The sequence below is a fragment of the Panthera tigris genome, chromosome B1, assembly GCF_018350195.1.
Source record: "Panthera tigris isolate Pti1 chromosome B1, P.tigris_Pti1_mat1.1, whole genome shotgun sequence".
In the NCBI taxonomy this organism is placed as follows: domain Eukaryota; kingdom Metazoa; phylum Chordata; class Mammalia; order Carnivora; family Felidae; genus Panthera; species Panthera tigris.
The window spans coordinates 92,058,656-92,202,834 of record NC_056663.1 but is presented as its reverse complement, the minus strand read 5'-3'; positions in this window follow the sequence as shown (position 1 = coordinate 92,202,834).

Genomic DNA, 144,179 nt, shown 5'->3' with positions numbered 1-144,179 from the left:
GAAGCACTGTTGCCATTATAGACAAGAAACCAATGACATCCCTTTAAATGTTTAAAACAAATTCGAAGTTGCTTAGAACTAAATCTTTCCTTCCCAGTTAGTTGAAGCATAAATAGTTTAAGGGAGATGGAGTTAAACCTGAAACAAAGTCACATTTAAATATATATTCTAACTTTAATCATATCAAATGCAAATCCATAATCTTGAGATCCTGTAGGGAATTTTCGAGATATTTTGAATAATACAAAATTATATCCTCAGTTGAAAATAATAAATAACAGTATCCTAATTAAAAGAATCTCTCCAGTATTTCTAAAACTCTACATCAGTATCATTTTTGTCATGATCATAAGCTTGATTATGAAAATATATGAGAAATTGGGTAGGCAAAGCCTATTTTAAATCCTTGCTAAAAGTTTGCTCTCCAGATTTTCAATTATGTTTTTTCTTTTCTTTTTAAATTTTTTTTGATAAATATATACCTGAATCCTACTGTGCATGCAAACAAAATAGTGTGAAGTTTATTTCCCTTTTTTTTTTTTTATTTTATTTTTTTTTTCAACGTTTATTTTATTTTTGGGACAGAGAGAGACAGAGCATGAACGGGGGAGGGACAGAGAGAGAGGGAGACACAGAATCGGAAACAGGCTCCAGGCTCCGAGCCATCAGCCCAGAGCCCCACGCGGGGCTCGAACTCACGGACCGTGAGATCGTGACCTGGCTGAAGTCGGACGCTTAACCGACTGCGCCACCCAGGTGCCCCTATTTCCCTTTTTAAAAAATATGTTTATTTATTTTTGAGAGAGACAGCATGTGCAGGGGAGGTGCAAAGAGATAGACAAAGGTTCTGAAACTGGCTCAGTGGTGACAGCAGAGAGCCCAATGGGGCGCTTGAACTCATGAACCAAGAGATCGTGACCTGAGTTGAAGTCAGGCGCTCAAGCAGCTAAGCCACCCAGGCGCCCCTTTATTTGCTTTTTCAAATTACTCAAAATGATGAAATTGTAAGTCATATATTTCCTTTTTCAGTCCCCTGAGAAGCAAGTTTAAAATACTATAAATGCATTTTCATACATCTATAGAGATGATCCTGGCATGGAGATTTGACTGTCACACTTGTAATAGGAATGCACATTTTTCACTGGCTCAGAGGAGTGATATCTCTCTGGTCATTTGCACCAGAGCAATGAGCAAATACCCTTTTACATATAATGTGTCAGGAAATATTATCTAGTATATTTATTGGACTTCACAGATGCTGGGTTTTGTTTTTGTTTTTGTTTTTGTTTTTACAAATAGAAAGTTTGTGGTAACTCTGCATAGAGCAAATCTGTGGATGCCATTCTTCCATCAGCATGGGTTCACTTCATTTTTCTGTCACATTTCAGTAATTCTCAAAATATTTCAAACTTTTTCATTATTAGTATACTTGTTATGGTAGTCTGTGATCAGTGATTATGGGTCACTAAAAGCTCAGATGATGGTTAGCATTTGTTAGCAATAAATACTTTTTCAATTCAGGTATGTATATTGTGCTCTCCTTCTCTCTCTCTCTCTCTCTCTGTGTATACACACACACACACACACACACACACACACACACACACACACACATATAATGCTATTGCACCCTTAAAAGACTACAGTATAGTCCAAACATAAGTTTTGTATGCACTAGGAAACCAAAAAATTAATTTGCCTTGCTTAATTGTGGTACTCATTTTATTGCAGTGATCTGGAACCAAACTGCAATATCGCCAATGTGTGCCAGTACACCTATCTATCAGTGTAAGTGTTGAACTAATACAAAATAGTTTTATGTTAGTAGTGACTCAGGTATTCGTCTGTATGGATAATTACAACAGAAAAAATAGTAAGAAATGAAGACTCTTAAGAGTGACCATCCTTATAAAGTACCACAGATTAGTTATAGCAGTTGTTTAATCACAATATTTTCACTTTTTTTTTAAACCAAATTCCATGCCACCTTTTTCTAAGACAGAGTGATGGAGAATATGTGGCTTGTCATAACACACACATATATGCCCTTGAATAACATGGGTTCAAACTGTCAGGTCCACTTACACAGGGATTTTTCTTAAAAATATAGTATAGTACTATAAATGTACTTTCTCTTCCTTACTGATAATGTTCTTAATACATTTTCTTTTCTCTAGCTTATTTTAATCTAATAATATCATATATAATACATGTAACATACAAAATATATATTAATCAGCTGTTTATGTAATACGTAAGGCTCTGGTCAACAGTAAACTATTAGCAGTTAAGTTTTTGGGTAGTCAAAAGTTATATGCAAATTTCAAGTGTACAGGAGCCAGCACTCCTAACCCCCATATTTTACATACAAACCACACACACACACGCGCACGCGCACACACACACACACACACACACACGTATAGTTGAAAAGACTCTCTGGCTCAAAATTTGTATGAATTATGTGGGAAAATGTATCTCTGCAAAAAGTGATATCTGTGTGGGTAGAGAATGTTTTAGCATTTTATTCTGATAAATTCCAAAATGATTCAATACATTACTTCCAAAATGAACTTTTATGACTCTCAATTTCTTTAATTTTTTTTTTCCCAACCACACCTTGCTCAAATATTAGCTGTAATGACTCCTAGGAGTCACCGTGTAAATGATGAACTCATGCTAATGGAAAAAGAGATTTTTAACAATATGTCTCTTATGGTAACTACAGTGGCTTAGAATTGCATTTTGTTAATAAGCCTGAAGAGTAGAAAAATATCCTTCTACTCTATCTTAAGAACATCTCTAAGGCAAGTGAGAGGCATTAGAGGATAATGTAAATATTTGTGATATCATTTCTTTTATACAAAGGTAGTAAGAGATATTTCATTCCATGGTCATCATGGCTCATCTTAATGCTAAAAAGTAAAATACAGGCAGAGAATTTTGAAATAGTCCAGCATGGTAATCATAGATCTCAACATATAATAAAGTGCCTGTAAAAAGACCACAGATATGGATTCTTGTTGAGTAGGAGGAGTGTAAGACAGTGGCTGAGCATATGGACTCTGAAACTCTAATTTCTGGTTTTGAATCCTGGATATGTCATAAAATAACTGTGTGACCTGGTTTAAGTACCTCTCTATAGCTAAGTAAAATAAGGATTATATTACTACCCATCTGCTAGACTGGTTTTGAGGATTAAATAAAAAATTAGAACAATGTCTAGTGCATTAAAATCATTAGCTATTATTCCTTAGTCATAAGCATCAATATTTTTGGAAAATTTTGATTCCATGAAAATAGAAAAAAGAAAGGTAGAAGTGATTTGTTATTAAGAAGCAAAATATTTTCAGGCATGCAAATATGTTTAGAGTTTAAATATAATCATCAACCCAGAATACAGTACGATTCCATATTCTGAACATATGTGAATATCTATAACAATATTTTGCAAAAAAATTCGTAATTCTGTAGGAAAAAAATATTACAGATATATACTGCATTAGAGGTACCAATTCATCCTACCAATTTCTCTGTGTTTGAATCATATCACAATAAAATATAAAGATAAAGTCAGAATATCTTATTTTATAAAGTCATGAAGTACAGAAACTGCACAACCTACACAATGACAAAGTTAGAAATTTTAAGCATATGTTCTCATCTCACCTCATTATTATCTTTGTCTTCAGAATAAATCAATTTTCTGCATTTCTCCTCCTCATTATAATGTTTGCCATAAGAAAGAGAACTCAGAATTATAATAATACACAAATGAAGTGAACATTATGTTCCCAGGCTTCATAATTTTGATATATTTCAAGTCTGTACTTGTTTTTTCGTAATTTCATTACACCTTATCACGCTAATAAAGCTGTAAATATTGGATCAAACACAAGATGTCATTGCACAGATATATCTTTCTTATTTTCTTATATTTTTAGCTCACGTTAGGAATCAAAGTATCATAAATTAAGTTTCCACAAGGATCATATAAGTGTATAATTTTAGGATATAATGCATTATGTAGGTGAAAGGAACACATTTTATATATTAATATGTAGTATGAATGTCAAAACAAAACATATTTAAAACCTGAAGTAAAAAGAAATATTAAAATTATAATTTCAGAAGAAACTGCTATCCTAGAGTGTAAAGAAATATTAATGACTATCTTGTAAATTCATAAGGATCAGGGTAGGAACACAAGCAAATGTTTTGAATAATGTATTTTATAAAGGGTTAAAATTACAGGAGAAAAATCAAATTAAAATCTCTTAATACAGTTAAGATATTTTCAATTTACTTCATGAAGTTCGGTGATCAGAGAAATATCAGACTTGTTCAACATTTTCTCTCCAGTAGACCACTGGAATAAAACATGTTGTAGTGTACATTTGAAATAAATATTACAGATATTTGAATGCATTCTATAACACGAAATTTCAGAATAGATTCTGAATGAAATCTATTCCTTTTTATTAATGCTGAGGATTCATATAGCCTAAATTATCACTTCAGTAAATTTCAACAATCTAGGGACACCTGGGTGGCTCAGCCAGTTGAGCATCTGACTTCAGCTAAAGTCATGATCTTACCATTTGTGAGTTTGAGCCCCACATTGGGCTCACTGTTGTCAGCCTGTCAGTGCAGAGCTCGCTCTGGATCCTCTGTTTCTCTCTCTCTCTCTCTCTCTCTCTCTCTTTCTCTCTCTCTCTGCCCCTCCCCAGCTTGTGCGCTCCTAAAAACAAATAAATATTAAAATTTCAACAATCTAGTTAGTATATGCCAGAAACGAAAGTGATTAAATCAAGGTAAAAGAATAATTGACACATATACGAGAATGTTGTAAGTACTTCAAAATTTCAAAATTATACAAAGAAGGCATTTGTACCTATTGCCATGATTAGATGCAGTTCCACTGATGTTTGACTGATGAGAAAACCTGTCCAATGATCAACAATCAACTCAATTCCATATATCAAGATGAACCCTGAGGTCATTAATTGTCAAAGTAACTCTAACATACTTTATCTAATTATAAAACTTTGCATTTTTGAACAATGCAAGAATCAAATGGTAAAGCCATTATCAAAATAGATAATTCTACAATCCATAATAAATAAGGTGATATGACTAAAGTTATCTGCCATCTCATATATCGCATCTTTTTTTTAATTATTTTTTATTTAAAAAAAAAATTTTTTTTTAACGTTTATTTATTTTTGAGACAGAGAGAGACAGAACATGAATGGGGGAGGGGCAGAGAGAGGGAGACACAGAATGGGAAGCAGGCTCCAGGCTCTGAGCCATCAGCCCAGAGCCTGACGCGGGGCTCGAACTCACAGAGCGCGAGATCGTGACCTGAGCTGAAGTCCGACACTTAACCGACTGTGCCACCCAGGCGCCCCGTATATCGCATCTTAAGTAAAGCAAAAGCAATTTCAAAAAGAATTTTTAAAAGACTGAAATATATAAAATGACTCTAATAGTTTCAATTTATTTTAAGAGAAATTTAATGAGCATTTTAAACCAAAGAAGAAATATTGAACATATATTATATTCAAAAATAATTTTGTGTTGACCTGCTCATGTTGTTTTATTTGTGGACCCAACCCATTCTTTTCCATTTATTTTTTGATTCAAATACAATATGCATATTATATTTTCAATTTACCTTATTTGTATGTTAATATCTCAGGGATTACCAAAAAGACATTTGCTTTTTTCTTTTAGATTTGTGATTATTTTGTTCCTTCTCTGAATTTCCTTTTGGACTTTTTATAACACTGCTTCTTCCATACATAGCAGCTATATGGAAATAAAACTTTTGTTAATTTTTCTTCCCTCAATAGTTAACAAATACTTAGTGAGCATCCACTCTGTACTTTTTACTTGAAACCGAGACTACTTTATTTAGGGATATAATTCAGATGTTTGTAATTGAGCTTCTGAAAGCCAGTTTCTATTGATACAGCCCTAAATTCATAAAATGGCTTAATGATTTTTTCACATTTAGAATTGAAAGATAAACATCAGAATTAAAAAGATTGAGGAAGATGATGATAGTGGATAGATAGGTAGATAGATAGATAGATAGAGATAGAAACAGTTTGGTAAATAGAAATATAGTGATAGAGATATAGATATACATGTAGACAAATGCAATTATATAGTCACTTTTAATTCTAATACTTCACTACTTATTTACTTACATATAGAGCAAGGTCAATAGTTTACAGTTTGCGATTGATTTTTTGTAGTCAAAAGTTTATCCATCTTGTTTTGGTTCAATATTATGTCCTTTTAATGCATATATATTATAACGAATATATAAGAGGAGCAAAAGAAAATAATAACATGACCTTTATTAGAAATGCACGCAAATGAAAATTTTAAACAAACTCTTTTTAAAAGTATAGCATACATACAGATACATTAACAAATCATAAGACTGCAATGAATTTTTATGAAGTGTATATGCCTATATAAGCAGCAAATAGATCACTATTGCCATCCCAGAAGAATTTCATCTTCCTACTCCCATCCCCACACATATTTCCTATCCTTACCCTGACCACTCACTGGAAAACTACATTCTGACTCTCAAGACCATAGGTAAGTTTTGCTTGTTTATAGTTAATATAAAGGGATCGTACATAACATACTTTTTTGTGCCTGACTTCTGATGAGAGTGGCAATGGGCAGATTCATTCATGATGTTCATTCCCATTATTGTGGTAAATATTGTCAAATGGCTTTACAAAGTAATTATCCCACAACATATGAATCCAGTTGTTCTGCACTTTGTCTCAAACTTGGTATTTTCTTCTTCATTTTAATTATTCTGTTGGATGTGGCTTAGTGTCTAATTGTGTAGTTAACATGAATTACCCTGGTGAGTAACGATATTCAGCCCTTTTTCTATGTTTATTGGCTGTTTGCATCAGCTCCTTTTTATAATGTCTTTTCAAGACGTTTTTTTCTCATATTTTCATTTTTTTTCTTTTTTCCTTCCATTTTACCTAAAGATTTATAAAAATTCTTCATATTTTCTGCATTTTTCTTCATTAAATATACAGAATAGAAATACATCACACCTTATATTCAAAATTTATACTCTTTTTGGTGTCTTGTGTCATACAAAAAGCCCTGACTATTTTTTAATCCAAATTTGCCATTTTTGTTTTTATATTATATTTTTTGTTCTATTTACAAAATGTATGCCTACCCCAATTCATGGTAATTACCTATATTTTCTATTAACATAACATATTCTGTTTAATTTTCATATGCACGTCTAGAATTCATTGCAAATTTGTTGTTTTTTTAATGTTTATTTATTTGCTTTGGGAGAAAGACTGACAGAGAGAGAGAGGGACAGAAGGACAGCAGCGAAGGGACAGAGAGAGGGAGAAAGAGAATCCCAAGCAGGCTCCACACTGTCTGTGCAGAGCCTGATGTGGGGCTACGTATAACAAATCGTGACATCATGACCTGAACCAAAATCAAGAGTTGGACACTCAACTTATAGTGGTTGTGATATTGCTTTCATTTAACCAATTCATTTATTAAACAGACACACATTTCTCCACTGCACATCAGGGGCAAACTTGTGTTACATAGATGACTGAATTTGAATAGGTCTGCTTCTGGTTTTCCATTCTGTTCTAATGATCTACTTCTATTTTCTTGAGCTGACTTTACAGTGCCTTAATTACAGTATCTTTATAACAGCTATCGGAATATCTGAGTGTACATACCCCAGCTGTACTCTTCAAGATTCCCTTGTCACTTGGCCCTTTGTGTTTCCATAAAATTTTACCGTCACCTTATCAATTTTAACATTAGCATGTTTTTTTCTGAGTTTTGGATTTGCAATGAATCTAGAGATAATTTGAGGAGACAACATTTTTTTTTACAATATCAAGTCATCTAACATATGAACATGTATTCCTTCACTTATTTAGATCTATAAATTATCTCAAGAATAATTTTTTGTTGTTGAGTACAGAAATCTGCCACAGCTCTTGTTAGATATATTGATAATTATTTTATATATTTTAGTTTTTTTTTTTTTATTTTTTATTTTTGAGACAGAGAGAGACAGAGTGTGAACAGGGGAGGGGCAGAGAGAGAGGGAGACACAGAATCTGAAACAGGCTCCAGGCTCTGAGCTGTCAGCACAGAGCCTGACGCGGGGCTTGAACTCACAGACCGTGAGATCATGACCTGAGCCGAAGTCGGCCGCTTAACTGACTGAGCCACCCAGGCGCCCCTATATTTTAGTTTTAATACAAATCATGTTTTTAATTTTTACTTCAATTTGTTGCTAGTATATAGAAATATATTTCTATATTAATCTTGTATCAACCTTTCAAAATCATTTCTTAATATTAATTTATATTCTTTAGATATTTTGTATCTTTTTCATACAAAATCATACTCCATGAAAATAATAGTGATTTTTTATTTGAATATAAATGTACTTTACTTAATCTGCTTATCCTAATCACTGTCTAAAATGTATGTACAATGATATTTATTAAATTAAAGATATTTCTTAAATTTTTTTAAACGTTTATTTATTTTTGAGACAAAGAGAGAGAGAGCATGAACAGGATAGGGTGAGAGAGAGAGGGAAACAGAATCTGAAACAGGCTCCAGGCCCTGAGCTGTCAGGACAGGTGGTGTTAAATTTTTTGATTGTTTAATTCCTTTTTTCTACTTGTATGTGTTTATCTCTAATTTCTTTTCATTTTACTCTCTTCAGATTTAATTATTCATTATTATAGCAAGTTATTGAGATAGACAATTAGGTCATTATTTTGGAAATACAATGTAAAGTTTATCCTGAGCATGCCTTTGATTGCATCTTCCTTTTTTTTTTTTTATTTAAAAAAAAATTTAATGTTTTACTCATTTTTGAGACAGAGAGAGACAGAGCATGAGCAGGGGAGGGGCAGAGAGAGAGAGGGAGACACAGATTTCAAAGCAGGCTCCAGGCTCTGAGCTGTCACCACAGAGCCCGACAAGGACTCGAACTCACAAACCATGAGATCATGACCTGAGCCGAAGTCGGACGCTTAACCAACTGAGCACCCAGGCGCCCCACATCTTCCCATTTTTCTATGTTGTATTTTCTTTGTCATCAATCCCTGTCATGATTCCTTCTCTTGCCATAGATTATTTCAGTCAATATGACATAATTTTCAAATATTTATGGGCTCTTCTATTTATTTTGACTGATTTCTATTTTAATTCCACTGTGGTCAGACAAGATATTCTGAAGGATTTCAACATGTTTTTAAAATTTATTGAGATATGTCTTTCATCTCATGATTTAGTCTGTTTTGGAATCTGTTGTATATGCACTTGGAAAAGTGGATTCAGAATATTTTGGATATAGAGCTAGACTTATGCCCAGTAGGTCTAATTGATAAAATGTTATTCAAATTTTCTATACCCCATTGCTATTAGGAGAATACACATATAAATTTTTTTTGTAACGTTTATTTATTTTTGAGACAGAAAGAGACAGAGCATGAGTGGGGAGGGTTAGAGAGAGGGAGACACAGAATCCGAAACAGTCTCCAGGCTCCGAGCTGTCAGCACAGAGCCTGACGCGGGGCTAGAACTCACAGACCGCGAGATCATGACCTAAGCCGAAGTCGGCTGCTCAACCGACTGAGCCACCCAGGTGCCCCGGGAGAATACACATTTAGAATTGTATTACTCCTTGATGAACTGGTCTGTTAACATGAAATTTATTACCTAGTAATTCATTTTGCCTTATATTTACTTTATACAATGTAAATACACCAGCTTTCTTTGGTTAGGTGTTTTTCCATCCTTTTCAAACTCTTTTGTGTTCCTAAGGCATGTCTTTGTAAGCTTCATATTGTGGAGTGTTTTCCTTTTTATTTCCAGTTTGACAGGCTTAGTCTTTTACATGGAGTATCAAATCCATTGACATGTAATGCAATTATTGTATATTTAATTTTGTATGTGTAATCTTTTTAATACCTATTAATATTTTCTTTACCCTCTATTTTTTTATCAATTACATTTTATTCCACATTTGTTCGTTTCATTAGTTGCTAGGTGTACATTTATTTGCTATTACTTTAATAAATACTCAAAGGATTGGGGCGCCTGGGTGGCGCAGTCGGTTAAGTGTCCGACTTCAGCTCAGGTCACGATCTCGCGGTCCCTGAGTTCGAGCCCCGTGTCGGGCTTTGGGCTGATGGCTCAGAGCTGGGAGCCTGCTTCTGATTCTGTGTCTCCCTCTCTCTCTGCCCCTCCCCCGTTCATGCTCTGTCTCTCTCTGTCTCAAAAATAAATAAACGTTAAAAAAAAATTAAAAAAAAAATAAATACTCAAAGGATTAAAATACGCATTCTTGAGTCTAACACAATTATCAATTTTACATTTTCCCTATTAATACCAGAATATTAGAACATATTAACTTCACCGCATACCATTCTTACTTTTTGTGTTATAACTCTCATATCTTTTATCCTTGATTTTTATACTACTCATCTTGTAGTTAATAATCACATACATTTATCACATATTTATTTTATCCTTTGTTCCGAACACTTTTAAAATTTCCGTATCTCCATGTGGGAATCTTTTCTGGCAGTTTGACAAGGCTAGAACAAATAATTTCTGTATATCCTTCATCTATGTTCCTCACAGGAAAGCATATTACCATATTTTATTTTTCTTTCTATCTCTCTCCTTATTTCCCTGAGCAATTTTAAAGGAAGTTGTAGACCTGAAAGTCTCTCACCACTAAATATTTCAATATGTTTCTCGTTTAAAAAGGGTGAGGGGGCATATTTTTTCTTGTATAACCAAGATTTCAGCAATTGTCCTAATGTTGTTTGAAGCTAAAAAAAAAATTGGAGCATGCCTCTTTTTAAAATTTTATTTATTTATTTACTTTGAGAGAGAGAAATAGAGAGAGAGCTTGGGAGGGACAGAGAGAGACGGGGAGAGAGAGAATCCTAACCAAGCTCAACAAAGCACTGAATGTGTGGAGCCCCTCGCGGGCCTCAATCACATAAACTGTGAGATCATGACCTGAGATGAAATCAAGAGTCGGACACTCAACCTACTGAGCACCCAGGCGCCCCATAGATCATGCCTTTTTAATTCCTTTTAACCTGGAGCAGTTTTCCAGTCCATTTTTTACAATATTTATCTCCTTCTAGACTAAAGACCAATTATACTGACAGTGTCGCTTCTATCCAAGAATTGGAAATAACAGAGTATGACCAGTGGAATAAATAAAGAGCTGTACAATAAAGCACTGACATAAAATACGAGCTTTTATGAATAAAAAACTGAATGAAAAACAAGTTACAGCTACATTCGTTCCTGCAAACATGATATTTTGAGACAATGTTAAAGCATGGAAGCAAAAGGCAAAAGCATACATTCTGACTTATTCCCATGTTTGTGTTTTTTTTTAATAGAAAAATTACACTTTCTGGGTTTGTATATAGGCAGAAAACTAAGTAATGAAATGAAATGGTTATAATGAAAGCCAGAAGAAAGGTAAGCACAATGAGAATAGGAGAAGATTGTGACACAAGGAACATCTCTTTACTACCAAAATTCCATTTCTTTTCCTGAATAATGATGATATGGATGATCACTGTATAAATATTTGTTAAGTGGCATATATTTGTTGTGGGCATATTTGTTATTGTGCATTATATTTCATAATAAAAACTAAATGTTTAAAAATGTCACTCTAATTTTCAAACTTCTATGAAATACTGAAAGTGTGAAAACATATGCCGTTATTTGAGAGTAACAGGAAATTTGTCTTAAGATACAGTGCCAGAAGAGAGAAAGTAACTCCATATTTTATATACAATTAAAGTACCCTACCTTAGTATTTCTATTTCTAAAGCAAAGTAATAATAACAATTTTTATGCCCTTAATAAAAATATAAAAATAAATGATAATTAGTACTATCCGTAGTATGGTATGTTAAATATTAATAACCATGCTGATCTTTACCACATGTGCTTCTCTTTTTCTTTATTTCTCTGTATACCCTCAGTTTACCTCAAGTAAAACTAAGGACTTGAAAACTACGGAGAATGGAATGATCAAAGAATAACACATGACACAGTTCCAGTTAAAAAATTACTCTATGGAGGAAAAATGCTAATTGTCCTTGTAATAGAAGTAAAATACAACAGAAGTTCTCTGATTTTATACCCTTAGTTATGGTTTTCAACAAATCCCAATCAATCTCTAATTATTATTCGGGTCAGTGAAGTAATCCAAGCCATTGAACTTGTTAATTTTAATCCCTTATATAGCTTAACGCTTTCTATGGAAAGATACTTGTCATGTCCTGAACTAGACCAAATGTGTGTAAAATTGCTTTAGTAAGTGTATCACAAGAAAGACTATATAACTACAATTTTGAAACCATTAAATACATTTAACATAGGTAAAGATATTATTTCTAAATATCTGATAATTAATAAAGATCAAACATGTAAAGTTATTTCTGTTTTGTAGTACTCGATTGACATCAGGGAACAGATATTTTGTAATAAAATATTGTTAGATAAATTAGATACCAAAATAATTAGTTAGAAAAAATATAGCATTTACTGAATTTCCCTACATCTTATTTGCTAGATCTAACTTACACTCTGATCTACCTACGTGGAAACTTCCATTGAAATTAGGAATAGTTACAGATGAGTGTGTAATGGGAGAATTTAGCCTCTGATCTCTTCACACACTGTACTTAAAATGAAGCTCATTGACTAATTAGAGTACAAAAATTGAAAACAGCCCCTGACCCCTTTTGATTGAACTTATAGTTGTTTTCCTTCCTAAGGCTGCTTCATCGATGTGAGTTACAATCTCATACAGAACATCATTAAATCCTTCATAGTAGACAAAAACATGAGTAGGAAAAATGCCACTAAAAGATGCTGTACAGAGTGTAGTTTTATTATCCGTTGTTTTCGCAATCAGGACTTTTTAAAAAACATTATTTTCTTGGTCTTATTTTACTTTGTATGCAAAAACAATAATGCATTTTCCAGTTCAGCCTACCTCTTGATGACACTACAAACAATCATGAATCAACAGCTCTGTTGAAAGAGACACACATTACATCAGCATCGTTATATCATTATCTTTACATTCATAAGTTGACTGATGGGAGTGCAGTATTTCCATTTTATTACACAGCCTAGAGAGTCAGATTCTTAGGAACTGAACATAAGTCTCTGAATTCCTGTTGTCTCTCCATTTAGGTAGGTAAGGGGATGGGGGAGGGTCTTAACATCCTCAACTCTAAAAGGAATGTGTAGTCTGAATTATTTTGTGGCTTACTTAGACTACCTTCTACTGTATATCAAAAATCAATACAAGAAAGTTTGATGACCTCAGTGATGTTCAGAGATTAAAAATAGAAGTCATATTTCTCATTACTAAAGCAAACAAATTACTTTTATTTTAAACCCATTTTGGATCAAACGTGGGTGTATTTTATTAGCTGCCAAGAATACATATCAATCATGCCTGAAGTTCCTAATGAATATCAAAAGTCTTGGTAGAAATCTAGCCCTTCTTGAACCATTTTACCTGTTTTATTACTGGAGGTCTAAATGAAAATAACTGAAAGGATAGAAATTTGATTTAAATAGTTATTTCTTCATCTAGTCTTATTATACCTAACTAGAATAGGTAATAATTGTTATCTCAACTGACAGAATTTATTTTAATATAGATGAATACAAGATTTAATTATTTATTTATTTATTTATTTATTTATTTATTTAATTTTATTTAATTTTAGAGAGAGAGAGCATGCAAGTGGCAGAGAGAGGTAGAGGAAGAGGAACAGAATCCCAAGCTGGCTCTATGCTCAGCACAAAGCCTGATGTAGGACTCTATCCCATGACCTTGGGATCATGACCCAAGCTGAAATCAAGAGTCGGGCACTCAATTGAATGAGCCACCCGGATGCCCCAATACAAGATTTTTTTGACTTTAAGTATCTACTAAAGTAGGTAAGTACTAAGTATACTACTAAGTACTATCTAAGTACTAAGATACTAGTAAGTGTCCATTAAACTGTTCATTACATGGGGGAAAATGTCACATAAATCTTCGTTAGTTAATCTTCCAGATTAGAAACGAAATTGATAAATTTCCAATGATAATGATACAATATAAAGATATGAAAAAGATATGTGTCTCGCATCCTAAGCATTTCTAGATTATTGTTATATTCAGGTATCAAATAAGGTCACTTATTATTGTAAGTATTCAAGGATAAAAATATTTTATTTTCTTAATATTGTAACATCAATCTGGAACGTCTTGCCAAAATTAAACGCCCCTTTTCTGAACTTAAAAGTTGACTTTTAAGAGATCATTTATTTTTTCTCTATATTATAATAACATAACATGAGCAGACAAATGATGTGTATTTAATTTGTATAAAAATGGAAGGCAGAATGATAATTTAAACAAAGTAAAAAAACAAGTTAGAGCACTTGAAGTCAGTGATCCTATTCTTAAGAGTTATGTGGAATAAATGATTTAAAGGACAAACAAAAGAATCTGTTGAAAAATATATCTAAAATAACAAAAGGGGGTATCAGACTAAGTATCCATAGTACAAATAAAATATGATACACCAGTTTATTGAAATATTATGCAACCTTTTTAAGTTACAATTTAGATGCAATTTTAAACATAAACAAAGTCAATTATATTCTATGTGTATATATATTTGATATAGTTGAAAACAGAAAACTGCTTAAATTAACTCCAATTACAGAGGGTTTTGGGGAATGGTTATTGCAAACGTCCTCACGGAATCCAGAACAACTCAGTAGTCAAGTCTGAGTTATAGAAACAACCAAGAAAGCTCTAGAGCAAATGAAAGTCAGAGTGCAGAGGTTATTTTTTTTCACTCTGATACTCCATAAGTTACTCTACATATTGATTCTTTATGTCATGTTACCACATGAAATAACCTATTTGAGTTCTAATTTAAAATTCAGTGGAGAGGAGTACCTGGGTGGCTCAGTTAACTCTTGATTTCAGTTAGGTCATGATCTGAGTTCACAAGATGGAACCCCATGACAGCCCAGAGCCTGCTTGGGATTCTTGATCCCCCTGTCTCTGCCTCTCCCTGCTTGTTGTAAACAAACAAACAAACAAACATTTAAAAAAATTCAATAGGAAAAATTATTTTGCCTGTCCCTCATATCAAGGAAATGGACATTCTAACCAGTGTGGCTAAAGGGTTAGGGACAGAGTCATGAGGTTACTGCGCAGTCTTCAGGAACTTTGGGTTGAAGAGGATCTCTGAAAAAGGCACATGGCAAGGAAAACCAGGATGTATTCTAATCCAGAATTTTATAAAATACCCAGAAGAGGAAATTATAAAGACAGGTTGGAGGCTGGGTGATGAGTATGATTTTAACATAAAAATTTCTGCTAATATTATACCACTCTTTAAAATTATTTTACTATTATTCTTTACTCTTTTGATACCCTCTGGCACCTTTTTCACTGACCATATTTTAACTAATGAATGTTCTCCCTCCGTCTGAAAAACTATGCTAATTCTTTCTGTGTGTTAATAGCTCTCATTCATTCAGTAGCCTTAGGTGCTTGGTATAAATGCACACATTAAATATTAGGAGATTTTATTAATAAGATAAGGTCCTTAATACTGTAGAAGCCAAGAAATTTTCTAGTACATAATTTAAGTATTAGTCTAACTTCACTCAAAGTTTTGTTTTCCTGAAACTTCTTAATAGTTATCTCTTAGTTCTGTGGCAACTAACCCAGAGAGAGTAACTGAAAAGCTATTAATATTCCTTAGGCCCCCAAACCAATGGTAAGAGAAAGCTATCCAGAACCCAGATAAGGAGACGCATAAAAATATAAGTCTCTTCAGAGAAGCAGTGCCAGCGAGATTCTGGGAATTTACAGAGAGATGAGCTGAATTGAATGGACTCTGAATGGAGTTTTCAGTCTCTCAAGTTTCCTGCTAAGCATCCCCATTCTCCAAAAGCAACGGAAAGCTTAACAATGAGGAAGCCTATAAATGCAATCATGGATTTCTTGGGCTCTTTGAAATTAGTCAATGTAATTTGTAGTTTTCCATACTATTATTAGGTGTTCTGACAGCAAGTCTATTCTATTTAAAGAATCCTTTCATAACATGTATATTGTATTTCACATGCAAAAACAGATCATCACCTAGTTCTGTATGAAACTGTGTTTTTCCCAATTCAGTGGCACAGGCTTCATCTTAGCTTTGCTTGATGCTTGTTGCTTACTTGTAACTTTATTTTCTGAGGGTGCGAAATCTGGTTTTCCCGGTCTGTATTTACTTATCAATTATATATGTGTTAAAAGGTAAACTGAGGCATATTAAAATTTGAAGAATTTATTTGAGCAAAATTTCAATTCCATTGGGCAGTGCCAAAGTGGAAGTGGTTAGGGGCTCCACGAACAGCAGCTCAGAGAGGTTTTATAGAGAAAACATCGAAGCAAAGTAAGAATATTTTCGATCAGCTGAAGCTGTAAGCTCTAGTTGACTATTTATGGTTTTCCTGAGATTCCAGTTTGGTACCCTTGAGGCATTTACAGGCTTCAATTTTTGTTTGTGTATATATTCTGCCTCAGAGTAGAAACACCTGAGTCAATCAACATCCTTGTTTAATTAATTCATATCATATAAAGCAGTTTTAAAATTGCTAAATCTAGGGAAGTCTGGGTGGCTCAGTTAGTTAAGCATCTGACGCTTGGTTTTGCCTCAGGTCATGCTCTTAGGGTTGGTGAGATCTAGCCCCACATAAGGCTCTGCACTGACAGCATGGAGCTTGCTTAGGATTCTCTCTCTCTCCTCTCTCTTTGCCCCCTCCCTGCACTTTCCCTCTCTTTCTCTCTCTCTCTTAAAGTAAATAAACTTTAAAAAATAAAATTTCTAAACCTTACTTCTGTGAGAAACACATATAGCAATTTGAATCTAGTGTTACTTATAATTCTACGCATTTCCCTCTAACCACTCCTGTAGCTGCATCTCAGAAATATTTATATGTTGAATTTAAGTTTTATTTCGATCAATGTATTTATTAATTTCCCTTGAAACTTACTTTGACCCACAATTTTTTTTTATTTGTGTTCAATTTTCAAAAATTTGGAGCACTTCAGATATCTTTTTTTGTTATTGAGTTCTAGTTTAATTCCTTTATGATCTGAATGTATCTTTAAATAATATTGTACTGCTTCATGCCTCTCCTACAAAGAGCTAATGTTCTTCTTCTGAGACCCGTGCCACGAAGGACATTTTCTTAGAAGTTCCCAATATTTTCTGTAAGCCCCGAAAAAGGTTCATGAATCTAAAGCCTAGAAGAGACTGTGGATACTCCCTATATTTGCAACCCCCAGAAGCTTCACTTTCTTTTGCCATTGCACATTCAGCTGGCTTCACCAATTTATATTTACTTAGCTGAATTTTTCTAAATGCTTCTTGCCAACAGCCCAGATGAACCAGAGCTTTGGTCTCCCTGACTCTCCTTATGTTGCATAAAGGTGGGTTAGCCTATGATCATAATGAAATACTACTGAGTTCAAAAAAAAAAAAGTGCAGTTTTTTTCAGCTGAATTTTTTGGTTGGTTTATTTGATTCAGTTTGAGAATGAAACCTTTTTCAATTCACCACATTCTGAGTAGAAGCTGGAAGTCTGGAAGTTCATGCATATCCTTTTTAATAAATTCCTGTCCTGTTTGCCTCCAAATTCCCTTAAATATCTTTCAAGAAAGACTCCCCACAGTATGGTAATTGAAAAAAAAAAAATAGGTGCTTGTTAAATGTAGAACGTAAAATTTATTTGGATAAGAAAAAGAATATGAGAACACTAGGTTTAGAATTTATATCAGATAATGTTATCTGATAGTAAGGTTAGTAGAGAAACTGGAGAAGCTTAGAAAAAATAAGGAGACAAGTAACTAAGTGGCATGAGCTAAATTAAATGTGAATTAAAATGTGTGGTGTCGATTCAGACTACAATTAGGGATTCAGCGAATAAGGAAGGGATCAAGTTAAATGAAAGAAGTGGTAGGTGAAACAAGCTGATATCGGCATATATTAATTTGGGGTCGATTCAATCGTTACAGAATATTTCATTAAATATTAGTACTCGGGGAAAAGTCATGTTCACAACTTTGAAGCTAAACGTGAAAGGTAATGGATCACTAAATGTATAAAGTTATCTATCATTTTATAGGTTTTCGTTATTATGTTTGATTCATAGAGTAACTTTGATTAACATTATTATTGTTATTTCACAAAGAACTGAGGTACAGTTAGGTAACCTACCTGAAGTAATATAGCTCCAGCTTTTGTGCCCCACACTAGTTGACTGTCAAGGTCTCTTTTGGGCATATAGTTAATGTCCTTTAGTTGATTTGGATTAATTAAACTAACTAGTGTGATAAATCCGTATCGAGGGTGTTGCCAATACGTGTTGCAAGTCACAAGAGACTCTGGACAAACAATGACTTACTGGTGTTATTTAAGATATTGCACTCAAGTCTTCTGCTGCAAGAACTGATAAAAAGGCCTAAATAAAATATAGTTGCTGAGAAAAATAACTTCACTAAACTAAGCTGCCAAGTTTGTCCATCTATGACTATTTAGAAAGATTATACTAGTAAAGGCTCCATAATATTTTGTGCCGTATGACCATGTCTAAGGGTTTTTGTCGTATAATTGACCTGCTGTCCTCTAAAAGTCTACATTCCACATAATGACATGTACTAACATATTGACATACATATACTGCAAAAGATTACAGTAAGTTTAGTTAACATCCATCTCCTCGAATAGTTACCAATGTTTCTTCCTTGTAATAAGAGGTTTAGCCACTCTCACATATACTCTACGGGACTGTTAATACCAAATCTTAAAATAAGAATGAAAAGGGGGTAACAAACTGTTAAAACTTTATGCGTGCAATCTAATGGAGACGTATCCATGAAAAGATGATATTGGGGATTAGAAATTGTAGTCGTTATTGCAGAGATTAGTTAATGACTATAAGGATCAATTTTTGGCTTTATATGAAGATCTTAACCTAGCTATGTTACTCTGAGTCATTAAGTTCAACCAATACTTTTCCTGTCTCAGAATAATTGTGCCTCTGGAATCATGACGCTGCCACAAAGTGAAAATCAATATTTACCACTATGACTTGTGGCTTATAATAGCAAAGATTATTATAAGTTGCAGCTTATTAATAATATAGGACTTTTCATATCAAGAATATTAAGCGAATAATACGCTAAAATTCAGAACGTACCTCACAGCGAAGAAAACCAAGATCAGAGATTGTTAGATCAAGCTATATGACAGTGGCCTGAAGCAGAGAAGCCTTACTAGAGAATGTCTGTGTCTGAGGCAGGAGGAGAAAATTCAGGTGGATGAGTAGTATGAAGGAAAGAATATCATCATCAAGTTATTCTCTGTTGCATAGAACAGTTGGTTGAATTATAATGTTAGAGGCAAAGGGAGAAAGATAGAAATACTTTGGCTAAAATTTGCAAGACAACAATTGAGTGGGTATACAGATACAGGTCTTTCCATAAATATGGAATAAATGTGGCCACAAAGATATTGTTAGTGGATGAGTATAGTTTTGCAGCCTAAACTGTACTAAGCTTGGGTTATAGCAGAACAGATACAAGCAAATCATAATAGTCGTAACAATTCAATTTATACCAAATATGGAATATAGGATCTACAGTTAGGACATGAGAAGTTATCCCTATAGATGGAATTGTGTTCTCTTAAAAAAGTCATACGTTAAAACCCCAACTTCCAATGTGACTGTATTTGGAAGTTGTCCCTTTTGAGGTCATTAAAATTAGATAAAGTCATGACAATAGAGCCTTTAGGTTGGGACTAGTGGCTTTATAAGAAAAAGAAGAGAGAAAGACCTCTCCCTCTCCACCTTATAAGGACACAGGGAGAAGGTGGTGACCATTCACAAATCAGGGAGAGGGGTCTCACCAGGAGGAGAACTGGCTGACACCTTGATCTTGGATATGCTACCCTTCATGTGAGAAATAAATGTCTGCTGTGTGAGCCACCCAATTGATGGTATTTGTTTTAGCAGACTGCTTAGATTAAGACAGTTATAAATATAGTTTAAGGATTCTACTAACCTAATTATGCATATTTTAATTTTAGATTCAAAATTCAATAACCGCTGTCAATAACTGAGAAAATATTCACAGATCTAACTGGAACTAAACATGACTGGAATTAAGGCATTTTTTTCTTCTGTCTTTCCTTTTAAAAAGGAATGAGAGGATGGTGTACTGGGCGGGGGCAGGGGACACTTTGTTTTTAAACTACTCTTGCAAGGCACAGACAGTACCCTACTTTTCTCTTCCTCTGTACTTTTTCATTCTTTGTATTTTCTTATAAGTAAAAAGTAGTTATAACAGAAGGAAATTCAAGCTTCAGGGTTTTTTCTGCTTTCTACCAATTCACCTTACAAATTGAAGAAACGGTACTTTGATTCGTTTTGGAATCATGATGAAATTTTATCTAGTTCATTATCTGAACTCATTATTTATGTCCTAACATTTACTGAGAATTTTTTTTTGCCACGAAACCCTGTATCCGGGTGATAGGTGGTGGGACACAGCCAAGATAAAGAGATTGTTCTTGCTTTCTTCATTCTTGGATTCTATCACATCATATCTGTGACTAAAAGCCAGCTCTTTGTTAAGTATTACAACTTACAACTGAAAAAAAATGTGATTTTATTTATATTATTGTTTTCTCAATTTTTTTAGTGCACATAGAGAACACCAGTGTTTTGTCTGTGTAATCTTAGATCAAAGTGTTTATTTTTATCACTTAAAAGATAATTAGGATAGAAGATTTAAGCATTGAAAAAATAAAACGATCTTTCAATCACCTAGTTAATATACTGGTACAATAAAGTACGGTAGAATAAAATTCTATAAATATACTGAAAATCTAAATTTTAAAAATCTTACATCTTCTGGTATACAGCTTCTTTGGTTTTATTTTTTTATTTGATAGAGTTTCTGGACCTGCTGAACAATTATAACCATTAATGATTGTCCTCTGATAAAAAACTTCTACATTTGGGAAAGTATTTATTACCTTAGTGTTTGTGAATATGTTGTAGAAATTGTATAATAAAGATGCATTTTATTGTATCCCTAAAAAATCCTACTACCTTACTTCCATTATGCTTTATTTTTGCCTTTTTTTTTTTTTTTTCTGAATGTTTCGCTGTCTCTGTGTACCAAGCTCAAAGAGATTACATTTGACATGTCACTCTTTTATCAGAAAAACTAATTCTTTTTGGGTTTTGTTTATATTTTTACCACCTGGATGAAAAAATACTTAGGTTCAAAGAGGGCAGAGCCATCACATCTCTCTATTTCTCTGGTTCCCCCCAAATCAACACTTCTTTTTTACTGTGCCTTTGCATATGTCCTTTTAACATGTTTATGGCACTGGAGTTTAGCTGGATTCACATCAGACTGACAGAGCATTGTTTTTAAAGTGAACTTCTGGTACTAGATGAGCGGGTGGCTCTTGCATACAATATTTTCTTGCCATTAGATATCAACAGTGACTTACGGATGACTCCACTGAAACTACTTTAGTAACTGAATGTGATACCTGACAAGAGAGTCTCATGTATCAGTAAACTAGAACAGTCTACCTTGAACAGGCTGATATTTTATTTATGCTGCACTCTCTTGGCTTCTCTAGGGAGAGTCTTTCTCAGTTCATTTTTTCCAATTATTCCATTGATTTTGGCAGGACCAAGGTACTCGGGCTAAAAATAGATCATGTGTATGACTTAATTTTTTAAGACCTTTGCACCAATTGAGAGTTGAGGGCTTTTATTCATTGGACACAAAACCAGGTAATATTGCATGCTATAGTGCAGTGATATTTAACAATTGGGTATATAGGGTCACTCATGGGGCTTATTAAAGCATTCCTCACCTCCAGAGATTGTGACTCACATTGTTGTGGTAAGGTTGAGGGATATATATTTTAACATGAATTCCCAGAAGATTTTGGTGCAGGTTGCTGGATCAGTACTTTATAGAAAGCTAGCATGCTGGAGTAAGCACGATGATGTTAGATTAGTCAAACTCAGCTTTAATCTTAACTAAGAATTTCTAATATTGTAGGATTGCTATGAGTATTGAAAACCAGGCATAACCATTCGGTAAGTATTATTTTGCTTCTGTTAGCTAGTATTTTGTTTAATCCAAACACCATACTTTAATCTAAACTGCTTAAAGCAAAGCTTCTTCTATTTAAGTTAAATAGATCTAGGGACTCTAAAAGCTGAAAGGCTCCTCTGATTAACAACAAAGACGTTTTCAAGAAAAGGGCTTTTACCTAACACTGTGTATGTTCCTCAACATAACACACACTATATTTTTATTGATACTTCCAGCTTCTTAATTTGTTCCAGTTCATTGAATTTTTATTTTTAAATATCTGGTGCTACAGATTTCTTTTACACAAGATTTAAGCATTTTAATTTTCTTGTCATCTTTGAAGAAATATATCAGATGATTCTCAAAATTTAGAACACACACAGAACAGGTGCAGCTTTATCTTTTGATTGGAATATATTTGACTTGCTATGAAGGGCAAATTAAGCCATCTTTCCAACGATTGAATTTGTGAGGACACAATAGTAACATGATAGTTCTTACCAGTAAGCAGAAATGATATGGTCACTTTTTATGCTTGGAAAAATAATGGTAAGAAGAGAGAGAATGGTATATCTAAAGCCTTTGAAAACTCCTTACTGGTTTGAATATTTATAACAAATATTATGATTAATATTTTTTGTCTGGCATAGGGAATTATCAACCTAAGTACATGGCCAGCAGTCAATGCTGAAATTCCTTGCAGAGGAAATCTGTACGATTTCATCTTGGAAAAAAAAGTATTTACTCCCCCCAAAGATAAAATAACCTTGAAGATAAAAATAAGAAAAGTTTCAAAATACACTTGCACATTTTCTAATGAAATGACAAGGTTGTTTCCATTCTAGAAAGCATTTTTGACAATGTCCCATAGCTGAGGTTAATGACAATATCTTAAGGGCATGAGTCTTGAAGGCGAGTAGAGTTGGTTCAGGAAATTGAAGAAAAAAAAAGGAGGGAAAAATATATATAGAGAAGATGACAAGGTACAGGCACAAAAGAATAAAAGAATAAAAGTGAAAAAAGGTAATCAAGAATATGAACTACTCTAAAACTCAAATAAGAAGCCTATCAACCCAAAATGAGTCATAAAAATGTGTAAATGCATACAACTAAATTTTTTGCAGATTATGTCCAAATAAATATTCAAATAACAACAAAAAGATGTGTCCAAACTTCTCCATTCTGAGCAATGGTAAATCAGATGCTCTTACATGAAAACATTATTATTTACTGGTTTCCTAAGTAATCACTGTTGGGATTTGGTACAAAATATGAAGGTAGAAAGCGATCTGCATACTCCAAATAAAGAGCAACAATAGTGGGATGAAGCACTTCTCACTTGTTATTCCTCTTATTAATGAATAATTCTCTGCACTCCATCTAAAAAAGGAAATTGTTGTGTTTAGCTCTTTAGCCAGTTGACAAGTTCACATCCTTATAACGTACTTTGTGATTGACCTTAATCAAAATTACAATGGAGAATAGACTGAATTAAAAACAGAGAAAAAAACCTTATAAAGTTAGAAATCAGTAGAACACATTGTAATTTTACTTCTAGAGTTTTTCTGATATGCTGCCACTTATCATGCAATCATTGGAAGTCTCTTTATCTGCAACAAATAGAATTAGGTTCGTCTAACTGAGTTAACAATACGGTTTAAGAATTTAAAAATCATGCTCATGTATATGATTTGATGAATATTTACAAAATATCATATGAAAAAGGTGATCTAACAAAGTCTTGGCAGAAGAGTCATGAGAAAACAAGAGCAATGAAGTGGGAAAGAATTATTTCTTTCAAGTTTATTCATTTATTATTTCTAAGAGAGAGAGAGCACAAGTGGGGTAGGGATAGAGCGAGGGAGAGAGAGAGAGAGAGAGAGAGAGAGAGAGAGAGAGAGACAGAATCCAAAGCAGACTCCAGGCTCTGAGCTGTCAGCACAGAGCCCAACAAGGGGCTTGAACTCATGAACCGTGAGATCATGACCTGAGACGAAGTAGGACGCCTAACCAACTGAGCCTCCCAGGTGCCCCAGGAATTATTCTTAAAAGTAAAGCATGTTGATTTTGGTCTTGAACAAGGGATATAAATCTATGCAGAACAGATAGGAGTGGTAGAATTATGACAGTGAGTTTGAAAATAAGCAATGTTCAAGTTTTCTAAAGTGGTGGTTGTGTTTTTGGACACAGATGAAAGTTCTTAAACAGAAAGGAAAACAAGAAGAGTTTTGAGTAGAATGATTGTGTAATGGCATATTATTTGAAGTAGATCATTTGTCACTTGTGGGAGGAACTAGAAGAGACTAACGAAACACTAAGGATTTGTTGAAGAGATAACGTAAATATGCAAAATAATCTGTTTAAGATACAATAATAGTCACAACCCATCCATAATGTCACCTTCATGCCTTCAATTGCTTACCTTTCCAGCTCACTTCTTGTATCTTCACTCCAATAATCCTTCAACTCCACCAGGACCTCCACTGCTTTTGTGCTGATCAACTTTTCACTGTCATTTACCCCTTTGATATTCTTGTTCCCCAGCTTGCGATATTTATGTTCTATAATCGATCATTTTATTTTAGATACCACTTTTTCCCTTTCTTTGGAATCCCTTGCCCTCTCTCACTGTGTAGTGTCACTTGGGAGGAAAGAAAAAAACAAAAAACAAAAAACAAAAAAACCTGTTGATTCAATCCAAATCTTTCCCTACTCTGAACATGTGCCAATGCTTCAAAATATGCCTGGAGAGCCTAAATGTCCATCAACTGATGAATGGATAAAGAAATTGTGGTTTATATACACAATGGAGTACTACGTGGCAATGAGAAAGAATGAAATATGGCCCTTTCTAGCAACATGGATGGAACTGGAGAGTGTGATGCTAAGTGAAATAAGCCATACAGAGAAAGACAGATACCATATGGTTTCACTCTTATGTGGATCCTGAGAAACTAACAGAAACCCATGGGGGAGGGGAAGGAAAAAAAAAAAAGGTTAGAGTGGGAGAGAGCCAAAGCATAAGAGACTCTTAAAAACTGAGAACAAACTGAGGGTTGATGGGGGGTGGGAGAGAGGGGAGGGTAGGTGATGGGTATTGAAGAGGGCATCTTTTGGGATGAGCACTGGGTGTTGTATGGAAACCAATTTGACAATAAATTTCATATATAAAAAATGCCTGGAGAAAACCAAAGTACCTTAACAATTGGTACCACTTAAAAATAAAGATAAACATCAAGTCAATCAAACAACATTAACTTGTAATCATCTTCTACTTCACTAGTGCATTGACTCCCACTCAACATTCCCCTTTCACAGTCTCTTTATCCTAAATCCCCAATAACTCCTCCCAAGACTAGTATTTTCTAATAATCTTGTATATGAATTCTCTGAAAAAGTAAATGTAATCAAAAGGGGATCTTCTATGATCTAACAATCCAATCATATATTCTCCCTTCCCAACTCATCTTTAAAGCTATCTGCATAGTAGATTCCATACTGTCTCTCCTTATCAAAGATATCATTCTAGTAAGTTTCTACTGGTCTTTTTCCTATGTTTTCAATTTTTTTAAGCCATACTCTATAATTCCCTCCAGAATAAAAAAGTAAATTTCTCCTGTCTTAACAAAATGTCTTCCTTTTTCCACAATTTCCCCCATATCTATGCCTCATTAATTTGCTCTCCATTTCACTAACATTCCTCAAAAAGATGTATATAATGTCTCTTTCATATTCCTTTCCACCTATTAATTAATTTATTGAAATTGAGATACAAATGATATTAAAAAACTGCACCATTTGAAGTGTGCAAATACTGGGGTGCCTGGGTGGCTCAGTCAGGTAAGTGTCTGACTTTGGCTCAGGTTATGGTCTCATGGTTAGTGAGTATGAGCCCCGTGTTGGGCTCTATGTTGACAGCTCAGAGACTGGAGTCTGCTTCAGATTCTGTGTCTCCCTCTCTCTCTGACCCTGTCCCACTGTCTCTCTCTCTCTCAAAAATAATTAACAGTAAAAAAAAAAAAAAAAAATTAAAGTATATAAAGGGTGCAAATAAATGAGCTTTAACAGCTTTAACACATGGAGACAGCCATAAAACTATCAGTACAATTCAGTGTTCTTGTGTGGTGCGCTACAAAGTTTCTTCATGATACCTGTTCCTCCTCTCCCGCCCCTTCCTATCTCTACCCTTCCCAGTGCCCCATGCCTAGACAGCCACTCCTCTTATTTTTGTTACTATAGATTAGTTTGGACTTTTATGAAATTTCATTTAAGTCTAGAACCATAAAAATATAGTTATGTTATATATTATAAAATATATATATTATAAAATATAACCAAAATATATAATATTTTATCTTCTTTCATTCAACATAATTATTTTGAAATTTTCATATTATGGCACACACAGTTCACTCATTTTTCACGTAGAGTGGTATTTATTGTAAAAAAAAATCACTATGCTTATTACAGACACTATTAACATTTGTGTACAATTTTTTTGTATGAAAATGTGCTTTTTATTTTTTTAGGTAAATACATAAGTAGGGAGTGATTAGAATATATAGGAGGTGTTTGTTTGACATTTTGAATAAATGCCAAAGTAGTTTCATGGGGGAGGTAACATTTACATTCTTATTACAAATGTTTGAGTTGTTAAGTTTTCCTCTTATTCCTAATTTGTTGAGTGCTTTTCTCAACAAAGAGTGTTGAATCTTGTCATATATATATATATATATATATTTTTTTTTTTTTTCTGCATCAATTGAGACGATCATAGTATGAATCAGTAGATGCATGTGAGAAAACAATTCAATACCAGGGAAATAACCACCGAAAAGGATTGTAGGGAATGCCATGGCATCACACAGGGCCAGTAATAGCTCACATTACCACCAGCCAGACTGGAAAACTTCATAGTTTCTGGGTCAATGGGTACTGGAGCAGAAAGGATCTTGCCTGGGTATTGGGGAAAAAATAAACATAGACTTTGATACTTTTTAATATCGTCCCAAGAGAAAGAAAGAGAGCCTATTTGAAAAAAAAAGTCAAAAACTTCCCAAGTTTCAAGAAAGAAACAAACTTACAATTCAAAAAGCTCAATTGATTTTAAGTAAGAAAAGAAGAGAGAGATCCTACCAAGACCCATCCATTGTAATCAAACTATCCAAAGTTAGAGAGACTCACCAGATAGAAGAGAGCTCCTATTAGATTATCAGCAGGATTTCTTGGTGGAAATCTTGTAGGAAAGAACTGAGCAGGATGACATATTAAAAGTACTAAAAGGGAAAAACTGTCAACCAAGAATACACTGTATCCTTCAAATTCCAGCTGCCTTAGTTTTCTCTTACTCATCCTCAGCTCCGAAACTCAGGGAGTATGGTTGGGTTCAACCATGGCCTCTTTTTCCTGAGCTAAAACTGGGAAAGTCTCAAATCAGTAAGCTCTGACAATAAAACTCATCTCTTTTGTTTCTTTTCACTCAAAAAGATTAATTTTCATTGGGTGATCAACAATGTCTTTAAAATGAATGTTTCATGTATTTTGCTTGTTTTTAGGTGTTTCAGGCAAATGGATAAGTCCAGTCCCTGTAAAAGTTGCATTCTTTCTTAAACTCATTGCACTTAGGTTCTCACCCAATATTTTAATCAATGCTTCATTGAAACTGTTCTTTTCAAGTTCACCATAATCTCCATATTTCTGGATCTAATGACCATTCTCATTTCTCATTTACTTCATTTCACATCGGCATTTGACACAATTCTTTTTCCTTACTTTGTTTTGTTTTATTTTTTATTCCTAAGGATGCACATTACCATTGTTTTCTCCTATCTCACTAGATACTCTTTCTAGTATTTGTGTGTGTGTGTGTGTGAAATTCCTGGAGGGTCTTCAAATTCCTGGAAAATCCCAGATTCAGTTACACATACTTTTTTGTAGTCCAACTAAACCTGTTCCCTGGATAGCTTCATTTAATCTAACAGCTTCAGATGTCTTTTATTTGCTGATACTCCCAAACATGTACATAAAAACTATATCAATGCTCAAACTCCTAACTTCCTGCTCAACATCTCTACAAACATGTCTAATAAATATCTCAATATCGTAATTATCAAGACTGAACTCTTGATCTTAACTCCCAAACCAGGTCTCCTTCCTCCTCTCTGGATCCTCTCCCCCAAACCTTCCTCTTCAGTTGATGGCAAAACATCCTTTATCCTTCCAGGTGCTTAGATCAAAATTTTTGAACTAAGATTTCTTTTTCTTTTCTTTTTTTTCTTTTCTCTCACACCCACATCCGATTAAAAACCTTGCTATCTATGACTTTTTAAAAGATGCATAATTTGCTCATTTCTCTGTTTCTACAGCTACTGGTTTAAGCCACTGCCCATTGCTCACTTGGAGTCCTGTAATATCCTCCTAATTAACATTTTTTAAAATATACATATCTGTAACGTTTATTCATTTTTGAGAGACAGAGACAGAGCGTGACTGGGGGAGGGACAGAGAGAGAGGGAGGCACAGAATCAGAAGCAGGCTCCAGGCTCTGAGCTGTCAGCACAGAGCCCGAGGCGGGGCTTGAACTAAAGGATCCTGAGATCATGACCTGAGCCCAAATCGGATGCTTAAGGGACTGAGCCATGCAGGCATCCCTCCTCCTAATTAACATTTCCGCTCCTACTCTGGCTGTTACCCCAGGATATCTCATTTTCATGGCAGCCCAAGTGATCCTGGTAACTGTGTGCTTTCTGTGGCCTATTAGGAATAGAAACCAAAACTCTCAGAATGGTATTCATGGTTGTACAACTTTCCCGCAAACCCTGCTGGTCAGTTTATCTCCTACTTCCGTCTTGTTTGCTCAGTATTCTTTTGTGTGTGTGTGTGTGTGTGTGTGTGTGTGTGTGTGTGTGTGTGTTTATTTCTGAGAGAGATTGGAGAGAGGGAAAAAGAGAGAGAATGAGCAGGGTAAGGGCCGAGAGAGAGACAAAGAGGATGCAAGCAGGCTCCGTGCTATCAGCGCAAAGCCCCATGCAGGGCTCAAAGTCAGGAACAGTGAAATCATGACCTGGGCCAAAGTCGAACACTTGGGGCCCCTGGGTGGCTCAGTCGGTTAAGCGACCGACTTCGGCTCAGGTCATGATCTCCAGGTCCGTGAGTTCGAGCCCTGCGTCGGGCTCTGTGCGGACAGCTCGGAGCCTGGAGTCTGTTTCAGATTCTGTGTCTCCCTCTCTCTGACCCTCCCCAGTTCATGCTCTGTCTCTCCCTGTCTCAAAAATAAATAAATGTTAAAAGAAAATTTAAAAATTTCAAAGTCTAACACTTAACCAACAGAGGCACCCATCCTTGCTCAGTATTCTTCAGACACGCTGGTTTGTTTACCTTATGTCAACCATGTCAGTTATGGTTCCTCCTTAAGACATTTATATTTGCTGCTTTTCCTGCTTGTGAAACTTTCCTTAAATACATACCTTCCTAACTTCTTCACTTCCTTCAAATATGCTCAAAAAGAAAAAGAAAAACCACAGTAGGCTTTGGTATAGGCAAGGGACTGTAAAATTAGAAAATCCAAACCATTTGTAATTAGTAGCAGGAATGCCCAGACCTTTCCCTGAATGGAGACATCATCTTTATTATATTAGACAGCAAACACACTTACCACTACTCTGGAGAGAGACACCATATCTTCTAAAGCTGTTCAATATTCAAGAATCCTTGAAAAGATAGTCTGAAGCAAATCAATCAGTATCTCTATTCTCAACAAATGAATACATGCCAGATGTAAGGAAAATAATCTAACAATAATTAATATAAAGGAGTCCTCCACATTGACATAAGAAATAAATAAAAATTTAAAAGGAAGATTTGGAGGAAATAATAGCACTATTAATGAACAATACCCCTTCAAAAAGCATAGTAGCATTAGTCAAAGGAAAAGTAAATATTAACAACAAGAAGAATTTGGGCTCCTAGGTGGCTCAGTCAGTTGAGTATCTGACTTCCACTCAGTTCATGATCTTGGGGTTCGTGAGTTTCGAGCCCTACATTGGGCTCTGTGCTGACAGTTCAGATCTTGGAGCCTGCTTCGGATTCTGTGTCTCCCTCTCTCTGTGCCCCTCCCCTGCTCACACTCTGTCTCTCCCTCTCTCTCTCTCTCTCTCTCTCTCTCAAAAATAAATAAACACACACAAAAAAATCAAGAACTATTTCACACCTATCAAAATGACAAAGGTGAAATTTATCTGATAATATTGTGTGTCAGTAAGGAGTCATGAAACAAAATATTTATACACTGTTGTTGATTATAGAAGTATAAATCAATACAATCATCTTTTTTCAAAAACAAAACACTTAATAAATATAAAATGAGCTTTTTAAAATGTCTATATACATATGCCCATAAAATTTCCAAGCATAATGAGACATGTAACTGCATGTTCACGAAAACTGGAAAAAAATTCAAACCACTCTAATGTACATACGAAGAGTGGAGGATATATTAGTATATTATTTAGTGTGATTGGGCTGTCGTAACAAAATAGCATAGATTGAGTGGCTTAAAGGACAGAAATTTTATTCCTCACAGTTATGGAGAATAGAAACACAAGATCAAGGTTTTGTCTGGTTCAGTTACTGATGAGGGTTCTCTTCCTGACTTGCAGATGACTGCCTTGTCACCATGTCCTCATATGGCCTTTCCTTAATGCATTCACATGGAAGGAATAAAGTCTTGTCTTCTTTTTCTTATAAGGCCACTGGTCCTATATAAGGTCCCACCCTATGACTTCATTTAACTTTTATTATCTCCTAGAGACCAAATACAATCAAATTCCAACCACAGTCAAATTGGCTTTTAGGGCTTCCACATACGAATTGGGAGGGGAGATACGTTTCAGTCGATAGCATATACTTCACAGTAATAAAAATGAAGGAAATAGTACTATAGTACTACATGTAAAAAGGTAAAGGTAGATACAGCCCATATATATAGTTTTGAAAGAAATAAGCACATTTCAGAAAAATTCATATATTGCCATTAAGATTCAGTTAAAACCACATAAAGCTTTATGTATGTTTAAAGAGATATACATATGTACAATAAGCACTAAATTCAGGACAGTGCTTATCCGTGTTGTGGTAAGAGGGAATTGTATCCGGGAGGATAACAGGACTTCAAGTGTATTTTAAGTATTTGGTTAGTATTCAAACATTAATTGTATATTTTTGTTTATCTTTAATTATTTTATTTTATTTAAAAAAAAGGGTTTATTTATTTATTTTGAGAGAAAGAGAGAGAGGCAGAGAGAAAAGGAGAGAGAGAGATAATCCCAAGTAGGCCCTGCACTGTCAGCGCGGAGCCTGACACGGAGTTCGAACTCACAAACCGTGAAGTCATGACCTGAGCCAAAATCAAGAATCAGACGCTTAGCCAACTCAGTCACCCAGGCACCCCTATCCTGAATTATTTTAATAGAAAGCTAAGTCTGGATAGCACTAAAATAAATATGAAAACAACTATACAGTAAAAAGACATTTTCCTTCCTGTCCTCCAAAATAACCAAGTCTTGTTAAATTGTTCCCTTGCCTCAAGAACATACCCCACCCCTCGGGTGTTTTTGTTTGTTTGTTTGTTGTTTTTTCTTTGGTGTGTGTGGGACGCAGGTTTCTTATTTTTTTAATAAGTAAATAACTAAAACTTCTCCTTATTATTTGTGAATGCTCAAGAACATTGAAAACAATGAAAATAGTCATCCAAGGATGAAGTGGATAAACATAATCCACCAAGCCTAAGGTAAGGGTGGACATCAGTTGGTCCCATGGAAGTAGACTGTGGTGTCCTCAAGTGTGGAGAAACATGACCTCCAGGGTTAAAATGGTAGTGACTGGCTAACCGAGTGTTACCCTGGGCACAAGATCACTAAGCAAATGCAGAAGTTTCCAATAGGCCAGAGTCTGAACTTCAACTAATCCCATCAGTTTTGATCACAGTCATTTTAGTAGTGATCAAATGGGTAGAAAATAGTACTTGAATATTTACTCAAATTAAGTTGTCTTTCCAGTTTTCATTTTCTTTCAAAACTAATACAGCATATGTTGTTGTTGTCGTTGTAGTTGTTTTCACATCCATATTTATGGATTAAAATTTAAGCCCCTGCCGACAACTCAGAGCCTGGAGACTGCTTCCAATTCTGTGTCTCCCTCTCTCTCTCTCTGCCCCTCCCCCACTGGCACTCAGTCTTTCTCTCAAAAATAAAATGAAAACATAAAAAAAAAAAAATTGTTTAAATGTAGCCACATTGTCATTTACCCAAAATAACCATAAATATAACCTGTGATTTCCGTTTTATCTATAGCTATTTTCCATGATCACCTGCTACATACCTCTTGGAGAAGTCATTTAATACTAAGTTTGCATATTATTTTAATGACTATATGTCATCAGCTACAGATGACATATATTTAAGATATTTAAGATATTTTGATGACTACTTGTTTTTGCATTATACTTTGAAAAGTAATTTATACTTTTCATATACATCAAAAAATAAAGACGTTTTGAAACATTTGTTATGTATCTACAGACTAAAGGTACTGCCAGAATATATATAGTCAGCAATTCATTTTCTACTTTTACAAGCTTTTATTTATCATGTTAGTTTGGGCTGAATCTGCTGCCTCTCCTTCTCATCTCTCTTCTGCCTTATATTTCAAGGATATCATCAGGACTTGTAAAGTTCTAAAGACACCACTGAGTTATTGCTCTAAATAATCTCTTCTCTCTAAAAGAACTTATTCACAGATACCAAATGAGAACGTGCCCTTTATAAAATGTAACTTGATTTTACTAAAAAAGGACAAAAAGAATTCCTCATATTCTTGCTATAAAAATATGACTAAAGCAACGAGAAATGTTTTTAAACCTCCACTCATTTAGTAGTTCTCTTCTTGATAATGAGTAAAAATGCAGTCCTGTGGAATTTGTGTTTAAAGAGATGTGTTCAAGAGTGTGTGTATATATATATTGTGTGTATATATATATGCATGTGTAATTACACAAATTAGAGTTCTGAATAATAGTATCATTACTTTAAGAGACTACTAAGAAAATAAATGGTGCCTGTTTTCTACTTATAATTTCTGAATGTCCTAGGCATTTATCAAGACACATTCACTAATTTTGGAGTTAAATTGAACAATCTTTTTAAATTACCATGATCTTTAAAAATATGTAGAAGTAATTCTTCTCTATTTAATCTAACTAAAAGACCTCTTGGTAAATAGTAATATTGGTTGGTAAATAGTATATAAATCTATAAATCTATAAATCTTGGTAAAGAGTATATACATCTAACTAAAAGACCTCTTGGTAAAGACTCAAGATCTCTTGGTAAATAGTATGAAAAAAAATTATTCAAACAATACCTATGAAAATGTCTGTGATTTCTTAATACAAGTACTTTATTAATCCTTATGAATAATAACACATATAAACATCACACACGCACACACACAAACACACAAATCTGATACAAACTATAGAGGCTTTGTTTGTTTTTTCAGTGAATTCCTTTTATATGAGTTTGCTAAGTGCATTTTTACAAGTCATAGCTGAAGTATCTTTAAAGTTATATTGTTATGAATCTCAAAACTTAATCCATTAAAGATCTGTAAAGCTTACAGGATATGTGATAAGCTTTTAAAGCCTTAAATGTGTACTAACATCTAATTGTAATTAGTAGTTCTTGATGTCTGGGGATAATACTCTTCCTAAAGTTGCTACAAAAGGCAAGAATATTTCATAAAATTTTTCTAATCATTATGTCTCTAACTACTTTTTTTTTTTCTGCTTTGTCGTGAATGGACTATTTACCTCAATGCTTACCAGATACATAGTGGGGCCATATAATTTATTGCCTAAATTCCACCATTTTGCAATTGAAAGGGGCTACTCGATGCTAATTTGTCAAATTTGTATTCCTTAAAAAAAATAGAAATAGCTGTATCCTGACACAGTTAAAGGCAAATTTTAAAACTGAATATTCTCATTAATAATGAAAAATAAGATCAGAAGAATAATTATTCATCACATACATTGCATATGTTTATGGCTAAACTATAATTTTTAAGTAATTAGGAGCTATTTTGAGAGTACAACAGAATATTAATGATTACCCCAAAATAACTACTGTGAATGATAGCATTATCATGGACAATTCAGCAAGTATGTCTACCTACAAATTAATTTTTGTATCCATATCTACCTTTAATAGTTTATCACCACCACTGGTCATTTTCTGACAAATTTTTTTTAATTGACCTGTTTTACTATTTTTATAAAAGTAGCAGAATTTTTCCTACATATTGCATAGTTAGTACATTTAGAATTATCGATCTCTTCAGTCTAACAAAGGATATTTCCAATTCTATTTTTCAAATATTGAAGTTCACATATTTTCATATGTACTTTTGTTTTCTGTTCTTACTGCTTTCTTTTATAAATTATATAAGATAAACTCAGCAAGCACTTACTTCTTTTTTATGTTCATTTGAGTGCTTTCGCAAAGTCAGATGCTACATAATTATAGGTCTTCCCATTTTCATCTTATTTCAGAAAAATATCCCATTTAAATGAGAATCACATTCACAGATTTCTAACTCAATTTGATTTGCTCCCAACCACAATTCTAGAATTTAGAAGTAAAATCCAATATATAACCTCTTATATAATTTAACTTTTTAGTTACTAAATTGAGTAAAGTATAGTTCCTATCTTGCTTTTATTGAAATACACGTTACTGTTCTTTTGTTTACCTGTTTTACTTTAAACAACTTCAATTTTGCAAACTAAAGTTTTTGGAGCTTTATATATTAAATAATTCAATAAAATAGTTTTGAGGCCTGACTGTAACAGCACAACAAAATTTTGAAAACTCATTAAGAACAACAACAAAAATGTGTAATAACATTGTAAAAAACTTAGGTTGATTTACCAAGTAATCCTTCACATGCTCAAATAGTTCTAAAATCAAACTGATGCAGGATAGGAAAGAGAGAAATTGTACAGAGTAAGACTATACAGAATACTTAAAAAATATATAAATATCAGTGTTTAAATAATGTTAATTTGATACTTCAACTGAGGAGACAAAAATAATTTTGAATTTGTCAGGGATAACTTGTATCTCAATTAGTATAATATCGCTACTTTTTTAGTTGCAATAGTGTGTTATATACACAATACAGCCAATTCTAAGTGCATTTATTTATTATAAGTTTCTTAATGCAGTAGGGGCATTATGTTTATTACATAGCATGTGCCACCAAAACTGATTTACTATTTGAAACATATGATAACATCGAAATAATTTAACTGTGAAGATTTCCTCTACTAGTAGGTTCAACACATTGTGAGGCATCACTAAATACTCTGTATATTCGCAAAAATAATGGGGAATGGTAATAGACAAAATTAATTTAGGAGAACAATCCTTTGATATAAATTATAAAGTCATCTATCTTTGACCTCCAAATGATAGAATCAGAAATCAAGAGTCTATAATACATCCATCTCAAGACTTGATCCATCTCAAAATCAACATTTTTGAGCCCCCAAATTGCACTTACTTCTAAGAAAATATTATCTCAGCAACTTCCACTCTTTAATAGTTTTCAACATTTAACTCTTGTACCATTATGTCTGATATTTTCCTTGCATCTTCATATTACCACTTCTCTCAAGATTACTAACATAACAATTCCTGAAAATGATTGACACAAAAACTGACTTTGATAGAAACTTCCTTAAGGCCTTCCAATGTAGGTAGAAGAACATCTACCACCAGTTTCTGGAACTCTTAGGAGGCAACAGACTTAGATTTTCATGGTCTAAGATAAATATAAACATGTAATTGTCAAGGTCCAGAAAAGTAGCTATATTTTATACCAGTAATTTAGAAGATTTAGCTGTGCTATGTCTTGGGACACTAGAGTAGTACTGAAAGTTTAGGTGTGGGTTTGAGAATGGGACAGTAGACTATGACCATATTTCTATGAGTCCACGATATCTATAAGAAAGAAAACTGAACTAAATAATTGTAATGAAAATGCAATGATATGTAGTCCCTGGCTTAGAGAGTAAAAATACAGTGGGCCAATGTTTTGAGGTTCTTCTTTCAATAGATTTCTCACTTCAAAGAGCTGTTAAAATTAGCAAATTTTGAGCATAATTCCATGAGGAATTAGGACTGTATTAGGATCTGGCAACCACCCATCATTACTTTTTATCTTATATATTCTTTGCATTCCTTGTTTGCTCTTTCAATAATAAACCAAGTTTAAAGCAATCTTAATCAAGTTGGAGTGGTCACTTGACTAACCCTTAATCATAGGCCAGACTTTATATGCCTGACTCTTTTGACTATGACTTGGAAGTTTTGAACTCAGAAAAGATATGCATTATTGAGTTTGTTAGACTTGTCTTTAGGGGCAGAACTGTCTATTTCTGCTACTGGAGAAAGGTTAACATTATATACTTTGGAGCCATTCTTATTTTAAATCCCTGTTGTTCTATTAGCTGTATATCTTTAAGTAATCTGGCCCTGATCTTCTTTCTCACTAAGGGTTTAATTTTCTCTGCTTTAGCTAATATATTTAGCTAATATCTTTAGCAGTTTTTAAAATAAAATTTTAAATAATGTATAAATACATATAGAACATTCATAAATCAGAAGTGTACAGACTGATGCATTTTAAAAGTGTAATAACCTTATGCCTTAAGAATAGAAAATTAGTAGCCTTCCAGGAGTCATCCTGTCTTCATCTCCCAGATATGTTTACCTCAAATGTTATCAGTCACTCTTCTGACTTTTAACATGAAAATACTTGCCTGATTAAGAACACTATAGGGGCGCCTGGGTGGCTAGGTCGGTTAAGCATCCGACTTCAGCTCAGGTCATGATCTCGCGGTCTGTGAGTTCCAGCCCTGCGTCAGGCTCTGTGCTGACAGCTCAGAGCCTGGAGCCTGCTTCAGATTCTGTGTCTCCCTCTCTCTCTGACCCTCCCCCATTCATACTCTGTCTCTCTCTGTCTCAAAAATAAATAAATGTTAAAAAACAATTTAAAAAAAAAGAACACTATGTAAACATAAACTGAGGGCGGATGGGGGGTGGGAGGGAGGGGAGGGTGGGCGATGGGTATTGAAGAGGGCATCTTTTGGGATGAGCACTGTGTGTTGTATGGAAACCACTTTGACAATAAATTTCAAAAAAAGAATATATGTAAACAGATTCATGTATACTCTTTCCTGTTCATGGTGGTAATAGAGGATTCTACATAGGAATACTGTTATTATATGTAGAACAGGAGAAAATGAATGCAATATAAAGCAACTCAAACATGAGAATCCTCTATGGATTGTGACTGACTAATTAAATGTAAAAGATTTGGCCATAAAGTGGGGGGTATTTGGTACTAAATTTAGTGTCTCAGTATACAAATGAGGTAAAAGGAAGTGGAAATTCATGTAGGCTAACTTATTAATTAATATCATATAAAAGAAGCTTATCAATATTTATTTTCATGTTTTCTTTTTAAGTAACCCATTCATAATTAAGGTAGTAACATATGTTAACATTTCCAAATGTGTTACAGAACTTAGAAATTATGTAACTGTAGATTACATAGAGTTTTTCAAAAGGCTTTTACGGAGCACCTTGGTGGCTCAGTTGGTTAAGCATCAGACTTTGGCTCAGGTCATGATCTAGTGGTTTGTGAGTTTGAGCCCTGTGACAGGCTCTGTGCTAACAGCTCAGAGCCTGAAGTCTGCTTCAGATTCTGTGTCTCCCCCTTCTCTGTCCCTCCCATGCTCATGCTGTCTCTCTGTCTCTCTCAATAATAAATACACGTTAAAAAAAAAAAATTAAAGACCTCTATAAGACCTCTAGGTATTAAAAAAAATTCCAGAAAAAACTTATTTTGGAAATTATATAGCAAAAATCACAGTATTGACATTGTAAATGACTTTTAAAGGGCAGAAAACTTCATATCCCTATTAGATAAAGTCTGTAGTTTGCATTACCAAACATCAAGACAATGACCAGGTTAACCTTGGTTCTCAAGGTCTCTTTGTTTTTTTTTATTTTCCCTTCTACTTTTATACCGTACTTGTTGTTCAAAATATGAGTTACAGAGCAACACAATAGTGTACATATCCTCAATTTAATACATTTCAAAGTCATTACTAATATTTTTTTTTCTTGTTCTGAAAATGTCGAAATGACCCCCAAAGCTCTGGGGTTATAGAGATCATTTACTTATTTATGTCTCAATTTATCTGATTATAAGGTGAGAACAATGTGTCCCATCTATTTTGGTCTTTGGGATTTTAAGACTTAATGAGTGCAAAAAGTTTCTAAGGACTTTATAAGAAAGAAGGCATATAAATAGTATTAGTGACCTGGCTGCCAGATAGCAATGTGAAATGTGTGAAACATTATTTCCAAATATCAAAAAAGTCAAAACATACACTTTTATCAGCTCTTAGCACTAACCTCTAAGAAAATCAAAGACCTTCTTTTTGTGTAATAATCTCTGGAAGTTATTTAGCTCACAAATTTAAAAATAACATGCCCCAATGATGAAAACAAGGTTTGTAGCATTAAGAATGTATATACAAGTTTAATACAGACTTATAAAAATACTGACAGATAACATGGTAAATGATACTTAAAAAACCCAAAACTACTGAATCCTTTTTGAAACAAGATGAAAATGGAATAGATATGTCTGTCATCTGTAAAAACAGTGTCATTTTAAAAGTGGGGAATGTAGCTAAAAAAAGTACCCCAATGGCCTTTTGCTCTATCCCCTTTAGGAAGGAGTATAATCTTCAAAATGGAAAGGAAAAAACTAGACAGGGCACATCACAGGTGACGAAATCATGGTGCCCTGAAGGAATCCAAATCCATAGACCCAAAGAAGTTAGAGAAGCCATTAGCCATTACCCCCAAGCAAGCTTTGATACTTTTTAATCAATAATGGACAAAGGAAGACTTTTCAGAATGCTAAATGGGCAAATGCCCAAATTTTTTGAAATGAATCCTCTTCTAGATAGAATACCAAGAGGAGGTTTCTTTTAATTTCTTCAAAGAGAATTCAACTCTAAGAAGTTATTGGTCTGTTTGGAAGTAGAACATATACTAGAGTCCACCTGTCTCAACATAGTTATTTTACAGATTATAAAATCAAAGTGCAGGAGTTTTAGTGATTTTCCACAGCCTTTGCCAAATGAGATTACATTATTGTATTTGAAAATTGAGAAAACCATGTAGCCTTCCTATGCCTTGATTTCTCCATATATAAAATGGGATTTTACAAGGATTATGCTTAAAATATTCAGTTCCAACCTCAAAATTTATGTGTTCTAGTACATGGTTTTAGATTCTATTTAGATTAAAAAAAAAAAAAAAAACTAAACCTGTCAATATGACTCAAGAATTAGACATCTGTTTATTATGTCATTTGCACTTTCATATACACATTGAGAAAACCATATGGTGAATGTGGATTTTATCCTGTAGCCTACTTGCTGTTTTTATGCCTTTCTGCATGGAAACATGAATCCTTCTGTACTTCTTGTCCCTGGAGCAATGTTACGCTTGTCCTTCCATCCCACACTTACTTTGCAAAGGTTTCCCCTACTTCTAAAATATGCTTGGAATCCTATCCCAATTCTCTTTGCTTGAACTTCATCCCTTGTTTTAGTCCTCTCGTTCAATTGACAGTATTCTTTAGGCCAATCTGCTAAAGAAGTTGCAAGTAGCTGGATTAATATTCAGTTCTATAAGGAACTGACAACAATGTTTGCTGATTTCCATGCTGATTTCCTGAATATGCCTAACATCTATTACCCAATAATCATGAAGCTCCTACAGAGTAGATGTGGGGGTGAGAGAAGGGGGACAGAGGGAGATACACTAGAGTAGTGATTTTTAACCATAGAATCAACAGATGATCTTTTATAAAATAGCTTGAACAATCCACTGCCTATACCAATTAAATCAGAATCTGTGGAGGTGGGAATCTGACATCAATCTTGTAAGAGCTTCCCAGAAGATTCCAGTATGCAGTCAAGATTGAGAAATACTGGAGCAAATATCCCTTGAGATTTTCAGCTCCTTCCATGTGGAAAGGATAAGAGATAGAACCTCTCTAGGGCTTAGTAGAGGTGGTTGTTGCATAAGAGAGACACCGGCCATGTAAGAGGAAAAACAAAGTCATCTCATTATAGTCTACCAATAGTTAAGGTCATATACAGACAATATTAGCAGATTTCCAAAGCACTAAATTTTAAAGAAAGACGATTTCTTTTCAGCAAGCAAAGAGGAATAAGCTCATCTAACATCTTAATTTGTAAGTTGGCAAAAAATCTCAAAAATAAATCATAATTGAAAATAAAAATCAAACTAATGAGATACAGCACATTTCCTGAACAATATTGCTAGACTTTAAGAATTGTGACAAGGAAATGCACTTTTTGTCATTAGAATATTTCACTGTAAAATGAAAATGCTAGTGAGCTTTTTTTTAGTTGCTTCTCCTATTAAATTATCATTGTCTGTTTATAAACAAATATGTCTTCCATATTGATATTTGAAACCATTGCCTAAAACGATAATGTTAGCAAATATTATTAAATGGTTTAATATTTCTCCGTGTCATAGTCTTAGAATTGGGCATTTAATGCCTGCTAATTTGCTTCTACTCTTTCATTCAGTAACGCCTTGAACTGGTTTGCTACAAGAAATAAAACTTAAATAGGTATGGTGATAAGCATTCGTTTGTCCACAAAAAATAAAACTGTTAAATGAATTTAATTGAGCTTGGCTTCCCAGCCTCCCACGCAATTCAATATTTGGTATTAGAGTGTGTAAGTGAATGATTGCACATGCATATGTTAAGGATGTTGAAACAGCTTGTCAATTACAAAATGCCATAAACATTACGCCAGTTTTAAGCTAAAAAGGGTTCTGCATAGATTTGTTTAAGAATATGTAGATGTTTGTATATTAAATAGTCTAAAATGATATTGTGGTTTTTGTTTAATATTTAGAATTTTTCATAAGTACAATTAACCACAAAATAAGAACATTTCTTTTTCTTTGAAGACTACACCACGTGTATATGCATAAACACAGAATAATCCAAGGAATAGAATTCTAAGCAAGCATATGCTAGACTCACTGATATTTAAATTATATTTAAATGTTTATAGAAACGTTTATTCTAAATTTATTTATCATTGTGGAGAATTATATAAAAATGAAAGTCTAAAGTAATTACCATCGGCAAGTGTCCCATATTTTCATAAATTAAATATCTATGGAAAGTAATACACACAAAATAAATAATATAAACTAACACTCAACTATATGCATAATATATCAATCATAAATACTAACCTCAGGGATTATGTGTCATTCACCTTCCCCCCTCAAAAGAAGGAGGCCCATAATAGGTTATTTTGGTAGTTGTTCAAATAATTGAATGAAGGAACATGGAAAGATACAATTTGTGTATTGTGAAAAAATGGAACACCTTTATTATTTTTTGACTCACTACCTTTAGCTCTTGCTAAATGTTTACCATTCTAAGTACAAGAGCCAGAAAGATGTGCATACGTTACTATCGCTATGTTGTTGGTATGACAAAATAATTGTACTGAAGGTAAACTCTTTTTGGCCATATGCTTGTGAAACCCTTTAAGAGGAAAGTAGCTTGTGAGCCAAAATAATGTCTACTTTATTTTTATATAATGTTTTAGAATGTATTATACTGTCTTATTTTTAACCACTAAAGTGTGGTGTTCAAGCTTTTAGTAGCATTAAGTTTGATTCCAAAGATAATAATTCTTACGGAAATAAGGCCATGTTACCTGAATCTTAATACAGTTTAACATTTCCAATAAATATAATTCTTTATAAAATTCACTAGATTGTAAAGACTGAGCTGGCTCATTTTGGAACAAGAAATCATTCAGAAAATATTTAACCAGATAGATGTATACTTTAATATTTTATTTTTATATGGTGACTGAGTGAATTAGTTCAATTAACCCTGGCTGCGGTAACAAATAGATACTGAAATGTGTTATGGGTTCAAGCATGATACACTAGTTCTCAATCATCTGACAATAGAATATAGATGTCCCTGGCTGGTGGGTGTCTTTCCATCAAGCTGTGGTTTGGGGATCCAGGCTACTGAAAATTTTCTCATCTTCAACACAAGTCTTCTAAGTATGTTATTTCACATTCAGTCATTGGGGAGAGGGAAAGAGCATAGTGAAGCACCAGATTCTTCTAAGGGGTCAGACTTGAAAGTGCCCAAATCACCATCACTCACATTCTGTTGATAAAACACAATCACGTGGTTACCCCAGAGAAGACGGACATACAGGAATTCAGATGTCTTTGGTGAACGGAAGATTCCACAACAATTACAAAAGCTCTGGATCAGGAGAATGCCAAGCTCATTAAGGGGGATGTCAGGGAAAGATAGTGAGGCAGGAGCAGAATGAGGAGGAAGATGACAAAAGTTGATGTCAGAGAGTCAATGGGCAGGAACGGTCATGAGTTGCACTGTTTGTAAGACCTGAAATGCTACTGCAATGACTCTGAGGCTGAGTGACACAGCCAACTCCAGAGCTTTTGAGCAGAAGAGTACCACTCCCTGCAGATTTGATTAGCACGATTGAAGTGGTCTTCTTGGACAGGCCAAGAAGCAAACCATACCTGCAAATATTTCTTAGGAGATAAATTTATATGTGTGTTCTACATAAAAATGTTTTAAAATCCAACTTACGTTTGAGTTATCTCAGGGTCTTTTTTATTTGTCAGTTTATAAAATCTAGGGCTTATTTTTTTCAACTGTTTTCTCATTTCCTTATCATCTGGTTTTATTGTTAGTCACTGGAATGCTCTCCTGAAAGCAGATATGCGTTGATGTTCTTCAGCTGGCTCTACCTGCAGGAGCCATTTTGGCTGTAACTTTCACTTATTCTCGTTTCCGTGAATGTAATTGTTCGAATTCACACAGCTATTTATTTTCTTGAACCATAGCCAGATAATGAAACTTTAATGTATTACTACAACAATATTCACATTTTGTAGAGTCAAGGAGCATGTCTGTAACGTTCCCCAGCAGATGAGAGTTTGAGCTCAAAATATCGATTGTTACTTAAATGTTACAGCTATGGAAATCATAGCTATTATAATCAGTTTGATGTTAATCTAATTGTGGTTAAGCAACTATTAACATCTAACGATTAAACATTCAGCAATTTTTAATTTATTCACATAGGTTATATTTATGTCAAAAACCCCTTCAGGTGATAGAGATTTGTCCTGTTTCCAATACTCTATCTAGACTTGTACCTTCTAAAATGGTAGCTGCTAGGAATGTGTCGCTATTTAAATTAGAATTAGTTGAAATTAAATAAAATTAAAACTTCAGTTTTGTAGCCACATGATATAAGCCAAATTCAAGTGTTTACCTTGACAAGAGGCTACTATATTGGGCAGAAAAGATGCAGAATACATCCATTATTGTAGAGAGCGTTATTGGACAAACTACTCTACATAGTAACAATCCCTTTTAAGTGTCCCCACGGCCTTCCAAAGTGATTATTAATTATGTCACACAATCTATATTAAAAGCCCAGCTAGTTGAAACATGACAGGTAAAAATCTGCCAATAGATATTGGGTGATGACTTAGCAAACCAAAAGTCCGAGTTTATTTTGCTTCATTTCTTTTTAAAGATCTTACTGTGCAACAACTTAACTGCTCACCATTCCTGAGTAATTTTCCGTTCTTTTTAGAAGACCTCCAATAAATATCACTTATTTAGTCAAATGCAACAAGAGGAGTACATCATCTTCACTGAAAAATTTGACTATCAAATTGAAATAGATATATACATGAGTCCCATTTGATCATAATTTCATCTCATTAAATTCACAACAGCTGTGCCCACAAAGTTCTTTTAGTGTGAGTTGTTGGCAGGACTATGAAGAGTTTTACTTAGAAACATATGTTATGAAATATTTGTCAAAATATATTTCTCTGTGCATAGAAATATCTTTGGAAACACCTGTATATGTTGAGCTTCAAAACTTTGTTGCTCCCTTTACAGACTTTCCCTTATTCCATGATAGTTTTTGTTGAAGCTTATAGAGTTGCAAGAAATTATAAATCATATACATCTTAAAACAGATAATTTGATGTTATTCAGTGATCTCATCTTTATTGCTTTCCATTGTCACCTATTTTAATTCCCCATCTAATCTTAAGCAGCTGGAAAATTTTAAATTATCTCTTTTGCTATATATTTTTGAAATATATAAAGCATTAGCTAGAGCTCAGTATAAAATATTGCTGTCTGAAAACAAGAGGGCAAGATTTGTGAGAAAATAAGCTCTTAAACCATTTCATTTTTAGTTATACAATGTGGAAGACTAGAGTAAATGAGTAATAAAAGGCAAAACAATTGAGTCTCCTAGGGTGCTAAATTAAGAATTTATAGTCTGAATGATGTCTCTGTAACCTCATTCAATTTTCTATTATTGCAGATCTTGAACAATTATAAACATGGATGACATAGCAATTTTCACTTATAAATCTGCAAGGGTGATAAATATAACATGCAAAATTCATTTTGATAGTAATGTTAATTGGTCTAATGTTCTCAAAACAAAGAAAAATAAGGATATTTAAAGAAAGCAACATTTTGGACAAATTAAACTGGCTAAAAGAGCTAATATGATATATTTTTATTTTAAAACAGATGGGCATTTACTATTATTTTAAAATGGTTAGTAACTGCAGATGACATTCACATAAATAAACATTATAAATTTTCTGAGAAATGTGTGATGTTCCTGGAATTAAAAACTAAGTAACTATAAAACAAAAGGGATTCAAATTTAATATTTTTGTAATGATACATAAAAAAATGTTTTATTAAAAAACAGTAGCCATTGACATAAGGGTAATTCAATGTTTTCCATACCAAAAAGACTTCATTATTGCTACCCTTTTCAAATAATCTGCCTTGAAATTTACTTCAAATTTTATCAGAATAATGGGTTGGAGCAGTGTGTCCAAGTCAGAGAGAACTGTAACAACCACAGAGGTAGATTTTCTGTATTATGAAGTGCGTACTTTTTTTATCACAACAGTAAATAAAATCAGCTTCAACTGATACACTACATCAGGTTATTGGCTTAATTAATAAAAATGATGTTGAAGAAATAATTAGTGCCTTGAGATAGATTAATCTACTAGTTTTTCAGTTTTGATTACACCCAGAAGTAAGGTGCTTTTTGCTTTATTATGGAACTCTATTTGAGCAAAATTCAAGCATTGTATGTGTTAAAAGATGTCCTGCTATCTAATATGGAATATTCAACTTTTCATATGGGAAATCACATTAAAATAAAATGTATTACTGTTTTGTTAGTATATCTCAGTAAGAAACGAATTTTGCTTAAAAATAATAGAATCATGGATATTTTCAGTGCATTTTTATGGTATTCTTTAGGTGAATGATTATGACAATGTAAGTTAGATATTTTCGTTTGTTTTTCCCAATGTTGGATATGTTTGGCCTACATTTATTTCTGAAGATATCAAAGAAATATAAAGTGAAATCTTTAATAGAAGACACAGAAATACCTAAATTAAAAGAAAGGTATATTTTAGTCATCAAATTGGAATTGAATTGAAATAATTCAAACATTTTGTGCGTAAATTTGAGTCGACTTAAATCTATGATTCAGCTCATCATTCTAAGTTCAAATATAGAGACTAGATTAAACTTAGAATCTATACTACTAAATTATATATAATTTATATATAAAATCAGTCATTTTTTCCAGTGTATCACTTGTTACTATATACAAATAGGTAGTCATTGTTTCTTTTCTTTTTTAAAAGTTTTAAGTGTGTTTTTTTTTAATTTATAATTTATTTTGAGAAAGAGAGAGAGAGTGTGTGAGCAGATGTGCAGAGAGAGAGAGAGAAACAGATCTCAAGCAGTCTCCACACTCAGGGTGAGCCTGATACAGGTCTCGATCTCACAAAATGTGAGATCATGACCTTAGCCAAAATTAAGAGCCAGTTGCTTAATCAACTGAGCCACCCGGGTGCCTTGAATTTAATTTTCTTTTAAATCACATTAATTGATAAGCCAGCTGTTCATTGTCATTTTATAAAATGCAGAATAGCAGAGTACATAAAATAGCTGTGTGAAATATATTCCTTTTATCAGAAAGAAAAGATTATTTTAATCATTTAGTGACTTTTAAAATGCAGGCAAAATATTGGTAAATTCAATGGTAGATCTATATATAAAATGCTTCATGTTTTTGGTGTCCAATTCAATTTAACCATAAGTAATTACTATATCTAAAGAGACAAAAGATTAAAAAGTGTTTAAAATTTAGCCCGGGAGTTAATATTTGGGAATGTAGACTCTAAATTTTCTCAAGGAGAAATGTTTTTAGCCTGGGACCTTCACCTTCTAAAAACACATTATAAATTTTAGTTCACAGAACAGAAAACCCCAAACTGATTTTAAAAGCCTGCGAAGACCGGTAAGGCCAGGTCAGCTCTGGAACTCTTTAGTCCTAATATATTTAGAGCATTTTCTACAATATTTTTAAATTAACTTGGCTAATTGAATGTCTCCCTTTCACAAAGATGTAATCCAACTTATGTGTATGGGAGAGAAAGTGGAATAATGCACTAAAACATGTTATGCTTAATATATGTAATTTTATGTTTATGTACATTAATATAAAAAATATTTCAATGCACTATGCTTCAAAAATCCAATAATTATCTCAAGAAGCAATAAAGGTCTGAAATATACAACCTAACCTTATACCTAAAGGAGCTAGAAAAGGATCAGCAAATAAAACCTAAAACCAGCAGAAAGAAAATTATAAAGAGTAGAGCAGAAATGACACAGAAAAAAGCAAACAAAAAACAGAACAGATCAATGCAACTGAGAGCTGGTTCTTTGAAAGAATTAATCAGTGTCTTTTTACATAGTAAAGAAATTATATTGAAAGAGAAATAAAAATGGCATATAGAGTATAAAAGAGAGAGAGAGAGAGAGGGGACCCAAATAGATAAAATCATGAATGAAAGAGGTGAGATGACAACCAACACCACAGAAATAGAATTATAAGAGAATACCATAAAAATTATATAAGAAATTAACATATTCTCAGAAATTTACAGACCACCAAAACTAAAACAAGAAGAAATAGAAAATTTGAACAGACCATAACAAGCAAAGAGATTGAATCAGCATTCAAAAGTCTCCCAACAAAAAAGAGTCCTGGGTCAGATGGCTTCCCAGAAGTATTCTACCAGACATTTAAAGCAGAGTTAATACCTATAATTCTCAAACTGTTCTAAAAAATAGAAATGGAAGGAAAGCTTCTAAACTCATTCTACAAAGCCAATATTACCTTGATTCCAAAACGAGAAAAAGACCCCCACTAAAAAGGAGAATTGTAGGCCCATACCTGTCATTAACATGGATGCAAAAATTCTCAATGAAGTATTATCACATAGAATTAAACATTATATTAAATAATTATTCACCATGATCAAGTGAGGTTTATTCTTGGGCAGCCGGGTTGGTTCCATATTTGCAAATCAATCAACGTGATGCACTACATTAATAAAAGAAAGGATAAGAGTCATATAATCTTGTCAATAGATGCAGGAAAAGCATTTAACAAAATAGAGCATTCAATCTTGATAAAAACCCTCAACAAGTAGGAATAGGTGGAACATACCTCAACATCATAAAGGCCATCTGCAAAAGACCGACAGCTAATACTATCCTTAATGGGTAAAAACTGAGAGCTTTTCCCTATGATAAAAAGTAAGACAAGGATGTCCACTTTCACCATTACTATTTAAAATATACTAGAAGTCTTAGAATCAGTAATCAAACAAAAAGAAATAAAGACATCCAAATCAGCATGGAGGAAGTCAAACTTTCACTGTTTGCAGGTGGCATGATACTCTATGTAGAGAACCTGAAAGACTCCCCCAGAAAATTACTAGAACTAATACATGAGTTAAGCAAAGTCACAGAATATGAAATCAACATGCAGAAATCTGTTGCATTTCTATACACCAATAACAAAGCAGCAGAAAAAGAAATCAATGAATCAATCCCATTTGCAATTGCACCCAAACTATAAGATACCTAGGAATAAACTTAATTAAGGGGTAAAAGATTTATACCCTGAAAACTATAGAACATTTATGAAAAGAATTGAAAAGGACACAAAGAAGTGGAAAAGCATTCCTTGCTCATGGACTGAAAGAGTAAACATGGTTAAAATGTCTATACTACCCAAAGCAATCTAGGCATTTAATGCAATTCCTTTTAAAATACCACCAGCATGTTTCAGAAAACTAAAACAATCCTAAAATTTGCATGGAATCCCAAAAGACCCCAAATAGCCAAAGCAATCCTGAAAACGGAAAGCAAAACTGGAGGCATTACAATTCCAGACTTCAAGCTATATTATAAAGCTGTAGTCATCAAGATAGTATGCTATTAGCACAAAAACAGACACATATATCAATGAAACAGAACAGACCCAGAAATGGATCCACAACTCCATGTCAACTCATCTTTGACAAAGAAGTAAAGAATATACAATGGAAAGCAGGCAGTCTCTTCAACAAATGGTGTTAGGAAAATTGGACAGCAACATGGAGAACGATGAAACTGGACTACTTTCTTACACCATACACAAAAATAAATTCAAAATGGATAAAAGACTTAAATGTGAGACAGGAAACCCTCAAAATCCTAGAGGAGAACACAGGCAGTAACCTCTTTGATCTTGGCCATAGCAACTTATTAAACACATCTCCAAAGGCAAGGGAAACAAAAGCAAACATGAACTATTAGGACAGGACTTCATCAAGATAAAAAGCTTCTGCACAGTGAAGGAAATAATCAACAAAACTAAAAAGCAACAAACGGAATGGGAGAAGATATTTGCGATTGACAATTAGATAAAGGTTGGTATCCAAAATCTGTAAAGAACTTAACCAAACTCAACAGCTAAAAAACAAATAACCCAGCTAAAAAATGGGCAGAAGACATGAATAAACATTTTTCCAAAGAAGACATCCAGATGGTTAACAGACACATGAAAAGATGCTTAACATCACTCATCATCAGAGAAATACAAATCAAAACCATGATAAGATACCAACTCACACCTGTCAGAATGGCTAAAATAAACAACACAAGAAACAATAAGCATTGGCGAAGATGCAGAGAAAGGGGAACCCTCTTGCACTGTTGGTGGGAAGGCAACCTTTGTAGCCACTCTGGAGAACACTATAGAGATTTCTCAAAAAACTAGAAAATAACACTACTCTATGATCTAGCAATTGCACTACTAAGTATTTACCCAAAGCGTACAAAAATAGAGATTCAAACAGGTATGTTTATAGCAGCATTATCAAAAATAGGCAAACTGTGGAGAGAGCACAAATGTCCGTGGACTGATGAATGGATAAAGATGTGGTATATATGTATAATGAAATAGTACTCATGCATCAAAAAGAATGAAATCTTGTCATTTGCAGCAATGTGGATAGAGCTAGAGAGTATTATGCTAAGCAAAATAAGTCAGTCTGAGAAAGACCAACACCATGTGACTTCATTTATATGTGGAATTTAAGAAAATAGATGAACATATGGGAAGGGGGAAAAAAAGAGAGAGGGAAGCAAACCACAAGAGAGACTCTTAATGATAGAGAACAAACTGAGGGTTGATGAAGGGAGGTGGGTGGGAGATGGCTTAATGGGTTGTGGGCATTAAGAAGGGCACTTAATGTGATGAGCACTGGGTGTTGTATATAGGTGATGTATCACTGATTTCTGTTCCTAAAACCAATATTGCACTGTATGTTAACTAAAATTTAAATAAAAATTTTAAAAAATACAATAGTTTAAAACTCTGTTTCAAATCAAATGCAAATGCAACATTTAGGTAAAACAAGTTTTTAAATGTAAGAAGTATACAATTTATATGCTAACTTCTAATTTATTAGCAACATAGCATATTAAATTATCAGTATTTCACGATATTTTTGAAAGACATGTCTAGGTATTCATCTCCCATGTCAATAAACACGTGATTCTGAGTTCTTTGGTTTTACCTTCTTTGATGAAATTATCTGTATAGGATCTTCTCTTATTTTCTCTACAAGACAATATGAATCTGTGCATGTATGGGAGACTTATCAGATCTAACTGGTCCATTTATCCACACACATTTATTTGTACACATATAAATATTATACGTACACATATATGTACATATTTAGACATAGTTGTATATATGTATCCATGTGGCACTTAGAACTTGATGTGAAATACATAAATATGTTTTAAAAATTTATGTAATGCATTATGTATTAGATATTTTCAGGTTAGTGATGGTAAGTTTTAATTTCACTATTATATCTTTGCAACTATCTAGAAATAACTCCTCTCATTCTTGATGTCCAAAGTAGACATCCAGATTAGTGGATTAAACTCGATTCCTGAATTTCTGTTTCCAGCTACACTGCATATTTACTATTGAATATTTACAAAGCTGCTGCCGCACTCTTCAGTCTCCCTACCTGGTTAAGAAACATTGAAGGCCATTTAGAGAGAAAATAAATTTACAACGCTTAGTCTTTCATTAAAGACTTTGGTTTTGATAGAAAAAATTCAACTTATTTTAACTAGTGCATCAACTCTAATATTTTTTTTTTCTTTTTAAGTTTGACTGTGTTCTGGTACTATACCTTTAAATTTTTCTTTCTGAATCCTGTTTATTTTTATTCTCCAAAAAGAACCTGTATATTTTTGCAGGAAAACAATACTATATATTTTATAAAATTCTAGTGAAAAATTCTTAGAAGACCTTCTTAATATGTTCAAGTTCCTATTCTAATTTATAGTCCCTGTAAGCTAGCAGTAAAAATAGTAATAATGGTAATAGTATCTTGTGTTCATGAATAAATATTTGATATTTTCCACTATAACTTCCAGATTAAGATCCAAAAATACTCTTAATGATTTAGAACTTTTAAAAACTCAAAGATTTCTTTTTGACAATTATTTTTGACCAGTTTTTTTGAAAAACATGTTTCTTTAGACAAATAGCAAGTTTTTAGATTCTTTTATTTATTGGGAAATTATAACATCAATGAAGCAAAATACTTATAAAACTGGAACTCAACAATGGTTTTCAAAATGCCATAAAATGAATCTTATACGAGGAGATGTTGGAGTTAAAGGCAGATTCTTAATTTTCAATGAGAATAATGCATAAAGCTTTGAGGTAAAACCATTTTCTCAATATAGTATTTCTTTATTTTCTTAGAAACGTGAGTGTAGGAAATATTTTCCCCTCCTCTTACCAGTACAATAGTGTGAAAACTATTGACACTTTCCTTTAGTGTCTGAGAGTCAATAGGAAGTATTAAATAATTTGATGGTTATAAGAATCATATTTAGAGTAAACATGCATCTCCATTTCCTTGAGACAATTCTGACTTCTAACTGATAGTGAGACATACAATTTAATGACACTTCTTTTTGCTCTTAAAATTGTACCACTTTAGCTGGTGAATTGTATAGTGACTCAACTCTGACGTAAAGTATGCAGTTCATACCATATGAACTTGATATTGCCAGGTATTCTCTCCCTCTCTCTCTCTCTCTCCCTCTCCCTCTGTGTGTGTGTGTGTGTGTGTGTGTGTGTGTGTGTGTTTGCATTTTTGCGTTATTTATTTATTTTTACTTATTTATTTATTTTTAGAAAGAGAGGGAGAGAGGATGAGTGAAGGAGGAGCAGAGGAAGAGGGAGAGAGAGAATCTTAAGCTGGCTCCATACCCAGCATGGATCCCAATGCGGGGCTCAATCTCATGACTGTGAGATCATGACCTGAGCCAAAATCAAAAGTCAGAGGCTTAACTGATTGACACACCCAGGTGCCCAAATGCGTTATTTATTTTTAAGTATTCACAATGTATTCAAATAACTTAAGAATTGAAGTAAGCCCATATTAAGCAAATGAATCAAACAAAACTGATTTTGACCTGGGTCCAATATTAACAGACACCTAGTTTCTCTGAGCGAGAATACAAGTAAACTTTATTACTGATCACTGAGAAGGAAATTCCAATGTTTGCTCTTGTCTTTCCTTTTATTCATTCATGATTTTAAAGTTATAGTGATATTTGAAAATTATTTCCAAAATAATAGTATAGAATAGCAATCAACTCCCATTTGTTTATTGACCAGAAACATAGATTTAAACCATATTTCCTTAAGATGATTTGGCTAAAATATAAATTTATTAATAGTGGTCTTTCTTCAATGCTATCTCTTCTCAGTTCACCTACCCAGATATGCACATACATGCTGCGTTATTTAATGATGAGTGAAAATTATATTTATCTCAAGATGTTATTAAAAGGTGGATCTTGAGTGAAAATAAGAAAAGCAGAAATTTAGGGAGTACACGTGACTCTAGAACATGTGGGTTAGGGGCACTGACCCTCCATGAAGTTGAAAATCCATTTATAAGTTTTCAGCCCCCACAAACCTAACTACTAATAGCCTGTGGTTGACTGGAAGCTTTATCAATAACACAAAGAGTTGAGTAACACATATTTTGTATGCTATATTTATTATACAGTGTATTCTTACAATAAATTAAGCTAGAGAAAAATGTTATTAAAGATCATAAGAAAAATATATTCACAATAATGTATAGTATTTATATATTTTTTAAAAATGTGTTTAAGTGGACCTGCACAATTGAAATGTATGTTATTCAAGGGTTAACTCTAGTTGACACCCATGAGTATGAAATTGGAGACAACTGGGTTGATGAGACACTTTTGCCTTCCTAATACCTAAACTAACCTCTCTTGGAGAGTGTTTGGTGAAATGAGAGAAATAGAATCTGTAAAATATTTTGGCACAATAATATATAATTCTTTAGATTTTGAAATCTAACACAACCAGCTTCAAATCCTTGGTTCTTAGTCCACCATATATCAACACCGTAAATCTATACTCTTTCTATACCTATTGTATATTTATATCTATTTCTACTATTTCTATTTGTTTCTGTCTATATCTCAAAAATGATAGGAGGAAAGATATGTTCCCCGTTGATGGTATATATTATCAAAGGATATTGATACTGGGGGAGTGTTTTAATGACCAGGAGACTTATCTGTATCACTTATTAATTCAACCATCTCCTGCTTATCCAGTGGAACACATTTTTGTCATAAAGCAGTTAGTAATCAGATGTATTTTCTTTATGTGTGTTTTCAGAAACAGTTATAAAATTCCTTTTTAAGTGAAATGGGAAAACAGCTCTTTACCCACTTAGAGAGAGATCAAAGTCTATCTAGAACTTTAAATCATTGATTCTAACATATTAAAAATGTAACATCCATTTAACAACATTTACTCCATGCATTCCAATAAGTTCCAATATAAAGCATAAAGAAAATTAAAGGATACTCCTCTCCATGTGGTGTATGAGAAATTTTCTAATTAAAGAAACTTTTTCTTTCTTACTGTGACTTATGCTGTTCAATATTCTGTAATCAATTCTCCATTTACTGTATCTTCTTTGTGGATTTGCATAGCTTACTCAGAAAACTTCAAGAGTTAAAGGATTGCTGGCACATGGTGGATGGGGAAGTATTCACAATGCACAAAAGAAATCTAACCGGCAGAAACTTTGCCCACACTTGATCCCCCAGACATTTATTTTTTTATTTTTTTTAAATGTGTAATTTATTGTCAAATTGATTTCCATATGACACCCAGAGCTCATCCCAACAGGTGCCCTCCTCAATACCCATCACCTACCCTCCCCGCCCTCCCGCCCCCCATCAACTCTCAGTTTGTTCTCAGTTTTTAAGAGTCTCGTATGTTTTGGCTCCCTCCCTCTCTAACCTCTTTTTTTTTCCTTCCCCTCCCCATGGTCTTCTGTTAAGTCTCAGGATCCACATAAGAGTGAAAACATATGGTATCTGTCTTTCTCTGTATGACTTATTTCACTTAGCATAACACTTTCCATTTCCCTCCATGTTGCTACAAGGATGTTCTGTATAATGTGAATGTTCTCAACACGTATCAGTGACTTGCAGGATGTGACCCTTGGCTACAAACCAGGCTGAATGGCTTGGAATCATGGCATACATATGGGGAAGAAGAATGGGCCCAGAAATTAATTCCATTCCTTATGGGTTTGTAGGCATTTCTCATGATGGTAGAATAAAAGGTGGCAATAGTCATTTCTCATGAGAGGATGGTAAAGGGTGGCAAATGTGTGAACTCTAAAACATGGGAAACGACTTTAGAAAACTTGAAAAAATATCTTTGTGACATTTTCATTTGTGATTTTGTGCTAAGGTCAAGTAAGCAACTTTTATTTTTATTTTTTTAATTTTTTTTTCAAGTAAACAGCTTTTATTTTCATGTTTTAATTTTTTTTCAAGAAACTTTTTAAAATAGCCTTCTCCCACAAATGCACACATGCATACACCTTATTAGAAAAACACAACTTGTATATTTGCTTAGCCTGGATCACACTCTTTCTTATACACTCTCTGACACCGGAAAAGATGGTGAGCAGTTATGGAAAATAATGACTCACAATATAGACACAAACTAAAAAGAAAGAACACCTACACCCTCCTGAATAGAGAACTCTGAAAGAAATTATGAGATATGGGATTTAACCCTATAATTTAGAGTAAATGAGTTCTGAAAAAGGAATGGAGTGATCATCTCAGTAACACACAGAGTAACTAAGATAGATACGTTATCAAATATAGTATCAAATATAAAATATCAAATATCAAATATAATAGCATCTAAGAAAAAATTGTGCTGGTTGTTGGTCATAAAATATTTTCCCTTTCATCTAATGAATGCTGTGTAAGTCTTTTTAAATGTGATTCATTCAGTTAGGAAATATATTAAAAAAGGTGACAATAGCTATTTTAAAAATATTCCCCTTTTGAAAAACTGCTTAGTAATCATAACAGTAACTAACTTTGCCAGGCATTATGCTAAGCACTTCATATTCATTAATCCATATAATCTCCTTGTAAGCTTAGGAAGAAGGTACAGTACTTTGGGATTTATGGATGAATAACTTTCCTTGGAGAAGAACGAAAAGTGAGACATGGTGAGAATAAATGATTTTATGATGTTCTCAACGACATAGCTGGAAATTGAAATGGACATAGTAACTGAAGGAAGGCAATGTACATAATTTAATCTCTGATTGTCTTCTCTTTGCTTTTATGATAGATAAAACAAGACATTAATAAAAACAAAAAGTTAAATGTGAATCGCCACTGTTAGTCTTATATTTTATTTGAAATTATAGCTATTAAAATTATTTGACAAGTCAACTTAGATATGTGGATAACTTTTTCACAACTCAAGGATCAGTTAATTCAATATACACGCAAAAGCAGAAGAGGAAAGGTTATACTAACTTTTATAACTAAATTATCTCAAATGTAAAATCCTCGTATAGTTAGTTTAGTCAATTGTAGACAACCTACAATTAAACCCAACTAGACAGATTAGAGGAAATTATTTCTGTGTTACTTGAAATAAATTTTGCATCTGCTGATTTTCTCTACAGAACTCCACATGGATGTACAGACTTAAGAAAAGAATTATCCTAATATTTTGGCTTGTGCTGGCCAAATGAATAAATTTGGAATAGAAATGTGTTATGCTTAATCAAAACAAACGCCAAGAGAAGTGCACCTCAAGAATTTTCACTGTAACCCTCAGCTCTAGTATTGATTATAAAAGAGATTACACCCTCCTGGGTGGGGCTGGTTCCAGATTTCTGCCGGAATCCTTTAAAATCCCCCATAGTGCCCTTATTTTGTTGGAGAATAGGCTAAATGCAAGGCACATTTTAGATAAAAGCTACTTCCTAGGGTGAAAACTGTCACTCTTTTCTAATAAAATGTACTAACAGCCCATGATGAATAGGTAATGTTTGAGAATGAATGACATCATTTATTTTGAGAGTGGCAAATTGAAATTATACCCTGATCAGACAGTTTACAAAAATTAGCAATTGCTAGCCCACTATATTTAACTTACCTTTATTCCTTTAAATACAGCCAATATTATCAAACTGGAATTTTTGGTGCTATCAGAACTATTACAGGCATACTTTGTTTTATTGTACTTGCTTTTACTGCGTTTTGCAGGTTTTGTGCTTTATATAAATTGGAGATATGTGAGAGCTCAGTGGCATGTCTATCAACAGAGTTTTTCCAACCGCATTTGCTCACTTTGTGTCTCTGCATCATATTTCAGTAATTCTCCTAATATTTCAAACCTTTTCACTATTATTATCCTTGTTAAGGTGATCTGTGATCACCTTAGTGTGTTTTGATTAGTGTGTCACTATTGTAATTGGTTTAGGCCACCAAAAACCACACCATTTAAGAAAGCTAACTTGATCGTTAATGTTGTATATGTTCTGACTGCTCCATTGGCCAGTGTTTCCCTGTCTCTCTCCCTCTCCTCAGGCCTTCATATTCCCTGAGACACAGTAGTGAAATTAGATCAATTAATAACCTTACAATAGCCTTGAAATGTTCAAGTGAAAGGTAGAGTTGCACATCTCTCATTTTAATCAAAATCTAGAAATGATTAAGCATAGTGAAGAAGGCAGGTTAAAACCAGAGATAGGCTGAAAGCTAAGCCTCCAGTGCTAAATAGTGAGCCAAGTTGTGAATGCAAGTAAAAGTTCTTGAAGAAAATTAGAAGTGCTACTCCAGTGATCATAAAAATAATATGAAAGTGAAACAGCTTTATCACTGATATGGAGAAATTTTCAGTGGTCTAGATAGAAGATCAAACCAGCCACAACATTCCCCTCAGCCAAAGCCTAATTCAGACCAACGACCTAGACTCTTTAAATCTATGAGGGTTAAGAGAGGTAAGAAAGCTGTAGAAAAGCTTGAAACTAGCGGAGGTTAGTTCATAAAGTTTAAGAAAAAAGCCATCTCCATAACATTAAAGTGCACGGTGAAGCAGCAAGTGCTGATATAGAAACTGAAGCAAATTACCCAGAAGATGTAGCTAGCTCATTAATGAAAGTGGCTACACTGAACAATAGATTGTCAGTATAGATCAAACAGCCTTATATTAAAAGAAGATGCCAACTAGAACTTTCATAGCTAGAAAGAAGTCAATGTCTGGCTTCAAAGCTTCAAAGACTAGTTGACTCTCTTGTTAAGCGTTAATGCATTTGGTAACTTTCAGTTGAAGCCGGAGCTCATTTACCATTCTAAAAAATCCTAACGTCTTTAAGAATTGTTATTGTCTGTTCTACTTGTGCTCTACAAATGGAACAACAAAGCCTGACTGACAGCATATCTGTTTACTACATGGTTTACTAAATTTTTAAGCCCACTGTTGAGATATACCGCTCATAAAAAAGGGAAAAAAGTGTCTTTCAAAATATGACTGCTCACTGACAATGCACCTTGTCACACAAGAGTGCCAAAGAAGATGGACAATGATGGGGCGCCTGGGTGGCTCAGTCGGTTAAGTGTCTGACTTCGGCTCAGGTCATGATCTCACTGTCCGTGAGTTCGAGCCCCGCATTGGGCTCTGTGCTGATCGCTCAGAGCCTGGAGCTTGTTTCAGTCTCTGTGTCTCCTTCTCTCTCTGACCCTCCTCCGTTCATGCTCTGTCTCTGTCTCAAAAATAAATAAACGTTAAAAAAAATTAAAAAAAAAGATGGACAATGAGGTGAATGTTGTTTTCATGTCTGCTGACACAATATCCATTCTACAGCCCATTGGTCAAGAAATCATTTCAACTTTCAAGTCTTCTTATTGAAGAAATTAATTTTATAAGGTTATAGCTGTGATAGATAGTGATTCCTCTAAGGGATATGGCAATGAATTGAAAACCTTCTGGAAAGGACGATACTATCTTCTAGATACCATGAAGAACATTTGTGATTCATGTGAAGCGGTCAAAATATCAATACAAACAGGAGTTTGGAAGAAGTTGACTCCCATCCTCATGGATGACTTTGAAGGGTTTAAGATTTCAGTGAAGGAAGTAACTGCAGATGTGGTAGAAACGGCAAGAGAACTAGAATTAGAAGTGGAGCCTGAATACGGGACTGATTTGCTGCAATTTCATGTTAAAACTTTCACATATGAGGACTGCTTCTTGTGAATGGGCAAAGAAATTAGTTTCTTGAATAGAATATACTTCCAGTGAAGGTGCTGTCAATGTTGTTGAAATGACAACAAAAAAGGTAGAATATTACATAAACTTAGTTTATAAAACAGTGGCAAGGTTCGAGATGACTGACTCCAATTTGAAAGAAGCCCTACTGTGAGTAAAATGCTATCAAACAGCATCACATGCTACAGAGCAGTAGTTTAATAAAAAGAAGAGTCAATGCAGCAAACTTCGGGTTTTCTTATTTTAAGAAATTACTTCAGCCTCTGCAATCAGACAACACAAACAAGTAAAAGGCATCCAAATAGGCCAGGAGGAGGTCAAACTTTCACTCTTCACAGATGGCATGGTACTTTATATCGAAAACTCTAAAGATTCCACCAAAAAAACTGCTAGAATTGATTCATGAATTCAGCAAAGTTGCAGGATATAAAATCAATGCACAGGAATCGGTTGCATTCCTATACACCAACAATGAAGCAACAGAAAGGGAAAATAAGGAATCAATCCCATTTATAGTTGCACAAAAAACCATAAAATACCTAGGAATAAATCTAACCAAAGAGGTGAAAAATCTATACACTGAAAACTATAGAAAGCTTATGAAAGACATTGAAGAAGACACAAAAAATGGAACAAGATTCCATGCTCCTGGATAGGAAGAACAAATATTGTTAAAATGTCAATACTACCCAAAGCAATCTACATATTCAATGAAATCTCTATCAAAATAACATCAGCATTCTTCACAGAGCTAGAACAAATAACCCTCAAATTTGTATGGAACCAGAAAAAACCCCGAATAGCCAAAGCAATCTAGAAAAAGAAAAGCAAAGCAGGAGGCATCAAAATCCCAGACTTCAAGCTATACTACAAAGCTGTAATCATAAAGACAGTGTGGTACTGGTACAAGAACAGACACTCAGATCAATGGAACAGAATAGAGAACACTGAAATGGACCCACAAATGTATGGCCAACTAATCTTTGACAAAGCAGGAAAGAATATCCAATGGAATAACAACAGTCTCTTCAGCAAGTGGTGCTGGGAAAACTGGACAGTGACATGCAGAAGAATGAACCTGGACCACTTTGTTACACCATACACAAAAATAAACTCAAAATGTATGAAAGACCTCAATGTAAGACAGGAAGCCATCAAAATCCTCAAGGAGAAAGCAGGCAAAAAACTCTTTGATCTTGGCCACAGCAACTTCTTACTCAACACGTCTCTGGAGGCAAGGGAAATAAAATAAAAAATGAACTACTGGGACCTCATCAAAATAAAAAGTTTCTGCACGGCAAAGGAAACAATCAGCAAAACTAAAAGGTAACCAACAGAATGGGAGAAGATATTTGCAAACGACCTATCAGATAAAGGTTAGTATCCAGAAACTGTAAAGAACTTTTCAAAATCAACGCCCAAAAAACAAATAATCCAGTGAAGAAATGAGCAAAAGACATGAATAGATACTTCTCCAAAGAAGACATCCAGATGGCCAACTGACACATGAAAAAATAAATGCTCAACATTACTCATCATCAGGGAAATACAAATCAAAACCACAATCAGAATGGCTAACATTAACAACTCAGGCAACAATAGATGTTGGGGAAGATGTGGAGAAAGAGGATCTCTTTGCACTCCTGGTGGGAATGCAAGCTGGTGCAGCCACTCTGGAAAGCAGTATGGAGGTTTCTCACAAAATTAAAAATAGAACTACCCTATGACCCAGCAATTGCACTACTAGGTATTTATCCAAGGGACACAGATATGCTGTTTTGAAGGGACACATGAACCCCAATGTTTATAGCAGCACTATCAACAATAGCCAAAGTATGGAAAGAGCTCAAATCTCCATGGATGGATGAATGGATAAAGAAGATGTGGCATATATATATATATATATAGAGAGAGAGAGAGAGAGAGAGAGAGAATGGAGTATTATTCAGCAATCAAAAAGAATGAAATCTTCCCATTTGCAAGGATGCGGATGGAACTGGAGGGTATTATGTTGAGTGAAATTAGTCAGAGAAAGACAAAAATCATATGACTTCACTCATATGAGGACTCTAAGATACAAAACAGATGAACATAAGGGAAGGGAAACAAAAATAATATAAAAACAGGGAGGGGGACAAAACATGAGACTCTTAATATGGAGAACAAACAGAGGGTTACTGGAGGGGTTGTGGGAGGGGGGATGGACTAAATGGGTAAGGGGCATTAAGGAATCTACTCCTGAAATCATTGTTGCACTATATGCTAACTAATTTGGATGTAAATTAAAAAAAATAAAATTAATAATAATAAAAAAAATTATTGCAGCCACCCCAGCTTTCAGTAACCACTACCCTGATCAGTGAGTAGCCATCAGCATTGAGGCAAGAATCTCCACCAGCAAAAAGGTACTACAGAAAAAATGTTACAAACTGGCTAAAAACTTAGGTGATTATTAACATTTTTTAGCAATAAAGTGTTTTCATTTATTTCATTTTTTTTAAACATTTATTTATTTTTGAGAGAGAAAGAGGTCGGGAGGGGTAGAGAGAGAAGGAGACACAGAATCCAAAGCAGGCTCCAGGCTCTGAGCTGTCAGCGCAATGTTCAACACGGGGCTCAAATTCATGAGCCATAAGATCATGACCTGAGCCGATGTCAGATACTTAAATGACTGAGCCACCCAGGCACCCCAGCATAAAGTATGTTTAAATTAAGGTATTTTTTTTTCAGAAAAGGTTTTTTTCAGTAAGGTTTTATTTTTTTTTCAAAAAAAATGCTATTGTACACTTAATAGACTATGGTATAGAGTAAACATAACCTTTATATGCACTGGGAAACCAAAAAATCCATTTGACTAGCATTATTGTGCTATTTGTTTTATTGCAATGGTCTAGATCTGAACCTGCAAGATCTCTGAAGTATGCCTGTGCAGAATAACAAAAACCTGGTAGTTGTAATGTTTTCACTGTGACATTTCAAACTCTAAAGTAATTTCATGATCACCCTCAAACATTTTATATGATTCATATGTTAAGCATATATTCCTTTATTCTATTATTTAAAACAATCCCTCACAAACTGTTTATGATATCTTAGGTCATTGAAAAATTCAGAACATTTGATATGGCAAAACTTTATGTTCCGTAGTCCTCTTAGGTGAATTTTCATGTAGTGCTCACATATTTGAAATGGTAAATATGTGCAATATATTTTAATTAGCTTTCCAATATCTCTTTAATGTTAGTAGTATCTCAAAATGCACAGTACAGTATTTCTTCTCACCAAGTGTCTTCAGTTGCTGGCTAACATACCCCTTTCTTTTTTTCATGCTTATTTATTTTTGAAAGAGAAAGCACATGCAGGGGAGAAACAGAGAGAGATTGGGACACAGAGAAACCTAAGCAGGCTCTGTGCTGTTAGTGCAGACCCCAACACGGGGCTCAAACGTTCAAGCTCACAAACCATGAGGTCAAGACCTGGGCCAAAGTCAAGAGTCAGATGCTTAACCAACTGAGCCCCAAAGATACCTCTTTCTTACTATATTTCAACTCTCTTCTTTCAGGCATATGACTCTCTATGATTCTATGAATTTAATCACCAAACTGGCTCGTGAAAGTGAGAGAGTCTCAGTTAAGCTTATACTAGACAATTGTACGGTTTCTGTGTCTGTCCCAGGATGTTGGAGTACTCTTCCTATTGACCTGTAATTTCAGTGAAAGTACCAATATTTATAACAACAGTTGCTAAAGAGTGAAGATTGACATCCAGAAAACCTCTGAAGGGTTTGAAAAGAGAAGTCAACTTTTTTTTTTCTCTCTGACACCACCACAAACATTTATTTGAAGTACTAGAATATAACAGATTTGGAAGTCATTGCCCTCGAGAAAAAAGAACAGCATGGTAAGAGAGCATTTAGGAGAGCTTAACATATGTCCTCTGGAGTTTGGGGCACAGATGCACATACAGATTGATGTCTGAACTGCACCTGCACTGCAACACCAAACCTGGAAACCTGAGGAAAACTATTATCAAGGGCAGAATGAGGGGAAAGGGCTTCCTGAACACCCGCCTTTGGTCATAGCCAGAATTTGTATCCTTGTGCAAAAAGAATGTAGTCATATGAGGTTGTGTGGTGTGTCATCAAAGACAGGATTTAAAGATGGTGGAGTGATTTTAAAAACTGTTTAAACTCACATTGCCCATATAAGGTAGATTTTCAGTGTCCACGTGTGCGAGGACTTTCGAGAACCTATACCAAACCTCACAAAAGACACCTGCCATAAAGGGTTATTTACACTAATCCAGTTATATTCCACAGAAGACTATAAGAGCAGCAGTAGTTACATTAAAAATAAGTAAGTAAATAAATAACATTTTATTTCACCTAATCCCAATCGCTACTTCTTCCATGCCTATCTTGAAAGATCCAGAAGAAAGAGAAGAAAAGTAGAAGAGGAAGTAATAATCATGAGGCATAAATAAACCATGCCTCTCAAACACACTGCAAGATCATGAGCTAAAAGGGAAATCCTGAGTGAAGAAGAAAGGCATAAGAAGTGAATTGGATCTGAGTCTGAACACCTAATTTGCAAGCGAGCCTTACCTACCAAAAAGTAATGTGTTCTTACCACTGAAATGAATGTCTCCCAGAGGAAAGGAAGGAAGTTCTGACATAGTTTAAAGTCTTTAACGGAGGACATTGTCTTTTTCCCATTTGTACTTGCATCAAGTTCAGACTGTTCAAAATCTAACTCATGACACTTTTATTAATGCCTTTTTTGAAACTTCAATACAAGGAGACAAACACTCATGTCCCAGGATGGAAAGGAATCATGTTTTATGCATCACTGCTCACGTTTGGTAAAAAAGTTTTGAGAGAGGAGACAGCAAATATTCATTTACATTGAGACAACGTAAAATGAAATTTCCAAAAGAGAAAAGATCTATGTCTCCCTCTGTATGTTTCTTAAACGAACACTAATTTTCAGAACAGTTTTAGACTGACAAAAAATTGAGAACATATACCTTGCACTCAGTTCTCTCCTTATTATTTTATAGTAGTTTGGTAAATCTGCTACAATTAGACAATATTGATACTTATTGTTAACTAAATTTCATACTTTGTTCATATTTCCTTAGTTTTACCTCATGTTCTTTGTGTTTTTCAGGAATCTACCCAATATACCACATAAATTTAGTTGTGGTGTTTACTTAGGATCTTCTTGGCTATGACAGTTTCTCACACTTTCCTTGTTTTGATGACCTTGAGAGTTTTGAGGAGCACGGGACAGTTATTTTGAAGAACACTCCTCTACTGTAATGTGTTGGAAGTTTTTATCATGATTAGATTTGGGTTATCCCATCTTATCAAAGGTACATACTATTTACTCGACTTGTGAGGGTTGATGTTGACATTTCCCACCTGGTTGAGGTAGTGTTTTTCAGGTTATTCCACTCTAAAGCTACTCTATTTTTTTCTGCCTTTTCATATTGTATTTTTTTGGAGTAAAGTTAGCATATACATCCCACCCTTAAGCAGCAGGGAATCCTGTTCCCTCTCCTTGTAGGTAGAGTATCTATATGAATTATCTGAAGTTCTTCTGCATGGGCAATCTGTCTACTCTTCCCCATTGACTTATTATTCTATCTTGTATTTAAATCAGTATAGACCTAGATATAATTTTAATTTTTTCAAAAATTTATTCATTTTTGAGAGGCAGAGAGAGACAGAGCATGAGTGGGGGAGGGGCAGAGAGAAAGGGAGACAGAATACAAAGCAGGCTCCAGGCTCTGAGCTGTCAGCACAGAGACCAACACTAGATTAGAACTCATGGACCTCGAGATCATGACCTGAGCAAAAGTCAGAAGCTTAACCGACTAAGCCACCCAGGCACCCCAACCCAGATATTAATTTTAAATGTTATAGTCCCAAATGGCCTTATTTGGTTGCTCGAATGGTTCCAGTATTGGCTCTTGAAAACTCTTATCATTTTGCTTCTGTATCCCTTCACCTTTTATTTTGTTTTTGTTTTTGAATAATTTCTCACTTTCTAGTCCTATAGGTTGCTCCAGGCTCACCTTGAATATTTCCAGTCCTAACACCATCAATTTCTTCAAAAAGTCTTGTGTTTTGTTGTTTGTTTTTGTTTTTGTTGTTGTTGTTGTTGTTGTTGTTTTATTGGAGAATGAGATTAAAAACCAAGATCGAGGCTTTAGGTGTGCTTGTTGCTACTAGATAGCCTCTGCTTTTGGACATTTTAGATGACAAAGAAAGGAAAAATAAGAGTATACAACTTGTATGGACAATTTGTAGAATTGTATGGGCAAAATCTATACATATATTCCTATGTAACCATCTACATCTATATTCAGGTAAACATGAGTTCTAAATAATATCTCTAACTATAAAGCCTTTATCACATGGATTATTATTTTGCTATATTATTTTGTTAATCAAAATATTCTCACTCCGACAGTGAGAATTTTGGCCCCACTTACTTAATTGTCCTATTCCGATATACATGTATGATAGCACTGGAACTGTTAACCATACTCCCGTGAAAAACAACTGTGCCAACAACTAGAGTTCTGTGCTTATGCGTGATAATCTCTTGTCTTTTTAGTCTTACATTTTGTCCACTAATTTCCAGACTTACTTCAGTCAACACTTTCTCTCCATCCCCTTAAGTGAGGTAGTTTAATACATTTTTAGTACACATTGGTTATCTAGTACCAGTCCGCATTCCCTTCAGGGGTCGCCTGACCTCCTAAAATATAAATTTTTAGAATTTATATACATTAAGGCTCACTCTTTTTTTCTCTAAAGTTCTCTGAATTTGACAAATGCTTGATGTTATCTATTCTGCATCATAGTATCATACAGAATAATTTCACAGCCCTAATGATTCACCTGTGCTTTACCTATTCAACTTTCAGTACCTCCAACTTTGTGACAACTGTTAATCATTTTATCATCCAAAACTTTTGTCTTATAAAAAATTCATACAATTGAAATTATACAGTGTGTATCCCCACTGGCTTCTTTTACTTTACAAATGGACTTAATGTCTTTTCATTGTTTGATAGTTCATTTATTTTTATCACCGAGTAAGATTCTGCTATATAAATGTACTGCCATTTGTTTATTCACTTGTTGAAAGATATCTTGGTTGCTTACAGTTTTTGACAATTATGAATAAATCTATAAACATTCACATGCAGGTTCCTGTGTGTACCCAGGTTTTTAAACCGGATGGATAAATATCTTGAAATGATATTTCTATATTGTATAGGAAGACTTTATTTAGCTTTGTAAGAAATTGCAAAACCACGTCCAAAACGACCATACCTTTTTGCATTCCATCCAGCAATAAATAAGAGTTTTTATTTCTCTAGCTCCTCATCAGCGTTTAGCATTGTCACTTCTTTGGTGTGTGTATTCTAGCTTTTGAAATATATGTGTGCTAGTATTTCATTTTAGTTTTAATTTGCAATTACCTAATGACATATGATGTTAAACACTTTTTCATATGCTTATGTACCTCATATCTTTTTGGGTTGAGATGCTTTAGTCTTTTACCCATTTTTTTATGGTGTCTTCAGTGTTTCTTACTTTTTTTAGTTTTAGAATTCTTTATGTATTCCAATAGAAATCCTTTATCACATCCATGTTTTGCAAATATTTTCACTCAGTTTGGCTTGTTTTGTTTTGTTTTTGATTCTCTTAATGGTGTCCTTCACAGAGATGTGTTTAATATTAATAAAGTCTAACTTATCAAGTTTTCTTTCATAGATCATACTATTGCTGTTGAATTTAAAAACTCACCACCAAATCCAAGGTGATGTCATTAATTTTGGAAAATTTTCAGTCATATGACTTTCACTTTGTTTTCTCTTTCTCCTTTCGGTATTCTACTTGTATATGCCATATCTTTTGAATTTCTCCTCTTAGATAGTCTTAGTCTGTTTTATTTCTTTTTATTATTTTACCTCTTGACATTTCACTTAAAAAAGTTTCTCTTGACGTATTTTCGAACTCACTAATTCATTGCTTGGTCATTTCCAGTCTACTGATGTGCCCATTAAAGACATTTTGTTTGTGTTTTTTACTTCTTTTGATTTCTTTTGATTTTTCTGAGTGTTAATACCTCTGTGTTCATAGAACCCATCTGTTTCTGCATATCATTTCTTTCTTTCATGACAGTCCTCAGCGTATTAATCATAAGAATGCTTGTCTGATAATTTCAGTATGTATATCATATCTGAGTCTGTTTCTGATTCTTGCATTGTCTCAAGAGTGTGTTTTTCCTTTTTTTTAATGCCTTTAATTTTTTGCTAAAAGATGGACATAATATATTAAGTGATAGGAACTGAGGTAATGGACCTTTAATATGAGGGTTTTTTTTTTATGTTAATCTGCCTATGAGTTGGGTTGGGTTAGATATTTGTTTTAACTGTAGGTGAAGACAGTTTCCAAATTTCTCCAGTGTCCTTGTTTTTGTCTCTCCTGTCTTTCTGTTTCCTCTAAGTAATCCTTTTTTTACACGGAGTTTGTGCCTTGGAGCTTTTTCAGTTGTCATCCACTTTTATTATATTGGAGTCCTGTGGATGAGAGGAAGTGTGGAGGAAGGGAAGCATTCTGTAATCTTATGATTAAATCTCAGTTCTTTCAGCAGGTTTGACTCCTTGGGCTACAACCTTCACAAGTGTTTCTCAGATTTTTTCCCTCTTGTTGATAATATAGGAGAACTAGAGGCTCTTGTGCCTTTCCTCCTAGAGAGGATAAGGTTCTAACATTTTTTTTTTTTTCCCCAGGACAGTATGCCTTTTCTATAGAGAATAATATGGACATACATTAGTTGATTCCTTTTCCCCATTCCCAGCCAGAACTACAAGGAGATATTTTTAGCACTTCATCATAAAAACTTGGTAGATTCCTATAGGTAAAATTTATGAAAGTTTTGGGGTGCCCCTCCAACTGGCTTCCAGGAGTTTCACCTCCATGTTTGTTCACTTTCAAGCTCATGCAATTTGTCAATTTCCACAAACTTGTCAAAATTACCATTTGTTTGTAACATGTTATAGATCCAGCAGTTTTTGCTCCAGGTAAGCAGGTCTTGGCTGTGATTCTCTGTATTTTCCTATATCTCCAAAATCACAGTGTTCAAAGCAGAAATGCAAGAGCAAAAACCTACACAGGAACTGGTACAGAGGTAGGGAAATCTAAACTGGAATTGATAAATCATCAGAGACTTAGTGTGGATGACTCCGGAAGTTAAAACTCCAAGGGGGACTGGTCATCAAAGGCCCCCACACTTTTGTGAATTTTACCTCCAGGGGCCTACCTGGTTCTCAGAATAAACAACAGAGTCAAATTCCCTTGTGATTCCAAAAGGGAAGGGGGAGTGAATAAATTTGAAATACACCAGACTAGTCCGTTCCTAAAAAGACCTTAGGACAAATGGTTTTATCAGAGTCTAACATGCAGGGATTTTATCAGAGACTACTTACTTGGACAAAGGGAAATATTCAACTCCAACTCCTCCTAAATATTTTGTCTCAAAGGAGGGACTGAGAAGCATTGGTGAAGTTCACAGTCCAGAAACACAGACTCGACTCACCAAAGACTGAGACCTAATCATAAGACTGTAGACTTTCCCCCCACATTTTACCACCCCATTATTATAGGTCTTTTTACTGTACTTCCTTTTATGTGGCACATGATGACTGCCTATCTATCTATCTATTTATCTATCTATTTATTTATCTAAATAGATATCAATCTAAATACAAAGAGTATAAAAGGCAAAGCAAAGGCAAATTTGAGACTAAACAAGCATCAGAACTAAAGTCAGATATACCAAGGCTATTGAAATCAACAGGTCAGGAATTTCAAAAATTCTGCAATAAATACGTTAAAGACTTCAATGTGAAAAGTATATGACATTCAAGAAGAGATGAATAATATAAGCTGAGAAATGAAATATCTCAGAAAGAATAAAAAATGAAGTGAAAACATCAAAAACACTGTAGCAGAAATAAAGAATGCCTTTGATGGACTCATTAGGAGATTGGACAAAGCTGAGAAAAAAAAATTTCTGGGGTTGGGAATGTGTCAATAGAATCGTCAAAAACTGCAAACCTAAAAAGAAATGATAAAAAAAAATTTAAAACCTTAAAAAATCCAAGAACTGTGGGATAATTATAAAAGGTGTTACACATGTAATGAAAATATGAAAAGGAAGGTACAGAAAAGAACAGAAGAAAGATACAAGTAATAATTAAAGAATTTTCCCAAATTAATGTCAGATATTAAACCACAGATTCATGTAGCTCAGAGAACACTAAGCAGAATAATTGCCAAAAAAAAAAAAAAAAGCTAAACCTAGACATATATCATTCAAGTTTCAGAATATAAAAGAGAAAGTCTTGAAAGAAGCTAGAGGAAAAAGAACATATTACCAATAAATGAGCAAATATACAATTTGTATTCAATTTCTTAGAAACTGTACAAAACAATGAGTAAACTGAAATATACAAAGTGTTGATAGAAAACCAAACCCAACATACAATTCAGTACCCTGCAAAATTATCCTTCAAAAGTGAAGGAGAAATAACGATTTTATCAAACAAAACTTGAAGACATCTTTTTTGTCGTCAGTAGACTTGTCAATACTCATAAAGAAATTGTTCAAAGAGAAGTAAAAATATATACACCAGGAACTTGGACATGCATAAAGGAAAGATGAGCACTAAAGAAGAAATAGATAAAATAAAAACTTTTATTTTTCTTATTCTTAATTGATATGACACATAACAATTTGTTCAAAATACTGATAGAAACAATGTATTAAATTACGGATTCAATTTGATTAAATGTTTATATTACTTATGTATAATTTAAGTAAATGATGCCCAATGATATAGGTGATAAAAGGAAGGAAATAGAAACATTTTGCTATTAGATACCAGCAATATGCATGAAACTGCACAGTGTTATGTGGAAGTATATCTGGGTTATTTGTAAATGTATATTGCAAATTCTAGGGGAAACATTAAAAAATGAAAAAGAAATGATATGCTAAGAAAGGAGAGAATATAGAATCATATAAAATGCTCAGTTAAAACCACAAAAGGTAGAAAAAGTATGGAAGATAAAAACTGGAACAAAACACAAGAGGAAAAAAGAGAAAACAGCAATAAATATGGTAGCTGTTAATCAAAGTATATCAATGATCACTATAAAAGACAATGGTTTAACTATATCAATTATAAAGTCATGAATTTTGAGAGTGGATAAAAATTAAGACCCAAATACATATTGTCTATAAGAAACCCACTTTAAATATAAAGACACATATAGATTAAGAGTAAAGAGCTAGAGAAAGACTAACCATGATAATGGTGATCTAAACAAATTTTAAACAGAGCCACCTCAGAACAAGTAAAGTTCTCAAGGATAAAAAGGGTCAATACATAATGAGAAAAGAGTCATTAGGCCACGAAGACCTAACAATGCTTAGTGCCTACATGTCTAAAACCAGAGCACCAAAATACTGAAGCAAAAATTGATAAAATTGCAAGGAGAAATTGATAAATCCACTATTATAAATTGAGATTTTTTTATACCCTTATATCAAAGTGTACAGATCCAGCAGGTTGCAAATCAGCAAGGACATAATTTACCTCAAAAATATCATCAATCAACTGCATGTAATGGACATCTATAAACTATTTTACCTGAAAATAACAGAATATACATTCTTCTTAAACTCACATGGAATATCACCACGATAGATCATATCTAGGCAGTAACACAATTCCTAACAAATTTAAAAGAATAAAAGTCATACATGTCTGCTCTCAGACCACAGTGAAGCTGAACTAGAAAACAAGGCAAGTAAGATAGAGGGATAATCCCAAACTATGTAGGGATTAAACAAGACATTTCTAAATAATACATAGGTGAAAGGAGAAATCATAAGAAGAATTTTAGTGAAAAGAAGAATTAAATGAAAAGGAATATACAACTTAGCAAAAATTGTGAGATGTTGTGCAAGCAGTGTTTAGAAGGAAATTAATAGAATTTAATTCATCTATTAGAAAAAAAGAAAAGAAAAGAAGAAAAATGTAAATTCATTCATCTAAGTTTCCACCTTTAGAGACTGGAAAAAAAGACCAAATTAAATCCAAACTAACTGGGGTGAGTGTGGGGGTATAGAACAGAAGTCAATGAGGTAGAAAATAGGAAATCAAAAGAGAAACTCAACAAAATCAAAAACGTGCTATTTGAAATTATCAATACAATTGTTAACCTTCTATCCATACTGAGCAGAAGAAAGTATAAGACACAAGTTACTAATATCAGAAATGAAAGAGTGGACATTACAAACCCTATGGACATTAAAAGTATAATAATGAAATATGATGAAAACCTCCGTTTTCAGATGTGATAACCCAGACGAAGTGGAACAATTCCTTAAAAGATACAACCTGCCAAAAATATCATAAGAAGAAATAAAAAATCTGAACAATTCTACATCTATTACAAAAACAAACAAACAAACAAAACTGAAAACCCAGAATCAATAGCTCATTGCCTTCTAAGTCAGAAAGGACCAAGATGGGGTGGATTGAATGGTGAATTCTCCAAACATTTCAAAAAGAAATTATCATCCTCTTTCAGAGGATAAACACAGAGGGGATACTTCCTAACTAATTCTATGAGGCTGGTATTACCTGAATACCAAGTCAGATAAAAACATTGCAAGAAAAGAAAAATATGGTCCAATATCTATCATAAGCAGAAATGCAAAAATCCTCAACAAGACATTAGTAAATAGAATCCAAAAATGTATAACACAAATTACACATCATGAACAAATGGTATTTACCCTAGGTGTGTGAGGCTGGTTCAACTTTCAAAAATCAATTAATATAATCCATAACATCTACAGATTAAAACAGAAAAAGCACATGATCATTTCAATAGAAACATTTGACAATATCCAACATCAATTCATAAAAAAAAAAAAAAAAAAAAAAACAACAAACTTTCAGCAAACTAGAAATACAGGGGAATCTTCTCAACTTGATAAAGAACATCTACAGAGAAACCTAAAACTAATGTCATCATATTTAATGTTAAGGAACTCAAATCTTTTCCACTAAGATCAGGAATAAGACAAGGATGTCTCCTCTTACCAGTACTTTCAATATCATACCGAAAGTCTTAGCTAATTCAGGAGGACAAGAAAAGGAAAAAAAAAAGTACAGATTGAGAGGGAAGAAATAATATTCTCTTTGTTCCTAGTTGACATGATTGTCTATGTATAAAACCCAAAAGAATCAACCAAAAACTCCTGGAACTAATAAGCTATTATAGCAAGTTTACAGGATAAGATTAATTTACAAAAGTCAATCACTTTTCTATATACCAGCAATGACTAAATGGAATTTGAAATTAATAACACAATACCATTTACATTAGCAGCCAGAAAATGAAATATTTAGGTATAAATCTAACAAAATATGTACAAGATCTATATAAGGAAAACTATCAAATTCTGAGAGCTATGAAAGAATAAAATGTGAGGCGCCTGGGTGACTCAGTCGGTTCAGTTCCCAACTCTTGATTTTGGCTCAGGTCATGATCTCACGGTTTGTGAGATGAAGTCCCCATTGGGCTCTGCACTCACAATGTGGAGGCTGCTTGAAATTCTTTCTCTCCCTTTCTCTCTAACCCCTCCTCTGCTCCTGGGATCGATCTCTCTCTCTCTCTCCCTCTCTCTATCTCTCTCTCAAAGTAAATAAACATTAAAAAAAAAAAGAATGAAATGAATGGAAAGATACCACATGATCATGGATAAAAAGATTCAATATTGTCAAGATGCCAGTTCATCTCCAAATGATTTACAGATTTCATGTAATTTCAATCAAAAACACAGCAAGTTATTTTGTAGATATTGACAAACTAATCCTAAAGTTTATATGGATAGGCAAAGGACTCAGAATAGCCAATTCTTTATTGAAGGAGAAGAACAATGTCAGAGGTGGACATTACCCAGCACCATGATGTATGACTTGTGATAAAACTACAATAACCAAGACAGCATTGTATTGGTAAACAAACAGACAAAGAGATCAATGTTACAGGTTAGAGAATCCAGTCTTTGGCCCTCATAAGTAGAGTGGAATCTTGGTTTTTTAGCATAATTCATTCTGGAAACATGCTTGCAATCTAAAGCACTTGTGTATCAAAGCGAATTTCCCCATGAGAAATAATGGAAACTCAGATGGTTCGTTCCACAACCCAAAAATATTCATATAAAAATGGTTGCAACACTTTAATATAATACAACATAATAAAGAAAATACAAAACATAAAGAAAAATAAATTAACCTGCACTTACCTTTGACAACCTTCATGGCTATTTGAGGGAGACAAGAGAGAGGAGGGTTATTGTGTAGGACAGATTTCACTATCACTAATGGAACAACTGCTATTGGCTCAATGGAATCTTTTTCTGTCTGGGGGCCATTATATACGCTTGTATGGATGTTGACTACAGTACAGTGTTAATAAACTCTTGTCATATACTGTATTTAATGTGACTGGCAATAAGGCAGCTGAGGAAAGTGTCCATATCTGCAGGCAGCCTGACCTAGAAGGAAGCAAAGCACTCCCAGGCTTACTCTTGTATGGAAAAGCAAAGGACTATCCATAGGGGCTTTGAAGTGACAAAAAATACACTAGTGCTGATTGTGGGCACCTTCCACCATTCTGAAAAACCACTGATGTCTGCCAAAAACTGCAGCCTGCGACCAAGCATCTGAGCATTGGAGACGATCACCCACAATCAGGCAGCAAGAGAGAGAGAAGAACCTTTGGCCCAGTTGTGATCATGTGGCATTCAGTGTCATGTACTACTCATATTACAAGATGCCACTCGTTTATCCAGTAAAAATTTATTAGAAATGCTTGCTGATCTTGCAGAACAAGTTACTCACAATCCAAGGTTTTACTGTACAGTCAATTGGTCTTTGACAAAGGGGCAAAGACAGTACAATGGACCAAAGGTTGTCTTTTCAACAAATGGTTCTGGAAAAACTAGATATTAACTAGAATCTACATATTGATTGTACATACTTCACAAAAACTAGCTCAAAATGGACGATGGATCTCAATATAAAACAAACAACTATAAAACTCTTGGAATATAACAGGAGAAAATCTAGATATAACCTTGGTTAAGGTGATGAGTTTTTAGATACAACATCAAAAGCATAATCCATGAAAGAACTGACAAACTGGTCATTTAATTAAATACTTCTGTCGAAAACCAATGCAAGAGAATGAGAAAACAAATTTTAGACTGAGAGAAGATATTTGCAAAAAAAGACATCTGATAAAGAACAAAATATACAAATGACTCCTAATACTCTACCATAAGAAACTGACAACACAATTAAACAATGGAGCATAGATATCAAAAGACATTTCACGAAGGAAGATACATAGATGGCAAGTAAGCATATAAAAAGATATACAGCATCTTATGTGTTTGTGAAGTAAAACAACAATGAAATATGCTACAAACCTGTCAGAATGACCAAAATCCAGAATAGTGATAACACCAAATGTTGGCAAGAATAACAAGGACTCTCATGTATTGCTCGTGGAAATGTAAACTGGTCCTTTAGAAAAGCTTGGTGGTTTCTTACAAAACTAAACCTTTTCTTTCCCTATGATCCATTAACTGGGCTCCTTGGTATTTACCCAAAGAAGTTGAATATTTATCTCTACACAAAAAATCTGCGTATGGATGCTTATTACAGCTTTATTCATAATTTCAAAAACCTGGAAGCACTCAAGATGTCTTTCAGTAGGAGAATTTATAAATAAATTGTGGTACTACAGATAATGAAATAATATTGAATGCTAAGAAGCAATGAGTTATCAAGCCATGTGAAAACATAGAAGACACTTGAATGCATATTATTACGTGAAGGAAGTCAGTATAAAAAGGTTATATAAGGTATAAGGACAAAACCATGGAAAGACTAAAAAGATTAATGGTTGCCAGGGGTTGGAGGTGGGGAGAGATGAATAAAGAGAGCATGGAGGTTTTATAAGACAGGGAAACTATTCTGTATGATATTATAATGACAGACACATATCATTATATCTATGTCACAACCCATTGAATATATAACACCAATCACGAACTCAATGTAAACTATGGACTCTAGGTAGTAATGATGGGTCATGTAGGTTCATTTGTTGTATCAAATGCACCACTCTCATGTGGAACATTGATGGGGGGGGCATTGTGGTTATGTGGGGATATGTAGTATGTGGGAACTCTGTATCTTCTGCTAAATTTTGCTGTGAAGCTAAACTGCCTTAAAAAATGAAACTTAGTGGGGCACCTGGTTGTCTCAGTTGGTTAAGCATCTGACTTTGGCTCAGGTCATGGATTCATGGTCCCTGAGTTCAAGCCCGGCATTGGGCTCTGTGCTGACAGCTCAGAGCCTGGGTCTTGCTTCAGATTCTGTGTCTCCTTCTCTCTGTCCTTCTCCCACTTATTCTCTCTCTCTTTATCTCTCTCAAAAATAAATAAACATAAAAAATAAAATAAATCAACTTATTAATTAAAAAGAAAGTGTGGTGATGTGGAAGCGCTGCTAAGGAAATGTATAATGATAAAACCACCTTATAAAACTGGTAGTTTCCAGTAAAGTCCTACATGTTAAACCTTAGACCCAACCATTACACAAGATAAATAATTTGTTTATTAAGACAAATAAGCAAAACACACTAGTATAAGAATAACAGAGAAGTTTTTAGCATAATATCAAAGAACTAGAAACAACACAAATTTCTACCAACTATCAGACTGGATAAATAAATTGTAACTTATCAGTACAGTGAAACTCTAGTCAGCAATTAAAATGAATTAACTAGTGATACAACATAGATGAATCTCAAAAATATTGCATTGAAAGGCTATACAACAAAAGTATATACTGTATAATTTGATTTATAATATTCTAGAACAGATAAAGCTAATCTTGTGGATAAAAAACAGGGCTATGTGCATGTGTTTGTATGTAGAGTGGCAAGAAATATTGTATTGATGAGAAAAGGCCACCAGGCCATCTTCTGGAGGGAAGGAAAAACTATTCTTTATCTTTATTTGAATGACGGTAACATGCATCAATATATTGTCAAATTTCACCAAACTATACACTTAAGTTTACGGTATTTTACTATATAAAATATACAATAAGACAAATACCATTTGGCTGTGTCTATTCATTATGCTACCAAGTTATTTAATTTTTTCCTCAATAATTTGATTCTCATTTCCAATATCTCTAGGAGTTTTTAACATATAACTACCCTTTATGTGGTCAATATCATTCCTATCCTTACTGGGGATATTTACTATGTCTTTTTGTTTAATGATTGTCCTGAAGGCTCTGTGAATTTGATTTTCCCCTCATCTGTGGATTGTTCAATTTTTTGCCTCTGTTTCACAGTGATTTTTTGCTTTTCAGATAACTAATTTGGGTTCTTTGTAAATTTGCCTTTTAATCTCTAATGAAAGTCAGCTCTTTTCATTATTAACGAGCAGCTGGGTTTTGGCCAATAGTTTAGGCTTTCGCTTATGCTTTTATAGATGAGTTGATTAGTTGATGGGCAGAATCCCTGTTATTGCAATTTGGGCTTATCCCTTTCTTTCTGTCGCTTCTCCTGCTCCTTGACAAAGAGCCCATTGCTTTAACCTGTGGTCATTTATCCTTCACTGAAATTGCAGAGTGCACGGAAAGGGTTGGGGGGGTGCTCAGAGACTGCCAGGTAGCTTGCATATTTCTACACTACATAACAACTGGCTCCAAACCATCCTAGAACTGCCTCTGAAAAACTGTAAGGTTTATGCTGCTTTTTGTATCGAATATACATATATTTTGTGGGTTCTTCACCTCTTGGTTAATTTTTATAATTCTTTCAAACTTTAGTTTTTATGTTACATTAACTAAGAAAGCTTCCTTGACAATATTCTTCCCTAAAATAATTAATTTAAGAACCTTCTGTGTTTCTTAAGGTTAAGTTGCCACAGAAATTAATTGATCACTGGGATTAATAGCTAGTTTATCAACTTGTTTCCTCCAGTAGACAGTAAGTGTTATAAAGGTATATAAATCCTGCTTCCAAGCTCATTTCTAAAACTACCCAATCTATCTTTTTATATGACTTAAAATGAAAAAGACAGAGAGAGAGAGAGAAATATAAAAGGTGCTCAATCCATAAGGAGGGCCAAACTTTGGCTTATATCTATACAGTGGAATAAACATTAAAACACACACTCATGAACACACATTACCTTCATAAAAGGTGTTGTTATTTCACTGCTTACTCTGAATAACAAAAGAAAGAAAAAGAGGAAAATTTTTTTCACACTCCAGGTACTTCCTGCTATGGGATTCAACTGCCTGGCCATTTACAAATTGAGAAAGAGACTTCCCTACAGATCTATGTGGACCTCAGATAATCTACACTCTGAAATTGATTCAAACATTTAGGTTGCACTCTCCCATTGTTTTGACTTTGTCAAGACTTGACTTCTCATGTGGCTCACCTAAAACTCAGCCAAACAAGGACTCACCATTAGATGAGATCTGGATCTGGATAAAAAATCCTAGATTTTCACATTTTGTGTGAGTCACTTTTGGTAAATTACTGAAAGTCCAGAAGACTTAATTTGTTCACTAAATAAAGAGAATTATCATCTTTTTTTACAAGCTTTATTATTTTTATAATAATAATATGAATAATAAAAATCCATATTTGATGAATGAGTAAGAATGGTCAGAAAAGAAAGCAGAGTTAATACCATGAATTGAAAATGTAACAATAGGGCAAATTATGTACAAAAATATATCAAGGCAATTGTGCAGTAAGGCAGAGCATTGTAAAAAGTTTCAGAAGAAAGAGCAACTGGTCAGGTTGTTTACAGAAAAGAGTCTTACAAGATTTACAGTCTTAAACATAAATAAAGGCAAAGGTACATGTTAAGAATTGGTTGTGGGAATGATTCCAAATTTATCAGACAGCTTTGAGTTAACAGAATATACAGATTAAATGGAAATTATTGTTAAGGACAAGTCAGATACAATTAGAGAGTTTACAGTTAGAATGGAACAGGATTGTGGAGAATTTTATTTTTTTACTTTATCTGAGAGACAAGAAAGAACAAGTAGAGTTGCCGAACAGATGATTAGAGTAAAATAAATATTTTTTAAAAATGTGAATGTTTAGTTTTGAGAAAGAGAGAGAGAGACAGAGAGAGACAAAGCATGAGCGGGGGATTGGTAGAGAGAGAGGGAGACCCAGAATCTGAAACAGGCTCCAGGCTTAGAGCTGTCAGCACAGAGCCTGATGCAGGGCTCAAACTCGGGAATGGCGAGATCATGACCTGAGCCAAAGTCGGACGCTTAACCAACTGAGCCACCCAGGCACTCCAGTAAATAATGTTTTCAAGGTAGAAGTTTAGCAAAGATAAATTTGATTAAGGGTAAGTATAATGTTTATGACTCTACAAACAAAACTATCATATTTCTACATTATTCCTAGTAACATGAAAATTAATATTTGCCTGTATTGAAATAAGATTGTCACTCTTATTCTTACTCTTTTTTTCTATTGTCTCTTTATTTCTTTATTATTGTTGTTATACATGGTCTGGCCTTCATGCTCACAAGGCTGTAAGTTCAAAATTCAGGCTGTTTATCTGTAAAGCATTTAAAGTTACAGTCTGCTGAAATTGTTAGAAAAGAGATTGAGTTATAAGGTTCTTTCTCCAAAAAAGTGGGACCCAAAATACATAATTTGAAATAGATAGCACAAGTTGCACTTTATATTAAGTAAGCAGTTTCAGTATGCTTACCATATGAATACTCTGCTAAACTTAAACTTGCAAGTCTGGTTAAGGTTAGGAAAAGATCTATATCAACTTAATGAACTCTACTTCTGCTGACATACTCAGAAAAGATAGTTTAAATTACAAGATGTTACTCTTATATAGAATTGAAATTTTTAACATAAGCTAGAATTCAAAGAATGCCATTTTAAATAGATCTTCATGATGTCCTCTTTTACTATACAGATTTTGAGGATTTTTTTGCATGGTGTTTTATGCCAACAAATATGCTCTGACTACAAAGTAAACTTTCTGGTAAACAATTTGCTTAAGAATGCTTATTGGTTTCCCTCATTTATTGATAATCTCATCAAGATGTATCATTTAGTTTTCCATAGACTCTAGAAGTTTGAGTACAGATATTAATAGAAATATATATATATGTATTAAAATACAAAATTGACAGAGATATCATATTGGCATAGGTATATTTTCATTTTCCTTGCACAGACTTTATATATAACCTCATTACAGAAGAGAAAAGAAAATGAGAAAAAAAATTTATAAAGAAATCTTAATTCGAAAAAGTATAATTTAAGTTTGAATGCTAAAAAACAGAATACCTTCATTTGCAACTTCTGAAAAAAAAATATGTTTGGCCAAAGACATAATATCTGTAAAAAAAAACTTAAGTTTGATCAGATTATTTTGGATAAATGACACTATAATTTGAGCATATCAGATTGAATCTATTTACTGTTTTTTAATCTCTGAGCATCATTTTCTTATCCGTATAGTAGAAATGGAATTACTGTCAATGATATGGTATAGTTAATACCCAAGGAAAAAAGTAAGGCAATTTGTACAATAAATTATATAAATGAAGTATGTTCTTAAATCTAAAATGTTTTATCTTCAAACACAGAATTTTTAAGTTAATTAGCAAAGGCATCTAATAATATTTCAAAAGCCTAGATAGAAGTTGTAAAAGTATCTGTTTTACAAATAGTACCTTCTAATGAGCAAGAAGTTAAAATAGAAACAAAAATTTTTAAAAACATAATTCTTGTACTTCCACTAATGTTTCTTGTTACCTATATTGCCATGCTAGGAGGAAAACATTATAATATCAATGTTAATCTTTTATCTATTAGATCATGTTAGAAAGAAGTCATTCTAACACTGTGCAAAATGATACTAATATGTGACAGAGATAAGTGTCTTTTTTTGGAAAAAAAAATCAGTAAGTATTTGGTAGTCATTTTTAATAAATGCAATTGATGGCCTGACCATGAGACACTTGGGGTAGGGTGAGATAAATCTCTTGAACCAAAAACTAAAAATATTAAAAAGATCATAAAATTCAGAAAATGTATAATTATAATTATTTTCTCATTTTGCCTCAAAAAGTAAATACTATCTAAAATGTAAGAAGCAAATTATAAGGGTAAGTCAATATGAAGTTCATATAGTATACAGAAAATATTACTCATGTAGCAATAAAATGCACTTAAGGAAGGAAGAATAAGAATATAATAAAGATACAGGTAGAAAAAATACAGATACTTAAAATAAAAAGTGGAAAAACCATCACAAAAAAGGGAAAAGTAGGAAAATTGCAAATGAATACTTTTGTAAAATCTATCTGACCATCTTTAAACACTTGGAAAAAAGAAATTATGTTTCTAGGACATTTTGGTTTAAAAAAAATCTCAAAGAAATAGGTATCCCAAAGTGACAGAAAACAATTAAGAAGATTACAGCCATCTAATGCCTCCAATTAAAATAATATTTTGAAGAACTTTCATGAGGAAATTGCCATAAGTTGAATGTTTGTATCCCCACAAAATTCATTTGTTAAATCTTAGCTTGAATGTGATGGTACTGCGGGGCCTTTGGAGGTGATTAAGTCATGAGAGAGGAATGGTATTAGATCTCTTGTAGACAGTTCCCTTGCTCTACCCACCATGTGAGAACACAGGGAAACAGGTTCTGACCAGACATCGAATCTTGGTCTTGAATTCCCTAGACTCCTAGTTCTTTCTAGCCTCCAGACCATGAGAAATAAATTTCTGTTTGTTACAAGTCACCTAGTATGGTATTCTGTTATAGCATCGCAAACAGGCTAAGGCAGGATTCTTTCAAAACACAAAGAAATATGGGGCGCCTGGGTGGCTCAGCTGGTTAAGCATTTGACATTAGGTCAGGTCATGACCTGTGGTTCATGAGTTCAAGCCCCACATTGGGCTCTCTGCTGTCAGCACAGACCCTGCTTCTGATCCACTGTCTCCCTCTCTCTGCCCCTCCCCTGCCTCGAACCCTCTTTATCTCTCTCTCTAACATAAATAAATATTTAAGAAATTAATCTTAAAAAACACACAAAGAAATAGATTATGTCTGTGTACTTCAAGTTTTTTCAAGTAAATAGAGATTAAAAACAAAATCCAAATACATTCATCAATCCACAACAACACTGACACTAAAACCTACAAGAAATGGTACCATATATATATATACACTATATGTATATATACACTATATGTATATGTGTATATATATATATATGTGTGTGTATATATATGTGTGTATATATTGTGTATATATATGTATATATGTGTATATATATACACTATATGTATACGTATATATATATACACACTATATGTATGTATACACTATATATGTATTTAGTATATATATAGTATATATTTAGTATATATATGTACTATAGATAGTCTATTTATTATAATATATATTATATTCATATAGAATAAATATATATATATGTTTTACAACTCTTCTACGAACTGAAAATAATAAATTAGCAAGTAGATTCCAGGATATTATTTAAAGAATCATCACAACCAAGTGATATTAATATGAGGAATGCAAATTTTTTTTAGCATTAGGAAATTCACTATATAATAAATTCTACTAAAAATTTCAATAAGTCTTTGCACAGTTAAAAATATTTGGGATGTAGAAACATGGTGATGGCATAGCTCTTACCCATTCAATAACAATAAAACTTGAGCCACACAATTTGAAAATTCACAATGTTTTCTGAACCCATCAGGAGGCTGACATTGCTAGGCAACCAAAGGACCCAAAATGTAAGGAAAAACAGGCACCTAAAAGACTATGTGCTAATTTATATACAAAAAGAAATGCCAGTAGACACCAGCAAGGACAATTCAGCTACATTTATCAATGAAATGGTAAATATCAGGTATGGTCTAGTAAGATAATATTGAATCCCTAGAGGCTGCAGGTATAAAGGGAATTCATACCCACTCGCAGGCTTTTCTCCCTAGACCTCAAACGGCACTCATAAAAGCAATTGGTGAAAGCCCTGAAAAAGGTTCCCTGTGGCAAAGCACTGGGTAGAGTTCCAAAACATTCACTGCAAGAAAGACATAAAAATGCTCCTAGATGTTTCTCTCTACCTCCTACAGGTAGTAAAAGCCATAGCATACTGAAAGAAAACAGACACTGTTTTTCAGAAAGAATTCATGAGTGCAGGAATGAAAGAATTCATTCCTACAGTGCAGCTGTAGGAAGGAAAATGAATACAACCTGCTGACATAACTAGAAGAGAGCTGGAAGACCCATTCTCAGGTGCCGTGAAAAGAGAAGAATTAAAACTAACGGTGGAAGTGATACTGAGAAATCTGTCAATACTGATGCAGAACAACAGGAACTATTCCACATTGCTTGAGGGAATACAGAAGGGTACAGCCACTTGAGAAAACAGTGTGGCTGTTCCTTACGAAGTTAAATATATACTTAGCATATGTCACTAGCAGAATAATGACACCTCTCCCCACCACCCAAAAATGTCAACTTCTTATCCTGGAACCTGTGGATATGTTAAGTCACATGGAAAGACGGAATTAAAGTGGCACATGGAATCGTTTGCTAATCAGTTGACCTTAAAATAGGGAGATTATACTGGATTACACAGGTGGCCCAATATAATCCCAGTGGTCTCACAAAGTCAGAGTGAGAAAGACGGCTGGGTCAGAGTGAGAGAGAAATCTGAAGATGCTACAATGCTTGATTTTGAAGAATGGGAAACAGGCCAATGGAATGCAGGCAACAAAAGGGAATTTTCCCCTAGAGCTTCTCGAAAGAATGTGGCCCTGCTGACATTGATTACAGCCCAGTGAGACCTATTTTGAACAGCTGACCTCCAGAAGTGTAAAATAATAAGTTTTTGTTTTTGCTTTTCCTCTTTAAGTATTTTATTGACAAAATGTAGACTCATATCATGCATTTCTTCTTTTACTTTGCTATTTGCTCAGATAGTGCACACAGAGTTAGGTTAGATTTGTTTTCTTTCTTTTTTTTTTTCAGGTAAAAGTAATTTAACTTTATTTTTTATTTTTTAAAATTAAATTTTTGTTGTTTTAAGGTGCTAAATATATAGCAATTTGTTAGAGCAGCAATAGAAAACTAATACATTATATGGCATGGCAATCCCATCCCAGGGATTTAGTCAAGATAAATAAAAGCATGTTTACAGAAAAACCTGCACATGATTCTGTACTTATATGCATAATCCCCAGTCCTGGAAACAAACTGAATGTTCTTCAGTCAGGGAATGTATAAAAAATGGTGATATATCTGTATTATAAAGTATTACCCAGAAAATAAAAGAACAAACCATTGAGACATAAAAACCTTGGTTGAATGTCAAGTGCATTTTGATAAATAATAAAAGACAAAAAAAAATTGCATGGTTTCATGTATGTGATATGCTGAAAAAAACAAAACTATGCAGATGGAGAATAGATCAGTGGCTGCAATCACATAAGAAAACAAAGTGAGGTTAAAAAACAACAAAACAGTAGGAGACAAAATCATTGTTGCATACTTTCAAAACCAAAAATAATAATTGAACAAACTCTTTAAAGTAGTAAGAGATATCTTCATGTCTGTATATTACTTACTAAATCTATATTTTTAAATATTTTATTCCTTTATATATACCATAATTTAAATATTATATATACCATTAATTTAATAAATTTAAAGCTTTATCGATATAAATAATTTTTCAAATGTAAATATAAATTTCAGTTTTGCAGGGGCACCTGGGTGGCTCAGTCAGTTAAGCAGCAGACTTCGACTCAGAGCATGATCTCGCGGTTTGTGAGTTTGAGCCCCGCGTCGGGTTCTGTGCTGACAGCTTGGGGCCTGGAGCCTGCTTCAGATCCTGTGTCTCCCTCTCTCTCTGCTCCTCCCCTGCTCACACTCTGTCTCTCTCTCAAAAATAAATACAGATTTAAAAAACATTAAAATAAATAAATAAACATTAAAAAAAATTTCAGCTTTGCAGAGAAAGGCACCATAAAACCGAGATACTAATTCCCCTAGATTTATATATAAATTAAATATGAACCTAATGAGAACATGCAATATGATAAAGAATAGTTCAGTCCTTGCTTCATGTTCTTGACATAGCTTCAAAAACTCTTTGTGTTTCCTGAATGATAGGACTGTCTTGTTTATGCTAATGAGATGACTCATGTGGGCCCCTAGATAGCTTTAGTATGGGGGTAGTCACTAGAAAGACCAACTACATGATAGAAAACTGGAACTTTGAGCCAGTCCATCCTCCAGGGAAGGGAGGAAGTCTAGAGGTGGACTTCAATTTCATGGGCAATGGTTAAATCAACATGGCCTGTGTAGTGAGATCCCAATAAAAACTCTAGACACCATACTCTGTGGAGCTTCCTGGTTGATGAACACAGTGATACACTAGGAAGGTGTTGTGCTTTGGCTCCAAGGAAAGAGGGCATGAAAGCTTCACGTCGAGAGCCTCCCCAGACCTGGCCCTACGAATCTCTTCTTCTTGGCTATTTCTGAGTTTCATCCTTCATAATAAAATTGTAATCACAAAAGTAGCAGTTTTAGTGAGTTCTGTGAGTCATATTGGTGTATTATCAAATCTGAAGAGATTTAGGGAAACCTCTAATTTGTAAATTGCGAAGTAGAAGTTCAGGTGGCTTGAGGACACAGAAAATTTACAACTGGAATTCTTGTGAAGGAGTTGACTGTAATTTGTGGAGTCTGCACGAACGCTGGGTAGTTAGTGCCTGAGACTGATTTTTTTACAGTTCGAAAAATGTTTTCTTTAATTGGAAAAATTGGATTATTAGCTCTACTGGATTCTGAAACATGTCATAAGGTTATGGTTTGGGAGAATAAAAAGAAATCAAACGGATAAGTTGAACTTCTTAAAATGTATTACAACTGGACTACAATGAATTTGGATTTAACATGTAATAAATATTTAAAATTATTAGCAGGAAAAAGTTAGTGGATTTGTTTGTTGTTTGTTTGATTGTTTGTTTTTAGCATTTGAATCCTGAAAAGCAAATTTGATGGCTCAATTTTGAATGTAAAAATAAACTTATAAGATTATTAGGAAATATAAATCTAAACTCATTCTTAATATCAATGATGAAAGCTCTTTCTAAATAAGACACAAATATAAAAAGCCACAAGAAAAAGATGAACCAATTTCTTCCAAGAAAATTTTCAATTTCTGCTTAACAAAAATTGTTACAAATGTGGGAAAATGATTACCTTAGTTTAAGACACTTTTCAAATACATCACAGGAAGCTAATTAATAAAATGGAAACATCGAACAAATTAATAATAAAAAAATGAATAGCCAAAGAGAAAGTTTTTAAAGTACATGGACAGCTAATCACATTAAAAAAATAAAACTGTCCACAGAATCTATGCAAATAGGCTCATCCTCAAAGATAATTAGCGTAAAACAAAGAGCAAAGGGAAAGGTTTTTTTTTTTTTCTCTTCATAATAAGGGGCAAAGTTTAAAACGTTTGTTAATGCTTAACATTTGCAAGTTTGTGGAATAAAATATCATCTTTAACCATGTAGAACTGTGCTTATCCATATGGTAGCCATTGGCCATGTGTGATTATTTAAAATTAATTAAAATTAAATAAAATTTACAAATCAGTTCTTTAGTCATAAGAGCCATATTTCAAACTGCACATGGATAGAGTCTATTTTATTAGACAACATAGACTCATAGAACATTTTCATCAGCACAGATAGTTCTTTTGGATAACACTATCCTAGAGAATAATTTACCTTACTAAAATTAAAAGCACTCAGACACACATACAAATTTTACTCAAGCAGATTCACTACTGATTATTTCCTATAATACACCTGCAACATTATATTAAGCTCTATGAAAATGATTATGATATTATTTGCAATAGTAAAACATAGAAAATAATTCAAAGAGCATCACTGAAAGGGTAGCTAAATAAAGTATGGTATCCCAAAACAATAAGTTATTTTTTGGTTGTTAAAAAGAATATGTTTATGCTAACCAGAAAATAGTAGCATATTTTGAGAGGGGGGCCTTTGTATTGAAAAGACTTCTACTTTTTACCTTACGCTTTTCTGTCTAGTTCGGAGTTTTTACTTTATGTGCATGATACTTTTATATGAATAAATTGATAGAAAAAAAGAAATATATGACTCTGGAAATACATAAACCAACACAAAAGCTATATTGATCTAGCCAAAGGGATTACTGAACTGATCGGGTAAACTTTACAATAAGTCAAAAATAATACGATGAATTTTAAGACTGAAATATTTTTTTTTAAATTTTTTTAACGTTTATTTATTTTTGAGACAGAGAGAGACAGAGCATGAACGGGGGAGGGTCAGAGAGAGGGAGACACAGAATCCGAAGCGGGCTCCAGGCTCTGAGCTGTCAGCACAGAGCCCGACGCGGGGCTCGAACTCACAAACTGTGAGATCATGACCTGAGCTGAAGCCAGCCGCTTAACCGACTGAGCCACCCAGGCGCCCCAAGACTGAAATATTAAAATTATCTTTCACAATGTATCCTTCTGCTTCTTAGATTACAGGTGTTATTTGATACTGCTTTGGGGAATGTATCAAATTTGTACATGAAGCTGTGAATTCAAACATTTTATTCCTCACTGAAAATTTGATTTAAATTTTCCATCAAACTCACTGATTAAAGACATTCCTGAGAACTACAGAACTTTCGAGCAGAGCTACCACACTCAGTGTCTAGGAGCTGAGATCTTGGCAGTTAGAACCCACAATAATAGCACTCTAGGGGGGAATAGGAGAAGGGTACTATACCAGAAACCTCAGTTAAATGTCCTCAGTAAACTTTAGTAATATTTTTCTACTCTCAAAGACCGCTAGAAAATACAAAGTAGTAGATATCTAGTTTGGTTTTTGTTAAAAAGAATTCACTCGTTCTATTTGATCAGAAACTTTGGGTCTTTTAGGTTTAGGGCAAAGGAAGGAGAGTGATACATTGGGGACTCCTGATCAATATCCCTATTACTTTCTCCTGAAAGAGAAAGAAAATTGACAATTAGATTTGAATGAAACCGATTTCAGCGATACAATTTTATACATTCCCAGATTCAACTAAATTTTTTACTGCTCTCTGCCACCCCAAAACATTTAAAACCAGAAATAATTTCATGGGTATGTTAGAATCATGAAATATGGAATACAATATTGAAGTAAATGTATTACTCTGGAGATTTGCATGCCTGGCAACGGCGATTTTATTTCATTCCCTTCTGACTGTCTAAAAGTATTTTTTTTTAGTGAAACTGACATTTAATGTTGTAATTTTATATCTGATCAATGAAGCTTTTATTTATATCAAGGACTTTCATGATGAAAAAATAAAAGTTACAATTTACAACTCCTCCAGTCATATCAGGGCATATTTCTCAGGAATGACTTTCCATATTAATTCAACCTAAAAGTTTACTGGATAAAATAAATAAACTGGAGGCCCTTGCTGGCTCAGTCAGTTAAGTGTCTGATTTTGGCTCTAGTAGTGATCTCATGGTCTGTGAGTTCAAGCCCGGGGTTGGGCTCTGTGCTGAGAGCTCAGAGCCTGGAGTTGCTTCGGATTCTGTGTCTCCCTGGCTCTCTGCCCCTCCCCCGCTTGTGCACCCGCGCTCTCTCTCTCTCTCTCTCTCAAAAATAAATAAAAATTAAATAAAATAAACAAGCAAATAAATAAATAAATGCCTTAGCACTTCAAACTTCTTAGGTTGGTTGTTACAAAGTAAAAATGTCAGAATCAAGGGTGCCTGGGTGGCTCAGTCGGTTAAGTGTCTGACTTTGGCTCATGTCATGATCTCACAGTCCATGAGTTCCAGCCCCGCATCAGGCTCTGTGCTGACAGCTCAGAGCCTAGAGCCTGCTTTGGATTCTGTGTCTCCTTCTCTCTCTGCACCTCCCCTGCTCATGCTCTGTCTCTTTCTGTCTCAAAAAAAAATTTTAAAAAAATTTTAAAAAATGTCAGAATAACCCTCTACCACCTCACCAATGCTGTCTGTGTTATATTTTATCCCTTCTTGTTGCAATTATAGTCCTTCCTTTACTTAATCATTCCAACTGCATCATATAAAGATGACACTTCCTAATTCTTGAAATGTATTCTTCCTTGGCTTCATGAGGTTACACATTTATCTGTCTATTCCTTCTCAGCCACCCTTCTAGACGCTGTTCATAATAACTGACAAGTAAATATGTGTGGAACAGGGCTAAATCTAATAACCTCTTATCTACTCTTTCACTCCCCATTCCTCTTCAAATTGATGTTGTCTACTAAATGTCATTGTGATGCTGATAATTAACTTCAGCATATATCTACCTCCAAATTATTTTCATAAGTCCAAGCTCATAGATTCGAGTAATTACTGTACATCTATACTAAAATTTCTCACAACCATCTCTAACTACACATCTTCTGAAATGAAAGCTTACATTTATCTTTCAAAAAAAAGTCTTCTTTTATTTATAGTAATTTCTTTAAATTTCACATCATATCCTTATGTGCTCAAAATAGGAAGTTTGGGATTATCCTAGAAATCAGTCCACATACACACAATTTTATCCATTCCATACTTCTCATATGTCCCTATTTTATTATCTTCATTGTCTCAATCTTACACAACCACATCATCATTTTCCTAAAGTTCAGAAATTGCTTCCAATGACCTCTTTAGTACAATTCAAATTCTCTTTGTAGTTCCTAGTAAAAGCAAAGATCAGTTACATTTTTTTAACCATTATAATTCAAGTACCTATTCTAAAACTTAATAGACAATCTATAAATATTTTTGGCCAATGAATAAACCCATCTAATTAAAACATTGCTGGGGCGCCTGGGTGGCGCAGTCGGTTAAGCGTCCGACTTCAGCCAGGTCACGATCTCGCGGTCCGTGAGTTCGAGCCCCGCGTCAGGCTCTGGGCTGACGGCTCGGAGCCTGGAGCCTGTTTCCGATTCTGTGTCTCCCTCTCTCTCTGACCCTCCCCCGTTCATGCTCTGTCTCTCTCTGTCCCAAAAATAAATAAAAAACGTTGAAAAAAAAAATTTAAAAAAAAAAAAAAAAAAAAAAAAAAAAAAAAAAAAAAAAAAAAAATAAAACATTGCTTAAAATTCCTTTTTGTGAAATTTTGTTAGAAACAGAAATCCATTGTATCAGTGAGCATAATTCCATTTATACATTTATTTTTATTTTCCCTGATGATTTATGGTTTCACTATTTAATATTTCTTTCAGTTTGATGGAATACACTTAAAACTCGCTCTGGAAAAAAGAAGCAGTCCTTCTAAAAGTTTGGTCACTTGGATGCTAAGGTTCTGCCATTCCTTGGCAGATTGAGCTCTATACCTCATCAGCAGGAAGGAGGTAGAAAGAGGCAAAAGGAAGAAAGTAACACTTTATAATCCCGGTGGTACATTGGGTTCTTGTGAACCAATTTTTATTTACTCCCTATAGTAGTATTGCACGTGCTCACTTGAGTCCTTTCTCACCCTTGGATAGTAAGTGTGGCCAAATGACTGCCTTTGGTATTGTCGTTAAAATAGAAATGGAAGCGAATTATCACTTATCACATTAGTGCCAGTTTCAAGACAAAGGCTTAGGGAACTTTGTATGTTTTACTCACCCTTTTCACCGCTTTAAAAAATGTTTATTCATTTGTTTCATGAGAGAGAGAGAGAGAGAGAGGGAGGGAGGGAGAGGACCGACAGACATGAGTGGGGAAAGGCAGAGAGAGGAGAGAGAGAATCTCAAGCAGGCTCTATGTTCTCAGCACAGTCCCACACGGGGCTTGATCTCAGGAACCATGACATTATGACCTGAGCCAAAATCAAGAGTCAAATGCTTAACTGACTGAGACACCCAGGCACCCCTCCTTTCACCCTTTTCATGTGTCTGCTCTCTGCCATGAGAACAACATTCTTGTAATGACTTGAACACACAAATGGAGCAAACCCCATGTGCAATATGAGAACAATAAAATTGTGTATAAGAGTTTGCAAATCAATTCACATAACTTAATTTCTCTTGGTTCTACCCACAACTACGTACATTTTATCAGATTAATCCAAATGCAGTGATAACTGGTTTCAGTTTCCTTTTCCATATGTGTAGAATGTAGCTCTGGTAAGCAACAAGTAGCATGTAAATTACGCTGATAAAAAATCAGAGTTAGAGAAATAGATCAGTTATCTAATTTATTTATTTCCATTTCTTTGTTACTTTTATTTGTACAATTCATTACCACAATGCTGACAAAACTGAAGACCAGTTTTTGAACTGCGGTAAATGTAGGAATTTCATGCCACTCGGTGTCCATATGTCTTCTGGTGAAGCTTATCTTCGATGCCATGCCTTCTATCAAGCTATAATACCAGTTACTGTGGAATCCTGTTTATGTATGTGTGAAAACACAATATCATGGGTCCAAAACAATTTTGAAAAAAAAATTCCACAAAACATAAACATTTTATAACTGCACTCTCTCTGACCCTGAAAGTCACAGCATTAAAATTAGTGATTTTACAGTATTTTACCTTCCATGTTACATCCCTTTGTGTTACACATCCACAAGAATTCTTACATATATTTTGTATTTTGGTATTTTGTAATTTTTTTTCTGTCTTTTAATTTGGTTTTTATCTCTGGACATGGCGACTAAGGCTCTACGTAGGAAGGGTGAGGTTAGACTATGAAGAAAAATTTAAGAAGAGAAGACTTAGAAAGGAGTTTTGTTATGAGAAGAAAAAAAAAAGGAAAGAAAATAGGGGAAAAGGTCATAGTAGAACTTTACTTTGAATGTGAGACAAATGTAAGTTCAAATCCAAGAAATTTGGTAGAAAAGGAGTTAGGTGATTTTGCAATAAAAGACAGTGTGAACACTGAGATGAATGCAAAATAATCTTAGACTACAGAAGAATAATTATGGCAATGCTTCTAATTTTTGTTGTTATTGTTTACTTATTTGCTGGTGAAGAGTCCATTGTTTCCACATACCCATCACAAAGATTTATCGTTGAAGATAAATATATATTGTTTGGATATATATTATCTAACAATATAAAATATTATAATTTATTATAATAAATTCTATAATACATATTATATATTATACAATAATTATATAATATATATTATATATAATCAATTATTATAATATTATAAAATATTAACAATATAAATATATATTGTTTAGAATTATGTTATCAAACATTTATTTGCCACTGTATAGTGCCTTTTCACTTTAGAAATCCTGGTATTTAAGTACCCCAGTTTCTTTTTTTTTAAATTTTTTTAACGTTTATTTATTTTTGAGACAGAGAGAGACAGAGCATGAACGGGGGAGGGTCAGAGAGAGGGAGATACAGAATCCAAAACAGGCTCCAGGCTCCCAGCTGTCAGCACAGAGCTGGACGCGGGGCTCGAACTCACAGACCGCGAGATCATGACCTGAGCCGAAGTTGGCTGCTTAACTGACTGAGCCACCCAGGCACCCTTTCAGTACCCAACTTTCTAACCCCAGAGTGAGAATTGCTGAAAACAAAAGGTTTGATGATGACCAGCCTGGCACATGTAGCATCATCATGAGTAACACCAGAGTTTAAGATTAGAAAAATGTGCAGCATGTTTTGAGTGATATCAAGCTAATGAAGAAACATAAAGTGTATTATATAAGGAAAAATGGAGGCAACTAAAATGTTTAAACTAGATAAAAGACAATCGTAGAAGTAATAGATATGTACTTGAAATTTTTAATTAATTTTAAATTAACTTAAAAATGCAAATAAAATGAGTCCCTCTTGATTTAAAAGAAACGAACATATAAGATAAGCCTAAAATCTTCATTGAGCACAATCAGTTCTTATTTTCTTCCCTTCTCTTCAGATAATGATCAAACTTATGCTTTTGGGTGGGATCCTTTTAGGCAATTTTTATAGTTTTATCTACCAGACACAGTTAAAGATTTTTTTCTTCTTGTATGTTTGTTTTTAGTAGCGGGTCAAATGATTTTGGACTACATTCCTGTTTCTGAAACGTAGTTAAAAAAAAAAAAACAAAAAACTAAAACATGTGCTTTGGGGTAGATGGAGATTGATAGCTATACATCAAGTTCATTCTTTCCACAGGTATACAGTATTTTGTTATATGATCATACTACATTATATTTAACTATTGAAATTTGATGGATATTTAAATTTTTGTCCTCTACTTTTCACTACTTTGAAAACTTCAGTTTACATCTTTGAATATTACTTCTTACAGAAAAGTAAGATATTCCACAGGGCAGAGCCAAGGAAAAAAAATTTGAATACCATTAATTTACACATTAATTTACATGCGTTTTCATTGGTTAGAGCCCAGTTTTATGAACCATCTACAAAAGATTATGGAAATATACATCTTTTTAATGTGTTCAGTAAAAAACGAAAATGGAGATATTACTTTTTCACACACCTCCAGTGGCCTCAGTTTTAAACAAACATTTATTAATGTAGCAAATTTGCAACATAGAGTTGACAGGAGAGATATGTGCAACAGGGTTAAGAATAATTTTAATGAATTTAAAATTTTAAATTAAAATTTAATGTTTGATACCAGAGGTACAATAAATATTATTTAAAGAAAAAATTCAGACGTCTGCTAACCGTCTAACCTTGGCGGTATTTGCCTCAAATTTGTTTTCTTCCTCACATCCGTGCTGTTTTTAGCGTTCCACTATTTAACTAAAATATGTCTCTTACCCCTTGCTAATGTGTACACACGTACATGTAAATTAGGTCGCTTTGTGTTTTATTACAATGGTTATAACCTGAAATATTTGTTATCTAATTGTGTTCTTAAGAAATGTATTGAAATCTCTCCATATGATGGTGGTTTTTATTTTTTTAATTTTTTTTCATATGATGGTAGTTTTAAAGTCTCCTTGCTCTTTTATTTTCCTTTACATTATATATTTAGAGCTTATTTAAAAGGAGAAATTTATTTTTTCTACATTTTATATCAATTTTATTTATTTATATCAACATTATTTATTTATATCAATTATTGTGATTACTGTTATATCTGAATTTATTTTAACATTTTATTTTGTTTTATCCCAATGTTTTCTCCTCCTATTTAGCTTTTGTGTTATCTTGTTTTGATTGAGGTTTCCTTCTTTCATACATTACCTCAAGCTTTTGGAAGTTAATCATTCCAAACCTGTAGTTATCTCTAAAACAATGGAAAAAAAATTATGTCATTTTTATGTCGTTATCTAATGTATTATCTTACCTTCACATAGAAAAATCTTTTACTTTTTAAGCCTGTATTATATATGTCAATGAAGAATCCAGAGCTTGATTACCCAGTAAAAATGATTTAAACGAATTGATAATTTAAAAAAATGAAACTTCCTTCTATAAAGGCAAAAAAAAAAAGTCTTTTATTTTCAGGCATCTCTTCCATTATTTGAAGGAAAGAGAATATTTGCATTGCATATCAAGATTGTCCATCCCTCCCTATCCCCAGCATGAACTTAATGCCTGCTTCCAGTACAAAAAAAAAAAAAAAAAGAAAGAAAGAAAGAGAAAAAAAGAAAAGAAAGTAATGAAGGAAAAAGAAAAAAAGAAAAGTTTTTTTCAAAAACAATTTGAACATGTTTCACTAAACACAGTAAGAACAGGTAACTTATTATTCAGCTTCTTAGCATAACTCGGTTGTAGTATTCTTCCTGTCTTCACATTTGGTGTGAGTTACTTATCTTTCCTAAGAGTTTGTAACTGAAAAGAAGGTAGGATTAGGGGGAGAAGTGAGCAAGACACAGAGGGAGGAGACAGAGGGAGAGCGAAAGAGAAAGTTAAATGTTTCTGAATGAAGAAGCAGGAATAAAATATATTTCTATTTATTTTAAGATGATATTTTTGGTCATTTTCTGACCTCTGTAAACTTCATATTCAACTTAATTTGTGGGAATTGATATTAATCACAAAGTCTAAAATTTTAGCAGTAGATTATGGTCAGATGTAGTTCTTGTTGTTGATAGAAATAATTTCATCTTTTTCTTGTACCTTAAAGAGACAGTAAAAATTATTTCAGTGAAATAATTATAATATAATTCAGTAAATTATAGTATAATTCAGTAAAATTATACTACTTTAAATGTGATGTATTATTATAAAAACACTTTCAAATAGAACTTAACATAGTTTAAAATGCAGACATAAAAGATGTCTTCTCAACAATTAATCTCATTCTTTCTGCCTTGTTAATTTCTGAAAAAGGTAACAGAATTAATTATAAATGTAAATATTTAATTTTTAAACTTAAGACACTGTTCAATTTATGAATAATCATTTGTAATTTCATACACCTTTTCAAACACATATATATTTAAGGCCAAAGGAATTTTAGACTAATTTTAAGAATATGTTTATATCCACATTGTTAAGTTTAAGAAAACACTTGTGTTTACATTTAGAACTTTAGATCAAAATCTAAATACAGATAACTGTTACCTAGTTTCTTCAAATTTGTGTATGTTTACGTACTAATATGGACAAAATTCATATACTGAAACCCTTATCCTGATACTTTAGAATTGACTGTATTTAGGGATCGAGCCTTTTAAGAGGAAACTAAGTTAGAATGAGGCCTTTAGGGTAGGACCTAATCCAATCTGACCGTAGGGAGAGACACTAGGGTTGAGGTGCACATGGAGAAAAGGCCATGTGCAGTCAGAAGATGCAACTATTTGCACACCAAGGACAGAAGCCTTAAGAAAAACAGCCCTGTAGACACCTTCATCATGGACTTCAAATTTCTAAAACTGAGGAAATAAGTTTCTGTTATTTAGTCCACTCTCTCTGTGATGTTTTGTTATGGCAGCCTCAGCAAACTAATACAAATGCTATGCAGCAAAGAAAATATCAGAAATTAACCCCCCTCCCCCCAAAAAATCACCTGCTATTTTCCATTCAAATTGCTGACTTCAGAGCACAGCAAAACGGGAGCTACTTGCAACGTTTTTGTGAATGAATATCACATGAAAAAAAGTGAGGACAAAAAGTTTTTTCCATGAGTATGTTATAGAGTGCTCATACAAAGAATATATTCAGCATTAAATAAAAATACATAATTCAAGAAAAATAATTAACATTTAAGTACTTACGTGATTGTTCAGACAACTGATTAGACTTTCCTTAAATAAAATTAAACCATGTCCTCTTTTCACAGTAATATTTATCACCTGTCTTTCATTACTATAGTCATTGTGCAACATAAAATTAATATATGTGTGTATATATATATATATATATACATATATATATATAGTACTGATAAAATTAGCTGACTGAGTTCTATAAAAATTACTGAGATTACAGTCTTCAGCTTTCATGGATATTTCTGGTTATAATCATCTTATTTTATCATAATATCAACTCATGAATTCATTTAGTTTTGGTTGAAACTTTCCACAGACAGCAAGATAAATACTGAGGAAATAATTAGGAATAAGACATGGAACCCTTACTTCAAGATAGTTCATAGTCAGCTTGGATATAAAGGACATGTGAAGGATCAATAGCAAAACAACCTTTATAGGTGAGAAGTTATGTTCAGGATAAAGGTACCAAGACACAAGAGGTCAATTCTGGAAGAATTGAGCAATAGACCATGATGGTTTGACTTGAAAATTAGCTAGGACATCTAAAAATTCACTTCTTCTGTATTTGGAACAAGATAACTTGAATCAAGAATGAATACTTAAATATAGCCCCAGAAATGGAACTAGCTATTAGTTGAATACTGACAATGGTTTGAACAGTGCAATTCAGATCTGGAAACCATTTCTACAGACAAATCTGTTTCAGCAGATGTTTTGGGGAGGATGGGATTTGTTACTTGATCAATGGTGGAAAATATGTACAGTTACCATAGAAAGAATCTGTAGGAGATATGATATAAGGCAAAAATAATGTCATGTAACTTGATGTAAAATTTTACTCAGCCTTCCAAAATCCTATGAGCTTATAAACTCATAGCAATACTGATTTTTTTGTATATAGAAATATAACTTAAAATAAGAACTAGAATAAGACAAATGGAATTTTTAAAAATAGATTAGACTTTCCTAGGGGTAAGTACAAAATATTCAACAATCATTTCCAAAAATATTTAGATGTAAAGTGTTATAGATGCACATATCTATGTAGTGATTAAATGAAAGAATATATTCAATTATAGGAATTTTGTTATTAGGTATTATTTTTCCTGAATATGACAATTTCCTCTATTAAAAGAGATACAATAATTAATACAAAATAGTACCTGTTATTTCATTTTTGATAATTTATTTCTTAACCTTTATTTTTGACAGAGTCTTAGCCTGGTAACATTTTCACGGGCCTGAGTACAAGTGTCGGGGTCCATTAACACAGTAAGGAATAAAATGCTATTCAAGTTTTCATTTTTTCTTCTAGTTCCCCTTCTCAGGAGTGGGAAAAGTAAAATATAAACCTCAGTTTCAACTCTACATACAGCAGAATATTTACAGTAATTGCAATGGGCAGCAAAGCCAAAAGACTGGTATAAGACTGGTAACTGTCCAGTGCGTAGGCTAGATCTGTTCAAGTTCTACGTTGAGGAGACTGATCTCTATCTATGCAATATCCTCTCCTCACCCACACTCAAAAGAACATACACAGCACACACACACACACACACACACACACACACACACACACTTACTGTATTCAAACCTCCCACACTACACACAAACACACATGGACACATGTTAGTGACCACATACAACAGAATGTACCACTCAGACAATTTCAGAACAGCCATCACTGAGGTTTCAAATGCATATAGGGACACACAAAAGCTTATATTTCATTAGGAAAGGGACAGTCCCAAGCCTGATGGATGTAAAAAAGGAACCCCAGGCTTCAATGTGATTAGGAAGATAAAGAGTACTGTTACATGAATATAAGTTCAATAATTTGTCTTCTGCCTGAATGTGGACATGTAAACAGATAATATAATACAATAAATGTTAGCATATGACAGTGTACAAAATACCATGAAAAAAGAGAGAAGAAAAAAAATGTTAATTTTCATGTAAAGTTTAGGAGAAAGTGAGAGTAAAAGTCTTTAATTGATTATTACCATGAAGTTTGTGTTCATTTAATAACAAACTAGGAAGTGGTGGCCAAGGTAAGTGGAAGACCTAAGCCACAGAAGTAGCAAAGTTATGGGATCATGTTATTTACTAACAGTGAGTTGAGTGAAAATCAAAATGCGAGCTTGGTATGAATGTGCAGATAAAAGTTGAGAGATATGATTAGAAAGACAGCCTGAAGTCAGAGTATAAAGGGCGTCATTTGACAAATCTAGGAATGTGTCTCTTATCCTATAGAATAGGAAATGGGAAAACATGAAAGGATTTCTCATCGTATACATGTAAGAGAATATATAAAACACATATATTCATAAGGCAAATGATAGAACTGAAAATTACAACTGTAGCTCCCTGTGTTCCTCATCTAAATGATATCTCTTTTTCTTCCCTATAAAAAGTAATCCAACTACTATGTTGGCATTAAAAAAAACAAAAACAAAAACAAAACTTCTACTACCTATGTTTGCACCCCTAAATGATATATGTTAGTTTAGAGTTTTTCAGATCTTTTGTGACTTGCTTCTTTTTTCTCAGTTATGTCCTGTTGTGAGATTCATCAGTTTGTGTGTGTGTGTGTGTTTAGCTTTGACTCGTTTTTATGGATTGTTGTATGGTAAGTAGTCCATTATACTCTGCTAGGGACAGCTTACACATCTTCTGAATGCCTTATGTGCAAAATTTTCTGAGGGATGTACCTCAGTGTAGAATTGCTGGTTAAAATCTTTTGCTTTTTTTTTTTTTTTTTTTTTTTTGAGAGAGAGAGAGAGAGAGAGAGAGCACGTGCGGGGAAGAGGAGCAGAGGGAGAGAGAATCTTAAGTAGTCGCCATGCTCAGCGCTAAGCACTGAGCCCACTGAGGGGCTCAATTCCATGACCATGGGACTAGAATTCAAGAGTCAGTCATTTAACCAACTGAGCCACCTAGGTGCCTCATGTTTTGACGTTTAAAAAATTTTTTTTTTTTAGTATATGAAATTTTTTGTCAAATTGGTTTCCATACAACACCCAGTGCTCATCCCAAAAGATGCTCTCTTCAATGCCCATCACCTACCCTCTCCTCCTTCCCCCGCCCCCACCATCAACCCTCAGTTTGTTCTCAGTTCTTAGGAGCCTCTTATGCTTTGGCTCTCTCCCACTTTAACCTCCTTTTTTTTTTCCTTCCCCTCCCCCATGGGTTTCTGTTAAGTTTCTCAGGATCAAAACACTGGAGGAGAAAGCAGGAAAAGACCTCTCTGACCTCAGCCGCAGCAATTTCTCACTTGACACATCCCCAAAGGCAAGGGAATTAAAAGCAAAAATGAACTACTGGGACCTCATGAAGATAAAAAGCTTCTGCACTGCAAAGGAAACAATCAACAAAACTAAAAGGCAACCAACGGAATGGAAAAGATATTTGCAAATGACATATCGGACAAAGGGCTAGTATCCAAAATCTATAAAGAGCTCACCAAACTCCACACCCAAAAAACAATCCAGTGAAGAAATGGGCAGAAAACATGAATAGACACTTCTCTAAAGAAGACATCCAGATGGCCAACAGGTACATGAGAAGATGCTCAACGTCGCTCCTCATCAGGGAAATACAAATCAAAACCACACTCAGATATCACCTCAGGCCAGTCAGAGTGGCTAAAATGAACAAATCAGGAGATTATAGATGCTGGCAAGGATGTGGAGAAACGGGAACCCTCTTGCACTGTTGGTGGGAAGGCAAACTGGTGAAGCCACTCTGGAAAACAGTGTGGAGGTTCCTCAGAAAATTAAACATAGACCTACCCTATGTCCCAGCAGTAGCACTGCTAGGAATGTTTTGACATTTTTAACTTTACTAAATAATGCCAGATCTGTCTCAATGTGATTCGACCAACTTATACACCTTCTCTCAGTGTATGAAAAGTGAATCATCATCTCAAAAAATGCCTTTCCATGTAGATTGTAAAATGCTTATTCAAATCTTTTGCCTACTTTTTTCATTGGGTCTTTGTTTAAATATTCTTTGGTTTACTAATACTCTGTAGATTATGTATGTGATCCATAACTTCTCTGACTGTATTTTTGCCGTATTTTGAAACTTTCTGACGAACAATGGTCCTAATTGTATAATAATAAATATTATCAGTCCCTTCCATTAGAAGTGTTTTAGGTCTAGTTTAAAAATTTATTTACTATTTTGATTTCATGAAGATATTCTTCTTTATATTATGGTTTGTGGGGCTTTATTGGCCATATTTGAGTCTGATTGATCTTGAATTGCTTTAAGATTTGATACAAAAGTCACATTTTATTTTATTTTTTCGTTTTGCTGGAGTGAGTATGGAAACCTATGTGAGTAGCAACATCAGCCAGGGCCAGTTATTATTTTTTCATTTTTGCCTGTTTTTGGCAGGGCTCATCATGTCATATATACAGAGACCATTCATGTGAGGCTATCACTTTATCCTGGATTTGATTTGATTTTTTCAATGACTATTATTCCACCACTGATACACTTTCTTAGTATTGATTTACAGCTCAATTAGAAAATTGTCATCTTTAAACCATTTCTTTCCCAATACATGGAATTTATTTGGTTCGTTATAATTTTCCCTTGGAGATCTTAAAATGTTTCACTATTTCTCAGGCCCTGAATATTTTAGGTAGCCATGTGGTTGACATCTGTAGTGGACACTGCTGAGTCCTTTCATGGGCTATATGTTTCCCCCTTTGCACCTCCGAACCTTTCTTTAGTTTCTGCATGTTTTGATGTTCAGGTCTCACAACTGTTGTGTTCTGAGGATTACCCTTGAGCAATGGAGCTACCTTGGCATTGTAGATACCTAGAATTCCTTGGTGCGTAATGCTTACCACCACCACCTCAAGGGTAGCCTAGGACCCATCACTAACTAGTGTGAGAGTTAAAAGACTACCTTTTTGGGGGGTGCCTGCATGGCTCATTCAGTTTAGTGTCGGTCTCTTGATTTTGACCAGGGTCATGATCTCACAGTTCATGTGATCTCACAGTGAGATCTGATGGGCATGAAGCCTGCTTAACATTCTCTCTCTCTCTCTCTCTCTCTCTCTCAAAAGATAAAAAAAGAATGAAAAAAAGACTACCTTTTTTACCTAGAAGAGAGCCCCCAGACTGAACAATGGGCTTCACCAAAAATATTAGTTCCATGAATGGCTTCTTTTCACTATCTTTCTTACCCCATCCCCAAACTCCTTTTTCTTCGGATTATTTGTACTTAAGTCTTTGGCCTAGAGTCTCTTTCCAGGAAAACACACCCTATCAGAGTATTATTATTTAATTATATTTTAATCCTTTATTGCTGGTATATGTAAATCAAAGTTTAATTGCTTTATATATATATGATCATCTTACCTGCAAGTAACAATGTTCTTATACATCCATTTAAAACCTTAAAATGTGTTTATTTTTCTTGTATTATTGCATCAAGTGTCCTATTATTCTCAGTTTTGAAGAAAAAATTTTCAATGTTTCTTCATTGTATTTGCTTAGGTTTCTTGTACATATCTTGTATCAGCTTAAGAATTTTGTGTCAATTCCAATTCTTTAAAAAAAACAATTTACAAAATGTGTTGAATTGAATCAAATTATTTTTCTGAATAATTCTGTCAAATGGTATTTCTGGTATGTTTCCTTCTGTTTAACCACTTTCCAGTCATACATAGTATAGACCAAAATTCAACACAATAAAATATCTATACATGCACACACACACACACACACACTCACACATGATTCTGTGACCTAATATTTTGTCTACAAATTTTGGTCTTATCTCATGACTGAGAGTGGACTGTAAATTTCTTTTTCCCTACTAGCCATTGTGGAATTCAATATAAGATTATGCAATTTTCATACAAATCGGAACTTTCTCTGTTTCATATTCTCTGGAAAAGTTTGTGTAAGGTTAAAATTATTTGTATCTTTAATGTTTGGTGAAATTCATCAAAGAATCAAGAAACGATCCGGTTCTGGGGTTTTGATTTTGTGAATTATTCTTACATACTGATTTTTTTCATTATACATTTTAAAGTTTATTATTTTTTCTGTGGTCACATTTTATATTTCAAGAAACTTATCCTATTAATATAAGTTTTCAAATTATTTGCTTAAATTTATTCATAATATCTTATCATCTACTTAATATTTGTAGTAATGCCATTTTTTGATATTAGTTATTCTTTGGGTTTTAAATTTATTTTTGTTTTCTATTTGTCCTAATTATGTGTTACTTTTGCTCACTCCCTTGCATTTTTCCCCCAATTTACTAGTTTAGAAGTTTTACACACACACACACACACACACACACACACACACACACATACACACACTGTTTCTCTTCTTTGGTAAATACTGTGGACATTTCAACATACATATTTAGCGATTGAATTTCTTATATAACTAATATCTTCATCACGTATCTGAACAGCCTATGAGATTTAAGAAGTTTTAATTTTTTTCCTCATTCAAAAGTATATGGGGTTAGTATTGTATGATATAATTATATATTACCTTTCTTTAAAACAAATGTTTAATTACTTTTTTCTTTTTTCCCCCAACTTGTAAGGTATATATATATATATATTTTTTTTTTCAAGCCTAGGTTGTATCTTTTAGAAATTGAGAGCGTAATTATTACATAAGGTGTCTGATAATTAAAACATCTAAAGAATTTGGTTGTGTCTTTCCATTTTCTGTTGATTCTCATGTTCTGGCCTTTATCTTCTGCTTTCCTTGAGAGGCTTTGTATTTACATTCTATTAATTGCCTGGATGCACTTTTAATTTAGTTTTTTTAAAATTATTACTTTACATTTTTTGATCACTCCCTGAATATGAACTTGGGCTACAAATATGTACTACTCTGCCTGAAGTTACAAATTCTAAAGGATTTCTGCCTTGCTTTGCTTAACAGCAAGGTACATTTATGCATAGGTTTCATGATGTGGATGTGGCTTTCATAAGTTTATTTCTACTTCATACTTTGTATATGAAACTTTGTGTACCAGTTTTGTAGGGACAGATTCTAGTTTTGGACCTTCTACTTTGGATGGGTACTGGCTCATCCATAATATATTGTAAAATATTGGGGCTCTGGGTGGTTCAGTCGGTTGAGCATCCGACCAGCTCAGGTCATGAACTTACAGTTTGTGGGTTTGAGCCCCGCATCAGGCTCTGTGCTGACAACTTGCTCAGAGCCTGCAGCCTGCTTCAAATTCTGTGTCTCCTTCTCTCTCTCTGCCCCTCCCCGGCTCATGCTCTGTCTTTCTCTGTCTCTCAAAAATAAATAAATGTTAACAAATTTTTTTTTAATTTTTAAAAGACATTGTAAGATACTGTAAACAAAGATATTGTAAACAATAAGATATTGTAAACAAAACTTAGGTTTTACACTTTTAATGAATATTCTCAGGGTAAAGTGCCTTCAGGATTACCTTTGCCTCACTGGGTCCCACTACCATTTACCTTTGACCTTGTAATTCTTTAGTAGTTTGTCATCACATTGTTTTTCTCATTATTGAAGAGCATTTGCAAGTATGCTAAGTAAGCACTTGGAGATCCCCGCGTCTATGTTAACCCACCTGACCTTCACCAGGGTACCTTTTCATGTGAAAAAGTAAAATGGGAAGGGGTGAGGGTTAGCACTTTCTCCACGTTTAGCCTCTCATTTTTGTTATAGTGGTGATTAAAAACGTGATGGTTAATTCCATTTTCTTTCCGAAGACATTATTTTGAAGCAGTTTTCAGGTTCACTGCAAAATTGAGAGTAGCATACTGATATTTCCCACTCCAAGTGTTTTGCTTCATCCGATCCACAGTTGACACTTTCTCGACGCTTGGCTTAGACATCCCCAAGCATTCCACTGACTCAGAGCGCACGTATCCAAGCCCTATAAGTTCACACTTGTTTCCTATTGGGGTTTCCTGAGCACACTGCATCTGACAACAGACCTAAATTCGCAGCCCTAGCTACTCCTCAGTGGGCTCAGTCATTGCACATACAATGTCCAGTGTTCCGCGTCGCCCCCACGCCTCAAGGATTATTGAATGTTTTAATGAAATTAAAACCTGAAGGACAGACTTCATTGGCTTATGAAAGAGAATAAGAAATATTAGCCTGGACTGCACATCTCAGGTAAGCCATCTGGTGTCTCAGAGCAGCAATTCTCCAAAAGGGCACATCTCATTTGTGTCACACGTCCAATCAGGTTGTCTGTCTTTTCCTTCAAATTTACATCTCTTTTTTACAATTATGGACACCTCAGTCTCCTGGGAGATCCTGTAAGGACTTTGCATTCCGTTCAGTTCTTTTCTAAAGGCTCAATTATATGAGAGATCAAATGTCTATCAGGCAAAGGATGAGAGACTGTGTAAGAACATTTTGAAACCTTCAAAAAAATCAGGATTTTATATAAACCAATTCTTGAACATAATGTACCTTTCTGACTCAGTTATATTAAATTATTTTTATCTAAATATGTTTTTATCCTTCTTGCATTCATCTTTTCCAGATGAAATGTTTGGATGACAATAGGGGATGATTAAAAAAAAAAGAAGAAGCTAAAGTTTTGATTATTAAATGGGAAGCACTGATAACAACAAGGAAAACAAACAAAAAATCTAGGTCTGGTCTCTAGTGAGGCAAGGCGGGGAGAGGGGAGACATTAATGGTCTTTGTTTTAGAAAACTTGTAAAACACCTCACTCCAGATGGTGTCCATACTTATGAGGCTGAATATCTGATATCATGGACAAGATACACTGTTTGAGACTGAGGGCCACAGGCATTCCTTCTAAAACCAAGAACTAAACTGAACTTTTTGGACTGGACTAGAAGCCTAGGAAAAGAGACTAGAGATGGAAGGCCTCATTGGGCCTTGTTACCTTGATTAACATATGCCTTACTTGGGGTATCGTGACACTTTTCCCCAGCTCTGACTCAGTACTCAATACTTTTCTGCTCTCGGGCTTTCTCTTTCTCCATCCCTCTGATCACCCTGTTCAATAAAACTGAAAACCTGCAAGTTTAGGGCTCCTCACCCAAGGCTGTGCTGATTTCTGATATATACATCGAAATAAAAATGGACTAATATTTTAACTTTTCTGAGAGAAAGAAAATAGTTATTAACTTACAAATATATGCTCAAACTTTCATTGAGAGTAAAATTCAGATAATATCAAACAAAAAATAAAATAGCAGGAGAACTTTGCAACCATAGGTCAGCTCTTATGAAATTTCTAGAAGATTTCCTTCAGGCGGAAAACAAACAAACAAACAGCTCAGGTTATGAAATCAGGTTTGTGAGTTCAAGCCCTGGGTGAGGTTCTGCACTCAGAGTGTAGAACCTGCCTGGGATTTTCTGTCGCGTTCTCTCTCTCTCTATCTCTCTCTGCCCCTCCTCTGTTTCTCTCTGTCTCTCTCAAAAATAAATAAACAAATATTAAAAAAAAAACAATTGTAATATCTAATTTGTGGAGTGAAAATAAGTAAGAATATAATATTGTACATTAGTAACACATAAAAGGGAGTATACGTGATCAGACTTAATGTATTCCATGGTCACTGCTTTAACCAGGAGAAACCAAACCACATTGATTTACTTAAAAATCAGTTAAATGTTCAAATTAAACTAGTTAGGAACACTAAAAGAATATACCTAGTTGTAAAATACTACACAAAATAAAGAAGAAAACATAAACAAGGAAGACAGAAAAAAGTACAAAAGTTCAATTAACCTAAAGGGAGACAAAAAAAAGAGGGAAAATTTTTTAAAAAAGTATGACAGATAGAAAGGTGATAATCCTATGAAAAAGTTCAAATATAACATAAATATAATATATATAATTGTAAATATAAATATGAATGGACTAAATATCCAGTTTCAAAGTACAGTTTATTAAAATAATAAAGCGTATATATAGGCTTTCTAACCAAAATGTTCTGAAATGTTGAAAAGTCAAGAACAGAAAAAAAAATATATATATGTATGTGTGTGTGTGTGTGTGTGTGTATATATATATATATATATATATATATATATATCTCACTAAATATTAGCAAAAGAAGCCAGAGTGATTATATTAATATCAGAAAGGAAATTAAGTAGAATAATAAACTAGCAATAAAAACTTCCTACATAATAATACAATTTTCAATTCACCAGTAAGATATAACATTTTAAAAAATGGATGTCTTTGATACCAGTCTCAATTACCAAGAGTTAAAAACTGACATCTACAAGAAAAATAGAATAAGACACCATTTAAATATATTAATATTCTGCTTTCAACAATTTATACATCAAGCATACATCAAAATCAGTAAAATTGAATGTTATTCTAAGCTAGATCTAAAACATACATAAAATATTGAATCTCATAAATGGAAAATACCTATTTGTCTAAAACTGGCACTAAACAATGATGAACAATTATCAATGTGCTGGTCCAAAATGTTGCATTCAATAATTTATTAAGTTCGAATTTATTCAGACCGCAAACTCTGACTCCATTGCAACTAAGTTAGTAATAAATAATAGATAATTAGAAAAAAAACTCCTTTATTCGGAAATTTGAAAATATACTTCTATAGGGGTGCCTGAGTGGCTCAGTCGGTTAAGCGTCTGACTTCAGCTCAGGTCATGATCTCACAGTTGGTGAGTCTGAGCCCTGCATGGGGCTCTGTGCTGACAGCTCAAAGCCTGGAGCCTACTTAGGATTCTGTGTCTCCTTATCTCTCTGCCCCTCCCTTGCTTGTGCGCTGTCTCCCTCCCAAAAATAAATACACATTAAAAAAAAAATGGGGACATTCCTTTCTAATGTCCCCTCTCTCTAAATCTATGAATGAGTCAAAGAGAAATCCTGATAGAAGTTATAAAATTCTGAGAGCTGATTTACAACGAAAAATATTATATATTAAAACATGTGGGATGCAGCTAAAGCATTATTTATGAGGAAATATATAGACTTTAAAAACTACATATGAAGAAAAGATAAAATTAATAGAACACAAACAGAAAGGAAAATTAACAAGAAAAGAAGTAACCAAGGAAGATAAAAAGAGAAAATTAATAAACACTTTCAGTATAGAAATACAAAAGTTCCTTTTTTCTTTAAATGATGCCATAAATTAGACAAACTTTTGGCAATGTAAATTCGGAAAAGATAAACAGCAAATATCATGAGGGATTAAAAAGAAGACTTATGTAAATAAGCTGATATATATACATATATATGTGTGTATATACATATGTTAAACTAAAATTATTGTGGTAGACAGCTCTAAAATAGCTTCTAATTACCCCCTTAGTATTCTTGGTCTTGTGTAATTCCCTCTCCTTTAGTGTGGACTGGACCTAACAATTAGTTTCTAAAAAATTTCAAAACAGCAAAAGGAATGGGATGCCATTTCTGAGAGCAGATTATACAAAAGCCTCCATTTTGCTTTGCCCCTCTTGCTTTCTAGATCTCTGGTGCCATTGGAAAGCCAGCTTCTATGTTGTGAGCTGTGCTATACAGAGAGGTTAATTTGGCAAAAAATTGAAGGAGTTAATCAACAGTCAGTGAAAATCTGAGAACTTCAGGCCAATAGACACTGAGAAACGGGTTCTGAACAAACACTGAGTGAAGTTGTTACAACATTGTCCCCCAGTCAAATCTCAGATAAACTCTTGTGCAAGAGGCACCCAACTGAACTGTACACAGTTTCCAAACTCCCAGAAAGTATAAGATAATAAACACTTTTGTTTTAAATCACTACGTTTGGGATAATTTGTTCTACAGCAACAGATAGAAAAAAATCAAAAATAAAAGTACAAAAAAGAAAATTGCAGGAATCTCAAATGTGTTAAATCTGATAGCACAGAGATGCATAGTGCTAAATGTTAATAGCAAATGATAAGAGTAGATACGTAGACTGGATCCTGCATCATAATAACGGTAATGTGTGTTTGATATTAAAGAACTGAGCAACATTATTTTCCATAAAAATCAGTGAGAAACCCCAAATGACCACCACATCATATTCAGAAGTGCTAAATAAAACTCTACTTTTGTAGTAGATAAAAACTGGTAGTTCTAATAAACATTATTAAATTAACAGAGGCATTTACAAAAATCTTACATCAAGTGTTACATCAAATGGTGAAAGTATTTAAATATTTCAAAGTATTTTAAGATCAGAAACAAAATAAGTATGTCAGTTAGCTAGTCAACATTTACTTTAGACTTAAGCTAGCAAGTAAAAGAAATTAAAAGCAATAAAATCAGTAAAAAATTAAAAGAAATAAAATTGTAATTGTTTTCTAATTGCAAAAGAAAGGTTTTTTTTTATTTATTCAACTACACTTGAATTAAAATATGTATATGTTTACAAGAATTACCATAAAGTGAGTGAACATGCTTGAAGTCAAAATCATAGATATATGTAACATTTGATTAGTAAAAAGTTAGCAATTGACAATATAGAGTCAATTCAACAATAAGAAAAAACAGAAGGAATATTGGCAAAAATATGTGGACACTTTAAAAAGAAGACCTACAAATGGCACATAAACATGTTCATTATCACTTACCCCACTGTTAATCAGAGAACTGTAAATTCAACTCACAATAGCATGTCATTTCACACCAAAAAAAAAAAAAAAAGTAAAAGTCAGACAATATTTTGGGTTATAGATAATGTGCAATCATGAGAACTCCAAACTGTGATAGTATAAACTAGCATAACGATATTAGAAAATATGAGGCACCTGGGTGGCTCAGTCCGTTGAGCATCCGACTTCAGCTCAGGTCATGTTTTCACACTCCATGAGTTCACGCCCCACGTCGGGCTCTGTGCTGACAGCTCGGAGCCGAGAGCCTGCTTTGAATTCTGTGTCTCTCCCTCTCTCTGCCCCTCTCCTGCTCATGCTCTGTCTCTCTCTATCTCAAAAATAAATAAAAAAAATTTTAAAAATTAAGAAAATAAATTGTTATTACTATGGGAATTGACAAAACAATATAGCAATTCTACTCCACAGCAAAAAGAAACAAATATACGAATATTCCTTAGAGCATTTTTCTTGATAACAAAGTATAGGAATCAACCTATATGATTCCTAACACTATAATAGATACATTTTTATGCATAAAATGGAATATTCCACTAGAATCAAAAGGAATACTATAGGATACATACACTTGGATGAATATCTTAATCATGAAATTGATGGACAGACTGAAATCTGAGATGAATTCCTTCAGTAAAGCCCATTTATATGTATTTCAAAAACAGGAAAAATTAAGGATGTATATTAATGGGACACTAATAAGAATTATTAGAAAAATTATGTAGAAAAAAGTCACGCAAATTTAGGAGGTTAAGAAAAAGGCTTGTATTGAGGAACCCATTTGAAGCTCTTAAAATACTGCCAATATTTTATCTCTTAGTCTACTAATGCATGGAAGATGTATCCTTATTTTCATGCCTTAAACTATATGCACATATTTCAGTATATACATTTTACAATGAAAACTTTTACAAACTTTTAAATGAGTTTTTTAAATTTATGAAGTATTAAAAATTTTACCTCATTTTAATTAAAAAATATTTGTTATGGAGCTTCAAAAATGTATTTTCTAGCAAAAACATCTACTTTTTAACCACTGCTGTTAAACAAATAACATCTTTACCATCTCTGAAAAGAAAAAAAAAAGAAAAAAGAAAACCAAAACTGAGGTTTTATTGAAGGCATTCTTCACCATATGAGATATGTCACATAGTATCTTTGAAACTATGTTTGAATTTGTGTGTGTGTGAACTCATTACTTCAAAGAAGATCATTCTCTCTTCTTTAGAGGATTCAGAGGGATCTAGATTTATGCTTTGTTGAAGGGAAAAATACCGGTATTCACATTGTGTTAATATCATAAATGCAAGAAATACACAATCAGAGAGAGAAGAAAGAAGCAATCTCTTTGAGTTTTCTACATAACCCTCTGAATGTCATGCTGACATGCTTTCCTAACAACTGAACTGTGTATGTGTGTGCATGCCTCTGTACATGTGTGCATGTGTGTGTGTGTGTGCGCGCGTGTGTGCGTGCACGTGTATAAAGCTCAGATCTAGGAACTACTCTAGTGCAATTAAAATGCTAACTTCAGAATTGCTTAAACAATAATTGTAATTATCTAGTAAAATTTTAAAGCCAATTTATTTGTCTAAAACGTTTTTGCTGAAACTGTTGTAAAACTCTAAAAGCCAACACACGATTTTTAGATGAGTTCATTTAAATCACTTTATTCTGAAATGCTAATGCCTTAAAAATGTGTAAAATTATTTCTCTATTTTTTTAGCTGAAAAACAATATTTTGAGCTTAGTTATAAACATTTAGGCAAGTTTTCAAATATCCAAATCAATGATCTTTCTTAAAATAGTTCTTCATATGGACAGCATTTATTCAAATTTCTGGTTAAGTTCTATGCAAAATAATAGGTAACATAAAAAAGTGACTATGCCTAATATTCCTCTGAGTGATACATAGTAGACTGGTAGGTCTTGATTTATTTTTTTTTCAAATGTATTTGAGAGGTATTTAATTCCATTATGCTTTTTCAATTATTAAATAATAAACTCTAAAATAGAAGACAAATATATATCTGCATCAAGGTGTAGAATAAAATGGTTTGTATGTCTTCTGCGCACCTAATATTATTTGTAAGATCTTTATACACTGAAGAGAAATACAAATGCTTTGATTTGAGTGTGTTCAATTGGCTGGAGCATAAAAAAGATTCATCCTCTTAATTGAATAAACACAAGTCATATTCTTTACTATTCATATGATGAAAATAACAAAACAGACTTAATTGTGTGTGTGTGTATGTGTATATATACACACACATATATACATACACCTGTATAAACATATATATACACACGAGTGCAAATAAATTCTGTTACAATGTTCCTCATAACAATTACAAAACGTATGAATTATAAATGATGCCTGAAAATTCACAAGGCCATCGCAAAGATGGGTTTGGAGGGAATGTGCTAAAGATTACCAAACGAATTAAATTTACTTTATATTGTATGTAGGAAATGAAATGTATGTAAGAGATATGAATTAATGTATTGAAAAACTGCTAACTAGTTCTGTAATGTTTTCCCTAAATATATGCAAAAATACAAGGTTGATTTTTGGGGTTTAACACTGAGTCTCCTCCAAATTCTCAGATATTGATTTATATAAAATATGGAAGAAATGATGGATACATTTATTACCATCAACCTAATATTACAAGATAATCTAATACAATGGTTGATAGGAAATGTCAATAACGACGAGGCGAATACACAAGAATCATGAAAAATGTTAAATCTTTTATGATGTGAAAAAAATTAAGTATAACAGTATAAAATAAAAACTAGGCTCTGGACAGGGCATTTTTCTAAACAGTTACAAGAATCAATTTTGAGGCACCAGCCTACAATTATTCCTCTCGCCGATCTATTAGTGTCCAATATATATGGAGACAGGACAGTTCAAAATAACTGGTATGAAGTAATGAAGAGTAGAATTGATATAGTATATTCTTACTTTATTTTCCTTTGTAACATTACAGAGAAGCCACTAAATTCATATTAGAGAAAGTTAAAGCACAGAGAAGTTATGCAAGGTGTCGAAATCCACACAGGTACAAAATAACATACACTGGATTCTAAGCCATGCAGTCGGCCTCTAGATCTCACACTATTCTTCAGGTCCAAAATAAGTCTTCTGAAATAATGGAAAGAGTAGAAACACCTCATTTTGAAGTTTCAGACGAAGAAGAAAGACCATAACTATGAAATTTATCTATTATGTCAGCCATGAAATCTTCAAAAAACTGGAAATTTCGTAAGGCAAAAATATACAGCATTTATCAAACAAAACAAGGGAAAGAAAATAACAGGATGAGAAAAGATGAAAGAATGAAATAAGATTACAGATAGACCATATAAAAACAGATTTTCATGACTCAAGATGCAACAGAACATGAGTTAATATATAAAAAAAATTAATCAAATACCTAGCACAAAGTAGTATGCAAGTGGACATTAGCTGGTATAATTACTATAAATCACTGGCCCCAAAAGAAAGCAAATCTGATCCAGATTCTTTGCTTTCAAATTGGCAGAGAACAGCTTGACAATCCTGGTCCTCTACGATAACCAATTTCCCTTTTTATATCTCAATCCTGAGACAGTTTTATCTTCATGACTTTACTTTCAGTACTAGGTTCTGAGGGTCATTTCATACTTAACATGTGCTGATTTTTCTTTTTCTAACCTGCTGTGATGCTTCATTTTTTCAATGAATCTTGAATTAATGAAACTGACCAATCTGATCAAAAGATGCACTGTAAATATGATCTTATCTTTTTATATCCCTTCACTTAATAGGTTTCAATCCTATTCATTCATTCATTTGATACATACATATTGAGCACCTATCAAAGGCCAGACGTACTGTAAGTATGATTTGTTCACTGTGTGTTGCAGTACATTCTAGCATTGGCTATGATGGTAAAGCATATCTTTTAAATTTTTTTTCTTTTTTTTTTCAGTATATGAAATTTATTGTCAAAATGGTTTCCATACAACACCCAGTGCTCATCCCAAACGGTGCCCTCCTCAATACCCGTCACCCACCTTCCCCTCCCTCCCACCCCCCATCAACCCTCAGGTTGTTCACAGTTTTTAACAGTCTCTTAGGCTTTGGCTCTCTCCCACTCTAACCTCTTTTTTTTTTTCCTTCCCCTCCCCCATGGGTTTCTGTTACGTTTCTCAGGATCCACATAAGAGTGAAACCATATGGTATCTGTCTTTCTCTGTATGGCTTATTTCACTTAGCATCACACTCTCCAGTTCCATCCACGTTGCTACAAAGGGCCATATTTGGTTCTTTCTCATTGCCCTGTAGTACTCCATTGCGTATATAAACCACAATTTCTTTAACCATTCATCAGTTGATGGACATTTAGGCTCTTTCCACAATTTGGCTATTGTAGAGAGTGCTGCTATAAACATTGGGGTACAGGTGCCCCTATGCATCAGTACTCCTGTATCGCTTGGGTAAATTCCTAGCAGTGCTATTGCTGGGTCATAGGGTAGGTCTATTTTTAATTTTCTGAGGAACCTCCACACTGTTTTCCAGAGTGGCTGCACCAATTTGCATTCCCACCAACAGTGCAAGAGGGTTCCCGTTTCTCCACATCCTCTCCAGCATCTATAGCCTCCTGATTTGTTCATTTTGGCCACTCTGACTGGCCTGAGGTGATATCTGAGTGTGGTTTTGATTTGTATTTCCCTGATGAGGAGCGACGTTGAGCATCTTTTCATGTGCCTGTTGGCCATCCGGATGTCTTCTTTAGAGAAGTGTCTATTCATGTTTTCGGCCCATTTCTTCACTGGGTTATTTGTTTTTCGGGTGTGGAGTTTGGTGAGCTCTGTATAGATTTTGGATACTAGCCCTTTGTCTGATATGTCATTTGCAAATATCTTTTCCCATTCCGTTGGTTGCCTTTTAGTTTTGTTGATTGTTTCCTTTGCAGTGCAGAAGCTTTTTATCTTCATAAGGTCCCAGTACTTCATTTTTGCTTTTAATTCCCTTGCCTTTGGGGATGTGTCGAGTAAGAGATTGCTATGTCTGAGGTCAGAGAGGTCTTTTCCTGCTTTCTCCTCTAGGGTTTTGATGGTTTCCTGTCTCACATTCAGGTCCTTTATCCATTTTGAGTTTATTTTTGTGAATGGTGTGAGAGGGTGGTCTAGTTTCAACCTTCTGCATCTTGCTGTCCGGTTCTCCCAGCACCATTTGTTAAAGAGACTGTCTTTTTTCCATTGGATGTTCTTTCCTGCTTTGTCAAAGATGAGTTGGCCATACGTTTGTGGGTCTAGTTCTGGGGTTTCTATTCTATTCCATTGGTCTATGTGTCTGTTTTTGTGCCAATACCATGCTGTCTTGATGATGACAGCTTTGTAGTAGAGGCTAAAGTCTGGGATTGTGATGCCTCCTGCTTTGGTCTTCTTCTTCAAAATTACTTTGGCTATTCGGGGCCTTTTGTGGTTCCATATGAATTTTAGAATTGCTTGTTCTAGTTTTGAGAAGAATGCTGGTGCAATTTTGATTGGGATTGCATTGAATGTGTAGATAGCTTTGGGTAGTAGTGACATTTTGACAATATATATTCTTCCAATCCATGAGCAGGGAATGTCTTTCCATTTCTTTATATCTTCTTCAATTTCCTTCATAAGCTTTCTATAGTTTTCAGCATACAGATCTTTTACATCTTTGGTTAGATTTATTCCTAGGTATTTTATGCTTCTTGGTGCAATTGTGAATGGGATCAGTTTCTTTATTTGTCTTTCTGTTGCTTCATTGTTAGTATATAAGAATGCAATTGATTTCTGAACATTGATTTTGTATCCTGCAACTTTGCTGAATTCATGTATCAGTTCTAGCAGACTTTTGGTGGAGTCTATCGGATTTTCCATGTATAATATCATGTCATCTGCAAAAAGTGAAAGCTTGACTTCATCTTTGCCAATATTGATGCCTTTGATTTCCTTTTGTTGTCTGATTGTTGATGCTAGAACTTCCAACCTATGTTAAACAGCAGTGGTGAGAGTGGGCATCCCTGTCGTGTTCCTGATCTCAGGGAAAAAGCTCTCAGTTTATTCCCATTGAGGATGATGTTAGCTGTGGGCTTTTCATAAATGGCTTTTATGATGTTTAACTATGTTCCTTCTATCCCGACTTTCTCAAGGGTTTTTATTAAGAAAGGGTGCTGGATTTTGTCAAAGGCCTTTTCTGCATTGATTGACAGGATCATATCGTTCTTCTCTTTTCTTTTATTAATGTGATGTATCACGTTGATTGATTTGTGAATGTTGAACCAGCCCTGCATCCCAGGAATGAATCCCACTTGATCATGGTGAATAATTCTTTTTATATGCTGTTGAATTCGATTTGCTAGGATCTTATTGAGAATTTGTGCATCCATATTCATCAGGGATATTGGCCTGTAGTTCTCTTTTTTTGCTGGGTCTCTGTCTCGTTTGGGAATCAAAGTAATACTGGCTTCACAGAATGAGTCTGGAAGTTTTCCTTCCATTTCGATTTCTTGGAATAGCTTGAGAAGGATAGGTATTATCTCTGCTTTAAATGTCTGGTAGAACTCCCCTGGGAAGCCATCTGGTCCTGGACTCTTATTTCTTGGGAGATTTTTGATAACCAATTCAATTTCTTCGCTGGTTGTGGGTCTGTTCAAGCTTTCTATTTCCTACTGATTGAGTTTTGGAAGAGTGTGGGTGTTTAGGAATTTGTCCATTTCTTCCAGGTTGTCCAATTTGTTGGCATATAATTTTTCATTGTATTCCCTGATAATTGTTTGTATCTCTGAGGGATTGGTTGTAATATTTCCATTTTCATTCATGATTTTATGTATTTGGGTCATCTCTCTTTTCTTTTTGAGAAGCCTGGCTAGATGTTTGTCAATTTTGTTTATTTTTTCAAAAAACCAACTCTTGGTTTCGTTGATCTGCTCTACAGTTTTTTTTAGATTCTATATTGTTTATTTCTGCTCTGATCTTTATTATTTCTCTTCTTCTGCTGGGTTTAGGCTGCCTTTGCTGTTCTGCCTCTATTTCCTTTAGGTGTGCTGTTAGATTTTGTATTTGGGATTTTTCTTGTTTCTTGAGATAGGCCTGGGTTGCAATGTATTTTCCTCTCAGGACTGCCTTCGCTGCGTCCCAAAGCGTTTGGATTGTTGTATTTTCATTTTCGTTTGTTTCCATATATTTTTTAATTTCTTCTCTAATTGCCTGGTTGACCCACTCATTCTTTAGTAGGGTGTTCTTTACCCTCCATGCTTTTGGAGGTTTTCCAGACTTTTTCCTGTGGTTGATTTCAAGCTTCATAGCATTGTGGTCTGAAAGTATGCATGGTATAATTTCAGTTCTTGTATACTTATGAAGAGCTGTTTTGTGACCCAGTATATGATCTATCTTGGAGAATGTTCCATGTGCACTCGAGAAGAAAGTATATTCTGTTGCTTTGGGATGCAGAATTCTAAATATATCTGTCAAGTCCATCTGATCCAATGTATCATTCAGGGCCCTTGTTTCTTTATTGACCGTGTGTCTAGATGATGTATCCATTTCTGTAAGTGGAGTGTTAAAGTCCCCTGCAATGACCACATTCTTATCAATAAGGTTGCTTATGTTTACGAGTAATTGTTTTATATATTTGCAGGCTCCAGTATTCGGCGCATAGACATTTATAATTGTTAGCTCTTCCTGATGGATAGACCCTGTAATTATTATATAATGCCCTTCTTCATCTCTTGTAACAGCCTTTAATTTAAAGTCTAGTTTGTCTGATGTAAGTATGGCTACTCCAGCTTTCTTTTGGCTTCCAGTAGCATGATAAATAGTTCTCCATCCCCTCACTCTCAATCTAAAGGTGTCCTCCGGTCTAAAATGAGTCTCTTTTATTGTTTATTTCTGCTCTTTTAGACAGCAAAATGAGTCTCTTTTAGACAGCAAATAGATGGGTCTTGTTTTTTTATCCATTCTGATACCCTATGTCTTTTGGTTGGCGCATTTAATCCATTTACATTCAGTGTTATTATAGAAAGATACGGGTTTAGCGTCATTGTGATGTCTGTATGTTTTATGCTTGTAGCGATGTCTCTGGTACATTGTCTCACAGGATTCCCCTTAGGATCTCTTGTAGGGCTGGTTTAGTGGTGACGAATTCCTTCAGTTTTTGTTTGTTTGGGAAGACCTTTATCTCTCCTTCTATTCTAAATGAGAGACTTGCTGGATCAAGGATTCTCGGCTGCATATTTTTTCTGTTCATCACATTGAAGATCTCCTGCCATGCCTTTCTGGCCTGCCAAGTTTCAAAAGAGAGATCAGTCACGAGTCTTATAGGTCTGCCTTTATATGTTAGGACATGTTTATCCCTTGCTGCTTTCAGAATTTTCTCTTTATCCTTGTATTTTGCCAGTTTCACTATGATATGTCGTGCAGAAGATTGATTCAAGTTACGTCTGAAGGGAGTTCTCTGTGCCTCTTGGATTTCAATGCCTTTTTCCTTCCCCAGTTCAGGGAAGTTCTCAGCTATTATTTCTTCAAGTACACCTTCAGCACCTTTCCCTCTCTCTTCCTCCTCTGGGATACCAATTATGCGTATATTATTTCTCTTTAGTGCATCACTTAGTTCTCTAATTTTCCCCTCATACTCCTGGATTTTTTTATCTCTCTTTTTCTCAGCTTCCTCTTTTTCCATAATTTTATCTTCTAGTTCACCTATTCTCTCCTCTCCCTCTTCAATCTGAGCCGTGGACGTTTCTATTTTATTTTGCATCTCGTTTAAAGCGTTTTTCAGCTCCTCGTGACTGTTCCTTAGTCCCTTGATCTCTGTAGCAAGAGATTCTCTGCTGTCTTCTATACTATTTTCAAGCCCAGCGATTAATTTTATGACTATTATTCTAAATTCACTTTCTGTTATATGATTTAAATCCTTTTTGATCAATTCATTAGCTGTTGTTATTTCCTGGAGATTCTTTTGAGAGGAATTCTTCCGTTTGGTCATTTTGGATAGTCCCTGGAGTGGTGCGGACCTGCAGGGCACTTCCCCTGTGCTGTCTTGAAAAACTTGCGTTGGTGGGCAGGGCCACAGTCAGAAGTGATGTGTTCCCCCAGCCCACCGCTGGGGCCACAGTCAGACTGGTGTGTGCCTTCTCTTCCCCTCTCCTAGGGATGGGATTCACTGTGGGGTGGCGTGGCCCGTCTGGGCTACTTGCACACTGCCAGGCTTGTGGTGCTGGGGATCTGGCGTATTAGTTGGGGTGGGTAGGCAATGTGCATGGGGGCAGGAGGGGCAGGCTTAGCTTGCTTCTCCTTAGGTGATCCACTTCAGGAGGGGCTCTGTGGCAGCGGGAGGGAGTCAGACCCACTGCTGGAGGGGTGGCTCCGCAGAAGCACAGCTTTGGGTGTTTGTGCGGAGCAAGCAATTTCCCTGGCAGGAACTGGTTCCCTTTGGGATTTTGGCTGGGGGATGGGCGAGGGAGATGGCGCTGGCGAGTGCCTTTGTTTCCCGCCAAGCTGAGTTCTGTCATCTGGGGCTCAGCAACTCTCCCTCCCGTTGTCCTCCAGCCCTCCTGTTCTCCGAGCAGAGCTGTTAGCTTATAACCTTCCAGATGTCAAGTCCTGCTTGCTGTTGGAACACACTCCGTAGGGCCTCTCTGCTTTTGCAAGCCAGACTTGAGGGCTCTGCTTGGCCTGCGGTCTGCCCACCGCCCTGACTCCCTCCTGCCAGTCTGTGGAGCGCTCACTGCCTCTCCGCCCTTCCTACCCTCTTCCGTGGGCCTCTCGTCTGCGCTTGGCTCCAGAGACTCCATTCTGCTAATCCTCTGGCGGTTTTCTTGGTTATTTAGGCAGGTGTAGGGGAATCTAAGTGATCAGCAGGACACACAGTGAGCCCAGTGTCCTCCTATGCCACCATCTTCCTAGTAACCTTTAAATTTTTTTTAATGTTTGTTTATTTCTGAGAGGGGAAGAGAGTATGAGTGGCAGAGGGGAAGAGAAAGAGGGAGTCACAGAATCTGAAGCAGACGCCAGGGTCCACACTGTCAGCACAGAGCCCGATGTGGGGTTCAAACTCACATACTGTGAAATCGTGGCCTGAGCCCAAGTTGGATGTTCAACCGACTGAGTCACCCACGTGCCCCCAGTGGTGAAGTATATCTGAACTGAAAAAGAAATTCTGAATGCAAATGGAAAAATTCACAATAATCTGAAGGTAAAGACTGAGAAAGGTAATGAGACTCAGACACTATACCATGAAATATTATCAATTATAGGAAGTAAACATAAAACAAAGGGAGAAACAAATCACATTTCAATAAGGACTGAATAAATATCAATGTGACCTTACAAATCTCTTCACAAATGAGAAATCTGTGAAACAATGTCTACAAGGTACGTTTGGAGAAAGTTTTGTGATTTCAGATTATCAGGACTTGCCAAGTTGTAATTCGTAAATATTTGTTATTCAAAATAAAGTCTTCTTACCTATTTAAGGTTTCAAGAAAACACAATTCAAGTGACTCTTCTAAAAGGTAGATAAACTGAGTATTTTTAAATCCACTTGCAGGAAAAATCAAAATTAATAACTTAAGAATGTAAAAGAAACCATTGTATCAAAACAATTAAAATTAAAAATAAGTTGAGGGGAGCTTTGGTGGCTTATTGGGTTAAGCAACCAACTCTTGATTTCAGCTCAGGTCATGATCTCATGGTTCATGAATTCGAGCCCCACATTGGGCTCTATGCTGGCAGCGCAGAGCCTGCTAGGGATTCTCTGTCTCCTCTCTCTACCCCTACCCCTGTCCTCTCTCTCTCTCTCTCTCTCAAAATAAATAAATAAACTTTAAAAATAAAAATTAAATTAAATAAAAAAAATTAGAAAAATAGTATTCATCAAGTTAGAAATCTGAATGTAAATGTCAATAATTATCATTTATTGAATTTAGTTTGAATGAAAAATCCAAATTATAGTAGTAGAGACACAATCAACAGGAGTGGGAAATTATACTAACAACGACATAGTCATCATGATATATTACATAATACTAGCATATATTAAAAATAAATATTTTGGTTTATTCCAATTGTAAATTACAGGCTACAGTTAAAGTAATTATTTTGAATACTTAATTCATTAATAAAATTTTAAATAGATCTCATACAGATTTTAAAATATGAGAAAGGTAAAAGGAAAGCCTATCATAATCTTTATAGAAAAGGAGTAAAAAAATGAAATGTATAAAAAGAAAAATTGAAATGTGTTTCAGTAATAGGACTATGAGTTATCTCAATAAATGAGTTATATCAATACATGTAGTTTATTATCTCCCATTTTATATATTCACTGGGGTGTGGGTGGCTCAGTCACTTAAGCATCCCATGACTATTGGCTTCGGCTCAGGTCATGATCTCACAGTTCATGAGATCAAGCACCACCTCGGGCTCTGCACTGACGGTGCAGAGCCTGTCTGGGATTCTTTCTCTCCCTCTCTCCCAGCCTTTTCCCTGCTCAGAGGTGCATACATGCTCTCTCTCTCTCTTTCTCAAAATAAATGAATAAACATTTAAAAACCACTGATAGAAAAATTGATATAAATAGGCTATGGAAAGGAAATGAAAAAGACCATCACATATGAAGAATTGTTAACTTTACTGCTAATTAAAGAAACACAAATTAAAATAGCAAGGAAACACTATTTTCAACTGTCACATTGGAAAATAATGTGTTTAAACATTATCTAATTATTTGATGGGATATTTTACATATATTACATTAGTTATTTATTACAAATAAATCCTTTCTATACAGAAAACTGTAACCTGTACAAAGAACAGAAATGAATTCATATGTTCAAAGAACCCAGCTATATACATATACATATATATATATATATATATATATATATATAAAACCTACTTTTGAACCAAACTAAAATATATATATATATATATACACACACACATATATATATGTATATGTGTATGTATATATATATATATATATATATATATATAACCTACTTTTGAATCAAAAGTAGGTTATATTGTCATAATGTACAAGAAGAGAATAATACTTTGAATGGTTAAAGTATAGGTTTATAAGAAAAAAACATGGCAAGGCTAAAGGTGATTTATCTGTAGAACTTCATGGCAAGTATCTTTCAGTCTGTTATACACAAGTGAATTTTATCCCTAATCTTTAATCCTCTAGATATATGGAAGAAAATATGTCCTTCATTTTTAGACCATTTGTAAGTAAGTATATTAATCCAGTTTTGTTACGGCTCCAATCCTAAAGCTCCTACTTTGGTTGTTTGTTATTTGTCCCCTATTTATTCTATCATGCCGAGAAACCATCTGACAATCACCTTTTTTTCTTGAAAATATTGTATCATGCTGAAAGCATTACAAAAATGAAACTATTACAAATGAGCTCCAACAAATATTCCAGTAAATTGAACACTTAGTATATAAAAGCCTTTGATTGCAGATGAATCAATCTAATATCAAACTATCTTCAAGTAAAAAGGTAGAGAATGGGTTTAAATAGTTAAAATATACAGATTTAGGTTGGTTTTACATAGCAGGATCCAGCTCATTATCCATCTACTGCTCTCATGATCTATCATCTGTTAGCTCTGTGGTATAATATGTAGGCTTGGTTCTCTCAGCAGGCTTTCTAGATAGATTCACCACCACCACACTCACACACACACACACACACACACACATTCACTAGGGCTGCATAGTTTTTATATCTCCTGATCAAAGAAAAGTAGAAGTCCTCTTATAATTAATTCATTTTATTCCCCCAAATAGAACTCTGACCCAATATGCCCAACAAATCAATCACTGTTCACAAAGAAGGCTGGCTTAGGTCAAGTGACCCCTGTATAAAGGGCTGTAATGACTTAACTCCGGTCCTACCTGAGTTACAGAAAGGAAGAAAACACCAAAGGAAACTTATGTGAGGCAGAAAAATAACCCCTTAGAAACAGCTTTTTATTTATTTTTGGTGGCCAAGACTCTAAAAGGTCAAAATGAATACACTGTTTCATTCTTAGGGTTTTCTCAAGAAACTTAGACTGTACTTTTCTCAGACAGGTAGAGGAAACCATTGGACATTTCTTGTTCTGGCCCTTCTTCTTCTTCCCTGAGATAAGTGTGGAAACATGTCCTAGGTGAACTTTGAGGTCCTGCTTCAGGTCACTACTTCATAATTATCCTGAATATTCCAGATATTCTCTATCTCATTAACTAATATATGTATTTCTCCTGTCTTCTTATCTAAGGACATATGTTGCTAAAGACAGGGAATAATCATATTTTCTTTGATATATTTTGGTTTCTTGAGAAGAGATCATGTTGGTAAATTATAAACAATTTATCCCCAGGAGGCCTTGTCTACTGCTTATTAAGAAGCATGGGTTTAAGAAGATCAATGCTTTGAGCATAGTTCAACATGTTTCCTTTTACCTTCACTGTTCCAGAAGATCAAGGGAATTTTTCTGCAGTATTCATGGTTAGTACCTGCTCGAGTTCCTACAGCATTTGTGTACGATATACCTTTCTGAGCAAAGATGGAACATTTATCCTTTTCTCCCTATTTGATCCCTCCAGAATTTGAAAACTGTGAAAATAACTATTATTAAATGGCTGATTACTTGCGCCCTATGGGCCTAATTTGGGGAACCACCTGAAACACCACTTCCTGAAATGAGACATAAACTTTGAACTAAACTGACCTATTCTCAGGGCTTAGAGACTGGTTCAAGGAGATATGGAGAAATATGCCAACTCAGGACAGGTTCAAACCTTACTTATATCCAATGGCCCAATATGTCAAAATATTCCACAAATCTTTGAACAAATTCCTTGGGCCCCTGAGGTCACTGACTTAACTTCATTGTCGGTTCATTCAAGTTTGAAACAATGGCTACAAACTGGATCTTAGATCATTGCCTGCATATGGATTATAGGACTTGGTACGATAAACCTCTTTAGATTTGTACTTTCTAGGTTACGATGCGCCCTACCTCTGACTTTTGGCATATCAATTATTAGCAAGGTAGTTAATGTCCTCACCATTGACTTTATAATGCCTTGACATCACAAGGAGTGGGGGGGATCACAGTGTAAGCCCTGACAGTTATTTTATTTATTTTATTTTCTAGATTTGTCATGCAAGTGCCTGACTTAAGTTTAGATTGTGGAGGCATCCATTCCAGGAGATATCTGCTCCAAAGAAGCTATTTTGAATACTCACACACTGCCACTTGGCCACCTGAGTAAAGAGCAAGGTTCTACCCGCCCCATTGAGGCTCCTTTGTTTTAGACATCTTATTTGATTTCAATCACAGACCATTCAGGGTACCTGTTTTCTATCTACCTGAAATTTAAATTCCTGTTCTTATGTTTTAAAGTCAGCAATAAAGTGTGAGACTTCGAAACTGTAGACCACCCCCCCCAACACACACTCCAATGAAAGAACTTCAGGTCTATGCATTTTCTCTTTCTCTGTACCCAGAGCCTCAGTGTGTGGCCCAGGTGTGCTGTGTAATTTGTGTAATATCTAGGACTTATCACTAATAAACATTTTTTTTTCCAAAAAAGGAAAAAGAGGAAGAAGAAGAAGTAGAAAAAGCAGAAGCAGAAGCAGAAACAGCAGAAGCGTGAAGTTTCCACAGGGTCAATAGGTAAACGTCATTTGTGAGGTTCTGTGCCTAACCATCAGGAGGCACAGAACTATAACTAGGCTAGTATGTTACATTCAGCATATTTCACTGAGTGAATTGTATATTTTGTGTGGACAGTTCTACTTCTTTAAATGGAGAATGGAAATCTACCAAAGTTTCTACTAATTTAAAGGCCTCTTCTGTTTAATGTCTAAAAATCTCAAGAGATCACTAGTGTATATATGGTGATGCTTCTTGATATTAGTTTACCTTCTAGTCATTTTTTTTCTCATATCCTTAGAGTCTTGGATAGCAAAAACGGTAATAAAAGTGTTCATGTTTACTATTCATACAGAAAGTAATGGTATAGAGCAATCTTATCAATGTCACATTCACTGATGATATCCTTTCTTTCTCTTATAGACAGCTTAATATGACATCCCTCCAAAGGATCAACTTTTGTCATTACTGTCCATTTTGAGGCCCTAGAAACCTATCCATTAGAACATAATGTTCCCTTCATAATCCCTTCATTTTGGGGGGATTTATATTATCAGTATTTAAGAATTAGGGGACTTAAGAGTCTTCTGAGTGGCTCAATTGCTTAAGCGTCAAACTTGGGCTCAGGTCATGATCTTTCAGTTCATGAGTTTGAGCCCCGTGTCGGACTCTGTGCTGACAGCTCAGAGCCTGGAGCCTGCTTTGGATTCTGTGTCTCCCTCTCTCTCTGTCCCTCCCCTGCTCGTGCTCAATCTCTGTCTCTCTCTCTCTCTCTCTCTCTCTCTTTCTCAAAAATAAGCATTAAACATTTTTAAAAAAATAATAAAAGAATTAGGGGACTTAAGAAAAATAAAATCCCTGGTGATCTTATGGTACTCTTAGAGATTTATTTCCACTATGTTTTATTAGTCAAATAGATCACCAGATACATATAATTTTAAATAGTTCATGAAAATGCCATGTAGGAAAATACACACACCAAGATTTCTATGCCTGAAATAAATAAATGTAAGCAAAAGAATTGGAACAAGCCAATCTTCCAATTTTCTAATCATGAGCAATTTTTTTCCATTCATACTTGGTCAATCAGTATATTTAAAACACATGCAGAAGTCTTTCTAATTATATCTCAGTAAGACAAAATGATTTTCTGATAAACGCTATTAGATGGTACATAGTTTTCTAAGATGGAGCTCTACAGTATTCTAGTTCATATCAGTACAGTTGCTTTACACACCTCTAATTGTTTCCATTAAGCTACTGGCATTTTAGAATCATTGATTAAACACCCACAGTGCATTAAACAATTATGTGATATACAACTCTGATATGGATATATTTAATTGCTTTGGGTAAAATTTAGTGAAAACATATACATTTTAAAATATACTGCTGATGAAATTAATAAATATGTTCTGAAACCAGAATTAAATTAAAAAAAAAATGTTTGATGCTGAAAAGGTAACGGAAACAAGAGGAAAAGTCCCTCATCTTGCCGGAATCTTTGTCACTGCCTGTCAAAAACAAAAGTGTGAAAGCTTTGATGAGTCCAGTTAGTGCAGTGCATGGATCAAAGTGTCAGACTGATAGGATCAAAGGGAACAAAATGAAGTGGTAATGGGGTGCACCAGATTTGAAACCACGGCAATGATGAGAGGTTCTCACGGGATGGAACAGGGAAGCTTTGATTAGTGCACCTTGTTTGTACTGCGAAGGCATCAAAGTGGCAAATGCGCCTGGATCAAATGGGGCAGAATGCAATGGGTAATGGAGCACTCAGAGCTCACTAGAATTTAAGCAGAGATGTTGATGATGTGGTGGAGGCCAATGCACATACCCCCATCTGGCAGCTGGGAAGAAGAAAAGAAAAGAAACAGAGAGGGGGGAAAAAAACAGGAAGAATTTTAATCACTTGAAAGCTGGCTGATTATAGCACAACCAAAGAACCAAATTGCATTTTCCATTATTGCATGGGGTGTGGAAACTAAATCATTCTTTTTTTAATGGGGCCATATTACCAGTTGTTTGCTGTTAATTGTGCTTCATGTATTCTTTGTTCATTTTCAATTGTTCTATTACGTCTGTTAATTCACAAAGTGGATTCTCTTTGACTTGATATACGTGTATGTCGATATTTGCTGGGGATAGTTTTATGTGTTTTATTGCTTTAGAGTACACTACATATGTAAGATTCATTTGACGTTAAATTTCACTTACTGTGTTTGCAGGGGTTTTTGCCTTCCCTGGGAATTAATTCCATTTGAAAGTTAAGTCGTAAGGCATCTGCCTAACTCACTTGATTAAATTCTCTTTTTTCCCTCATTCAAAAGTTACAAGTTGCAAGTCATGCTTGTAAGTAACAAATAAGCATACTATTGGAATATTGAAACATTTAAATAACATATTCTCTAATATAATATAGTGATAATTTTCAGATAAAAATACAGAAAAGTTTTTAATTATAGTAATGTTCCAATAAAATTAAATATCATGTCTATCATTAATATGACTAATATTATTAGCTGCAGAATGCAGCTTCTACATCCGAAGCTGAGTGCTTTATATTTATCCTTGTGTATCCTTACAACATCCGCAAAAGTGGGTATTGCCATGATGGGGGCAGATTTTCTGGTGATTTGGGGAAGAAATAAATGTACTTTCCAAATAGAAGGGAAATTAATCATTGTAACCAAGAGGGCAGAATTGTACTGCTTGATTATAATCTGTCCTTCGTTTCTCACTTTTCTCATGGTCGCCTTCTGTCAGGGGCATAAACACGGCTACTCCACTGAGTTTGGATGTCGTCCTGTGACTTGCTTTAGCCAATGGAATATTAGCAAGCACAGTCCGTGTAGGGATAAGTGTGCTCTTATTGTCTGGCTTTCATTCTTGTCTTTTTGCCCTTCACTTAGAGAAGGGCATGCTCCAGATAGCCACTGCTCCAAGGGAATAAGCAGATAAAGCAGACCAGAATCCAAAACAAAGCTTTCACTTGAACAAGCCTAGCTGATCTTTAACCCGAGCCTAGCAGAGCCATAACCTCCCCACTGAATAATGAGCAACACCAATTTGGTATCAATTGCTATAAAGCGTTATTTTGGCAATGGCTCTCCAAAACAGCATGTTGCCATCTGTATGTTCACATAAAGAGGTCATTGATCAAATATGCACAATTATTTGATTGAATGCATTTATCCTTTTAAGCAGAGTTTGTAGTTGTTACCCCGGTACTATTCCTTCCTCCACTATTATTCTGCACTCTTCCTATTTTCCCCAAAAATACTTTGCATGGGTTACTAACTTGTGAAATCTCTGCAGAGTGCATTTTGAGATTTGTTCTCACAAGAGCAACGGGGGGTGTAGAAACCTACTGCTTGTACCTCTTGAGCATTGATACTCACATAGTGATGCAGATTGTACATCTGTTCTCTCAGATCTTTGGGAAATCTCTATCCTCTCTAAAATCTTCTATTTGCTTTTCCTACTATTATTTCATATCATTTTGAAGGGAAGTTTGATAATAAAACCATCAAAGAATTGTCTTAAAAATTGCTTACCTTTTTGTTGCATTTTCTTCATTGACTAGAGTTCAAATGTGGGCAGATGAATAAATAGCCAGATGAGGGAAATCTCTACTTAAGATGAAGTCATAGGGTTATAAAACCTTGCCCAAAGAATGGTTAAACTTAACCATTGCAATAAATTTCTTTATTCATCAGTTGAAACTGATACTTTGGGAATGTAGAGAAAACTCTCAATAATTAAAAAGGTTTTCCTCAACAATGAGCTGACTAGAAGATATAATAAAAGTTAGAAATTTTAGGCATATAAACTATAGCATAAAACCAAATAATAGTGAATATTGGAGTCAGGAAAGAACAAATTCTGCTTATTGTTTTGGATATTGTTTTAGCCGTAAGACCATAAATTATAAGGTAACTAAATTAAATTTTTAATTATTAAATTGAAATGCCTCTGCTGAACTGTATTATAATTTATTAATATGATGAAATATACATTAAGAAAAAGTGACACTATAAACATAAATAATACTTTAATTGATGAGTTTATTAGTAAACATTATTAACCTCTTCCAAATATGTTTACTGATATCCTGACTCTCACAGATAACTATGCCAAGAAGTGCTCATAAAACCTAACTACACAACAAATATCTGCAGTTAGTCAAAACTCTTTCAAATAAGGAAACTTATAGCTCATAATATTAGGATTATAACATTGGTGAATTTAGTCAATCAATTTTGTACTAATTGCCCTGAACAACACTAGTCATTCTGCTAGTAAAAAGACAGCTCATTTTACATAAATTTGAATCTGGCACAAATGAAATTAGATTCTTCAAAACCAAATTACTAAGTGATTGAAAATCAATGTGCAACCCACACTCAATATTAAAAGGTTAGCTCTTGATTAAAATTTATAATATTTATTAGAAAGATTAAAAATCAGAATCTAGTACATTAGACATCCTCAGATATAACAGAAAATTTTAGACTCTATGAAAAAAGACTGCTCTTATTTTTTTTCTTACCTATATTTGAGTATTTAGACATGTGTCAGTAAGTATGTATTTTACATAGTTTAACAGGGGCACATTTACTATGTATGACTTTTGTTTTTACTACGTATGACTTTAAATGTGAATATTTACAATAAAATATACTTTCAAATGTACATAACAGATAATTGGTAAAATTTTAATGAAAACTGAAATATTCAGTGGAATATTCATAATGCTTTATGCTTCTGTTAGGAAATATAACTCTGTAATACAAAGCAGAAGAATTGTTTATTGGTGGTTCATGAAAAGTAGGCATAAATCCAGAAAAAAAAAAACTTTTATTTACCTATTTACATTCTTCTTCTTTCTCAACATATACAAGCAATATTTAAACTACTATATTTACCTTAATTGAGAAGGTTGATATTCTTTTTTTTTAAATCACTGGGATAAACTTATTTTATAAAAATGTTATTATAGTTGGTTTATTTAAAACTACTTAAATGAATGATATAACATATAAAGTTGACTTACATGATTTGATACAAATCATTTGACAGAAATATTAGATATATAATTTTTAAACTACCAGAAATATGTAAAAATTGAATAATATACATCCCAGTTAATTTCTACACCCATTCCTTCATTCATTTATTCATTTTCCTCTCACCAATTTCTTATTTAGTGCCTATAATGAGATGCACAGTTGTGAAATGAAAAGAGCATCTATATAAAGTCAGATAGATGCTTTCTATTTGAACTTCCTTCTGATCATCTGTAAGCATGGGAAAAGTTCACTCTTTGGCTTAAAAATGAGATGATTTATATCAAAGAATTTAGCAGAGTTCAAGACATGTGGTAGGCATCTATGAAAATTTAGTAACTATTAGTCATTATTATATGTCTGTGCAAAGCCCCATGATCTCTTCTGGCCTAATGGATTTGCTTTTATATGCATACTATGTGTAGAAAATGGCTTAACGTCGGTACCCCAGAGTCCTATGGGAATATGAAGTCATAGGCAGTGGCCTTGGTTGAACTAATCAGAGAAACCCAAATTGAAGGAACTACTATTAATGCAGAAAAAGCATACATCTATCATGGAAGCTGTTAAAACCCTTTGAAATTCTTTTTAAAATGTTATTTTTTAAATGTTTATGCATTTTTGAAAGACAGAGAGAGACAGAGCACAAGCAGGGGTGGGGCAGAGAGGGGGACACAGAATCTGCAGCAGGCTCCAGGCTCTGAGCTGTCAGCACAGAGCCGGACACGGGGCTCGAACCCACCAACTGCGAGATCATGAGCTGAGCTGAAGTCAGACACTTAACCGACTGAGCCACCCAGGTGCCCCCAAACCCTTTGAAATTCTAAGGCACCTACCTTATCCCAGGCTATTCAGATAAGTGCTGAGAAGTATGAGTTTTACTTGTGGAGACTATATACCATAGTCACTGCTTCAGTTGCACCTCAAACTAAGCGCTTTATGTCAATTATATGTCAATAAACCTGAAAAATATTAAAAAAAATACAAATCAAAAGGATGAAGGGGAAGGAGGAAGGAGAGGAGGAAGAGAAGAAGAAACAGACTCAGGGAACTTCACCTGTGATAGGGAATCGTAAAGCTTGCTCCATATATTCAGCTAGCTGTCTCTGATGGGGCTTCAATCCAACAAATACTTACACCGTAAGGAATTATACTTTTGTGTGTTGTCCGCAGCCTTACTACTTACACTGTAGTACTTAAAGGCCTGAAATTAGCTTCTCTTTCATTTATGTGTGATGACAAATATAAACCAGGCATACATGAGACTAGAAGCAAGAAATTAAATCCAGTCTTCATCTGCTTTGAGCATTATACAGAAGATATTTTAGACAGCAGAAAGCTTTCTTTCTTATTAATCTTTAAAACTGAGCAGTATCTATTCCGATTAAATGATTCTCATCATATCTCTTTAAAATATCAGTCCTGGATTTTATGCCTATGATGGTTCAATCACCTGGCCAAGGCAATCATTTTGCTTTATGTCTGCTGTAGCTTCTAAGTGTGGAAAGGTTCTGGTATTATTTGCAGAAGAGGCCGTTTGGTGGAATGAATATCAAACTGTTGCTTTTACAGGATCAATTTTCTTTATAATTGCTGCTGGCATTAACAGTCATCGCTGAAACTGCTCCTAGAAAACTGGCTGATGGATTGGTATGCAGAATAATCAAAAGAGCTACTGGAGATAATGACATTTCTTTATAGGGAATTGCTTGAGAAAGATTTTCCCTTTTAGCGAGATGACTACCACATATGGTCAGAAAGTTAGGAAAGGCCTTTCCTTCCATTTTCGGCCTAAGGCAAAACTATAAGCTCAAATAGGCTTTGTCCCTTGTAAAAAGTTTGCTTTCTTCAGCAATTCTTAGATTAATAAGCATAACAAGAAGAACGGAATTGTATTGTGTGAAACAGCAGGTCAGCATTTGCTCCTGTTCTGACTGCCCCTGAAAAAAAATCAGATTTTCTTGCAAACAACAGTTAAAACATTTTCTTTTCCTAAGTATATTAGTTGGTGTTTTACAAGGCTGCTGAGAAGAAACAGGATTAGAAATTTCTCCTTTTTATATGCACTGTCCTCAGTTCCTTTTCACACATTCATGTGAGTGCAAAGTGACAGTAAAAATAAACCCATGTTCTTTTTACTATACTAAGTGAATCCTGACTTTATCTTTTTCTCACATTAATAGCAATGTTTTTTTAGGCATTTCATTTAGTTTTGGGGTCAAATTTTATGAAGAAATGTGTCCAGAAAATTAGAAATCACTCAAATAGCAAACACCAAAATTTTTTGAAGACACATATTGGTTCATGTTCCTTCTTACAACTTCCAAATGCAAGTCTTTTCTCTTTATTTCTTCTTTGCTATACCTTTTAAGGGACCCTGGGCTATCCCCAACATCCAGACTATTTTATCCCTCTTTTTACCTTCCCATTCTAGTCTTCTACAATGATGCCATCCAATAAAAATGTAATACAAGACACAAGGTAAGCCACATATCTAATTTTAAAATTTCTAGTAGTCACATTCAAAACAATAAAAAGAAACAGGTAAAATTAATTCTAAAAGATATATTATTTAAACCAAAAGATTTAAAATCTTACCATTTCATTATCCCTCTTTTTACCTTCCCACAGCAGAATAAGGGGTTACGACGGTAAAAATGATGTTGGCTTGAGGGGGAGAAAACAATAATTAAGTGCTATAGCTCAATACTATTGCCAATTTTACTCCAATTCCTTTTGTTTCTTTCCTACACACACACACACACACACACACACACACACACACACACAAGACGCCCCCCCCCCAACTAGTCTTCTACAATGATGTCATCCAATAAAAATATAATACAAGACACAAGGTAAGCTACATATCTAATTTTAACATTTCTAGTAGTCACATTCAAAACAATAAAACAAACAGATAAAATTAATTTTAAAAGATATATTATTTAAACCAAAAGATTTAAAATATTATCTTTTCAGCATGTAACTAATATACAAATATTAATGCGAGTTTTGCGATTAATGTGTTTATTTTTTTCCTCAGGTTTTCAAAATCCAGTTGTATTTCACACTTGAATTATTGCAGGGCATGTATGTGTATGTGGCAGTAGTGGCTTTGCTGGAAGATTCTGGAGACCAGCCACCCTTGGACCTGCCCATTTCTTGAGTCCACTGACCAGTACACTTATAAATTCTATAAATTACTTGCTACTATCCAATGAATTACTTTTCTACTTAAGTTTTCTTTTAAAGGTGTTTTGCAACCAGGGACCCTGATTGATAGGAACTCACATCTCTTTCAAGGGCTCCTTTTTATCTCCATACATTTAAACCATCCTTAATAAGCGAAACCATTATTAGTTTGTTCTAAATAAATTGCAGTTAGTCATGTTTATCAAATTAACAGCCTAATTAACTAGATACACTGCTGTATATGTAATATATGGATTGCGCTGAAATGGAATGTTAATGCTCTATCTTTAACCTTACTCTTCATTTCCCTCCTAAGCAGATTTCTTTTGATACTATCACATAAGTATTGCTGTTTTCCACTTCTCTTTTTTACACTTACTTTGAATTAATTTTCATTTGCAGGCAGGATGGCAAAAAAAGTACATTTAACCTCCTTTTTCTAAGATACTCTTGACACAATACTCGGGATTTATCTGCAAAGTACGAAACTGTTTTTGGATACACTTTGTCTAAAATTCTTCAAAGCCAAAATCTTCCTGGATCCTGTAAATTTTAGGATAATATCCAAACTCCTTAGATTGAGTTCTAAGTCTTGTAAATATCAGACCTTTTACCTTTACCTCCAGAATCGTTCCTAGGTGCCCTTCATTTCAAAAGCGACAGTGATACATGTTTTTGTGGCACATTTTACAAAACAAATTTCTTGTTTTTTATCACAAGACACACACCTCAGACTCTTCCCAAGTGAAACACTCCATTTAAAAACTTTCACAATACCCTTATTGCAACATACCTGCTTTAATTATATTGTATTGTAATCCCTTATTCATTTTCATGTCTTCCCTTTGTATACTCTAAAATTTCTCGAAAATTAGGCTCAATGAATATTTATTGGATAAATTGAAAGATAAATAGACAAGTCAGCAAGAAAACCCATTTAATAAAGACATACCTATTTAAACTTAATTATAATTGATGATAATTGTTCCATTCTGTGATATTTGTTCAAGAAAAACCACTTGCACTCTGAAATTGGACCTGACTCTGAATAATTGTTCTACCACGTAGGAGTCCTATGACTTATCTGTGGCAAGAGTTCTCTCATCTCTATAATAGAAAGATCATGTCTATTTAGACTAGAAAGATTGAAGGACATATAACAAAATAAACCTATAAAATGCTCAGTGTAGCACACAACTTTTCAGAAACACTAAATTTCATTTCATTATTTATGATATTTATTTAAAATATTTAATATTTTGATTACTCAATAAATCTTAATATGCTTACTGTGCATGAAACGATAATTGTTAGCACTTGTCTACATATCCTACTCTAGTACTTAAACATTTAGAAAAAATATAATTTAAAAATCACAAGACATTAGCTATCCCTCATTGATAGTTTCTCTTGTGGGACAAAGAGGCCCTGTCCTCACTGAACTCCTTAAGATTTTAGTCTTAAAAAGGGTATGTTGTCTATTATTCATGAACAAATGAATTCACAATAATTTTTCCAGTTATGAATTTAGTAGTAAGATAACTCTAAGTTGTTGTTATACATTATGTTGGCTTCTCCATGACACTTGGTCTAGGAAGTCATACCAAGTTTAAATATGATCCTATATTGAATTTACCTAAAGATATTCTGAAACACATAGCTTCAAAAGGATACATTTTTAGTTAGTAATTCTCTTATTTACTTAATAAATTTATAAAATTTATAAAATCGTACATGGGAATAGATTTAACATGTTTAATTTTAAAAATAGAGAATATTTTGGTAATTTAATGGTAAACTGTGCCTGATTATAGAGTTATGCCCAAAATATCCATTCCTTATGACTGTTATGTATATTTTAAAATGATCATTATGTTGCATCTTTAATTCTTATTAAATCTTATGAACTGCATTGATTTTTATGTCATTTCAAGAACTAGTCCTTATGAGGTGACATTGCTGAAAAGTAATGTCATATAATTAACCAAATGCAGTTGCAAGTATTGACATTTTGACTGAAGGTAGCACCTTCTATGACGGTACTAATGGGACTCATGAAAAACAGGAACCTGAGTTCATTTAGCTGAGGAATATTCTGTAGTAGGATTAAAGAGAAAAAAAAATCCATTACATTCATGGACTTCTGAACATGTTATGACATAAAATAATTGCATTTCTTGAAACAGAGTCACTTTAGTTTTATCCATTACCTATAAACCCAAAGTCTATTGCTTCTTAGCATTTTGTCGTGTAGTTAACTTACACAGTTGACCTTTAAACTGCAGAAATATAAGAACTCTAGGCACAAAAACTCAGTTTTTCAGCAATTTTTAAAATGACAATTCACATTGATACTGTTATTCTTAATATTGCTATATTGCACACTAAAAAATCATGAATAATACCACAGAACTCAGAATCACATTGTTATTGAAAAATATATAAAAAGATTATTTGAGTTAATTAAAAACCAAATAATGTCTTCTGGCATAAGACACAAAGACCTTAAATCAGATCTTTCTAGGCCAATATTCTTTTCTCCTGTGTTTTCAAATTAAGCATTGTTAATGACCATTCACTCACAAAGCCAACATTTATTGGCCAATTAAAAGTGATTGGTGGAAATACAATAGTAAACAAGGAAAGGCTCTTCTCTTTTCTCAGTAATTATTAGTTTCAGTGCCAAAAACTCATATTAAATAAATAATTACTATAATAATAGGTTCACTAAAAGATTTCATACTGGAATATAAATAAGATGCTATAAAAGTATAAAACAGAGGAGCATGATCTAAGTTTACCTGAGAAATCACTCCTATACAAAATATGAAAAAAATGTATACACGTTAAGTAGGTAAATGGGTATGAAATAAAACCAATATGGAGGATTGAAAATGTAAGGACCTGTGACTGAAGAGGCCAGTTTGGATGGCATACTAGCTACAAAGTTGGGAGTAGTGGGAGATATAAATGGACAGAGAGACAAGAACTAGACCATGCAATGACATGCCAGCCATGTTAACATCACATGTTTTATCCAAAGAGAAATGGGAAGCTACCAAAAGTCTTTTCTTTCTTTTTTTTCTTTTTTTAGTAGTGGGGGTGTGACACAGTAAATTTAAATTTTGAAAACATTTTGGCTATATTGTAGAGAAGTGAAGGAGAGGAAATTAAAAGGAGACCCATCATTTTCCTACTTTTCAGATTTATCCACTTTTTATTTGTATTACTGTTTTCCTAGAACATTTTCTTCCTAAATGTTCTAGGAAGGAAATGTCACATTGACATAATATTTATCTTTGTATCATCTGTTGATGCTAGACATGGGGAGCACATATGAATCTATTATCTTCCTGCCAATATGTAAGAACTAGATAGATCTGTGACATAGAGGGATGTTACTGATCCCAAGTTACCAAAGTCTGTAGAATCTACATAAGGTTATCAGATGCCTACAGGTATAATTACTTCAGAGTTGGGAGTTGAGGTCATATCTGCAGATTTTACTTCCCAAAATATTCACCTATCACCATACGGTTTGTCATGAGAGATGGATTATTATGCAGAGAAATTGTAAGCACTAAACCTTTTAAAATATTTATCAAGATATATTTATCAAATTTGGTTTGTGTCACCACATTTCCTGCCCCGCTCCCCCGATGATAGGATTCATTCTTTTAAGCTGCTTGATTTTTCCCATTTCACATTTTTCAGTGATACTGAGACCAAAACTACTAAGAAGGCATATCACACTAGAAAATTACTGATTGATTATAGCTTCCTAAATTTCATCAAGACAAATACATACTCACTTTTTCATCCAAACAATAAAATTCTGTCAATACACTCCATTTGATAACTGAATCATATGTTTGTGTGTTAAAACACACATGCAATTTCTGTATGCATTTATTAGGTTAGAAAGTTAATATTCAGTAATGTCAACAAGAATAGATGTGATTACTCAAGATAACTGAAACTATAAGAAGATTTAAAAGAAAAATCTGATAACATTAACATTTTTAAAAAACAATCTAAAAATTTTGTTAAAAACCAAATTAAAAAAAAAGTTTGGTATAGAGTAATTAGAGAAGTGGGAAGAGGACAGGACTATCACAAATATACAAAGTAATAAATTTTCATGGAAAAGGAGATTATTTTATTTAATTGTATACCAAATCATGGAAAGGAGAGGAATGAGAAAGAAAGTGTGTAATTTTTTAAAATGTTTCTGTTTTTAGAAAATATACATTTGATCCATTCACGAGAGTGGGCATTTGGTCCTTTGAGATAACTCAAGGAGAGAATGAAATCATTTCAATGGCTCTCTAGAAGGGTATACCATCCATTGTGTTTCAATAAACAGAAACTCTCTTTTCAGTAAGATAAAGAGCTCTTATATTGTTAAGGACTGGGGTTTATTCTTTCCTTCAAAACCACTTTATTGTGGTATATTATGTCTTGGATTTTGGATCTAAAAGGAGCTTAAATAGATGAAAAACCTGTTTTTATGAAACTTAGAGAATACTAATAATAATAGAAATAAATTTGCAACCATGATTAGTTCCATAGTAAGAAGTAGATAACCAATAAAATGAGAAAAAAATTATGAGGAGGTTGGACAAGTATTGACTGTTAAGAAAGTACAGATTGAGCTGGGATGTGAGAGATGACAGAGGCCAGATCATTTAAATACAAATAGCAGTATATATAAGTGTCTTTGGGAAGGTAAAAGGATCAAAAACACATGGATCAAGAAGAAGACTAGGGTCCCTAGACCTGGAATAGATAAAATGAGATTAGGCTAAGTGGAGTTTAGGGAGGGGGAAGAAATTTCATATAAACCTTATGGTAATTTAGTCTTTCTTATCTCTTTCAAATGCACAATCAGTCTCTAACATATAAATAAAAACAATTAGATGAAAAGTTACTGAGTAAAGACATAGGTAAGAAGAAAATAAAGGGTGGATGGAAAAGGTTTTATAACCGAGATTTAGATGCATGGCCTCACATTCAGGAATTCTTGCCGGAGTAGTGCAAGAGCCAGTGGCCTGGAAGAAAGACTCTCTGAGACCACCATTTCAAGTGACCGGCCTGCACCTCACCCATGGAACCCAACACAGCAGCCCTCATACAATTTATTATGGCAGTTTCTCTATGGCATTAAAAACAATTTCAACAACAACAACAACAACAACAACACAACTTTGCCTCAAAATTTTACAACCAAATTTCCAGCTAATCTGGCATATCATTAATATGGTAAGATTTTGTGTTCTCGTGTCCCATAATACTTGATTATCTTACAAGAAAACCTTCTCTCAATACCCATAATTATTAACATAGGGTGAGGAGAAGCTCTTACATGTGGAATTTGAAGCTGAATTAAAGCACATTAAAAGATCTAAATTAGGGAGAGTGGGCAATGACAATTCTCTTAAGATAATATTAGCTACTGCTTATTTGTGGTGTATTCTGAGTCATCCATTGTGATACACCCTAACTTTATTGTCTCTCCATTTATCTATTTATTTATTCTCATTAAAAAGTTTCATTTATTTATTTATTTTTATTTAAATCCAAGTTAGTTAACATGTAGTGTAATAATGATTTCAGGAGTAGAATTTAGTGATTCATCACTTACATGTAAGACCCAATGCTCATCCCAACAAGTGTCCTCCATAATGCCCGTCACCCATTTAGTCTGTCCTCCCCACCCAACACCCCTCCAACAACCCTCAGTTTGTTCTCAGTATTTAAGAGTCTCTTGTACTTTGTCTCCTCCTCACTTAAATATCACGACTATATTTAGAATGTTAAAAGTTATGAAATTTTATCAAGATAATTTAGCTATGTGTATTTTCAAAATCCACATCTTTTTTTTTTAATACCCATCAACAGTATAGAGTGATAAAGTGGAGCTATGTGGTATCTGAAAAGATGTCATGAAATTTGACAAGTGGATGCTTTGGCATGGTTGATATTCATAGAGTGGTGGAAGAGAAAGGTGCAGAAGGATAAGGGTGAAAGGTGAGAAGGGGGAAAATAAATGCTTGGTTTGTTTCTAAGAAATTCAAAGCAAGGAAAATTGTAGACAGAAAATTAGTTAATCCTGAAGAGACTGAGTAATGAATTTTAGGAAGAAAGAAAAGAAGTAACAATAAAAAATAAACTGAAGAATACAGAGATAGAAGATATAACTAATGTCAGAATTTTTCAGGTGATAGTCAACAATGTGATTCATAATGTGTAGGTAGAGTGGTTTGCCTTAGAAAGGAGAATGGGGGAGCACCTGAGTGGCTCAGTCAGTTGAGTGTCTTGATTTTGGCACTGATCATGATCCCAGGGGCCTGGGATCAAGCCCCAGGTTGGGAACTGTGCTGAGAATGAAGCCTATTTAGGACTCTCTCTCTCTCTCTCTCTCTCTCTCTCTGTCTCTCTCTCTCTCCACCCCTCTCCCCTGATTGCATTCACTTTCTCTTTCAAATAAAAAAATAAATAAGTAAAAAATTAAAAATAAATAAAAACAAATTAAAGAAAGAAGGGAAAATGGGTAAATCTTCTTTTGATGCAGAAGAGAGTACAATAAGACAAGTTAAAAAACGAACATACAAACAATGGCATAAGTGATTATTTTCCTTCAGAACAGCATAAACATTATTTATTCTGGCATCTGAGCTCTCCATTAATTGGTACTAAATTGCTCTTCCCTCTCATCATTTCACAAACCAATTCTTTATACAGGCTAAGTGGCTGTATCCATTGTCACTGTCATCTGAATCCAGCTCCTGTTTTCCTATTTCAATGTCTCATCCAAGTGATTCTCCTAGCACAGATGTCTCTCCCTTACCATCACAGCCACTCTCATCTCTCATGTCATTGCAAATCCACCTCCTCTGCAAAGTTGCCTTAAAAGCACAATTTAAAATTTATCAGTCATTCCTTCCTAGAAAGGGCTGTATGTACAAGTATTAATCATTTATCTTAATACTTTAGGATATTACTTATAGCATTATATGTATAGAGTGACATCTACAGCTATAGTTCTAGACAGCGTTCTATTATCTATCTATCTATCTAGTTATGGGCTGAAGTATATCCCCCCAAATTCATATACTGAAGTCTAACATCAGTACCGCAGATTGTGACTCTATTTGGAAACAAGGTCTTTAAAGAGGTAATTAAATTAAGGCCCATGAGATTGATGTTAATCCAATATGGCTAGGGTTCTTATAACAAGAATTGGGAGACAGACATTCACACATAAGGAAGATAATGTAAAGACAAGGAGAAGATGGCATTTATGAATTCAGGTGAGAGTCGTCAGAGGAAGTCAACACTGCTGACACCTTGATCTTAGACTTCTACCTTCCAGAATTGTGAGAAAAAAAATTGTTGTTTAAGCCATCAGTCTGCGGTACTTGTTATGACAGCCTTAGCAAGCTAATTATAATGTTATATATTATACAGAAATATAATGTCAACAAATAAATGCTTATCCTTATTGATATTTTTATGTATCATACTTAATATTTCACACAGTGGTTTTTATACAAAGTTGTAGTACAGATTATAGAGTAAAACAGACTTGAGTTTTACTAGTTTTCCACATAATAACTGAATAAACTTTCCAATAACATTTATCCTCTTATCCTAAGTCTTTTATCTATGTTTTGAGGATAAAAATAATCTCTTCCTCATAAGTATATTATGATTATTAAATTGGATGTTAATGTAGAATACTTAATACAAAATCTAGAGTAATTATTAGCTAGTATTATTCTACATTGTTGTTGACCATAAATATTAATTTTTAATTTTATAAATAAACTATTTAATATGACCCAAGTCATTTATTTATTTATTTATTTATTTATTTATTTATTTTGAAGGGTGCAAATAGGGTAGTGGCAGAGAGAGAGCAAGAGAGAGAATCCCAAGCAGGCTCAATGTTGTCAGCGTAGAGCCCAATTCAGGGCTCAATCTCATGAACCGTGAAATCATGACCTGAACTGAAATCAAGAATAGGATGCTTAACTGACTGAGGCACCTAGGTGCCTCCCAACTCATTTTTTATAAGTTTACTTCTATACTTTTAACTATTAAGTATTTTTCAATATTTTATGTCTTCATTACATGTTATATTAGACTATAAGTTTAACATTAGATATTATTTAGCATTAAACAGAGATTTTTGTTGAAAAGCTCACATATATGATTTTCTTGGCAATCAAAATTCATACATAATAAATGAATTTAAATGATTATACTACAGGTGGTTTAAAATGAACACTCAATCATTTATCATGTAGAATGAGTTCATAAATTAGATATTTCTCACATTTAAAAAATTGTCCTAAGGGATGAAGCACACTAAAAACTCCCATTTTCAAACATTTTTTGAGTTCAGAAAAGATAAACTCTGTTTCCAAACTAAATACTAAGCAGGTATCCTATAAGATAAGGCAGTACGATGTTACCTTTCCGTGGGAAAATTTCTGCCAAATTTTTGAACCACTGAATGTCTTTGTACATCTTACAAGGGCAACAGAATATAAAACTTCGTTCCTACAGTGTGCTGAATATAGTAAGAAACCCCAATTAACTTGGAAGAGAAATATTTGTATATTATCAGAGTAGAATGGTTAAAATTATTTTTTTTTTGAAAAATTCTTCCACAAAAGGATTTTCAATGTGCTTCTACTAACTGTGATACTGAGTCAAAGGGGAAAATTCCTCTGATAATTTGTGACAAAAATGAACCTTGACATGGGTTGAATTTTTGAATTCACAACAGGCAGTTGAAATACTTCAAGTGGTAAACTATGTTACAGGGATCCCATATCGGTAGTATCATTAATCACTCAGCAGTAACAAATGAATTATCCAACAGAAACAAATTTAGCCCCAGCTTTAAAAAAAAAAATCCCCTCAGGAAATGCACCACGGAATATGATCAGTACACAATCAGAAGCCATAAAAAACAAAGCATATAAAAAAGACATAAGACATATGAATTTAAACCAGCAGAGATAATAAGCAGTGACAACTATCTAAAGAGAATATTTCAGAGAGTAAAATTTACAGAAAAAATATCTTAAAAGCTCAACTAATTATGCTTAAAGAAAAAAAAAAGTGTGGAAGTATAAACAGGGTACTAATGATAAGGAAGAGAGGCATGTAGGTGACTCAGTCAGATGCTCAACCAACTTTTGATTTGGACTCAAGTCATGATCCCAGCCAGGGTCATGGGATCTATCCCTGAATCAGGCTCCGGTCTGAGCATGGAGTCTGCAATTAAGATTCTCTCTCTCTCTTGCCCTCTCCTCTATTCATACTCTCTTTTTCTCTCTAAAATAAAATTAATTAAAAAATTAATAAAGATGGGGTGCCTGGGTGGCTCAGTCAGTAAGCATCTGACTTCAGCTTAGGTCATGATCTCACAGTTCGTGAGTTCGAGGCCCGCATTGGGCTTTGTGCTGACAGCTCAGAGCCTGGAGCCTGTTTCAGATTCTGTGTCTCCCTCTCTCTCTGCTGCTCCCCCACTCACACTCTGTCTCTCCCTCAAAAATAAACAACAAAAAAAAGTTTTTAAAAAGTAAATAAATAAATAATTAATACAGATGACAAAAAGAAACTGAAATTGTATAATAAAAACAGACCTAGAAATGAAAAATAAAATTGTTGAAAATCTTAGAACGAATAAAAATACCAATAGCTTAATACTCTTGACCAAAGAGAAAATTAACGACTTGAAACATATTTCTGAATGAACTTTCTAAAATATAGCACAAAAAGACAAAAGATATGAAAGATTTGTATGTGTGCACATGTGTACATGTGTGAATAAAATATTAATTAAATAATTATATAATGGTTACACCAACAACCAATGTCTCAGGTTGAGAGTGGTTGTTCACACTTAACACATAACATAGGGTTTCAACTAGAATATTTATTGATACATTTAAATAACCTGAATTTTGTTTACAAATACATTTTACTTGCATTTCAAAACTAAGTGTATAAATGTTTAGTTTTAATTTTTAATAGCAATATTTTAAAAGCATAGGAAGGTCGGAAATATATTTAAAGTAATTATAAGCCTTTACAAATACTGAAACACAATCTCTACAAATCTACCGATCACAAACTATTAGCACAAGGTTTTTCCTTTATATTCTCCACATAAACATGAAAAAGAATTGTGTGCCATTCAAATTATGGAAGAAGATTCTTCTTTACATGAAAAATTAAAAAGCATCTGCTTAATACAAAACTATTCCTCATGGCATTTGTAAGTTTGTAAGGATTGATTGAATTTAGATTGAAAGCAAATAAAAATCTGAACACATATGTGAAAGAGTATTTTTCAGAAAGCAAAATTTGGCTCTCTGAGAAAAAAACACATATTTAGATACATAATTGTTTAATAACCAATAGAAATGTAGCTTTGTTCAATTTTGTCCAACTGAGCATGCACTTGAATGTAAGACATCGTGTGAACTGCTGAACATATAAACATAAAACTCAGAAAATTTTCTTTCAGGAACTTGGATTTAATATTTTAGTTAGCACATTCATGTATATATATATATATATATATATATGTGCTCATGTATATGTATATATATATATATATATATATATATATATATATACACAGGTGCTCATAGAATCTGGATATATACATATATTCCTTAGATTAAAAATATAAACTGATATATAAAGTGAAAATTAGGGAAATTACATTATATATATAGTGTCACATAGTTGGAAAGTGAATTAGAATCTAAGCATTCCAAATTAAGAGAGCAGGAAAATATCTTAAACTCTTTCCATAAAAACCCATGTAAGTAAGCAATATTTCTATATAAGTCCTGATCTAGAGTTAGAATCATTAGAAAGTTTGTGGATTCTAAAAAGAATGGTTTATATCAAGAGTAAGAATCCTCTTTCTCTCCACTACACAGCTCGTAAATTAATACATAAGTAAATAAATAAATAGTTAATAAATAAACGAATAAATAATTGAAACTAAACACTAGATAAGACTCTACATACTAAGATATGTAAATTTAAGAATGAACATATATAAAGATATTAAAATGGTACATGCACGAATTTTCTTCCTCTTTAAGAAACTGATAAGACACTGAAATCAGCATTCGAATGGGAAATGTCTATACTGGTCTGCTCTGAATTTTTCTATCATCCCACATTCCAAATGCTGCATAAATTTAATTTTTATGCTGTTCTTCATTCACAACATATATACTGAAATTGACTACGTCTTCTCATGTCGCTTCTATTTTCTATAAAAACTTTAGTCTTTGCGTGTATCAGAAATGCTAAAATTTCAATCTTAATCATTCTTCCCTAAGAAGGTTGCTATCATCAAACGCTAAAAATACTTTTTGACTGTTTTAGTTATTATCCTATGATAATTTTCTTCTGATTGCTTTGCCCTGAGTCTTTGTTTTCTTTATATATCTATCAACATCTGCCATGCTAGACAACCCAACAGTCAGACTAAATTTAGAGAACCAGCAAGGCAGGAGAGTATGCCTACACACACACACACACACACACGCACACACACACTTTTTTTTTAAAGAAAATTATGTATAAGGTGCTCATAGAATCTGGATATATAGATAACTTTGTTTTTGACAATTCATACTGTGATTTTGATGATTTATGGATAATGGTCTTTTTTTTCAGACTTTATGGAACCTTTCTATAGACACACAAGCATGAATGTTTTTGTCTTGGAATAAATCAGAATACTGTGGAAGCTTCCTTAACATAAAGACTTATTGTGAAATATATGTGAAGATGCTGCATACTTTTTAATGCAAGAAACATCATTGTTTCATACTGAACATAAAAATAAATCCACCTTTGATCAATAAACATGACACCTAGGTTATTTTTCACATAATTTCATCAGGTATATACCCCATTTAAACCCTGTGCAGACAACAAAATGTAGAATATGGAGGCACAGGGATCAGAAGAAAGAACAAACATTACATAAAAGGGGGTATGGAAGGCTTCAAATAACAGATGACATATAAGTTGGATCTTGAAAGATGAGTAAGACAGGGACAAACCTAAAAAAGGAACATTTTAGATAGAATTAGCATCATGAGAAAAGCTCACTGATTTCAAAGATGAAGGCACTAACCTATTTTGCAGTCTATTCTTTCCTTGAACAGTATCTATAAATTGTCATCATAAAGCTGACTTCTCCTTGTTATTCACTTCTCAGCTTAAATATCACCTTACTTCCTAACCAAGCAGTATCTTTCTCACAAACTGGGTCAATCTTTATCTCAGCACCCAGCTTTATTCATTTTCTTCTTACAAACATCACTACCTGCTATGTTAGATAGGGTGGCTGGGAAATCCCTCTAGAAAAAGTGACATTGAAGCAGGGACCTAAATGAGATGAAGCGATAAGCCAAAGTGATTGGAGATGAATGGTCCATCAAAGGAAGCAGTAATGGCAAGAGCACATATTGGTTCGGCTTGGTATGCTCATGAACCACAAAAAGGCCAACTTGGTTCACATGGCAGAGTAAATGAGGTAGAAACTCACAGGATATGGGGTTTGAGGTTGGACAATGAAGGGTTTCATAAATCATGGGAAGCAGTTTGGCTTATAATATGAATATTATGAGAAGCCATAAGGGGTACTTTAATAAAAGAAAGAACATGTCATTTATGTACATTTTTTAAAAGGTGATTTACGGAAAAATGACCCTACAGTTGGCAACGTAGTTTTAGCTCAGCATACAAAAGAATTATATCTATTATATAATCATAAACTCTTGGGAATGGTAAGGGAACTTTTGGTAAATTTATTCATAAAAATGCTCCAGTCATTCGTATTCATCCATCTAATAGTTTGATGTCCTGGATGCAGCAGGAAGCAGGATGACCATAAGTAGAATATTACAATGATCCAGGTGACAGATTATGAAAACTTGGTCTTGTCAGCTCATGGTGAGTGGAGGAACTCTTAGTGGTCTTAGGAAGACATGACAAGAAGCTTTTCCCAGGGGAATGAATATATTGCATTGTCAACTGTGTTTTTAGTCCTAAAGCCCCAATTTCTTAACTTGTGATAAAAATGGGATGAATCTTGAGAGATATTACCTTAGCATTAACCGGATTCAAACAAAGTGATAGTTGCCTGAATCTTTGTTTATCTATCGCTGAATGTATGCCTGGTTCCACTTTAGATTTCTATGGGAATTTTCATTTTATTAGACTAATGAGAGACCGTTAGAATAATCCCTACCTTAGACTAAAACGTACCTTTACACTCAAAAATACTGCATTGGAAATACTGCTGACTTTTCATTAAAAACGGTTGGAATTAGCTAATTGTGGTTAATGTGTATTGGTTCCAGAAAATCATACCAATACCTTGG